The sequence below is a fragment of the Microcaecilia unicolor genome, chromosome 11 (genome assembly GCF_901765095.1).
Source record: "Microcaecilia unicolor chromosome 11, aMicUni1.1, whole genome shotgun sequence".
In the NCBI taxonomy this organism is placed as follows: Eukaryota; Metazoa; Chordata; class Amphibia; order Gymnophiona; family Siphonopidae; genus Microcaecilia; species Microcaecilia unicolor.
This window is the reverse complement of record NC_044041.1, coordinates 118,162,788-118,284,683: the sequence shown is the minus strand read 5'-3', so window position 1 is coordinate 118,284,683 and position 121,896 is coordinate 118,162,788. Positions and strand designations below refer to the sequence as shown.

Sequence of the window (121,896 nt, the reverse complement as noted above, 5' to 3'; positions counted from 1 at the left end):
CTTCTACCCTCACAGCCACACACACACACTTCAACCCTCATAGCCACAGACACACACACACTCTCTGAGGTCTCGTCACACTCATCTTTTTATGAATTCACTCCTGTATCCTGCTGCTCACACCCACTTCCAAGGTTTGTGCATGGTCCCAGTTGTAGTAGACACTGAGGCCTTGGGCGTAGGGGGCGGGAAGAAAGAGGAAAGGACACTGCCCCATTCATAGAATCTCTACAAAACATTTCACATGTTATCACTCTCAATCAGGGATTCTCAACTCAGTCCTCGGGACACACCCAGCCAGTCAGTTTTTCAAGATTCCCACAATGAATATGCATGAGATAAATTCCATGCACTGCCCCCACTATATGCAAATCTCTCATGCATATTCATTATGGGTATCTCATAAAACCTGACTGGCTGGCTGTGTCCCAAGGACTGGATTGAGAACCCCTACTCTAAATGAAACCATCATCTGTACCAAGGGGGAAGAGGGCAAAGAGCAGCCCTGCAAAAGAGAATTCTTGTACTAAACACTGTCCCTGTCCCCAAGAGCTGAGCACTTGAGCTGTCTCTCTCTCACTCACTCACACACATACGCACACATAGAGTAGCTGATACTGGGGGGTGGGGTGGCCTCCTGGTTTAATGTTCCCAGCTGCTCTTTAGGTCCATATTTTTCACATAGAGACTGTCCTTGGAGATGCCATAGTGGGAAATTCTCTGGCTACTCATTCAAGCAGTAGAGCTAGCAGGTACCCAGGCTCTCCAGATGAAAGGAAAACATCTTTAATTAATCATATCAGATAATGCAAAGGATAATTATCCCCTCCTACAAAGTCCTTTCCAAATTATTTCACATGATGTAGAACATTTAAGTTATGTAAACTCCTTCTCTATAATACAAACAACCCTGTTGATGCATGTGGGAGAGACTAGTGGGTAGAGATGTATCCTCTGGAGACCCCCACACAGGGATGGGGGGAGAAGTCTTTATTTCATGTCTTCTTTTCATGGTGTCCAGTCTCTGACCCCTGTGTAGGTACATCTGGTTTTTAGCACTGGCTGCTGCGATTTAAGAAACTCATAGCAGCAGTGCAGCAGCCCCAGGGGAAAAAAGGAGAGGAGGGGGAGAAAGAGGATACTGTGCATTGAAGGAGAGAGGATGAGCACAGCATCTGTGCCCCTGCCATCCTTGACAGAAGTACCTGGGAGGTTGGCACTCCCAGTCAGCCATGGCCACAAGAATTCGCTCCCTGACACAGATCGTAGAAAGCATTTGCAGGGAGCGAGTAGCACTGGAAGGGAAGCAGGGGCGGGAGATACCGTGTCATCAGCCACTCTTTTTCTTTCTCTTTCTGCTCCTGCAGGTAGAGCGGCCCCGATTCTACTAAACAGGAGCGCTTGCTGGCTTGTTTTCTTGTGGAGGTGGCAGGCAGTGCTGGTTCTGGGGCTCGGGGTGAAAGGGGCTCCTCAGAAGCTGACCAGTGTGTACACCATACTGTGAAGGGAATGGGGGTTTCAAGGGTTCAAGATAAAAGAGCAGCATTAGTCTGAGAACATGAGACAACATAACCCTGCTCCCCCCAACCCCACCCCACCCCAAAATCCTCAGCCAATCCGTGTACATTTACCCATCTGACTTTCATAGTCTCCTTCCCTGAGGTCATTCTTCAGCTGTTCTTTGTGCTACCGTTGTTGAAGCCCCTGACCCTCTATCACCAACAACCTATGACCTCCCCTCTCACACCCCTGAAGAGCTGAGCTCCTGGACAAAAGCAGGCATTTTACAGCTGTGGTGCTGTCAAAACTGGTCTGGCACAGCACCAATGAGCTCCTCATTTCATGCTTTTCACCCTTCTCATCATTCCCCACCTCCCCCCAACACCCAGGTACCTTCGTACCTCCTCCTCTACTAGGGAGGTGACTCTCCCTTATGCCTTCCTCCTTTTCTCTCTAGAAACCATAAAACTCTCCACTTACCCCCCCGCCCTCCGAAGAGAATGATGCCTCAGACACTGATGAACCAAGCGGAAGCCCCCACCCTGTATAAAATCGGAAAAAAAATGTCTTTTTCAGTTATCTTTTCTTTTTTAAAAGGGGCATTGTCTAGGGATGTCCGGTAATAAAATATTCTCACTAACCCCCCTCAACGCTCCTGCCAGCACCTTACAATTCAACCTTCCTGCCAATAGCCACTGTGGAATTGGTAGCTCTCCATGCATTACACAAACAGTTGAAGGATAGGATGAGTGTATGGCCTACAAGCAGTGGTGTGCTGGTAAATTTTTAACAACAGGCTGTCTTCCCGGTCCACCTCTGCGGCCCCCCATCCACCTCTGTGCCACCCCCGTCCATCTCTACACCCCCTGTCTACCTCTGTGCCCCCCCTGTCCACCTCTGCACCCCTCCCCCAAATTGCAGAGCTGGCTATACCCGGGGAGAGAGCCTGTGGGGGGGCAATGCATTACTCTCCAGGAAAAAATCTAATTCATGTTTAATGTGGAATAAAATGCCATAAATAAGTAAATAAATAGATAAAAACTCTGAACATTGAGCAGCTGATTCTCATAACATGATTCTCGGCACCAATATAACAAGGTTAGGGTGTCCCTATAACAGCTGATATCTTCTGCAAGTACTGCAGAGGCAGAACCCGTTCCAATTCCATCCCCAGCAGCCCACACACGCAGTCAGCGAGCCACAGGGCACACACAGCATGCGCTGCGGAACAGTCCCTTACCTTACCCCACTACAGCCAAGCCAGCAGTCAAAGAAGAAGAACAGCTCACACAGCCAAGGCCAAGTGCCTCCACTGAACAGCTGCAGCCTGCACTACACATCGGGCAAACCATGTGCTGAGGAGGACCCTGGGTCTGGGCCCCGCACCCCCACAGTACTGCCTGCACTGCTTGAAGCCAGAAGAAGGAGAATGTCATCAAGAGTGCTCATCTCAGCTGCAGTGGCCACTGTGGTAATAACTTACCACAAGGCCGCTGCTGCTGCGGTGAATGCTCTCGATGACATTCTCCTTCTCCTGGATTCAAGTAGTGCAAGCAGCACTATGGGGACGGGTCGGGAGTGCACTTCTTGGTGCACGGTTGGCAGGCAGGTGACGACGACGATCTGCTTCATCTGGCGCACTCCTGTTCTGGTAGTGGCACTGTGTGCAAGCGGGAAGGTGACGGCGCTTGCGCATAGGTGCCATTTTTTTGGAGAAATCTATTTAGGGGCACAACTACTCCCCCTGCGCCCCCTAGCTTTAGCCTGGGACCCTGTAGCTCATAGGGGAGGAGAGCCGGCTCGCCCTGCCAGAACAACCAGCTCGCAAAAAGCTGAAAAATTTAACAACCGGCTCCCACGAGCCGGTGCGAGCCGGCTCGAGCACACCACTACCTACAAGAACCAGAGCCAGATCATGTTTTTTTTGCTGGAATAGAATTAGGTGATCTTCCTCACAAATATTCTAGAAGAGAGATCAGGTTAGATTTAACTTTGTAAGTCATCTTAACACGAAGGTGTCTATTTTGAGGATGTGTGTAATGATTATATCAAAGGCATCATCCTTTCTTCAACAGAAGGCTTTATGTCCTGCTCCTGGCTTCTTGCATTCCTGCTTGATTCCAGAACACCAGTTCCCTAACACTCTCCAATCCCCTGACAAGAGGATCCTTGAAATCACTCTCCCGGATTCAGGCTTATAAGATTGATACATTCCATGTACCTGCAGATATAACCTCACAAAATAATCTTGACCAAATCTCTTTGGCATCTGTTCCCACAGATTCTTTCAAGTCTCAGGATTTTACCTCTTCTGCAATAGGAGCCATGTCTGTCCCCTAATTCCTTTGTTCCTAATTTGTTTTTTTTTCTCCAAAATATAATTGATTTATCATGTTTTACTTTATTTTGAATCTAATTAAGGGTGCATAGCTTCCCTCTTTTTAATAATGTTCTTGCCACCAGTTATTTTTCACTATACTCATATACTTTAGGTACCAATAGAGCAAGAACAGCTGAAGCACACAAGGTTCTCGAAGTATGACTAGATCATGAGAAGCCTAAGAGAGACCTCAGAGGAGGAGACAGCAGCACCTCAAGACACCCATTAATACATTTGCCTACTGGAATTCTTAACTGCTAGAATGTTTTCAAACAACTATCTCCTGCTCCTCTGAGGGCGGCCATTTTGGCTACTGTCACCGTGATCACACCCACCTAGGGACCTATGAAATGTTTTTTATGTCATTAGCAGTACTCAAAGCTTCTTAAAGAATGTCAGGAGTTACTAACTTCTTGCTGCTTCCTCTATTTCTGTATGCTTTCTGCCATTCTCACCTGTACAGGTAATAGAAGAAAGATAGCAGGTAAAATGCCAGCTTGCACCAGGACTCCTTTTGGCAGTAATTTAGGATGTCAGCATTCATGATGGAGACTGGATCGTACATGACCTCAGAGCCATCTGCAGGACGGTGGAAATACCTTGAAAAGAAAGAAAACAGCATATCAGCCATTAACACTGATACATGGGGGGGTTGAGGAGGGGGAGGCTTTATTGGGGAAGAGAGAGCTAATACTGATGAGGCAGGCATCACCTTAAGCAGGATGAATTTGGCTCCTGCCACTAAACCATTCACAAGGAGGAGACAGAGCAGCTTTTAAATGAGATTATGGAGTAAAGCCAACAGAGCTTCTGTTGAAGAGATATTGAATTCTATCCCAGTGGTTGGAAAGAAGTATAGATTGGAAATGCTATAAGATAAGTAATTTTGGCTAAACCATGACAAGAGATTTAAAGGCCTGAAGACCCTTGAACGAAAATTTTGTGTGACTTATTTATTGAAATTTTTTTTTGCAATAGGCACTTGAGTGAATATTCTATGATAATTAACACAATAGTAATGTAAGAGCCAAAGCTTGTATTTAGTTAGAATGATTGGCATTTTTTCCTGAGGTCTACTGTGGTAGCATTTAACTCTAAAAAGAAAGACCATAATAAAACCAGGAAATTAGTTGGAAAGAAACTAACAAGGCTGTTACAAGACTTAAGTCTGCATGAGGTATAGGAATTGTTTTAAAATGCTATATTGGAAGCCCAGATCAAATATATTCCACATGTTAAAATAGGTTGAAACAAAAAAAGTATCTGCCAGGATGGCTAAATAAAGCCATGAAAGAGGTCATTAAAAACCTAGTAGAGATTGTGCTGGGATTGGGACCAATGTCATTTTTTAATAAATAAGTTAATCTGAAAAAAAGAAAGAAAGAGTGAACTGATCAAATATGCAGATGAGAAGGGCAGGCAAGGAAAGGTATTTCTGTCATATACAAAACTAAATGGCATCAAACATGATGGGAACAATGACCCCAACTGTCTGATATATAAATGGAATAAAAACCCAGGCCACAACTTACTAGAGGCAAAGGACTGAAGAAGTTTATGGAATGCAATGTGCCATATCTTAATCTGCAGTAGGTGGCTAGAGCTCCCGATATGCCTACTTAAAAGAACATACCACCCCAGCTTTAATCATAAAGTGCCCTTTTACCAAACTGTGGTAAAAGGTGACCTCACCATGCCTGTTTACAGGTCTTTCTCCTGCACTGAAGCCATTTTTACCGCAGCAGTAAAATGGCAGAAAATCCTATTGTCTTTATTAATGACTTTGAACTAATCATCCCATTAGCATATAGCAGTTAGCGTGTGAAACCCTACTGCCACCTATTTTGTAGGCAGTAAGGGCTCATGTGCTAACCCCATGCTAAATTAGTTAGCGCATGGCAATGGCTCCACTAACTGATTAGAGAAGAACATGCTTTCTCGCTGTCCCAGAGCTAAAAAATAATGTTTATTTTTAGCATATGGGAAACATGCACAGAGTGCAAAGTTACTGTGAGGCCCCCGAACACGCTCCGCAGTAAGCACATTTTTCTTGCAGTAAGCACACGCTAGTGCTTACCGCAGCTTAGTAAGAACATAAGAATAGCCACACTGGGTCAGATCAATGGTCCATCTAGCCCAGTATCCTGTTTCCAACAGTGGCCAATCCAGATCACAAGTACCTGGCAGAAACCCAAATAGTAGCAACATTCCATGCTACCGATCCCAGGGCAAGTAGTGGCTTCTCTAAGTCTGTCTCAATAGCAGACTGTGGACTTTTCCTCCAGGAACTTGTCCAAACCTTTTTTAAACCCAGATATGCTCATCGCTGTTACTGCATCCTCTGGTAAAGAGCTCCAGAGATTAACTATTCGTTGAGTGAAAAAACATGTCCTTCTATTTGTTTTAAAAGTATTTCCATATAACTTCATTGAAAGTCCCTAGTCTTTGTACTTTTTGAAAGAGTAAAAAATCATTTTCACTTCTACTCATTCTACGCCACTCAGGATTTTATTGACCTCAGTCATATCTCCTCTCAGCCGTCTCTTTTCCAAGCTGAAGAACTCTAACCTCTTTAGCCTTTCCTCATATGAGAGGACGTCCCCTCTATCATTGTGGTCACTCTTTGGATCTTTTCTAATTTCGCTATATCTCTTTTGAGATACGGTGACCAGAACTGAACGCAATACTCAAGGTGCGGTCACACCATGGAGCGATAGAGAGGCATTATAGTATTTTCAGACTTATTTACTTTCCCTTTCTTAATAATTCCTAGCATCTTGTTTGCTCATTTGACTGCCGCCACACACTGGGCAGAAGATTTCAGCATATTGTCTACAACGACACCTAGATCTTTTTCTTGAGTGCTGAATCCTAAGGTGAACCCTGGCATCAGGTAACTATGATTTGGATTGTTCTTCTCAATGTGCATCACTTTGCATTTTTTCACAGTCCGCATGTGTTTTAACAGCCTTGAATAGTTTTGTGTCATTTGCAAATTTAATCACCGCACTTGTCATTCATTCCAGATCATTTATAAATATGTTAAATAGCACCAGTCGTAGTACAGATCCCCTAAATCTTTGCAGGGTCTACCCCACAGTGAGCTATGGAATTACTGGCACACATCTCAATATCTGGGAGAAAGGAAGGTAGTTTTGGACAAAGGTTGTGTCCAAGATGGCAGAGCTATTAGACAACTCTTTTTGTATAACCCCACTTCTGGGCCTCCTGGCGTGTGTATGTAGCTTGTAATCCACTTTGTCACAGCCACAGCCTGTTATACTGCCAGTACAAATGGAGATAGGTAATATTGAAAAGGAAAAGAAATGAGAATGAATGAATCCAGGGCCGACACTGAGTATTCTATGGTTTAGAATATGTGAATGATATATAAAATAACTTACCAATGCAAACATATTCTGTTGATATCAAGCCAATATTCAAAAGCACCTATGCTTTTTTTCAGTGGCACCAGCTACACAAGTGCTTTTTTTTCTTAAATCGGGGACAATTCTATGCATAACTTTGGCCATTTTACTTTAAAAATGGCCAAAGTTATATATTTAGAAAATGGGATTGTTCTGGAGGACAATGAGTGAAAAACTTTCATGTTTAGCAGTGAAGTCAAGCCACTTGCCCCAGATTCTGTAAAAGGTGTGACAAGTAACATACATTAAATTGTGCGCACGGCTAATTTACGCACGCTACACAATTGCGTAATGAGCCAATCAGTGATGATAATTGGCCGATAACAACCAATTATCATCACTAATTGGTATTAATTGGAATTTAAGTGTGCTTCTTTTTAGGTGTATTCTAAAAAGAGGCACGTGTAAATTTTAACGTGTGTAGCTGAAAAGTAGGCGTGGCAATGGGAGGAGACGTGTCAGGGGATTACTCAAATTTATGCGCATTGTTAGAGAATTTGGGGGAATGCACCTAAATGTAGATGCAGGTATTTACACCAGGTTTTCAGTGGCGTAAATGGTTGGAAAGGGAAAGGGGGATGAGACTTGATATACCGCCTTTCTGTAGTTATAATCAAAGCAGCTTACATAGTACTTATTTTGTACCTGGGATAATGGAGGGTTAAGGGACTTGCCCAGAGTAGAGAATGATACAGAGACAAAATTTGTCCCTGTCAGCTCTGTCCTCGCCATGCCCCGTCCCCGCAAACTCTGTCTCCGTCCCCATGAGCTCTGTCCCCGTCCCCGCATCATCTCCGCAAGCTCTGTCAGATCCCATCTGCACAAGCCTCGTTCTGATTTTATATTTAAATCATTTTATTAAAATATAAAAAGAAACAATATTCTGTACAACTGTCATTTTATAAATCACAAACAATACAGAACAAGGGTCAACACAATCCCTGTTTCCCCTCACAAATATCCCCTCCACTATCAGGAAATCTGAACAAGTCAAATTACTACAGAATGCTATATAGAAAATTCATGATAACAGAATACCTCGGTCACAATACATAATAGCTGACCAAAAATGATAAACACACATTAACCTAAAACCACAAGAAGCCACACCACAGAAACAGAAAGATATACATTTCCTCCTATATGGCACATAAGTACATAAGTAATGCCATACGGGGAAAAGACCAAGGGTCCATTGAGCCCAGCATCCTGTCCACGACAGCGGCCAATCCAGGCCAAGGGCACCTGGCAAGCTTCCCAAACGTACAAACATTCTATACATGTTATTCCTGGAATTTTGGAGTTTTCCAAGTCCGTTTAGTAGCGGTTTATGGACTTGTCCTTTAGGAAACCGTCCAACCCCTTTTTAAACTCTGCTAAGCTAACCGCCTTCACCACTTTCTCCGGCAACGAATTCCAGAGTTTAATTACACGTTGGGTGAAGAAACATTTTCTCCGATTTGTTTTAAATTTACTACACTGTAGTTTCATCGCATGCCCCCTAGTCCTAGTATTTTTGGAAAGCGTGAACAGACGCTTCACATCCACCTGTTCCACTCCACTCATTATTTTATATACCTCTATCATGTCTCCCCTCAGCCGTCTCTTCTCCAAGCTGTGTAGCCCTAGCCTCCTTAGTCTTTCTTCATAGGGAAGTCGTCCCATCCCCGCTATCATTTTAGTCGCCCTTTGCTGCACCTTTTCCAATTCTACTATATCTTTCTTGAGATGCGGCGACCAGAATTGAACACAATACTCAAGGTGCGGTCGCACCATGGAGCGATACAACGGCATTATAACATCCTCACACCTGTTTTCCATACCTTTCCTGATAATTCCCAACATTCTATTCGCTTTCTTAGCCGCAGCAGCACACTGAGCAGAAGGTTTCAGTGTGTTATCGACGACGACACCCAGATCCCTTTCTTGGTCCGTAACTCCTAACGTGGAACCTTGCATGACGTAGCTATAATTCGGGTTCTTTTTTCCCACATCCATCACCTTGCACTTGCTCACATTAAACATCATCTGCCATTTAGCCGCCCAGTCTCCCAGTCTCGTAAGGTCCTCTTGTAATTTTTCACAATCCTGTCGCGATTTAACGACTTTGAATAACTTTGTGTCATCAGCAAATTTAATTACCTCGCTAGTTACTCCCATCTCTAAATCATTTATAAATATATTAAAAAGCAGCGGTCCTAGCACGGACCCCTGAGGAACCCCACTAACTACCCTTCTCCATTGTGAATACTGCCCATTTAACCCCACTCTCTGTTTCCTACCCTTCAACCAGTTTTTAATCCACAATAGGACATTTCCTCCTATCCCATGACCCTCCAATTTCCTCTGTAGCCTTTCATGAGGTACCTTGTCAAACGCCTTTTGAAAATCCAGATACACAATATCAACCGACTCCCCTTTGTCCACATGTTTGTTCACTCCTTCAAAGAATTGAAGTAAATTGGTCAGGCAAGATTTCCCCACACAAAAGCCATGCTGACTTGGTCTCAGTAATCCATGTCCTCGGATGTGCTCTGTAATTTTGTTTTTGATAATAGCCTCTACCATAAAGATCACACATGCCACAGATGGTGTTAGGGGGTGCAACTAGGACATCTGCCCCCTGGCCAGAGAGAGCCCTAAGCCTATCCCTTCCACCTATGTTCAGCATCACTCCTCTGTGCCCCCCTACAAGTCCAGCAACTCCCTTCTGTGTTCCTATTCTCCCCAATGTCTAGCATCTTCCCTCTGTGTCCATATACCCCCTCCCATGTCTGGCATTGTCCCTCTGTGTCCCTTTCCCTCCCTTCCTCCCCTGCAGGTCCAGCACCTCTCTCCCTTCCCTCCCGCCCTACCCCCCCATGGATCCAGCGTCTCTCTCTCCCTTCCCTCCAGTCAGACCTCCCTCCCCCCCAATGGTCCAGCACCTTTCTCCCTTCTCTTCAGCTCACCCTTTGGGTCCAGCAGCCCCTTCCCTTTCCATGGATCCACTCCAGCAACCCCCCTCCCGCATTTCCAGTGTCCCCTCTCTGTGAGTCCTTCCAAATGACACACAGAGAACAATTTATAGCAAATTACTACTCTACCTATGAAAAGTTATTCCGCTGTTATACTTCCTCTGTATGCTGCACAAGCCGGCATGTTTGAAAATATAAGTGGGATCAAATAAAAATGGTACAAAAATAAAGAACAAGAATGTGGAAAAGTAGCTCACAGGTTTGGTTGCTTTGTTTTGAGGCTCCCTGTTCTCTGTCCCCGCAGTCAGGTATCTGAACTCCCCCTCCTTTACTTTGGGTCCAGCCGGCTATCACTCCTCCCTGTTTCCAGCAGTGAGCTGTGGCGCGGTCAGCGCTGAAGACAGCTGCTTCCAGCTGCCCCGGTCCTGTCGCTGCTTCATCCCGCCTTTTCAACTTCCTGTAAGCGGGACAAAGCAGCGAGATGGACCGGGGCAGCCAGAAGCAGCTGTCTTCAGCGCTGACCACGCCACAGCTCACTGCTGGAAACAGGGAGGAGTGATAGCCGGCTGGACCCGAAGTAAAGGAGGGGGAGTTCAGCTGCCTGACCGTGGGAATAGGGAGCACAGGGGAGCCTGAGGAAGCAAAAAAAAACGCCTGGCTGGCCATTATTGTTGAGGGTTCTGAGACAGAAATGGGGGGGGGGGGCCTGGGCCCTCTAGGCCCTCTGTAGCTACGCCCACACTCCCACCATGGCTATGCCCCTTTTTCAGCTGCGCGCATTAGAATTTATGCACGCTTCTTTTTAGAATATGCCTAAAAAGAAGCACATGTAAATTCCAATTATTGACATTTAGTGCTGATAATTGGTTGCTATTAGACAATTATCATTTCTGATTGGCTCGTTACTCAATTAAGGTGCACATGTAAATTGGCTGTGCACCCAATTTAACGCGCACAACTCGCCGTGCCTTATACAGAATCCAGGGGACAATGTCTGGTTCCATATTAGGAGCCACCACTCAGGAAAAAGATCTTAGGGGTCCTTTTACTAAGCTGTGGGGGAAAAGGGACCTGTGGTAGCGATGGGGGTCGTTTTTCCCGCCTTCCAGGGCCCATTTTACTGCAGCGGGTAAAAAGCCCCTAAAAAATGGCCATACGGTAAGAGTACTCTTACCGCGTGGCCATATGGGGGAGCACTTACCGCCACTCACTTCCATGGTAACCGGACAGCGCGCAGCGATACCCAAACACCACCGGGTTAGCGTCATGTTACTAAATTTAAAAATATTTTCTGGCACACCAGAAATGGCACATGTTCGAGCAGGAACTACCACCGGCAGCTTTGTTGGGCCGGCGGTAGTTCTGGAAAAGCGTGCGGTAAGCCCGCGTTGGCCTTACCGACGCTTTGTAAAATGGCCCTTAGAGTCTTGTGGACAGTCCACTGAAATTCTCCACTCAGTGGGCCACAGCAGTCAAAAAAGGCACATAGGATGTTAGGAATTAATCGGAGAGGAATGGAGAATATCAAAATGCTTCTGGTCCCACAATTCAAAAAAAGATAGAGGGAAATTAGAGACGGTACAGAAAAGGGCCTCCAGAATAATAAAGCAGATAGAACAGCTCTCATGTGAGGAAAAGCTAAAAAGATTAGGGCTCTTCATCTTGGAGAAGAGATAGCTGAGAAGGGAAGGGATACAATTAAGAGTGATAAATAGGGAACAGTTATTTACCATTTCAAACAGTGCTAAGTCTGGGGGGAAAGTCCATGAAACTAACCAGTAGCAGAGTTAAAATTAATTTATCAAAGTACAATTTTTGGTCTTGCACAGGACAGATGTGGAATTTGTTCTCACCCTCCAGTATATGCCTCCTTCCCTCCCATAGCCCAGTGTATATGGAGCCCCCTAGTGGTTGGTTTTGCTCTCATGCTTTGTTTCCCATTTCCCCACCTCCTTTTCCCATGGTGAGTGGATGTTACCTCCAGAGGTGGTAAAACAGCAGAGGGATGTTCAAGCCGAGGGTCACCCACTCTGCAGCGCACATGAACATCAGACAAAAAAGCCCATGGATGGAGTACTCCGGGACAACCAGCTGCAGAAAGAGAACAAACGAGAAAGGAGAGGGTGGGGAATATAGAGACAATGAAAAGGGGTGAGTGGGAAGGGTGGGAGAGACAGTGGAAAGAGCAAGGAAAAAGTGTGGAGATGGGGAGAAAGAAATGGGGAAAATGAAAGACAGACAGAGGAAGAGAAAGGAGATAGTGGGGTGGGGGGGGAGGGACAGAAAGGAGGTGGTGAGAACAAAAGAAAAAGGAGAAGGTGGGAAGAGGGACAGAGGAGATAGAGAAAGACAGATGGCAAAAGGGATAGACAGACAAAAAAAGGAGAACAGAGAGAGAGATGGGGAAGGGGAAAGAGAGAAAGAGAGAGAGAGGGGGAAGGGGGCAGTGGCAAAGGTTATTTCCTGCTAGGTTCTCATGAAAGAAAGGTTTCTGTAGAGTCAAAAAAAAACCTCAAAATTTGATTATATTACATTACAGTCAATGCTTGTATGCCACTCATACCAAAGACTACATCAGTGCGGCTCACAGACATCAAGAAACAGGACAAACCCTAAAAGATAAAATGCAAATTTAAGAAAACTTTACAACAAAATATCCTATTCAAGATGAGAAAAATAATGATAAAGACCAAGCATGATCAAGCAAACTTATGAAATAACCAAGTTTTTAAAAGATTTTCAAAATAACATATAACTAGATTGGTAGCGTATAAATGTTGGCAACTCGTTCCACCATTTAGTTATCAGATGGGAAAATGTCAATTCTAGTTCTGTTTTATAGACAACCCCTTGAGGTGATAGAAATTGAAACCTCAGGAAGTGTCTAGAACTATTTAAATAATTTTTATTCAGCATGAAAATCAAAGGTACCATATATTATGGAGCCAAGCCACAGAGTATCAAGAAGGCAAAACAGCACAATTTAAATATCGAACTGGCCTCTACTGGCAACCAATGAAGACTATGAAGCAAAGGCTTAGCACTCTTGAATTTAGAAGTTTTACAAATCAGGCGAGCTGCAGTATTTTGTAATGTTTGCAGATGTTGCCAAATAGCTGCATTACAACCGCCATAGATGAATCTCTATTAAATAAACTCCACCTCCTCTGTACTGGGCTTTTTACACTAGAACACTATTGGGCTCATTTTCGAAAGAGAAGGACGTCCATCTTTCGACATAAGACCCATTTCCCTTTCCCTTCTCTCAGGGACGTCCAAATCAGTATAATCGAAACCCGATTTAGGACGTCTCCAACTGCACTCCGTCGCAAGGACGGCCAAAGTTCAAGGGGGCGTGTCAGAGGCATAGCGAAGGCAGGACTTGGGCGTGCCTAACACTTGGACATCCTTGACCCATAATTGAAAAAAACAAGGACGTCCCTAATGAACACTTGGACATTTCCACCTGGACGTGTTTTTATTACGACCAAAGCACAAAAAGGTGCCCAGATGACCACCGGAGAGAATCGGGGATGACCTCCCATTACTCCCCCAGTGGTCACTAACCCCCTCCCACCCTCAAAAAAATCTTTAAAAATATGTCGTGCCTGCCTCTATGCCAGCCTCAGATGTCAGACTCAGGTCCATAGAGATAAAAGAAGTGGGAAAAGTAAACCAGGCTTGTCCAAAGAACTGGGACCAAACAAATAATTAATAATAAAATCAACACAGTTTATTAATGTTTCCTTAGAAATGACTCGACACAACGTTGTGTTTCGGCCTGGCAGCCTGCATCAGGAGTCTTATGTCTTAAGGAAAGACTGATAGTCTAATTTTACATTGCATCAGTGCTTACCCCAGTGCCTTACGGTTTGACACAACGGTCTTTTTTAAGACCAACTTTATGTTGCTATTTCAAACCTTCTGTTTTTCAACCTAAATGTAAAATTAGACCATCAGTCTTTCCTTAAGACATAAGACTCCTGATGCAGGCCGCCAGGCCGAAACACAACGTTGCGAGTCATTTCTAAGGAAACAATAAACTGTGTTGATTTTATTATTAATTATTTGTTTGGTCCCAGTTCTTTGGACAAGCCTGGTTTACTTTTCCCACTTCTTTTATCTCTGTTTGCTGCCCCGTGGGATCTATTGAGTTCTCCATGTACGTGGATTCTCTTTAGCTTTTAGACTCAGGTCCATGACAGCGCATACAGGTCCCAGGAGCAGTTTTAGTGGGTACTGCAGTGCACTTCAGACAAGCAGACCCAGGCCTGTGGAGGAAACAGTGAGCCCTCCAAAACCCACTGTACCCACATCTAGGTGCCCCCCCTTCACCCGTAAGGGCTATGGTAGTGGTGTACAGTTTTGGGTAGTGGGATTTGGGGGGGGCTCAGCACACAAGGTAAGGGAGCGTATGTACCTGGGAGCAATTTATGAAGTCCACTGCAGTGTCCCCTAGGGTGCCTGGTTGGTGTCCTGGCATGTCAGGGGGACCAGTGCACTACAAATGCTGGCTCCTCCCATGCCCAAATGGCTTGCATTTGGACATTTTTGACATGGACGTCTTTGGTTTCGAAAATCGCCGAAAGTCAGAAACGCCCATGTCTAGGGATGTCCAAATTTAAGGATTTGGACGTCCTTGACGGTGTTTTTGAAATGAAAGATGGACGTCCATCTTGTTTCGAAAATATGGGTTTTTCCCACCCTTGGATTTCGCCGTTTTGCAAGGATGTCCAAATCACAACTTGGACGTCCCTTTCGAAAATGCCCCTCTACATATCACATCCCGGGATGTAACAAGATATGCCTTCCCCCAGATACAGTGCCAGAGAGGGAGCATGACACACCTCCTTGGGCAGGTGGTTCCAGGCATATGGAGGATGGTGACAGAGGAAGGTGTTGTATAATATAATACAGGGAGGCTATACACTGGAACATGTTATCTGCTAGACAATACAACACCCCCTTCTAATACAGTGAGTGCTTCCCTCAACAGCTCAGGTACAGCACTTTCCTTTAGCTTATAACATCCCCCGATCTACTGTTTCCCTGTAACATACAACATCGACTCTCCAACCCCTTCACTTATAGTTCACGCTTTTTCTCCTCACCTCAGGACCGGCCCAACCATTAGGCATGACTAGGTGATTGCCTAGGTCAACATCTTATAGGGGCACCAAAGTAGCAGTGAAAGTAAAAAAAACAAATAATAAAACAGTATGTCCTGACAGTCATAAAAATTCAAAGAGCCATCAGCACAGAATTTAACCTGTATTTTTATACAATCTTTGTATGATTATCATGATTGTTGAGTAGAATTATCAAAATCGGGGGGGGGGGGGGTGTAGACTAGAGGCATGAAAGTTAATTGAGGGGGGTGTAAGGCTGAAGATTCGCCTAGGGCGCCCACTACCTTTGCACTTGCTCTGCCTCACCTACACATGCATCACTCCGAGGCACCTCATTCTGTCTCCTCTCTTCTCTCCTCCTTCATCCCATCTCATGATCTCCATTTATTAGTTGAGGTGCTCTTATCCGCACCTTCCTTCACCACCATCCCCCATTATGCCTGAAACCACCTGCCCAAGGAGGCGTGTCATGCTCCCTCTCTGGCCTTCTGTAAATCCAGCCTGAATAAGAGGAGGCTGCTTTTCAGTCTTAAATTCTGGTAATCTTATTGATTTCTCAAAGCCTTTTATTAGTCTCATCTATGTATGTTGATGGAACTGTAAGCTCAATTCGGTAAAGACTCTGTCTTATTTTTATCTGTGTACATCTATTAGTGTTACAAGAATGATCCATGATGATAACATGCTTGTAACATGAGACTCCTCAGTACTGCATCTCTCTATAGTATGACCTACCATGTTACCATTTCTCCTGAGGGAACTGATAACAGCTGCAAAAACAGCTGTAAAGAGCAAGACTTTGCTTAGATAAGCATAAGGGATTGTCTAATTTCCCACAGTAGAATTTTTGCTCAGGGGAGTGTGAGAGATCTTTTTCTTTGATTGTTATCAGTTCAATGGTGTTTGTGAGGGGAAAGGATTTTTTTGAGGGGGGAAGAGTGTGCATTGGTTTATTTTAATTGTTGTATTAATGCATTGACTTTTCATATGGTGTACATTTATTTCAATAACAATGTTTAACAGTAAAGGGTCACTTAGCACTAAGTGACCTGTTTTTTCATAGAATAATGCTTAGGGCGTATTCCTATGCCCAACTTTGGTGGCGAGGACTTTAGTCCTGCTGAAACCTGGTATAAATCCTCGCACCCAACTGATGTCAGTTAAGTGCGCAAATCCAAGTATTCTATAACATCGTGTCTAATTTCTGGGAATGCCCTTGACCCACTTATAAACAAACAGAAAGAGGCTAAGATGCACATGTATTCACACTGAACATATCTGTCCTATTTGTGTAAGTATTTTGTATTTATTTATAGATTTTTTTAAAATCTTTGATTTTATGTTTGCTGTGTTTTATGTACTGTATTGTATTAATTATTTATGTGTTCAATAAGAGATTTATATGTATATATTCTTCGTTTTAGTCTTACTTCTGACGCAGCCTGTGGGTGAAACGTGGCCATGTTGGGGTAATAGTTCAATAAACCACTTCTCTTTCTATTATTATTGATCTGCTTTTTTTTTTTTATTTGTGCTTGAGCCACCCATGTCTCTCCCATGGCCATGCCTGCTTTTGAGTTGTGCACTATGAAATTTAGGCACGGATGTTATAGACTAACAGCTAGGCCAGATGTGCACACAAATCAAAATTCATGCCAATTAACTTGCAATTATTAATTGCTCACACCTTGTTAACTCATTAATTTGTGCATGCACCTGCCCTACACACTGAGCTTCCTATATGGAACTGCTCCCATATGAGGTAAGTCTAAAGAGGTTAGGGCTCTTTAGCTTGGAAAAGAGACGACTGAGGGGGGATATGATTGAGGTCTACAAAATTCTGAATGGTGTGGAGTGGGTAGAGGTGAATCGATTTTCATTCATTCAAAAAGTACAATGACCAGGGGACACTCAATGAAATTACATGGAAATACTTTTAAAACAAATAGGAGGCAAAGAGTAGTTAAGAGCTGGAACTTGTTGCCAGAGGATGTGGTAACGATGGTTAGCATATCTAGGTTTAAAAAAGGTATGGACATGTTCCTGGAGGAAAACTCCATAGTCTGTTATTGACATGGGGGAAGCCACTGCTTGCCCTGGAGTTGGTAGCATGGAATGTTGCTAGTAATTGGGTTTCTGCCAGGTACTTATGACCTGGATTGGTCACTGCTGGAAGCAGGATACTGGGCTTGATGGACCATTGGTCTGACCCAGTATAGCTATTCTTATGTTCCTATGTTCTTATATTCTTATATAGAATCCAGGGGTTTGTGTCTAAAGAGAGGAGAGATGCATTAGAAAGGTTATGAAATGGAGACAGCGACTGGATATAAGGGTTCCAGATCTGTAAAAACTGTCTCATACATTTAGGGGACAATCAAACAAGGGAGTAGAGGCTGGCCAAAGGACAATGCAACACAGGAGGCGGTGCTTAAAAGACACTTTATTTGCTTCTTGGACAAAGGGACCCGACACGGTCTGTGTTTCGACGTCATAAAACGCCTGCCTCGGGGGTCACAATAGTGTTCACAAGGATTACTGAACTAACCAAGTCGCCCAAAGGCATCCGCTCAGGAAAAGTGCCAAACAGCGTAACCCGAAGGCACTTGGTTAGTTCAGTAACCCTTGTGAACACTATTGTGACTCCTGGGGCAGTCGTTTTATGACGCCGAAACACAGACGGTGTTGGGGTCCCTTTGTTGAAGAAGCAAATAATGTGTCTTTTAAGCACCCCCTCTTGTGTTAGATTATCCTTTGGCCAGCCTCTACTCCCTTGTTTGATTGTACTCTCTATGTAGAGGTCCTTCACGCTTGCTGTGCCCTACATTTAGGGGAACAAGTGTAGTTGATTTCTCCATTTCCAGTATTCAGGAGTTGTTTGTGTCCAAGATTGCAAAATACATTTCCATGCCAAGAGGCTCATTTTCCTGAACAACACAGTTCCTCTTTTATCATGTCTCTGTAGGGAACTTGGGGGTCTCAGAACCCTAATGTTTATATGTTCAGAGCACCCCTCTGGATAATGAAACAAGGGTTACCTGTAAGATTTCGTCCCCCCCTAATTATTCTGTGTGCTGTTTTCAATTCTTGCTACCTAGATCAGGCTGCAGGTTGGCCTTGTGAAATTATGCAAGGGCAGCCATGTGACCCACACTCCTCCTGACTAGACTGGACCAAAAAATATGTTTTCACATTTAGCGTGATTTGTTGGGCAAGCGATGAGAGAAGGGGAAGTGGACCCTTCACTGAAACACAGATGAGTGTGGGACTGGAGAGTTACACAAGATCTTGGGGAGGGAGATGCATCATGAGAATGGAAAAAAACAGGGTTTTTTTCTGCATTTTTGTTGACCAATGTTAAGGTCATGTCTAGGGCCAGATACTGTGCAAGACAGCTTAAGAATTTATTGATTGTGAACTTTGTTACAAGCTTTTAGTAGATAAGGGTATGTAAATGTGACTCTGGGCAAGTCACTTAACCCTCTATTGCCCGCCGCATTGAGCCTGCCATGAGTGGGAAAGCGCGGGGTACAAATGTAACAAAAATAAAAAAATAAATAGAATGGTCCAATATAATTAAGATAACTTTAATGGATATTTAGATTTATATTAATTTGGGGGTTAGATTTCCTGTGTTTCATACTGTTTGAAACCACATTATATCTAGATAGTGAAAAGGAGAAGTTGGGAATAGTCTGCTAGCCAACCACTGGTCAACTTGTATAGCAAAAATAACTTAGTTATAGTTTCGATATGTGATATAAAAAACTGCTGAAGCAGCATGAGGAGGGGGCATGAAATTTGTGACAGCTAGTGTAAGAAAAACCCAAGGACGTGAGTGTTCCAGCAATAGTCAGTTGGGGTAAGATCTCATGGGGTGATTGTCTAATATGTGATAATCGTAAGTAGACCCCAACACCTCGAAAGGAACCAGATCTGTCCAACAATAATTGTTCAGGTGACCCAAGTCTTTTCACTAAAATAACAGCCATTTATTGAGCTATCTTTTTTCAAAATCCCTGAATTACAGGACAGTCCCAGAAAGAGTGATAAAATGTACTGTCTTCCCCATGACATTTGATAGTATTTGCTCAGCTTCAATCTCATCTTGAGTCTATGCTCATTTTTCATCCACGTCAGTCCAGGTTCAGACCAAGTTACAGCACTGAAACTGTTTGGACAACTCTACTGAGTAAGGTCTGTAGCAAACTCGATGGCGGGTATATTGCACTGGCTGTTTCTCTTGATCTTTCAGCCACTTTCGGCATAATTGATCATTCTCTTTTACTATCACACCTTTCAAATGTAGGTATTTCAGGTACAGTTTATAAGTGGTTTTCTTCCTTTCTTCAGGATAGATCATTCTCTATAGTTTCTCCCGAAGGCCTTTCTGATTTCTACCCTTTCATGTGGTGTCCTGTAGGGTCCAATTTTGTCCTCCATTCTTTTCAATCTTTTCTTTAGTCTCCTTGCTTCCCTGGTGCAGGCATCTGGAATTAGCACGTATTACAATGCAGATGATATTTTTCTCATTCATTATACCACTTCTAACAACCCTGATATATGCCCCTAACAAAATTGTTTACATTCATTTGCCAACTGACTGAAGGAACATCAGCTTGACCTTAATCCAGAAAAAAATGACAGCATGTTGGCTAACTGGTCATGTTTTCCCACCTTCTATCCCGTGAACATTCTTTGATGTTTCAGTTTCTCATGTTGACACATTTAAATACTTAGGTGTCTGGTCAGACTCAACACTTTAATTTTCCCCGCAAATTTCATCAGTGATCAGATAGTTTTTTCTGACCCTTTGAAATTTTATTTTTATATATATATATATATATATATATATATATATATATATATATATATATATATATATATATATATATATATATATATATATATTTATTTATTTATTTATTGCATTTGTATCCCACATTTTCCCACCTATTTGCAGGCTCAATGTGGCTTACATAGTAACCGTGATGGTGATCGCCAGTTCCGGTATAGCAGATACAGAGTGACAATGTAGAAGGTTCGTGTAGGATAAACACATCAGGGAATAAGGAGGAAGGGTTGAGTTGTGATCAATTCGAGTCTTAGTTTTGTTGTGTTGTGGGATCGAGGCATTTAAGTTGGGTCATCAGGGTATGCCTTTTTGAATAAGTAAGTTTTTAGTGATTTCCTAAAGTTTGATAGGTCGTGCGTTGTTTTCAAGGTGTTTGATAGTGCATTCCATAGTTGTGTGCTTATAAAGGAGAAGCTGGATGCATAGGTTGATTTGTATTTAATTCTTTTGCAGCTTGGTTTAGGTATGTGCCTGTTGATCTTGTGGTGTTTCTGGCTGGAAGGTCAATGAGATCTGTCATGTATCCCGGGGTCTCACCATAGATGATTTTCCTGCTTATAATCGAACGAGAAAAACGCCCAAGAGCCGACCTAAATCGGGAGATGGACGTTAATCTCACAAAAACGAGTAAATCCATATAATCGAAAGCAATGTTTCAGTGCGTCCGTGTCGCTCGTACGTGGACGTAAAAACGCCCAAATAAGAGGCGTGTCGGGGGCGTGTTAGGGGCGGTGATACGACGTGGACGGGTACAACGTATAACGAATAGCGAAAGGGCTCTGGTTGGGCGGGAAGATGGGCGTAATATGATGGACCCGAAATAAAAGCGACCAGAGCAAGGAGGAAATCGTCTTTAGACCCATTAGCGATTGTGTGTAGTTGGAGAGTGGCGATATTGTTGGTGGAAGAGCTGAAGTGGTGGTTGCAGAGAGAAAGCCGAGCGTGTTCAGTACCTGTGACGGTCGTCTGTGTGCCCTGCCTCTTTTTGTGTCTTACCCTTTCACCGTTCCTTACTCCTACTCCTTTGCTCTATCGCCCCTTCCCCTCCCTCTCCCCCTATCCCTCCCCATTCACTCTTCCCACGTGTATACTGTATTCCCTGACCTCCGTTTGTCTCTGTGTGCCTGTACTGTTTGGCGAGTGAGTGGCCAGAGGGGCGTAGTGCCTGGAAGTGACAGATCTGTGTGTGTTGCTGTTTGACTACTAGTCCTAATACTTGCACTGGTGGTGGGGATATGGATGCACTTAATGCACTTGTGGCATTCATGCTACACGAAGAGGCCACCCACCGCAGGAGGTATTCACGGCCCCGAGTGTTTAGGCCCCGCACCACCTTCCTACAACTCACTGACCAGCAGTGTCTAACAAGGTTCAGGTTTGATAGGGCCACCATTCGTCAGCTGTGTGAGCAGCTGAAACCCCTCCTTCAGCCCCAGACACGTAGGAATAACCCCATCCCTGCCCACCTCAAAATCACTTCCGCTCTCTCTGTCCTGGCCACTGGCAGTTTTCAATCCGTATTAGCTGCTAACACAGGCCTCACCCAGGCTTCTATTTCACACTGTCTCACCCAGTTCCTGGATGCCTTCATAACTCACACCTCACACTACATCACTTTCCCCACCACCCCCCAGGCTCTGCACAACAACATGGCCACCTTCTATGCTGTTGCTAGATTCCCCTCGGTCATCGGTGTGATAGACTGCACACACGTAGCCCTCAGACCCCCCCGGGCACACGAAGCCACCTACAGAAATAGGAAGGCATTTCATTCTATGAACATGCAAGTTGTATGTGATGCCCAGGGGGAGATATTAGACGTGTGTGCCAGGTACCCCGGCTCCAGCCACGATGCCTACATCCTACAGCACTCGGGCATCTTCCGCAGGTTCGAGCGAGGGGAGTTCATTGGTGGATGGCTACTAGGTAAGTGCAACATGCATGTACCACCCATACTAGACCTCCTCCACTGGGCAACCCTCCGCCCTGGCTTCCTCCACCACAACCCACTATCCAAATCCCCCCGCCCCCCCTGTACCTGCTCCAAGCGATACACACTCATCTATCTCATTCTGCTTTTCTGCAAAGGTGACCGAGGCTACCCGCAGAGGACATGGCTCATGACCCCCCTGATCCACCCACAACCAGGGCCAGAAGAAACCTACAACAGGAAACATCGCAGCACCCGGGGGATCATTGAGCGCACCTTTGGTTTATTGAAAAACCGCTTCCGCTGTCTGGACCGGTCTGGAGGAGAGCTGCTCTACAGTCCAGAAAAGGTGGCCAAGATCTTTGTGGCGTGCTGTATGTTACACAATTTGGCCCAGCGCAGAGGACAGCCTCTCCCAGAGGAGCCACAGCCACCACCAGAAGAGGCCCCAGATGAGCTGGAAGAGGAGCCCCCTCCACCCCCAGCCCACAGAGCAGAGCTCAATGCCTACCAGCTTGGCGTAAGAGCAAGACAAAGACTCATTGAAACAAGTTTTATGTGAATGTAAGTGAGCATTTATTTTTTACATACAGTGCATATGTGTTTGGTGAACCCCACCACCACCACCACCACCCCCCCCTCCCACACCCACCCCCCTCCCACCAACCCTCACCCTACAGCATGTCCCATCATTTTCCCCTTCCCTTCCCCCGTCCCCTCCTACCCCTCCCACGCCCTTCCTTTGCAGCTGGTGCTGCACGGGAAGTCTCTTCCCCCTCTTCGGAGCTGCTGCTCCCAGTGTCCTCCTCTCTATCCCCACGGCAGCCTGCGGCTTCGGCTGCACCGTGGAAATCGGGCCACCTTCTTGGTTGTAGTGGTCTGGCCACAGGACCCAGAATGGGAGCAGCAGGAGTGGGTGCGGAGGCTGAGGAGCGCAATGCCCACCTCTTAGCTGGTGGTTGCTGGTGGTCAGTGGAGGAGGAGGTTGATGGCAGGGGCTGCTCCAGCAGCACGGGGGCTGGAGTAGGCGCGGTGCCCTGAGGGTGCAGGTGTTGGATGCTCTGCTCCAGCCGTCTCAGTTGCTGGAGCACCTCCTGGTGGCCTTCACGTTGCGCCTGGAGGAGTTCTTGGTGTGCTCGCTGCTGTGCCTCCAGTGCTTGGCGCTGCAGCTCCAGTTTCTGCTGGCGGTACTCCTCCAAGCGCACGTTGTGGCGGAGTAGTTCCGTGGCCAGCCGCAGGAGTTGCCTCCTTTGGGCGGATGGCCTCTGGCGGGGAGCTGGGCCCTCCTCCTCCTCACCAAAGTCCTCCGGTGCTGGAGGTGCGGCCTCTGCTGGTGCAGGTGGTGGTGGTGGTGGTGGCAGAGGCTGGACAGCCGGTGCAGGTGGTGGTGGTGGTGCTGGCAGAGGCTGGACAGCCGGTGCAGGTGGTGGTGGTGGTGCTGGCAGAGGCTGGACAGTCGGTGCAGGTGGTGGTGGTGGTGCTGGCAGAGGCTGGGGTGCAGGTGGTGGTGGTGGTGCTGGCAGAGGCTGGACAGCTGGTGGTGGTAGAGGCTGGACAGCTGGTGCAGGTGGTGGTGGACGCGGAGGATGCACAGCTGGTGCAGGTGGTGGAGGCTGGACTGCAGGCTGTGGAGGTTGAGGCTGGACGGATGGTGTAGGGCGTTGGCCTTGCAGGCCACTAGGGCCAGCCTCCTCTGAGTCTTCACCTGTATAGCACAAGAGAGGAATAGTGTTGGTGCAAATAACCCACTTTTGTCTTTCAGCATTCATATACATTGGTATGTCCCCCAACCTGATGACCCAGCAAAGAGATGGTGAGGAGAAATGGAATTGACACGGGTACAAAAGAGAGAGGCCCGCAGGCAGCTGGGTAGAGGTGGTGGATGAGCAGCCACGAGAAGGACACCACTCACAACGTTGTGCACAAGCTGTTAGTTGTATAATTGTTAAATTGAACAACATTGCAGCATGTGTTGTGTTACTACTGACTTGCTAAACTGCATAGAACTGCTTTATGACCCCCATTACAGGCTCCTTCAGTTGAATGCATGTGTCCCTCACTCAGTAGAGCACAGAGGTCACAGGAGGAACTAGGCACAGTTTGGTAAAATGGGAAAATAGGAGGGAGTAGTAGGGAAGGACGGCCCCCAGAGTTCTGCCACAGTAGTAACCTACACACACCCATAGGAGCCAACTGGAAAGTAGTATTGGGGGTGCTAAGCCCAGTGACCAACACTCCTCCCTGCACAGCTACATGATCTTTCCTCAATATTGGGGGTGCTCACACACACACACAGCACCCACCCTGTCTGCTTGCTCCTATAACACACATGACCACTACCACTACTCAAATAGAGCTTACAATTAATTCTATAAATATGGGCACACAGGACAAGTAAGAGGAAACCCAATCACAATGGTAGGGATAGGGAGTAAGGGTAGAGAGCTAGTGAGTAGGGGTTACCAGGTCACAACAGCATCATAAAGGTGGCCTGTTAATATACAGAAAGACAGCCAGAGATACTCCCACCCCCACCTCCACCTACCTCCCTCCTCCTGCCCCCCACTCCTCACCTCCCTCCCCCTGACCCCAACTTCTATAACACAAGTGTACTGCAGCACAACAGATACCCCAACTGCATAATGAAACACCTACCCGAGTCCTCAGCCTGGCCCGAGGTGTCCATGGAGCCAATCCCGTGGATGCCCTCCTGGGGTAGGAGGGAGTACACCATCAGCTCCATTGGTGTAAGGTTGGCAGTGTCATTGCCTGGGGGATTGGCCCCTGCCTTCCTGCGAACATCCCTCCTCAGCTTCCGCCACTTCCTCTTGCAGTCCTCCACGTCTCTCCCAGCATGGAAGACAGCATTCAGGCTGTCCCGTACTGCCTCCCATTCCCGCTGCTTTACTGTTGCTGCCAGCCTCTGCCCTGTGGGAGCAAACAGACTCCGGTGCCGCTGTACAATTTCTTGTACCAGGAGCTCCACCTCTGCCTCGAGAAAATTACCCTTCCGGGTCGGCGGCATGCGTGGTGGCATTGTACCAATGGTGTTTTCGAAAATACGGAGTGGGCGTTTATATAGGCGCCAAGAACGCCCATTGAGACGGGGGAATAGGCGTTTCTGATTTGGGCGCTACTTTTTCAATTATACACATAATTCCTAAGCGTGCCCAGCTGAGATAGCGATTAGGAACACATGGTTTCGATTATGAGTAGATAAGTATGGGCGTCTCCACCTGCCTTCCCTTTCTTCATTGCCATTTTACCTGCCATTTCCTGCACTGAGACCTTGCCCGATGTTCGTAATAATCAGTTACAGGGTTTTACCCTCACTTAGCATGCTTGGGTACACCTGTGTATTTAGGGGGGGGGGGGGAATTATTGTTGGCCCTCAGCCACCACGCCTTCCGTTTCCTGTCTTCCACATCGCCTGATGCTCCCTTCCTTTCTCCCATTCTCTCTGCCTGGTTGTAGCAGGCAGTGTGTGGGGGCCACGAATTTGCTACACTCACCCCAAATCAAGCACCCCTCGGTAAGGGTCATTTCAATCAGGGAGATGTGCAGCTAATGTTCCAGAAGATAAAAGGCGCACTACACAGTCTTGAAACAGACGTTCATGGTAAGCTCTCATTTGTCTGCCACCTCTTCTCTTTGTGCTCATAGTCAAGGAGTGTGCATTCACTGTATGTATGTAGTCTGGAGTCAGATGTTAGGTAGCTCTGTTTTCACCAGGTTCCTGTGCACTGTACTGTGGGGTTGGCAGGTCCTCAGTGGTGTGGGCCAGCTGTTGGAGGTGCTGTATTGGTTCCCGGTAGGTTCCATCTTCCTTGTTTATGTGGTGTACCCCAGTCCCCATTTATGAAGTGGCCACCCATTCTCAAGGTCCATAGGCGGGGGAGGGGAGAATGATTAATGCAATCGATGTGTATAGCACATTATGGACCACCTTCCTAAATTGCTCCATAGGTAGTAGTAGGGTAGGGAACATGCACATTACATTGTTTTTAATCGGTAGCCTGGACAAAATGATAGAGGTGGCTACAGGTAGTGCCACTGAGGCCTATGACGTGGTGGTGAGGGAAAGGGGTGTGTGTACAGGTACCAACCCAAAGTAACTGGTGGTGGCTAAAGCCTGATGGCTGCTGTGGCCTAGTGGTTAGAGCACCAGCCTTATAATCATAAGGTTGCTGGTTGAAATCCCACCTAAGGCAAGTCAGTTCAGCGACAAAGTTTGACACAAACCCAGAATACTTGAATGTAACACACCTTGATCAACTACTGGAGAAAGTGTGATCACACCTGCAAATAATGAGCACCATTTTTATTTGTGGCCTTCCCTAACACAAGTATTACATTGCAACTGTGATGAAGTAACCATCCATCTATTGGGTTTCCCATTGTTTCCCTTTTGCTCCTCAGCATTATATACCATAGCTGATGTATTCAATGTGAAAATATGAGCCAGCTGTTTGTATTGTAGGTCCTTCTTGCCCCCCCCCCCACCCCACCAATGTGGCTTGTGGGTAAGGATATGTGTCCATCAGACAGCAAACACTTTGTATGTGGTACCTGGAGTTATGTGGAAGTGTGTACCTGGCAGATCACACGTGGTACACTATTAATCTCTTATTGATGGCACTCTGTATTGTGGGTCAGTATGGTGGAGGGGAGGGAGGGAGGAAGGGAGAGAGAGATGCTGGCTGGCCATTTTTATTAATGAACACAAATATCCATCCAGCCTCCCTGGCCCAACCCCCCTGCACATATGGGCCATGCAGGTTGGAATGAACAGGTGGCGTTCTGTCTGGCCAACATTCTCAGACATACATCACCTTCTCATTCACACAGCACATTTAATGCTGTGCATATTGCTGCCTCCTTCCTCTCAACTCAACAGCACCATTTGGTGATATGTAATGCACAAGGGAGACAAACACACACACACACCCTGATAGTTATATTATAACAAAAATTTATTTGGCCCCATCCCCACCCCCACCCCTACAAAATAACCCCAACAATGCCATCCTCCCCCCCACACCTCCCCACACACCCCAACAATTCCCTCCCCCACCCCCCACAGAACCCCCAACATTTCCCTCCCCCCACACACACAACCCCAACAATTCCCTCCCTCCCTCCCCCCACACACACAACACCAACAGGCCCCCCTATTTAAATTAAGGGCGGCCACGCCCTCTTAGTAAGGCCCTCTGTAGCAGGGCAATGAGCAGCCCCAGCAGTACCCTTAGTGGGCCCTGGAGCTGCTCATTGCCCTGCCGCAGGGCTGTCACCTCCTGCAGCAGCTGGTGCTGGCCAACTAGAAGTTGCTGCTGGCCAACTATAATTTGCTGCTGGCCATCTACCAGCTGCTGCAGGAGGCGCACCACAGTGGCAGGCCCAAAGGCTGGAGGTGGGCCAGGGGACACGGAAGAAGATGGCCCAGGGGATGGAGGTGGGCCAGGGGACACAGAAGCTGGCCCAGGGGATGGAGGTGGGCCAGGGGACACAGAAGCTGGCCCAGGGGATGGAGGTGGGCCAGGGGACACAGAAGCTGGCCCAGGGGATGGAGGTGGGCCAGGCGATGGTGCTGCAGGTGGGGAGGGGTCCTCATGCAGGTCTATAATGAGGACTCCCTCCTCCGAGTCCTCCTCCTCCTCTTCTTGCTGGTGGCCCGCCTCCTGGCCTGGCTCCTGCTCCTCCTCTTCCTCCATGTGCCCCTCCTCCTGCTCTTCCTCCTCCTCCTCCTCCTCCTCCTCCTGGGGGTGGTGGCCCTCCTCATCCTGGCGCTCACTTTCCTGCTGGTGGAGCCCTGTGTATGTAAAAGGAGTGTGATTGAGATCAGTGCATACACCATGGCTTGCATAGTGCAGTAGCTGGGTGGCATGGGGCAGGGTGTGGTAAGGCGTAGCCTATGCCCATGGGGAATGAGCTGCATCAGATGACATGAAACAGAACCCTGGACCCTCCTCTGACACACACCACGCAGGACATGTGGCCATACCAAATTCATTGCTGACCAGCATGTTTGCATTGTGAAATGCAACGAGGGGTTGATGGGCAGTTGTTGTAGGAGTTATTGGGGGGGGGGGGCAGTGGGAAGGGTGTTGAGCACAATTCTTTTATGTGATTTAGGCCATAACATGCAGTAAAAGTAGGGCCTCAGGCAGCTGTACCAGGACACAGTAATCAGCCACCACAATAAGGGGAATAGTAAAGTGTGGCATATCATCTCATTCATCTCGGGAGGATGGTCGGACGTTGCAAGCATGCTCATGGGAGAACCCCTGCAACCTGCATCCTTGATCTGGGACAGATATGGTATTACTTACTAGGTGGCTATTAGGCACATGGGAAGTGATATTGTACAACACATTTGCTTTATTCATGAAATGTATGTAGTAATGTGTACAGGTGTCCTGTTTTTGAATACTTACGGCGAGCCCTGAGGTGCCTTCGCACCGCCCGGATGAGCTCAGGCCTCTCCCGCCTCACCCGCCGGAACCGCCTCCTTAAGGACTCGAGGTCCCGGTGGACTCCAAAGCGTCTGTAAGATATAAGTTTGTAGAGCAGGGGTCAGGGGTGTTGGTCCTTTTTGTCCTCTGCACACATTCATTTGCTATTCACATACCAGAGAGAGAGGGTCTACAGTGTTGGGGGGGGGGGCACCTCCATTGGTAGTGAATCATAGGAGCCACCTTTTTAACATTTTGGGGGGTGGAACCCCCAGTGGAGATGACCCCTCCCTCCATACATATTTGATATTGGGGGTGGGGTGGTGAAGCACCCACAGCAGCCACCGAGTTGGTTCCTATGCAGATGATGGCAGAGAGGTGGGCATGAGGCCAGACAGTACCGTTTGTATACATTCTAATGTATGCTTGTTAAACTACATATGTGTTATCATGGTGGTCGTTTAAATAACATACAAATTATTAGTGATTGTGCATGTTCCTATATTACTCATGATCCTTGCATGGACACTCCAGTTACTGCTGGTAACATTGATGACGGAGCTGTTATATGTGTAGGTACAGGAGGGGAGGGGGGTTGGGCCATAACCTTACCTTTCCAATCGTTCCCGGATGCGGGACCAGGCTCGCATGGCCTGCAGCCTGGGGGGCAGGTGGTGGTGCTGGATGAAAAGGCGATGGCGGTGCCTTAGGCAGAGCCGGACAAGCAGCAGGCTCTCCTCTTCTCCAAAATTTGGCTCCCTGCGTTGTGCCATTTTTCCACGTGTTGGAAAAGAGGTGCCTTATATAGACGACCTTGCGTGAGGGACGTCGTTTCATGCACAGCTCCATATATGGATGACCATTCCATATATGGCCGCTATCAGCACGTGGACGCCCTCGTAAGCATAGACGTCTTTGACGTGCACATGCCTGCAGGAGTGTGAAACGTGCCTTATATAGATGACGCACCCCACCCGACCCTTTTCACATATACACAATATGCATTTACTGCATGTTTAGTAGGTGTACAGTGCATGCAGATCCGGACATTCAGATGGGCACATATGATGGAAGATTTGGTGGAGCAGTAGGTGTACAGTGCATGCAGATCCGGATATTCAGATGGGCACATATGATGGAAGTATGGGCGGAGCAGCATGATATGTCTGTAGTTGACACATATATGCGTTCCTCATATATTTCCGTACCCAGATGGCATGAACAACATGTATTGTACTTACGATACACCTATGTACATTATTTTTCACACCACGTGATTTGGTCGTTTGCACCTGCAATAGTCGACCGTGTTAGGGCGCCCAATTTAGTCACGCTTATGCGCTCGTCATTTGATTGTTTTCTTACAGGGATAATCGATTGTCGAAAAACGCCCACACTATTTTTCCATTATACAGGTCTATTTTTGGACGTTATCGTAAGAACGCCCTAATTCGTACTTGGACGATCTTTCCATTTTGCCCCTCTTTATGTACTAGAGTACAGATTTTGAAGGCAATCCGTTCTTTGATCAGGAGCCAATGTAGTTTTTCGCATAGGAGTTTGGCGCTTTCGTATTTCCAAAAATCAGTCTGGCTGCGGTGTTTTGAGCAGTTTAGAGTTTCTTTATGATTTGTTCTTTACATCCCTCGTAGATTGCATTACAATAGTCTAGCTGACATAGAGGGGCATAATCGAATGGTGCCGGCCAAATAGATGGCCGGTCATCTATTTGGCCAGCGCCACAAAGAGCAGTCCCGAACCGTATTACTGAAAAAGATGGCCGGCCATCTTTCGTTTCAATATTACGGTTCGGGCCGGCCAAATGTCAGAGATGGCCGGCATCGATTTTCACCGATAATGGAAACCGAAGTCGGCGATCTCAAACCTGCCCAAATCCAAGGCATTTGGTCATGGAAGGGGCCAGCATTTGTAGTGCACTGGTCCCCCTCACATGCCAGGACACCAACCCAGCACCCTAGGGGGCACTGCATTGGACTTCAAAAATTGCTCCCAGATGTATACCTCCCTTACCTTGGGTGCTGAGCCCCCCAAATCCCCCCCAAAACCCACTCCCCACAATTGTACACCATTACCATAGCCCTTAGGGATGAAGGGGGGCACCTACATGTGGGTACAGTGGGTTTTGGGGGGTTTTGGAGGGCTTAACATTTACCACCACAAGTGTAACAGGTAGGGGGGATGGGCCTGAGTCCACCTGCCTGAAGTGCACTGCACCCACTAAATACTGCTCCAGGTACCTGCATACTGCTGTCAGGGAGCTGGGTATGACATTTCAGGCTGGCATAGAGGCTGGCAAAAATATATATTTTTTTTTGGGGGGGGGGGTAGGGGGTGGGAGGGGGTTGGTGACCACTGGGGGAGTAAGGAGAGGTCATCCCCGATTCCCTCCAGTGGTCATTTGGTCAGTTGGGCTTTTTGAAGTTTGGTCCTAAAAGAAAAGGGACCAAGTGAAGCCGGCGAAATGCTCTTCAAGGCTGGCTTTCTTTTTTCCATTATCGGGCGAAGACGGCCATCTCAAAGCACATCCCTGTCCCGCCTTCGCTACCCTACCGAAACGCCCCCTTGAAGTTTGGCCGGCTCCGCAACGGAAAGCAGCTGGCGCTGGCCAAAATTGGCTTTCGATTATACCAATTCGGCCGGGTTCAGGAGATCACTGGCCATCTCCCGATTTGTGTCGGAAGATGGCCGGCGATCTCCTTCAAAAATGAGCTGGTTAGTACCATTGATTGTACCAAGTTGCGGAATATTGCCCTCGAGAAGAAAGGTTTTATTCGTTTGAGTTTCGACATTGATTGGAACATTTTCCTTGTTGTGTTTTCGATTGGGTTTCTAGCGTGAGGTTTCGATCGATGGTAACTCCAAGAATTTTTAGGTTGTCAGAAACAGGGAGGGTGTAGTCTGGGGTGTTAATATTGTTGGGTTTGTTGGTGTTGAATTGGGATGTAAGGATGAGACAGTGTGTTTTCTCTGTGTTTGTTTCAGTTGGAATGCATCTGCCCATGTGTTCCTGATTTGCAGGCCGAGTTTGGTTTCGTTGATGATTTCTATTGGGTCGTGTTTAAAGGGGATGTATATCATGACATCATCTGCTAAATGTAGAGGTTAAGTCCTTGGTTGGATAGGGATGTGGCTAGTGGGGTCATCATTAGGTTGAATAGGATCGGTGATAGTGGTGATCCTTGAGGTACGCCGCAGTCTGTATTCTATGGTGGTGATATGTTCGATTTTGACTTAATAAGTTACACTTCCACCAATTCCGAAGTAGTCTAAGATGTTTAGTAGTATTTCATGGTTAACCATATCGAACGCGCTTGACATGTCGAATTGTAGGAGAAGTAGGCTATTGCCTGTTGCGATTTCTTGTTTGAATTTGGTTAGGAAGGTAATTAGTGCTGTTTCGGTGCTGTGGTTAGAGCGAAATCCAGATTGTGATTGATGTAATATTGAAAATTTGTTTAGGTAAGTTGTTTGGTTACCATGCTTTCCATCAGTTTGATTACCAGTGGGATAGATGCTACCAGCCGGTAGTTGGTGATTTTGTTTGATTTTTTCTTTGTATCTTTTGGTATAGGGGTAAGTAGGATATTTCCGTTTTCTTTGGGAAAGAGTTTGAAGCAGGTAGTTTAGGTGGGATGTGAGATCTATTATGAAGCGTTGGGAAGCGGATTTTATTAAGTAGCTGGGGCAGGTGTCCAATTTACAATGCGTTGGCGAATCTGTTGATTGCCTGGGTGACTGTTTCGGGGGTGAGGAGGGCGAAGTTTGTCCAGGTTCGGTCTGCTGGGTGTTCATCGAGGGTTGGGTCGAGGCATTCATTGAATTTCTCTATGTTAGTAGTGTTCTGTGGTAGTGTGTTGCGTAGGTTTACAATTTAGTATTTAGCAAGTTCGTCCGCAGATGGGATGTCTGTGTTGGTTGTGGTGACTGGTGTAGTGTCTAGTAGTTTGTTCACGAGATGATATAGTTTCTTCGTATCCTTGTAATCGTGTCCTATTTTGGTTTTGTAGTATGACCTTTTGGTTTGTCTTATTGCATATTTGTACTTTCTTTGAGATTGTTTCCATGCGTTTACTGTGTGTACGTCTTTTATTTTCTTCCATGCTCATTCGTGTTTCCTAGTTTGTGTTTTTAGATTTTTCAGTTCTTCATTGTACCAGGGTAACGAGTTATACCTGCATGAGGTTCTTGTTTTTAATGGTGCTATTTCATGGGGTTTTCTATATAGATCTTTATTTTGTATGAAATCCTTGAGTGTATGCTGTTCTATTCTATGTAACTATGGCATTCTTTTCCTATCTATTTTAATGTTATTTTATTGTATCCTGCCTTGATTTGCTTTAGTGATAAAGACGGATTTAGTCAATTAAAAAGAAACAATAATAATGGAGATGATACTCTACTTGCCTTATAGAGGAGTTTCTGTGTGAAACAGGCTCTGTGCAACACTCTAAAATAGTTTGCATTGGAAGTCATCCCAGGTATCCCTTTGATGTTCATCAATTCCCAGTCTCCCAAATTATTCCCAAATCTTGCTTCCATCTCCACTTCATCAGCTCCATATCTTTGTCACATTTCAATTTATAGTGGGCTTTGTGCAGTCCAGAGATGGAAGTGGACAATTCGAATATCTCATTGAAAAAACATTTTAATTCATTTTCCCACTTGAAGTTTAAATGAATCCCCGCTTAGTCCCTTCAGCTGACAGTAAGTAAATTTATCGTCCCATTGAAACCCCACCCACTGTTGTAATATAACAAAAGATAACAAGGGATCACTCTTCACCTAATCAGGGAACACAACAGAGGAAATTGTAGTCGTCAGGCAAAACAAGGCAGTCCAAAGAAGCAGAATGCATGTCTAGTGTTAAAGCACTTTAATTCAACAAGTGTAGCAGGGTCACTCCAGCCTTAGGCTGAGCCAGAGACTGCAGACTACAGACTTGCTTAAGCCTTTTGTTATGACCTTTCTGCCACCCCTCCACTCCTTCTTATTAAACAGCTGCTTTGGACTGACCCTGCTACACTTATGTTTTGATGTTCTATTGAGATCTAGGTGTTGTTGTAGACAATACGCTAAAATCTTTTGCCAAGTTTGGGGCTGTGGCCAAAAATGCAGACAGAATGTTAGGAATTATTAGAAAAGTAATGCAAAAATAAGACCAAGAATATTATAGATAGAAAAGATCTCCCAATCACTCAAAAAATATGCCAAATCACAACGTAAACTAGACACATGTCCTAGCAACCTCATAAGATCCGCTCCTCAACAATTCTTAACAGACCTCACAGAATACCTAAATTACATGCTACAAAAGGGTCTTTTCCCAAAAGACAGAGGAAATATACTACTCACACCGTTACCTAAAGACGCAAAGAAAAGCACAAGTCACATAACCAACTACCGTCCAGTAGATCTATCCCACTAATAACCAAACTTATGGAAGGAGTAGTGACGGAACAGCTCACCAATCACCTAAACAAACACTCAATTCTACATGAATCTCAATCAGGATTTCGATCCAACTACAGCACAGAAACAGTACTAGTGACTCTAATGAATAAGTTTAAACAAACAATCGCAAAAGGCAATAATATACTTCTCTTACAATTTAATATGTCCAGTGCCTTCGATATGGTCAACCATGGAATTTTACTACACATCCTGGAATACTTCAGAGTTGGAGGAAACGTCCTCAATTGGTTTAAAGGATTCCTGACATCAAGATCATACCAAGTAACAACTAACGCAGAGACATCATCCCCATGGATACCTGAATGCGGTGTACCAGAAGGATCCCCCCTTTCACCAACCCTCTTCAACCTAATGATGACACCCCTAGCCAAGCTATTAGATAACCAACAGCTCAACCCATATATATATATGCAGATGATGTCACGATCTACATCCCATTTAAACAAGACCTAAAAGAAATTACTAACGAAATCAACCAAAGCTTCCAAATCATGCACTCCTGGGCGGATGCATTTCAACTGAAACTCAACGCAGAAAAAACACAATGCCTTATAATCACCTCACAATACAATACACACAAATTCGACACCATAACCACCCCAAACGTTACCCTCCCCATCTCAGACAACTTGAAAATTCTGGGAGTCACCATTGATTGAAATCTCACACTTGAAAACCATGTGAAGAATACAACTAAAAAAGTGTTCCATGCCATGTGGAAACTCAAAAGAGTAAAACCTTACTTCCCAAGAGCCATTTTCATGAAACTGATGCAGTCATTGGTGCTAAGTCACCTAGATTATTGCAATGCACTCTTCGCTGGCTGCAAAGAACAGACCATCAAAAAACTTCAAACAGCCCAAAACACCGCAGCCAGACTCATATTTGGGAAAACAAAATATGAAAGCGCTAAACCTCTAAGAAAGAAACTACACTGGCTACCATTGAAAGAACGAACCACATTCAAAATCTGCACAATTGTCCATAAAATCATTTACGGAGATGCCCCGACTTACATGCTAGGCCTTGTAGACCTGCCACCCAGAAAGGCTAAGAGATCTACCCGCACCTTTCTTAACCTACACTTCCCCAACTGCAAAGGAATAAAATATAAACTAACACATGCGTCTAGCTTCTCTTATATAAGCACGCAGATGTGGAACTCTCTCCCAATAAACCTAAGAACGATCAAAGAACTGACCGATTTCCGCAAATCCCTGAAGACATACCTCTTTAGCAAAGCCTACCATGAAAACCCTTAACTAACGACAACACAATACCTAACCAAAATAGCACAGAATGTATTTTCCAATAACGACTTGTTCAAACCTACCTGTATTCCTTTACCTCTATGTAATAACAATTGTTTTCTCTAACCTGGTATAGTTATGCTACAACAGGTCTCTGTAAGCCACATTGAGCCTGCAAATAGGTGGGAAAATGTGGGATACAAGTGCAATAAATAAATAAATTATAATGCCTCTGTATCACTCCATGGTGCGACCACACCTTGAGTATTGTGTTCAATTCTGGTCACATCTCAAAAAATATATAGCAGAACTAGAAAGGCTCAAAGAAGAGCAACCAAAATGATAAAGGGGATGGAACTCCTCTCATATGGCTAAAGAGGTTAGGGCTCTTCAGCTTGGAAAAGAGACAGCTGAGGGGGAGATATGATTGAAGTCTACAAAAATCTGAGTGGTGTAGAATGAGTAGAAGTGAATCAATATTTTACGCTTTTAAAAAGTACAAGGACCAGGGGACACTCAATGAAATTGCATGGAAATACTTTTAAAACAAATAGGAGGAAATATTTTTTCACTCAACGAATGCTTAAGATCTGGAACTCTTTGCCAGGGGATGTAGTAACACTGGTTAGCGTATCTGGGTTTAAAAAAAGGTGTGTGTGTGTGTCTTTATCTATGATATCTATACTTACGTTTTCCTAAATAAAGGGTTTTTTGTGTTACATTAGGTCACATACTGTATATGTAGCCAGTATTAGGTAGTAGAAAGGTGATTTACTTTCATATTACACATCTGAGTGTTTCTCATATCATATTGTATATGCTTGTTGGTACCAACACTTGTTTCAGCATATGTATCAATATTTACATAATTACACACTAATTGCTTCATTTGTTTGTGCTTGGCCTTGTTATTTGATATGATAAAAAATACAGTTTTTTTCTATTTTTATGGTTTTACTTACAGTACATATACACCTAGTATAGTGCAGTTTTATCTAATAAGCTTTACTATTTCACATATGGCTTTCATATTATTTGCATTATCATAATACATATTAAATTAAGGTACTGCATTCCATTGATGTTTACTGTCATTTTAGTGCAAATAAAGTTAGTAGGTTTTTGTCCTGAATAGGTTTTTCCTACACTTACATAGTATTGTTAATAGCTTTGATTACAATACTTAAAACACTATTAATATTTTATTGCTCTTGTACTGATTTATGACAGACATTATACATTTCTTTTGTTGTGTTTATTGCACTGCTATCTCCTGTAATATACTTTTGCTCCATGAACTATAAACATGAACTTATAAGCATGAGTGTTTATGGTTACTGTGGCATGGACTTTACAACTCACTCAAAGTAGTGTGTTGTATGCAACACTCAACTTTTGTTAAAGCATTGTATATTCCATTGTTTCATCATTGATTGCAAATTTTTAGGTGTAACGCCCAGCATATTAAGGACTGGACTGGATTCTTATGGACTGTATGCACAGCCATACACCACCTGCTGCCCATGCTGTGGACATTAAAGAACATTAAGGTGGTGTATCTAACACTGCTTTCAGTGCTATGGTTCATCACTCAGTTGCTGCAATGCTTTGCTACAAAGTGACTTTTCTTCCATGAACATACAAGTTATTTAGACTGCATGCATCTGACTTGCAGTGGCAATGTGCTTGCTTCATTGCATAATGACAGAGCAACCCCACTACTCATAATGCTACATTGGCTCCTGATCAAGGCCAGACTATTTTTCAAAACCAGCACAATCATCTTCAAATACTGTTTGGCATGTCACCGGACTACATGCTAGACATGATCAAACTATCACCAAGAAATGCAAACTCAGGAACTAGAGGTTACCTACTACTTCACCTATCCAACTACAAAACTGTACTATACAAGCCCACCTACATGGCTGGATTTAGCTACCTGGGCTCAAAATGGTGGAACTCAATTCTCATAGTTATAAGAAGCATCACAAACTATCTCCAGTTCAGAAAAGCCCTGAGGATCTACCTCTTCAGGAAATTCTATGAGTAAAATATGCACTAATCATGCTGGAAAAACAATACACAACACAGCTTCTAACTGTAACCCTTCTTTTCATTTAAGAAATGAACTAAGACATATCTTCTCAAGAAGCCCAATGACTATTCCATACACACTAATAGTTATCTTGCCAACCACTGTAAAACACAGCATCATGCACCCTTGCAAATGTAATTGAATCAATGTAATCTGTAACAACTGTTAAATGTAAGCCCATTGAACTGAAACTTATTTTTGGATAATTGTGGGTTTGACAGAACAGCGTGTTTTAATCCTGTAAAATTGCCTTTATTAAATCTTGAAGTGCATTTTTCTAGTTTGGCCAGCAGGTGGTGCATGTTTTATGTTAAAGCTGTTATAGAAAAGTGAATGTCCTCTTTTAGTTTCACTCAGTGAAGAAGTGAATGTACAGTACTGTGAGCAGTATACTTTTAAAACTTGTTGACTGGGCTCTGATTGGCCCAGGAGCTCTTTACATTTAAACTGTACTGGTTTTTACCCCAGTTTCAGCTCAGGAGAAGACAGAGAGAGAGAGAGAGAGAGAGAGAGAGAGAGAGCTCTTTGCTGAAGTCCTGTAAAAAAAACAGTTATATTTGATAACTGGTGAACAGCTATATGTCCTGATCTCCCCAGGTACTCTTTAGGAAGTATCCAATTGATCCATATTTCAGTTACCTGTTATTGTTTGCTGATTGCACATTTTTTTGTTCATTGTTCAAGTGTGACAATAAACCCGTTTAGTTTGTTGACTCTGCCTGTCTGGACTGATAAAGAATCCTGGTGGTTTGTGTGTTGGGTCTGTGAGTGCTTTCTGGGAACTGTGGGACCACTGGGAGTGTGGCCCCCGTAACCTAGAAATCACTGGGGATAATTTGAGAGTGGGAGATTCACCCAGAAGCGGTTGTGACCCAGTCAGTGGGAGGAGGGTGCTAGAGTACAGCACAAGCGGCAGGTGTAGGCTAACCTGAGCTGTGTTGGGGATAGATCCTGTAAGTGGCTGCAGGGTAACCCCAGGCGGGTGGCTAGGCATTTTGTGACAGTGGGATACAAGTATGAATAAATAAATTAAATAAATAAAAAATAAATGATATTCAACTAAAATACATTTTGATAATTGTATGCCTATTACTATTTTAAGCTGTGTTTGTTACTCATTTATTAAGCTTAGATGCATGAATGTAGTCTAGCATACTTAGCTTTGTTTCATTAATGTGTGAAACATTGTAAGGAAAGGGAATGGGACTTGATATACTGCCTTTCTGTGATTTTACAACTGCATTCAAAGTAGTTTACATAGAGGGGCGTAATCGAAGGGGACGCCCAAGTTTTCTTGAGCACATCCTCGCAGGACGTCCCCAGACAGGGGTGGGGAAACCTGTATTATCGAAACAAGATGGACACCCATCTTTCGTTTCGATAAGACAGTTGGGGACACCCAAATCACGAAATTTAGGTTGACCTTAGAAAGGGTCATCCCGGATTTTCGGCAATAATGGAAACCGAGGATGCCCATCTCAGAAACGACCAAATTCAAGTCATTTGGTCATGGGAGGAGCCAGCATTCATAGTGCACTGGTCCTTCTCACATGCCAGGACACCAAACGGGCACCCTAGGGGGCACTGCAGTGGACTTTAGAAATTGCTCCCAGGTGCATAGCTCCCTTATCTTGTGTGCTGAGATCCCCAAACCCCCCCCCAAAACCCACTCCCCACAACTGTACACCACTATCATAGCCCATAGGGGTGAAGGGGGGCACCTACATGTGGGTACAGTGGGTTTCTGGTGGGCTCACATTTACCACAACAAGTGTAACAGGTGGGGGGTGATGGGCCTGGGTCTCCCTGCCTGAAGTGCACTGCACCCACTAAAACTACTCCAGGGACATGCATACTGCTATCATGGAGCTGGGTATGATATTTGAGGCTGGCATAGAGGCTGGAAAAATATTTTAAAAAATATTTTTTGAGGGTGGGAGGGGGTTGGTGACCACTGGGGGATAAGGGGAGGTCATCCCCCGATTCCCTTTGGTGGTCATCTGGCCATTTAGGGCACCTTTTTGTGGCTTGGTCATAAGAAAAAAAGGACCAGGTAAAGTCGTCCAAGTGTTTGTCAGGGACGCCCTTCTCTCTATTATCGTTCGAGGACGCCCATGTGTTAAGCATGCCCCAGTCCCGCCTTTGCTACGCCTCTGACATGCCCCTGTGAGCTTTGGTTGTCCCTGTGACGGAAAGCAGTTGAGGATGCCCAAAATCGGCTTTTGAATATGCTGATTTGGGTGACCCTGTGAGAAGGACACCCATCTTGCGATTTGTGTCGAAAGATGGGCGTCCTTCTCTTTCGAAAATAAGCCTGATAGTATATACAGGTACTTATTTGTATCTGGGGTAATGGAGAGTTAAGTGACTTGCCCAGAGTTACAAGAAGCTGCAGTGGGACTTGAACCCAGTTCCCTAGGATCAAAGTCTGTTGCACTAATCACTAGGCTACCCCTCCACTCCTTTGTTGTGACTGAGTAAACACACTGTTGTTTGTTTAGCTAGTGTTTTAAGCTGCCCAGCTCCTTTCAATGCTGAACCCCTTGAAAGGGGGGAATGTAGGAGCAAAACAAGCACTATATGTTCCTATATAACAAAAGTATAAGGGATTATAATATATGGCACTATCCAGCATTAATAACTTGACTTTGAAACGTAGACTCTGACTTATTTCATCCTGCACTGCTAAAGCACTGGGCATTGGGAATTTGGGTCTAAAGATAAAAGGGAACACTTTTGCTTCTGACACTACCTTGTCTAATGCTAGAATGAAGCAGAGTACCATCCCTTTTGTAATCTATACTAAGTGTCAGGTTCCCCAATAACACCCCAAATGGTTATTAGCTGTGTACACCCCACAATTTTTGTATACTCAACAACTGTTGCTTGTTGGTCTCACTGTGTGTGTCACCAAAGCACTTACTTTGCATAAGTAACTGGCATTACAGATGTAAGATTTCATGATCCATTGCTTTTTTGGCATAGCTAGAATAACTGACTATCTCCCCCTGAAAACAGCTTTCACTGTTTCCCAGTAAAGCACTGGGTTAGCCTCGTGAACTGAGTTAGTATGTTTGTAAGTGTTCCAACAATCTAGCAGTCATTCTTTAAATAATATCCCTATATAGATATTGTAGAAATGTCCACCTATGATGAGCCTGTTTACTAGTCCTACAAGGGAGCCAGTCAAGCCATACCAAAACATGATATGACACCATATATGGCCTTATCTGTGACTCAATAATAGAAGTGAACATTTCCCTTGAGATCAAAAGATAATCAATGTGAGATTGCATGGAGGGTGCTCAGAACAAATGCATAAAATCTTTATCTAAAGGGTGTAAAACTCTCCAAACATCAAGAAAATGTAACAGGTGGCAAAAATTAGGGAGCCCTCTACACCAGGTTGTGTTCAAATTCTTGTATTTATGTGACCTATCTAGGTCTGAGTCCCAAGCTGTATTAAAGTTCCCTCCAATTAATAGATATTTTTGGCTTCAATTCAGCAAGAGTTACTAAATGTTTATAAAAGGTATTATGTATAGAGTTTGGGGTATAGACACTACTCAGTAGCACTTCCTCTCTCACTATAAAAGCTCTGCAAAAAACGTATCCCCCCCTCCCATATCCCTTATAATACTTTTATTTGATCAGCTATTCCTTTACAAAAGAGTATCGCCACTCCTCCTTTCTTCCCAACAGCTGATGTTGCAATACAATTGCCTACCCACAATCTTATCAGTTTAGTATGTTCTTTACCTGAGAGATGGGTTTCTTGTAATAAGGCAATGTCACCTTTGTGTCTCTGTAGTTGCTGTAACATCTTAGATCCCTTGATTGGGGAACTTATTCCCCTCACATTCCAAGTAATCACCCTCACAGCTAAGTAGCTTCAATATGAAGATTTGTTTGTTGTGGTAGCATATAATATCCACTGAGGTGACTTTGTCCCAGCCTCCAGCTCATCTCCTTCCCAATGTTCTTTACATTTTTACAGAACACCTCTCTACACACTCTTCCATGGTAATATAATTTGGCAAGTTTTCAAGGCTGACTCCCTCCTCCGTAAAGCGCTCTCTACAACCCCCACCCAAAGCCTTCCCATCCTCTCCCATTTCCTCTCCCCCCCCCCCCCCCGCACACTCATATACATATCTTATATTAGGAATCCATAGTGCTTTAATGTCCCCTCTCCTCCAAAACCCCCCTCGTTATGATTTTGTAACAACATCTACTCTAGATTCTCCATACATACAATTCAACTCCACTGTACTGAACAGTAATGTTGTCCTCCCCTAAACTCTTGGGTCAAGAACAACGATGCACTGTGATAATCCCCAACTTGTAAGTCAATGCACAGCAAGAAATTAGAAAATCCTCTCCAGAGCAACTCAAGTTCCTCCAGAACACTTGTATGTTATTGCATGACTTGTTCTACGCCAGATGGAAAAAATTATTTTCTCTATTCTCTCCCTCTTTCCCCCTTTTTCTAAAAGAAGGGGAGGAAAAGTAGTCAGTATTATAGTTAACATCAAGAAGGTATTATATTTCTCTTGGAACAGTCAAAGGAGCAGTGCGGGAGAATTACATTTCCAAAAACATGAGGGAGCCAAAGTAGTCATACACAGAATTTATTCAACTCATACACTCAACACGGTGCCATGTTTTTGGTGCTGGTTGCGCCTGCCTCAGGTGTCTGAGTCAGGTAAGCCATTGTGAAACACTGTCTGAAAGCACAAGATGATACAATCTTCAGTGCTGCTATCAGTAAACGAGCAATCAGTCAAAGGTTCAGCTTCTCCAAAAATACAAACTGTGCTTACAGACAGTGTTTCGCAGCAGCTTATCTGACTCCTGACACAGGTGCAACCAGTGCCGAAACACGGCACAGTGTCAAGTTTATGAGTTGAATAAATTCTGTGTATAACTACTTTGGCTCCCTTGTGTTTTGGGGAGTGTCATTCTCCCACATTACTCCTGTGACTGTTCTTTGCTATGATCATAATGCTTTTTGTTCCTCCACCCCGTTGGTTGATTTCTATTTTGTCTTTACCTTAACATAACTAATATATTTGTTGAACTGCTTAATATTGTTTTCCAACTGAAATCAGCAAGCACATTGTACATAACCAACAGAAACAGGAAAAACACATGTGAAGTAGCGACTAAGTAAAAACATAAACATGTTTCAGGTTTTAGTGCATGAACCAAGGAGGGCTCCACTGCTTTGTCAAAGAAGTGAACCCCCTCCCAATTAAACAAGACTCTCAGCCGTTAATGGAGAGCTTCTACATATGGAGTCATCCAAAACAGCTCATTACCGCAAAGTGGTATTTGAAATACCAAGGCAAAGATCTGTGCAAGATAAAACCATATTGAGCATCCCAGTTTCCCTCAAACCAAGAGTCAAGCCCACTCACGAGGCACTAAGCTGAACTGCGGCCATCTTCACTGACTGGTGATATCACTGCACCATCTCTTCTTCCTCCATAGTGCTAGTTGTTAGTTGGTGCAAAAAAGCCTGTGAGTTGACTAAATTCTGTGTATGACTATTTTGGCAGCCCTAGTGTCTCATAGATCTGTGTTATACCATGATAGGTTACCCACAATCACCGGATATAATAGGGCAAAGCGGATTTTTTGCTCAAAAGGTTTTGTACATATTGGCACCAATCCCCGCCATTGGGCTGCCACATTTGCTGAAAGCAGAGGACTTTTTGATTTTATTTATGACATTTTATACCCCACATTTTCCCGCTCAATTTTGAGTTCAATGTAGCTAACAAGCTAAAAAAAAGAGTAATTACAAAATACGAAACAAAATACACAAACCCACACTTATCAATAAGGAAAGAATTGTAAATATATAAAGAATCCTATATAATAAAACGCACTTCCAACATTCTGAAGCTGACTGCATGGCTGAGGCATTCCCGCTCTCTGTATCCATCTCCTGAATTGACATCACGTACTTCCGGGTTCATCATAAACAGAAGTGACCAACCACAAGAGGTTTCTTGGCTTCAGAATGTTGGAGGTGCATTCTATTAAATAGGATTGGTCAGTTCCTTGAAGCACAGCCAGAGCTCAGCGTCCTGCACAGTAACGCTCAGACACCAGAGAGAGAGGGGGGGGGGCCTAACACCAGAGAGAGGGAGGGAGGGGGGGCCTGACACCAGAGAAGGGGGGAGGTATCTCTGTCACACACACACTCTCTCTCACACACACTCTCTCTCTCACAGTCAATGTCTTTCTCTCTCTCACTCTCACACACTATCTCTCACACACTTTATGTCTCACACTATATCACATTCACTCTCTATGTGTCACACAGTCACTCACACACTCTCTTGGTCTCATACACTCAAGTCTCACAGAGAGTCTGTGTCTCACACACACTCTCTCTCGCACACACTGTATCTGTGTGAAACACACTCTCTCTCTCTCTCACACTGTCTCACATATGCACTTGCACACACTCTCATTCTAACACACATACTCTCTCTCTCTCACAGACACACTCGCACCCAGACTCACTCTCTCTTACACACACACACTCGCACATTCACTCTCTCTCTCACACACAGTCACTCTCACATACACTCTCTCAAACATACACACTCCGAGAAAAACCTTGCTAGCGCCCGTTTCATTTGTGTCAGAAACGGGCCTTTCTTTACTAGTTCATTAATAAAGCATAATGGGGAGAATGGAAGGAGGAAGATTAGGCACCAGGATCAATTGACAGAAAGTTTTTGAAAAGGAAAGATTTCAAATCATGTTGGGGTCTTATATTTTTCGTCAGAAAACAATAAGGCAAGGAATCCGCCAAATCCAATGTGAAAAATATAAAACCAGAAGGCAGATCATACAAAAAGGTAGTCTTTAATGAAGTGAAAATGCTCCCAGGGCACAGATGTTTATTGATCTGGGAGCATTTTCACTTCATTAAAGACTACCTTTTTATATGATCTGCCTCCTGGTTTTATATTTTCTTATATTTTTCGAAAAGGAATTCCATCATTTAGTACCTTGGTAAGAAAAAGTAGCTGAATATATAGATGTACACACTACTTTCTTACAGGTAGGAAAATGAAGACGCAGGTAGTTTCTTGACCAAAGATTTTCGTAAATTAGAGTCTTCCCACCCTGAAGGGCTTGCATGATAGCCGTCTTGTGTGCAACATTCAAAACCTTAAAGATGACCACTCTCGGCCGCATGTTATGTTGCTGCTTGGCTCCCACATGATAGGCCCTTTCCACTCTAAGAGGGTCCAGACTGTCTGGGAATTGCAGTGACCATGTCAGCCATGTTTCTGTAAAGCTTGAAATCTCCTTTTCTGCTAGCGATTCTGGGAGGTCCACTAGTCTGAGGTTACTTCTTTGGGACCTATTTTCTAGGTCTTCTAGTTTCTCCTGGTATTCTGCCATCTTTTTAGCTAGCTGGGCCTGTGAATCCTCCACCACTTAAACATGGTCCTCCAGTTCACTCATGCGCTGCTGAAATGCTGCAAAATGTTTGCCCAGATCAGTGTCAATGGGGAGCAGCCTTTTTTCCATGATTATGTCTAGTGCTGAAGTCATCTTAGCAGTGACTTCCCATACCGAGCTGTTGAGCCCACTGGGCTGGAAGGCACTGTCATCTTGTCCTCAGCAAATCTATTTCTTTCTCTCTCCTGTATCTGGAGTTTGGCGGCCATCGTGCCGGTCATGCAAGTCGTTCTGGCACTATTTTGCTCCACAGCTGATTTTGTCATAGCAGGATTAGTTCGGGGGGTCCGCAGTGTGTCTAATATCAAGGTTTTCAAGTAGGTGGCAGGAGAAGCTCTTTTTAGCAGCTTCTCCTCATCATGGTATCACGTGATCCTGCTAATCAAGCACAGAGTGTGCATCTGAGTATAAATGACAGAGAAACTGGTTCTGGAGCAAGGGTGCTAAGTGACCTTTATAGAATTGGCGCTTAGCGCAGATCATGACGGCACCTAACTTTGGGCACCATTTACTAAATCCGCACCGAAATTGAATACTCCACAGAAAGAATTATGTTTATGTTTATTTATATCCTGCCTGTATCCAAGGCGGGTAATAACATAGGGCCAGATGCACTAAACTTAACAAGCCATTAATGAGCAAGTAGTAAACCGTGGCATGCACTAAATGCTTCTCCGAGCCATTTTCCGATCACGGTAGCAGCTAACAAAAACGGAATGCAGATGAGCAAATTAGTGCCCCAATGTGTACAAATCGTATTGTAATGAGATGCACTACCGTTTTCCGATTGCCTAACCGTGGAAAATCTAACGGGAGGTCTGTACCTCTCGTTGTGGCTGCGCAGCCTCTAAAAACTTCTATAAATGTAACAACAAAAAAAATCAGGAATAAAAACGCCCAAGTGCTCGTCAGGGACGTCCTTTATGGATGTCCTTCACTGCCTAGCCACGTCCAAGTGCTCGTCAGGGACGTCTAACACGAGCTGGATGTCTTCCTGCAGCTTTTGTGATGGGCGTCCTTCTTGGACGTGTTTTTCTTACCTGCAATTATGAAGGACTTCCCTGAAGAAAAAAAAAAAAGGATGTCCCTGTTTTTCTTACCCGCCTAAACTGACCACAACCACAGTTCTCTCAACAGTCCCCTCCAAGGTTGTTTTCAGCTTCTGTCCCCCCTCCCCCCCCCCCACAAGATCGGGACGTGTGAGGACATCCAAATCAAAACTTTTTGGATGTCCCTCCCTCCAGGTCTCTCTCAGCCAATCACAGCGCATTTAGCTGTTACCAAACCTAAAATGTATTTCCTACTTAATCAAGGATCACAATGCATATAACTCCAATCCTGTCACCAGATATGTTCTGACCCAAAAGATATGGATAAGCACCTTGAGGTCCTTAAAACAAAAAGACTGCAGCCCTAAAATCATCTCCAAAAAGACTGCTGCTTCACTTAAAACACCCAGGCCAACTGAGTGCAATACAAAGATAGGAAACAATCCAGAACTGGAAAACAGAGAAAAAGCCTCAGCCTAGAAGATGAGTCGCTGAAATATCTTTCCTGTTCTACCAAGTGCCGGCCTTCTCTAAAATTCCACACACTGGCTTCGTCATCCGATGTTACCAACAAGAGGAAAAGCCAACAAGTGAGCTGTTATCTCCACTGCCTGTCGGCACAGAATCAACTTAATCTGAAGCAAGAATAATAAAAAGCAAACTCTTAACAGTAACTCAAAAGAGAATGGCTCAAGTCTCTGAAATATACAGCTGTCCTCCATGCAGTTTTGTTAGCATGATACAGAACTGGTAAACTTTCCATACTGATCCCATGAGGCGTTGCACTTTTTCCAATAACTAGTTGCTTACGTTTATAAATTCCCAACACGTTGGAACAGCATAGCATTGTGACATGATGCATTGCTTTCTTTGAGCCTGCCAGTGTTGTGTATTTATAGGTCAGGAAACCATCTGATGTGGCATGGTAGAATAACCCTGTTTCGTCAGCGTTGTAGATGTCATCCACACAAAATTTACAAAGCAAACGTGGAAATTTTGTGGCTCCATTGTTCAGCACTTACAGCATCAGCACTGTCTTTCTCACCATGTACTCTCTTAAACTTTATCCCGAACTTGCATTTTCACTGTGCCAACCAGCCATCTGTTGCTTTAAAATCATTGCGAACGAGTTTTCTTGCTAACTCCTCTGACTTGCTTTTTAACACTGGTCCACTCACACAAACACCTCGTCCTGCTACAATCAAGAACCGTTGAGTCAGGGTCTCTTCAACATCAGGATCCTTACCTTCACACTTCCATTTTTTCAGAAACTCCCTGTCCATTTATTTCTCAATTTCTCTTGTTGTTGTACAACGCATTCTATTGTAGATTTTGGCACTCGAGTAATCTCTGTCAGTTGGTGCTGACTGATGTTTGACGGTTATTTTTCCAGTTGTTCAAGCAAGCCAATTTTGTCTGTAAGTGTTAGGTCTTTCCTTGGCATTTTTAATGCACATGCCACAGGTGAAACATGACACACCCCGCAGTAACACAAGCAGGGCCGCTGAGAGACTGGGCAGGGCCCCCCACCCTCCGAGGTCGCCGCTCCCCCCTCCATCTGCCCCCCTCCGTCTGCCACTGGGCCGGGCCCCCTGCATTGAAGTCACAGCGCCTCTCACCTCCGTGTGAAAGTGCTGCAGGCAGTAGGGCAGCAGATCGCTTCCCTTCGGGCCTCCTTCCCTCCCTGTGTCCCACCCTCGCGGAAGTTACATCAGATAAGGGAGGGACACAGGAAGGGAAGTTGGCCCAAATGGAGGCGATCTGCTGCCCTGCTGCCTGCAGCGCTTTCACACGGAGGTGAGAGGCGCTGTAATTTCAATGCAGGGGGCCCGGCCCGGTGGCAGACGGTCGACGACGGAGGGCGGGTGGGACTGCAGCGCCGGGCCCCCCTTGGAGGTCCGGGACCAGGGAATTCTGTCCCCCCTGCCCCCCCTCTCGGCAGCCCTGAAGACAAGTACGCAAACACAGCTGCCCATTTATACTTAATGGGAAAGTGACGCATCAGTGACATTCTGTGGACACTACTGGCCCAATTAAATGGCACAGTGTTCCAAGTAATCAAAATGTTTTCCCCTTATAAATATGTTTTTTTATTATTTATTTATTTATTTATTAGGATTTATTTACCACCTTTTTGAAGAAATTCACTCAAGGTGGTGTACAGTAAGAATAAATCAAACATGAGCAATAGACAATTACAGCAATGAAAATATGCTGACTCCGGGCTCGGCGCCAATCCAAAATGGCCGCCGAGAGTTGAAGCGGCCTCGCCGGGACTGTCAGCAAGGAAGTGCCCGCCCGCCCGCCAGCCTGCCCATTTGTCCGGAAATCCGGACAAACGGGCAGGGTGGCAAAACCCACCCAGTTGCCTGGCCATGTCCTCAAAAAGAGGACATGTCCAGGTAAAATCGGGTAAATGTCCAGGTAAAATTAAAGGCCTGATTGAAGAGCCAAGCTTTCACCTGCTTCCTGAAGTAGAGATAGTCTTGTGTTAAGCAGAGCCTTTCAGGGAGTGCATTCCAGATTGTGGGGGATACTACGGAGAAGGCTCGCTTGCGAGTATCACATTTGTATAATGTCTTTTGGAGACAAACCTCCTCTCTACTGTGGCACCATCCACGTCTGTCAACGAGGCTGTTTCTTCTTACAACAATACTCTATCCTCTGCCTTAGACACTCTTGCACCTTTGATGACCCGCCCTATAAGGCGCACAAAACCCCAACCTTGGCTGACTTCTAATATCCGCTACCTACGTTCCTGTACCCGCTCTGCCGAACGCCTCTGGCGGAAATCTCGGGCCCTTGCTGATTTCCTACACTTTAAGTTCATGCTGACCTCCTTCCAATCTGCTCTTTTACGCGCCAAACAGGATTATTATATCCAACTGACCAACTCTCTTGGCTCTAACCCTCGACTTCTCTTCACCACATTGAACTCTCTCCTCAAGGTGCCCCCTCCCCTAACTCCCCCTTCATTATCTCCTCAGACCCTTGCTGAATTCTTTCACAACAAGGTTCAAAAGATAAACCTTGAATTCTCTACCTCGCCACCTCTCCCTCCACTAGTCCATTCCCCTCTCTCTCCTTCCCCTCATTCTTTTTCCTCCTTTCCTGAAGTTACTATAGAGGAAACTACACTTCTCCTTTCTTCCTCAAAATGTACCACCTGTTCCTCTGATCCCATTCCCACCCACCTTCTTAATGCCATCTCACCTGCTCTTATTCCTTTTATCTGTCACATTCTCAACCTCTCACTTTCCACTGCAACTGTCCCTACTGCCTTTAAACATGCTGTGGTCACACCTCTCCTTAAGAAGCCTTCACTCGACCCTACTTGTCCCTCTAATTACCGACCCATCTCCCTCCTCCTTTTCTCTCCAAATTACTTGAGCGTGCTGTTCACCACCGCTGCCTTGATTTTCTCTCCTCACATGCTATTCTTGACCCACTACAATCTGGTTTTCGCCCTCTCCACTCAACCGAAACTGTTCTTACTAAAGTCTCCAATGACCTATTACTGGCTAAATCCAGAGGTCTCTATTCCATCCTCATTCTTCTTGATCTTTCCGCTGCTTTTGACACTGTCGATCACAGCATACTCCTCGATATCCTGTCCTCACTTGGATTCCAGGGCTCTGTCCTTTCCTGGTTCTCTTCCTACCTCTCCCTCCGCACCTTCAGTGTTCACTCTGGTGGATCCTCTTCTACTTCTATCCCTCTGCCTGTCGGCGTACCTCAGGGTTCTGTTCTTGGTCCCCTCCTCTTTTCTATCTACACTTCTTCCCTTGGTTCATTAATCTCATCCCATGGCTTTTCCTACCATCTCTATGCTGATGACTCCCAAATCTACCTTTCTACCCCTGATATCTCACCTTGCATCCAAACCAAAGTTTCAGCGTGCTTGTCTGACATTGCTGTCTGGATGTCTCAACGCCACCTGAAATTAAACATGACCAAAACCGAACTTCTCATTTTTCCCCCCAAACCCACCTCCATTTTCTATTTCTGTTGATGGCTCTCTCATTCTCCCTGTCTCCTCGGCTCGAAACCTTGGGGTCATCTTTGACTCTTCTCTCTCCTTCTCTGCTCACATCCAGCAGACCGCCAAGACCTGTCGTTTCTTTCTTTACAACATCCGTAAAATCCGCCCCTTTCTTTCCGAGCACTCTACCAAAACCCTCATTCACACCCTTGTCACCTCTCGTTTAGACTACTGCAATCTGCTTCTTGCTGGCCTCCCACTTAGTCACCTCTCCCCGCTCCAATCGGTTCAAAACTCTGCTGCCTGTCTCGTCTTCCGCCAGGGTCACTTTACTCATACTACCCCTCTCCTCAAGTCGCTTCACTGGCTCCCTATCTGTTTTCGCATCCTCTTCAAACTTCTTCTACTAACCTATAAATGTACTCACTCTGCTGCTCCCCAGTATCTCTCCACACTCGTCCTTCCCTACACCCCTTCCTGTGCACTTCGCTCCATGGATAAATCCTTCTTATCTGTTCCCTTCTCCACTACTGCCAACTCCAGACTTCGCGCCTTCTGTCTCGCTGCACCCTACACCTGGAATAAACTTCCTGAGCCCCTATGTCTTGCCCCTTCCTTGGCCACCTTTAAATCTAGACTGAAAGCCCACCTCTTTAACATTGCTTTTGACTCGTAACCACTTGTAACCACTCGCCTCCACCTTCCCTCCTCCTTCCTGTACACAATAATTGATTTGATTTGCTTACTTTATTTTTGTCTATTAGACTGTAAGCTCTATGAGCAGGGACTGTCTTTCTTCTATGTTTGTGCAGCGCTGCATATACCTTGTAGCGCTATAGAAATGCTAAATAGTAGTAGTAGTAGTAGGGTGTGTTTAGTGATAGTCCTTGAGAGGACCTTAGTGTCCATGGAGGTTTGTAGAAAATCATCCTATTCTTCAGATACTAAGGACCTTGAAGTTTTTGTTCTGTCGGTTTTGGACCAAATAAACGATTGCCCCAATTAACCAGCGTCCCGATTATCCAGAATCTACTGTATAACACTGCAGCCATACCAGGATATATCACAGGACCCTAGTTAACCATACTGGAAAGACATTCAACATAAGGAGGGATCCAATTCACATTCCCTCTCTCCTGTAGTACATATTATTCAGTGCAGAAAATGTACAGAAGGATGCTATGTTGATGAGATAGATCAGATATTAGAGAAGAATCAATTTGAACAGATACAAGATTAGGCATCACTGAGGAGACCAAAGCAATACCTCTATGGGAGAACACTTTTCAGGATCAGACCACTGCATCAGTGGCCTTATCATCAGGACATAGAAAGGAAAACTGAAAACAATCCAGGAACATTGGATATTGGAAGGGAAGATGGTCAGACACTTTGGAACTGAGAAGAAAAGAAACCCAGTCTGAGTCCTGACACACTATCCAGCTTATAATCGAACGAGAATAACGCCCAAGTTCCGACCTAAATCGGGAGATGGGCGTTTATCTCACAAAAACGAATAACGCGGTATAATCAAAAGCCGAATTTGGGTCGCTTTCAACTGCACTCCGTCGCGGATGCGGACAAAGTGGACGGGGGCGTGTCGAAGGCGTGTCGAAGGAGGAACTGGGGCGTGGTTATCGGGCGAACAGAGATGGGCGCCCTTCGCCGATAATGGAACAGTTTTGAGCTAGAATTTAGGACACTTTTCCTGGACCCTGTTTTTTTACGAATAAGGCCCCCAAAAGTGCCCTAAATTACCAGATGACCCCCAGAGGGAGTCGGGGATGACCTCCCCTGACTCCCCCAGTGGTCACTAACCCCCTCCCACCACAACAAATGATGTTTCACAACTTTTTACTTTCACCCTCAAATGTCATACCCTCCTCCCAAGCAGCAGTATGCAGGTCCCTGGAGCAGTTGTTAGGGGGTGCAGTGGACGTCAGGCAGGTGGACCCAGGCCCATCCCCCCCCCTACCTGTTACAATTGTGCTGCTTAATGCTATTAGTCGTCCAACCCCCCCAAACCCACTGTACCCACATGTAGGTGCCCCCCTTCACCTCTTAGGGCTATAGTAATGATGTAGACTTGTGGGCAGTGGGTTTTGAGGGGGATTTGGGGGGCTCAACACCCAAGGGAAGGGTGCTATGCACCTGGGAGCTCTTTACCTTTTATTTGGTTTTTGTAAAAGTGCCCCCTAGGGTGCCCGGTTGGTGTCCTGCCATGTGAGGGGGACCAGTGCACTATGAATCCTGGCCCCTCCCACGAACAAATGCCTTGGATTTATTCGTTTTTGAGCTGGGCGATTTCATTTTCCATTATCGCTGAAAAGCAAAATCGCCCAGCTCACACCTTGACGAATAAAACATGGGCGTCTTTTTCTTTTAAAAAATACGATCCGCCCCGCCCCTTCACGGACCCGTTCTCGGAGATTAACGCCCATGGAGATAGGCGTTTCTGTTCCATTATGCCCCTCTATGGCGCTCATTTTTGAAGCAGATGACTGTCTCAAAATGGCCAAAAAAACATCTGTCTGCTGAAAACGTCTAAATCGTGATTTTTGAAAGGCAGAATTTGGACGTTTTACAGTGCAATTCATTCAGATAGCAAGGGAGCGTGTTGGAGGTGTGTTTGGGCAAGACTAGGGAGGGCCCAAAAGTAGGACATCTTTTAGTGATAATGGAATGGGAAGAAACGTCCAAGGCAAAAATGAAGGATGTTTTTATCTAAAACTGTTTCAATCACGTCCAAGGTACAAGCCCTGATTGAGCAGCTGACGACTGAAGAGATGAAGGCATGACCCTTCCTTAATCTCCCAGTGGTTCCAACCCCCTCCCACCTTCTTAAGAAGTGAAAGTAACAGTGGATACCAGGCTGTATGACAGCTTCGGGTATTATGGCCGTTCCCAATGCAGCAGCAAGCAAGTGTAAGGAGTAGCTTAATGGTCAGTGCAGTGGACTTTGAACAACAGGATCCAGGTGTAACTCCCACTTTAACTCTTATTTTTGTACAAATATGTGAGACCTCCTGGAACATAGAAATACCTACTGTACCTGAATTTGTAAGACACCTGCAAGCGTGATGGTTATTGTAGTAGTCAGGGGCAGCGGAACACCTTTTTGTTTGAGGGAGCCCAAGTTTCACCCCAAAATCTCTCTTTTCCTTACCTAGCATCCCATAGTTCCCCCTACCCATGGTGTCTCATATCTCTCTCCTTTCCTACCTCTCAACCCCCACTCCCCCTCCAATTGTGTCCAGCATTTCTCTCCTTACCGTTGAACCCCCCCCCCCCCTAACTTGGTGTGCAGCATTTTTCCCTTTCATACCTCTCATCACTCCCCCTGTGGTTTCCAGCATCTATCTTCTTCCATCCCCTCCCCTGCCAGGGGCTGGTTTCCTTACTTTTCTCCTCCAGGGCAGTGACGCTGCAATTAGGGTAACAAAACTGGCATTGTGGCCAGCCAGTGTGGGGCCTTGAGCATCTATACATGCTTCAAGGCCTCCTGGCTCCTGCTCCCTCCCAACTTCCTTTTTCATATGTGGTGGAAGCTGGCAGGCCTTGAGCATGCACAGATGCTCAAGACCCCAAGCAGGGTTGCCAGGTGGAAAATTTTTTTCCCACCCAAACCAGCCTAAATCCAGCCCAAAACCCGCCCAAACTCAAACCCCGCCCCTGACACCCCCGCCCCGCGTCATCAACCCCGCCCCCGCCGTCATCAACCCCGCCCCCGCCGTCATCAACCCCGCCCCCGCCGTCATCGGCCCCGCCTCCCCCGTCACCGGCCCCGCCTCCCTCGTCATCAGCCCCGCCTTCCCCATCATCGGCCCCGCCCAGAACGTCACTAACCCTGCCCAAATCGTCACTAACCCCGCCCCCTGCGGCCGAAAAAACCGCCTGAAAACTGCCCAAAAGAAAAAAAAGAAGCCCAAAAAACCGCAACCCCGCCGCGGGCAAAAATTTCCCGTGGCGGGTCGCGGAAAACCGCCCAATTGGGCGGTAAAACCGCCCACCTGGCAACACTGACCCCAAGCCAGCCAGCACAATGCCTGTTTTGTTATGCAGATTGCAAAATCCCCACTCTGGGGAGGGAGTTAAGGAAATAAACACTAGAGGAGGAAGGGAAGGAAAATTTTGGTGGTGCTATGGCTCCCTCCATTCCGACACCTATAGTAGTGGTGTACCTTTAGGTACAGTAGGTTTTTAGCTGTTCCTGGAGGGCTCACAATAACATATAAATGAATTAAGGTGGGATTTGTGCCTGGGTCCCATCATTTAAATTCCACTGCACTGACCATTAGGCTGCCCCTCTACTCTTCAGGGACGTCTGTGTGGCCAGTTTTGCACAAGTGATGCCAGGCAGATGTTTTTGTGCCTGTTTTTTTGGCATTCATATTTTTAATATTTCATTTTAGAACGAGGCTGTTCATTTTGGACTTTTTCAGTGTAAGAACACCCTTCTCATGTATTTTCGAACAGGAAATATCAATGTTTTTCCTGTTTGAAAATGGCTGTGAGATGGAGAGAATTTTTGGATGTTATGAGCAGGATGTCCTAATTCTGACTTGGACGTTCCTTAAAAAATGCCCCTCCACTAATCATAACTGTCTTCACTTTCTGCTCATTCTGACAAATTAAAAAAAATCCCTACATTTCCTCTTTAGACTACCATTGGAGAGCAATTCATAATTCACTTATTTTCCAGCAATCCGAAAGCTAGTCAAGAAATGCAATGTTAGTCCAATATAAATTTTACCACTAAATATTTTTGATTTGTTAACCTTTATTTCTGATAAGCTGTACAGATAGTCAGGGAGAATAATGCCATAGCAGAAAAGCTAAATGAATTATTTGCTTTGGGCTTTAGAGTGGAGAATAGCGGGACTATAGATAATTCAGCAGATCTGAAACAAGTGAATGTGAAATCTGGAAGAGCTGCTGGAGCAAATTGATAAACAAAATAGTAGAAAATCACCAGAACCCGATGGTATCCTCTGAGTTTCCCAGTATTGTTCAATGTATACATAGAATTGAAAACCAGAGCTTGGCCCACAGCTTTAAGTTGAATAAAGATAAAATTAAGGTATTGTGGATAAGCCATAGTGAATCGTTCATCCTGACAGAATTGCCACAGGCTGATAATGTGGTTTTGAAAGTACATAAATGTTGCCATACTGTAATAGACCGAAGGTCCATCAAGCCAGCATCCTGTTTACAACAGTGGCCAATCCAGGTTCCAAGTACCTGGCAAGATCCCAAAACAGTACAACACATTTTATGCTGCTTATCCTAGAAATAAGCAGTGGATTTTCCCCATCTTAATAATGGCTTATGGACTTTTCTTTTAGGAAGCCATCCAAACTTTTTTGAAACCCCACTAAGCTAACTGCTTTTACCGCATTCTCTGTCAACAAATTCCAGAGTTTAATTACACGTTGAGTGAAGAAATATTTTCTCCGATGTTTTAAATTTACTACTTTGTAGCTTCATTGTATGCCTCCTAGTCCTAGTATTTTTGGAAAGAGTAAACAGGCAATTCACGTCTACCCTTTCCATTTCACTCATTTTTTATAGACCTCTATCATATCTCCCCTCAGCTGTCTTTTCTCCAAGCTGAAGAGCCCGAGACATTTTAGCCTTTCCTCATAGGGAAATTATTCCATCCCCTTTATCACTTTCATCTCCCTTTCTGTACCTTTTCTAATTCAACTATATCTTTTTTGAGATGCGGTGACCAGAATTGCACACAATCTTCAAGGAGCAGTCGCAGCATGGAGTGATACAAAGGCATTATAACATCCTCATTTTTGTTTTCCATTCCTTTCCTAATAATAACTAACATTACATTCACTTTCTTAGCCACCGCTGCACACTGAGCAGAGGGTTTCAATGTATCATCAGTGATGACACCTAGATCCCTTTCCTGGTCGGTGACTCTTAATGTGGAACCTTGCATCACGTAGCTATAGTTCGGGTTCCTCTTTCCCACATGCATCACTTTGTACTTGCTCACATTCAACGTCATCTGCCATTTAGACACCCTGTCTCCCAGTCTCTTAAGGTCCTTTTGTAATTTTTCACAATCCTCTTGCGATTTAACAACTTTGAATAGCTTTGTGCCATCAGCAAATTTAATTACCTCACTAGTAACCCCCATCTCTAGATCATTTATAAATATGTTAAAAAGCAGCAGTCCCAGCACAGACCCCTGGGGAACCCCACTATCTACCCTTCTCCATTGAGAATACTGATTATTTAACCCTACTCTCTGTTTTCTATCTTTTACCCAGTTTTTAATCCACATTAGAACACTACCTCCTATCCCATGACTCTCCGGTTTCCTCTGGAGTCTTTCATGAGGTACTTTGTCAAATGCCTTTTGAAAATCCAAACAATTTCATCTGGCTCACCTTTATCCACATGTTTGTTCACCCCTTAAATGAAATATAGTAGATTGGTGAGGCAAGATTTTCCTTCACTAAATACATGTTGGCTTTGTCTCATTAATCCATGGTTTTGAATATGCTGTGTAATTTTGTTCTTTATAATAGTCTTTACCATTTTGTCCAGCACCGACATCAGGCTTATCCACTCCTACCCTAGCGGAGATAACATTTAATCATCTCTCTGACCTCACATGCAACTTTCTTTAAATTAGTCACCTTATTTTCTAACTCTTCTTACTCTCTTACCTATCTATATGTTCCATCTTTGCTTATACCCTACGTTGTCTATTAAAATGTTCTATTACGTATTGTGTTGACATTGTAAGTAGTATACTATGCCATACTTTGTATTGTTATTTGAATATTTTTACTGCTGTAATTGTCTATTGCTTATGTTTGATTTATTCTTACTGTACACCACCTTGAGTGAATTCTTTCAAAAATACAGTAAATAAATAAATAAATAATTTTCCGGATTACCTCTGGAACCTTTTTTAAAAATCTGCGTTACGTCTTTTGTTTCAGATTTTGTGGTTTACTGTCTGCAATGCCCCTGCAATAAGCTATATGTAGGGCAGACCACAAGGAAGTTAACTACACAGCTGAGAGAACATAAAAGCAACATACATGTTAAAAAACTTACAGCACCCCTGGCAGCTCATTGTGTGGAAGAGGGACATGCATTTGAGTCCCTGCGATGTGTTCTTTTGCAACACGTGAAGTTTAACACAAGAGGGGGAGATAGGAAATTGTTGCTAATTCAACTAGAGCAATGCTGGATCTTCCGATTAAAAACAATACATCCGAGGAGGCTGAACACGAGAGTAGAATGGATCCACTTTTTCTAAGTAGTATGCCTGTAGGACCTGCCGAGTGAAGTAGAGGTTCAATGACGTCAGACGTCGGCGTATTTTAAACACAAACAAGAAGTGGGGAGTTTCTTCCATAGTGGGAACCAGACTACATTGAAGTGAGGAACGCAGGAGCAATTAAGCATATTTGATTTGTGTGAGAATGGTTATTATTGTAACATGGTTAATGTTTCACACAGAGTCGTCCACGGAGAATTGCCAACACCACGGACCCTGAAGCAGGTTGGGAGAGAAGCACCAAAACCTTGGCCAACGTCGGCCGTGGGAAAGCAATGGCAGTTTGAAGGAAGACAAATATAGAGATAAGTGCTGTTATACTTAAGATTTTGTTGAATTAAAGCACTGATATTAACGGAGGTTTTTTGAGCTTATGATGACAGCGAGAACTCCTTTTACTTAAGAGCTGCATAGCCAGAAAGTGGGAGTCTGTTGAGGCTTTTTCCTCCGGTACAACACACACTATATGCATGGTTTACTGTTAGGATTCAAAGAAGGTAGTACTTGAGTAGCGGGATTCTAGCTGACACTCATATATATTTAGTAGGTTTTCACCAAATGAGCCAACAGTTTACCACTCTTGCCACCATGGAGATAAAGTTGGTATTTATAATACATTAATGATTTCACCGCTCATTGATGTAGTAAAGTGTTAACGGCTGCCTGTGAGGCTAGAAGGGCCGCATGTGCAGTTCCAGATTTCAAAGATCCAAATACCTGCCTATCCTGAATCACCGGCCTCTCCAACCCAAAGTGGTGCATAGTAAGAGAAGCCTTTTGAGGGACAAAAATATAGGTCTCCTGTCGGGTGAGACCGATCTATCATTGGATCATATGACATGTTGCTGAGTATAAGGCAAAAGAACATTAATCAATTTAGCAAAGAAAGCTTTGTCTTAAGTGTTAGGGGCATAAACATTACATAAAACTAAAGATTGCTTATTAATAGAGACATGCACCATAACAAATCTACCTTCTGGGCCCTTCAAGACAGAATGAATTTGCACAGCCAGTGATTTTTTAAACATGATTAATACCCCCATCTTCCAGTGATAAGCGGGGGATTCCACAAGGGAGCCCATCCACAATTTTAGAAATTTGAGATGCTCTTCCGAGGAAAGGTGAGTTTCCTGAAGGAAAGCTATATCGATATTATGACATTGCAGAAATTGTAGAACTTTTTGACGTGTAATGGGCGATGTGACCCCCCCCCCCCAACATTCGAGGAGGACAATCTAAGAGGGCTCATTTATCCCTACCTGTGCAATATGAAACAGACAAGAATCATTCCATAAACAAAGAGCACAGAGGTAGGAGGCCTCCCAGCCCAGGGCCTCCCCTCCATATCCAACCAGTATGCCCAGTCGTTCACCCCAAGGACTCCCACAAAAAAACCCTCACCCAACCCCACCACCCCAACCCTCCCCTCCTTACACCCTTCCCAAACAGACATATACCACTACAGGTGTACCTTATTGTAACAGACTCTGCTCCCCTTATTCAAATAAGCCCCCTAAAGCAGCGATCTCACCCAGAGTGAGTCACCCCACCACAGTATTCAGATATGTCACTCATGCAGCATTCTTCTAAAAAAGTAACTTCATAGTAGCCTCCCATGCAGCCTACAGTGGAACAAGGCCTCTCCGGGGTAACGGCTAAAGGAAAATTATAATGTTCTGTCTCTTGATCACATTCAGCATTGTACAGAGGTAGAGTTTGGCCTCCTCAAGAAAGAAAGTCTCTAGGCAAGTGTTCCTCACACAAAAAGCAACAAGAATGCAAAAGAGAAAAAAATATATATCAAAGAGATCAAGCTCACACATTGACTGTCCAAACCTCAGTCTCTTCATCAAGGGTAATACCCAGTTTCCAGAATATAAGGCAGACGTAAACGAGGTCTTCAGCCAGTAGGAGGGGGGGGGATAATTGTTCCACATATTGCGTGGCCTCAGATGAAGAGTCAAATATAGTAGTGGTGCCATTATGAAATATACATAGTTTTGCTAGAAATGCCAGAATATATTTGATCTGTAGTTGGATCAATTTTGAACAAATCGGTGAGAAAGCCCGTCTGGCAGTAGACACCGCTGCTGAGTACTGTTGGAGAGAACTTCACGAGCCTCATATTTCAGTTTAGTGCCTCCCAGCAAGGCTCTAAGAATATCTTATTTATGTACATAATTCAATAGTTTTAGAATAACCACCCAAGGTTTCACTTGGGAATCTCTATGGATCCCTAGGCAGTGTGCCCTCTCTATCTGAAGAGGGCCCAAGGAGTGTGAGAGTGGTAGTGAATCTGTAATCCAGTGCTCTAAGAAGGAGTGACGGTCTTTATCTGGGAGCGTTTCTGGGAGCTCAACCAGATGGAGATTGTTCCGTCTGGAATGATTCTCCCTCTAATCCCCGCACTTTAGTTGCATGTTAGGGTGCCTGGCCTTCCATTGCGCGGACCGCATTGTCCACGTCACTCACCTGTTGCTGAAGTGTTCGGCCGTCTTTATTAAATGTAAAAAAACTGAGCTTCCATTTGTTCTAATTTGTCCATCACCTTTTGGAATTGTTTCCCCATTGAGGATTCTAAGACTGTGCTGACCTCCGCTACGTGGCGAAGGTGAAGCGTGTGAGTCTGCCATCTTTGATTACACTGCGCGGTTCTTCTGGTATTCAGTTCTTGCCAGTTTGGAGACCATCCACACAGTAAATGCTCATAGATCTTGTGAATTCGAGAGATGAAGGGTAATACACTCTATTACCGTCCAGTGCTGTGCTATCACCGCTGTTATCACTGCCGATTAATGAAGAGGAGCAGGAGCCTCTCTGACCTCCGTCTTTATGCCTCCATACTCAAACCAGGTCCTCCTACCTAACTCTTCTCTTCTGTGCAGAAGCTCCTGGAGACACATACTCAGTGCGAGAGGATAGTGCATCCCCTGATAGTGATCTCCTGTACTGGCTACAGGATTACTTCCAGCTGCACCAGGGTGATGCTCTCCTTTTAGAAGACCCTCCCTTCTCCAAGGCAGCACAGGGGCTACTAGACTGGAGGTAGGACTTCTCTACAACATCCCTGTAGGCCTTCTCTATGTATCTCTCTGTCTCCCTCAGCTCCTCCAAGTCTGCTATTCTAGCCTCAACAGAACAGACTCATTCTCTGAGGGCTAGGAGCTCTTTGCATCGAGCATACACATATAACCTCTCACCAACTGGGAGTGGCCTAGTGGTTAGGGTGGTGGACTCTGGTCCTGGGGAACTGAGTTCAACTCCCACTTCAGGCACAGGCAGCTCCTTGTGACTCTGGGCAAGTCACTTAACCCTCCATTGCCCCAGGTACAAATAAGTACCTGTATATAATATGTAAGCTGCATTGAGCCTGCCATGAGTGGGAAAGCACGGGGTACAAATGTTACAAAAATAAAATAAAATAAAATGTAACACTCAATGCAAAAGATTGGATAGCACCCCTCTTGCTGCTGTCTGCATCTTAGTATTACAGAGTTGTTTAATTAACATTTTTAAGGTACTAGGGATGAATATAAAGAGCCTTAAGATTATATGGTATAATATGTAATTTATTTAGTGTTTGGTTCTCAGAAACTAAATAAATGTAATTAAAACTGTAATGAAAACTCTCCTCTTGTTGTGCTAATTAGAATAATTGACTATAAATGAAGAGTTGAGCTAGGGGTGGGTGGGAGCTGGGGAGGGAGTGTGAATGTGGACTGAACTAGGCCCTGCTGTGCCTTCTAGACTAGAGTCTATCCGTTAATGCTGTGGAAGAAAATTCAAGTTTTAAAACTATGGGTAAAAGGGTATGAAGACTAGTTAATAAAATTTGCATCTTCTTTTTTTTTTTCAGTCTATGTGTTTATCAATAACCTACAATTCCTCTTTTAAACCCAAACCTTAAGTTACCAAGCGCAGAGCAAAATAATGTTACTTATCCAGAGAAATGTCCCCTTGTCTCAGAACTTCTCAGAAAGAAAGTTAAGCGGAATCTTTCCTCTCTATATAGTTTGGATTCTAAGGAGACTGCTTCAAACAAACCCTTTGAAGCTAACCCAGAAATCAGATTGTCCTTAATAACCTTTGCAAATATTCTACTTCCGCCTCACACCTTAATTAACACCTAATTCAGGTCAGTAGCAGTGCTACTGACTTCATCTTTAACACTTCAGGTTAATACTGTGATTAAGACAGTATTTTCTAAGTTACATCAATTCAGGACTATCCATTCTCTGTTTGTTGAAAAACATTTTTCCATTCTAGTCCAGTCTGTTGTTTTAGGGGGTCTTTTACTACAGATTAGTGCAAGTTATCTGCAGCAGGGTCCATAGGAAGAAAATGGATCCTGTGACAGATAACTTGGGCTAACCTTTAGTAAAAGACCCTCTTAGAGAACAAGGCAAGCCAACAGAAAGAGCAGAGTTGCCAGATGGTGAAACATTTTCCAGCACAAAAGCTGCCCAAAAGTAGCCTAATATTAATATAAATATTAATAAGGTAAATATGAATATTTATAAAGTTGATATGAATATTAATGAGGTAATCATAATCATCATAAACAGAATCAGCAGCAGCATAATCATAACCAACAGAATCATAATCAGCATCCGCATAATTAGCACGATCAGCATAATCATCATAATTATAATTAGCACAAATTCATAATCCATCCAGCCACCCACAAAACAAAAGGAGCAAGTTCCCACCACAAACCATCTTTCTCTTTTGATCTAGGCACAGGAAAAAAAATTATTTACTTACATAAGTACATAAGTAATGCTACACTGGGAAAAGACCAAGGGTCCATCGAGCCCAGCATCCTGTCCACGACAGGAGCCAATCCAGGCCAAGGGCACCTGGCAAGCTTCTCCCAGGTTTCAACCTAAATCATGCTTAATGTGGGATATAAATGTTGTAAATAAGTAAATAAATAGATAGAAACTCTGAATGTTGAGCACCTGATTCCCATAACATGATGTCTGTTTTAGTGGCCCTTTACCAGGAGAAAAAAAATCTCTTCACAATACAACACATGCTAGGGTGTCACTATAACTAGCCCCTCCAAATGACACACTCATTATGATTTATAACAAATTATCTATGAAAAGTTATACTTTCTCTGTGTACATCTGTATGCTGCACAAGTTGATATATAGCTCCACTCCGGCTCCCTCCCCCTCCTCCATCCCTGACTCACGCGCTTTGTTCTGTCTCCTCAGGCTCCGTCCTCCCTTCTGGTGGCGGCCGTGGGTCCCCCTCTCCTGATGATCTGCTCTATGAGAGCAGCTCAAGAGGGGACCCACCACCAGGGCCAACACCGTCCAGCTTCCGGCTGTCTCCTGTCCTGCCCCTCGCCTCCTCTGGCCGGCTGCAGCCAGGGAGCAGAGCGCAGATCACATGGAGGAGCCACAGTCGGGGGGGGGGGGGCACAGAGACCTGACCACCACACCACTGAAAGAGAAAAAAAGGCGCGCAGAGCGGGCTGGTGCACCAAGGACATCCGACACAGGCAGCAGCATGCAGCAGCACTCTCTGAAATGGCACCGGATGATAGATCCCACCTCCCTCGCACTCCTAGTGGTCCAATTAGGACCAACAGGAGCAAGGGGAGCTCAGCTCAGGACTGGGAGTCGGGGATGGCATGCTCTCAACCTGCGGCAGTGAAAAACAGTGCTCAACCCACGGCCTAAAAAGCACCTAAAACCCCCGCAACCCATGGCTATCATAGAACCTCATGGGCAGTTGCGGAAAACCGCCCAATTTCGCGGTATTCCTGCCAACATGGAACTTTAAGAAAGAGTCTGATAAGACACAGAGCACTGGACGTGCTCTGAAAGAGCCTATTACAGGGGACTATAGGATTATAGGGATTGCTAGTCTTATTATATATCCTATCATCTGCCTCCATGCAAATGGGGGAGCAGAACTCCATCTGACGACAATTTAACCAGTTAAGAGACTCTCCTACCCAGTTAAACAATTTTGAATATTGGGTAATTATATAAAGATTGGGTTTGTTCTAATTAAAAATAGTAATACTTACAAAGATTTTTAACAAAGGAAAAGATTTTTTACATACAAATTATGTTGTGCTCAGAAATAATTCATGCCATATACTGTAAGATGAAAAGGCAATGATTAATTCTTCATAGCACAGACCCGTGATGTTCAATTTATTCATAAAAATATTCCAAGCAAAGCTGTTATTGTACTTATCTTGCTAATGCTAAGAATTCACAGAGAACACTGTGTCAGAACTCCTTTTCAAATGCCAATGTAATTCTTCCAATCACCATCAGAGTATTATGTAGAAAAACTTTTATTTTCTTGTTGCCTTATCAATTAAACAATTCAACTGTCCCCAAGGCTTCCTCAGGGGAAATCGTGGGGGAATCAGATACAAAGTTGTTTATCCCAGGCAAATCTTAGCGGCATTATTTCATATAAAGAATACAAATTTTTGTACTATTAATAACCACAAATTTCCTACATTTATTTCATTTCAAAAATCCATGAATCCACAGTTAATCCACCACGTTGTCCAATTGTGTCTGAACTGTGTCTCTCCCCAAACCATTATCTAAACTATTTGGATTCATATCTGCAACCCTTTGTATTACAAGTTAAATCGTATGTGAGGGATTCCTTACATTTGATTCAATATTTGAATACATTGCAAATCCCTCAGTTTTCTTCAGTTGTTTTTGTGGCCATGGAAGTTAATGTTCTTTATACCAATATACCTCAACATCAGGCCATACAGTTAGTGGAAATGCATTTACAACGGGCTGACATTTCTATGGATAAATTAGTTACTTAAACTTATGGCTGAACAAGTTTTGAAGCACAAATAGTTTCTACAGACCAAAGGTAGTTGCAATGGGGGCTGCAGTTGTGCCCCCTATAGCTTGCCTCTATTTGGTGCAATTTGAGTAGCGGTATATTACATAAGTACATAAGTATTGCCATACTGGGAAAGACCAAAGGTTCATCAAGCCCAGCATCCTGTTTCCAACAGTGGCCAATCCAGGTCACAAATACCTGGCAAGATCCCAAAAATGTACAAAACATTTTATACTGCTTATCCCAGAAATAGTGGATTTTCCCCAAGTTCATTTAATAACGGTCTATGGACTTTTCCTTTAGGAAGCCATCCAAACCTTTTTTAAACTCCGCTAAGCTAACCGCCTTTACCACATTCTCCGGCAACTAATTCCAGAGTTTAATTACACGTTGAGTGAAGAAAAATTTTCTCAGATTTGTTTTAAATTTACTACATTGTAGCTTCATCGCATGCCCCCTAGTCCTAGTATTTTTGGAAAGCGTGAACAGACGCTTCACATCTACCCGTTCCACTGCACTCATTATTTTATAGACCTCTATCAATTCAGTTGCCCTTTTTCTAAAGGGTTGGCGTGAGGCAACAGGCTTGCCGCGTGCGGATCCGGAACTATCACCAAGCTATCGCAGGAGCCCGGCAGTAGTTCCCACCCCCAGCGTGCGCCATTTCTGGCGCTACAAAAATAGTTTACATTTTTGTAGCGCTGGTGCTTATCTGGTGCAGCGCTGCCCAGTTACCATTGGGTTAGCACGGGAACCCTTACCGCCATCTCAATGGGTGGTGGAAAGTGCTCCCCCACGAAATGGCTGCGAGGCAAGTGGTTCACTTACCACACGGCCATTTCTTTTTGAGAAAAAAAAACAGCCTTTTATCTGCTGCGGTAAAAGGGGGCCTCAGCACATATCAAAACCACACGCTGACTAGCGCAGGCCCCCTTTTACTGCAGCTTAGTATAAAGGACCCCTCAGTATTTTTAAAATCTAATATTGTTACATGGAAAAGATTTACTGATGATGTATTTGCAATATTGGGAGGGTTGATTTAAACTCACTATCCAGCTTATAATTGAAAAAGAAAAACGCCTATATTGCGACCCAAATCGGGAGATAGACGTTTATCTCACAAAAACGAATAAAGCGGTATAATCGAAAGCCGAATTTGGACGTTTTCAACTGCACTCCATCGCGGATGAGGACAAAGTTGATGGGGGCGTGTCAAAGGCGTGGTGAAGGCGGAACTGGGGCGTAGTTATCGGCCGATCAGAGATAGGCGCCTTTCGCCGATAATGGAAATAAAATATGCGTTTTAGCGAGAATTTAGGGCACTTTTCCTGGACCCTGTTTTTCCATGAATAGGGCCCCAAAAAGTGCCCTAAATGACCAGATGACCACTGGAGGGAGTCGGGGATGACCTCCCCTGACTCCCCCAGTGGTCACAAACCCCCTCCCACCACAAAAATATGCCGTTTCACAACTTTTTATGTTCACCCTCAAATGTCATACCCACCTCCCTGGCAGCAGTATGCAGGTCACTGGAGCAGTTATTAGGGGGTGCAGTGGACGTCAGGCAGGTAGACCCAGGCCCACCCCCCCCCCCCCCACCTTTTACACTTGTGCTGGTAAATGGGAGCCCTCCACACCGCCCCCCAAACCCACTGTACCCACATGTAGGTGCCCCCCTTCACCCCTTAGGGCTATAGTAATGGTGTAGACTTGTGGGTGGTGGGTTTTGAGGGGGATTTGGGGGGCTCAACACACAAGGGAAGGGTGCTATGCACCTGAGAGCTCTTTTACCTTTTTGGTTTTTTTTTGTAAAAGTGCCCCCTAGGGTGCCCGGTTGGTGTCCTGGCATGTGAGGGGGACCAGTGCACTACGACTCCTGGCCCCTCCCACGAACAAATGCCTTGGATTTATTCGTTTTTGAGCTGGGCGCTTTCATTTTCCATTATTGCTGAAAAACAAAAACGCCCAGCTCACAAATTGTCGAATAAAACATGGACGTCTATTTTTTCCCAAAATACAGTTCGGTCCGCCCCTTCACGGACCCGTTCTCGGAGATAAATGCCCATGGAGATAGACGTTTTCGTTCGATTATGCCCCTCCACATGCATTTTTGAATTATGTTAATCAATGTGATTACAAAATACCTTTTACATCTTCTACTGGGAAGCATGAGGCATATTTTTTGGATAGTCATACAAAGTATTTAAATGAACAATTTTATACCGCTATTTATAGAAAAAGTACAGATCGTAGTTATCCTAAGATGTTGAGGGACAGTATTCCAACAGAGAAGTTTTTACAACTACATCAATTGCGCTCTTCTGTGGATTGAATTTAAAGCTCAAGCACAATCTGTGTTTAATCACTTTTGTGCAGCGTGGCTATCTCTTGAGTATTCTCAAACGAGCATATAAATGTTCCCTGTATGCCCACCGTGAATGGTTGTTACAGCCTAACTCTAAGATGGAGGATAACACTTTAGTCTGTATGCTGCCATACTCTCCCAGGGTTATGAACATATGTAAAATTATTCAGAAGTACTGGCATATACTGAGCTATCGTCCAGAATTTTCCACCACTCCCAAATTTAGGAACTGCACAGGCAAAACTTTGGAATAATTATTTCAAAGACAAACTTTGGGTGAATTTACTATGAATCATAACACTTCAAACGTGGGGGTAGTATTTATTGTCAGTATGATTAGGAAACTCTGACAGCTGTCAATCCTAAGACTAAAAACAATTTCTATCTGCAATTTAGAACTGATTGTAATACATCTCAAGTAGTTTATTGCATGCACTGACCCTGCATCTGTATTATATAGGTTATACTAAACGCAAAATCAAATATCATAGAGGAACTAGGGTTGTACCAAACACTTATTTTTGATTTGATACGACCTCAAATATATTATTCGTATTCGGCCGAACAGTGATTTAAATTTGAATATGGATAATCCGGGGATCTACTGTGTTAAATCCTACTGAAATAAACTCTTGCCCTGGGATTCTATATATGGCATCTTAATTTCTGCGCAGAAATCAGAGTGTATTCTATAATAATGCGTGTAAATTAATTGGTAAACTAGCTAATTAGCACTGTTAATTGGACGTTAACAAGCAATTATCAGCACTAATTGGCATTCATTAAGATTTGTGCACATAGGGGCCCTTTTTTTAAGCTGGGTAGGCACCTACAAGTGCCCGACACACGCCAATTCGGAATTACCACCCGGCTACCATGTGGCTCGGCCGGTAATTTCATTTTTTACGCACGCCGATGATTACCACCCGGCATTGTATGCGTGCTGACGATTACCACCTGGTTAATGCGTGAGATCTTTCTGCTAAGTCAATGAGTGGTGGTAAGGTCTCAGGCCCAAAATGGATGTGCGCCAATTTTCATTTTGCCGCACCTTCATTTTCTGCCCAAGAAAAGGCCTTTTTTTGCAGGTGCTCTGAAAAAATGAACCTGCGTGCGTCCAATACACATGTCTTCACCAGCGCAGGCCACTTTTTGGCGCACCTTAGTAAAAGGACCTCACAACTCGCTAAGTACATTCTCTAATGTGGTGCGCTTAAATTCTAAGTCACATAGTTGAAAAGAGGGTGTGGCCATGGTCGGGGTGTGTTCATTTCTAAAATCTATGCACGTTGTTATAGAATGCACTCGCTCTGCACCTTATTTTGGCATCAGAATTTACGGCAAGTCAAACATGGCATACATGGCCGCAACTAAATTTGGTCACATAGAAAGGCACTTGGTGTATTCTATATACTGCGTGGAAATTTAAACCTATTCTATAAAATATAGGTGTACTTTATAGAATATGCCTAGGCGTTCTTTTTCCACGTGGAATTTTCAGGTGCCATATATACAATCTAGCCCCTGATCGCTTCTTTTATTATTTGTTATGTTAAAGCTCGACCAAATAATATTTTTCATTATTCGTATTTGGCTGAATAGTAAAATATGCTCTTAGGAACAGCTCTAAAAGTATCTCACTAATTTGTGTAACGTGTGCTTACCGCAGTAAAAAATTGCATTCCACAGGGCATACTGAGGCATACCGCGAGGTGCGCTAAGGTGTCCTGTGGTAATTTTGACATGTGTTTGTGCCGAGGCTCCTTTTTACCGCAGCGGGTAAAAGTCAGGTCCCTTTTTTTTCCAAGAAACGGCCGTGCAGCAAGTGAAGCACTTTCCACCCGGCCGCATGACCATTTCAGAGGGAGCGCTTACCGCCAAAGGGCTCCCACGCTAACCCAGCGCTAACAAAATATAAATATTTTTGCAGCACCGGAAATGGCATTCACTGGGGGAGGGAACTACCCACCAGGCTGCTGCGGTAGCATGGCAGTATGTCACTTTTAGCGAGCAGTAAGCCCGCGTTGGGCTTACCACTGCTTTGTAAAAGGGCCCCATAACTTTTTCAGTTGCATACACTGCCTTTTCATTTGATCTAATTTTTAAAGAATTATATGTATAACATGCTACTTTGACATTTTGAAAGCTAAGTAGCATATTTGGCCAGATTCTATATAAGACGCGTAAAAAATCCACGTGGTAAACAAAGCATATTCTATAAGTGGCACCTAGATTTAGACGCGGTATATAGAATATGCTTAATTGATATCCCAGCGTCTAAAACTATGCACCTCCATTTACACCAATGAAAAAGTGGCGTAAATCCCTGTGAATAGATTTATGTGCACTGGGCCATATTCTATAACTACATACGTAAATTTTAGAATGCCCTCAAAACGCCATTTCCCTGCTCATAACCACGCCCCTTTGAACTGCGCACATTAGAATACATATACTGCCAGATTCAATATAGTGCACCTAGCATTCCGCGCTGAAATCTAAGCATATTCCACAACAATGCACATAACTTAATTGGTTTAACAAGCTAAATATCCAGTGTACCTGAATGTAACTCACCTTGAGCTACTACTGAAAAAGGTGTAAGCAAAATGCAAATAAATAAATAAATAAATATCATTTTTGTTTGAGTTGCCAAACAAAGCAATCTCCAGCCCCATCCACAAGCTCTCTAATCACCGATACTGGGTTGGGCAAAATACTGATGAGGCCATGGTTCCTGTAGCCCAGCCTATTCCGTTACTTCCGTTACTTTGTGACAGTAACCAGAGGGAAGAGTTCAAAGACATTTATAAAAGTATTTTTTTTTTTCAGGCAGTGCACAGTTAAGCTGTGGAACTAGTTGTCAGAGAATGGGGCAAAGGCTTAAAACATTAGGAAAAGATTCTGCAGCTAAATCCATAACTGATTATCAGACAGATAGATGTGGATGTTTCTCCACTATTCTACTGGGCAGTTCTTAGAAAAGGACTTTCCTACTGAGACCCAGACTAGCCACTGTCTGAGACACTGGGCTCGATGGACCATTGCTCTAACCCACTACCTGTAATGTTCTTATGTGACTCCCCATTACCCCTCTCTCTGTAGCATACGAGACCCTCTATTGTGATATCTCTGTACGCATCAGTAGCCTTTGCTCTGGCATCTATAAACTGAACTGTGTATAAAGAGCTGCTAGCATCCTTGCTTCCCCATCTCCACCCACCCCTGCCCCTCACTGCCACGCTCTGCTGCCCTGGCTATTGCTACCAGCCTGTAATTATTACATCCTGATTCTCGTCAGAGACTTGCCACGAGGACAAGAAAAATTACAACATGCCACCATCCCTAAACCAAACCTACAACTATCCTACTCAGTCAGCGTTGGGATGGAAACCAGCTGTACCAGGTGTGTGGGGGGGGGGGAGTCTGTGCCCTGCCCTCTCAACCCCTCATCACCACATATTATAGAGGAGGGCACAGCAAAGGACTGCTGATTGGCTTCATTTGCGCTGCCAATACTTAGTCAGGCCTGGCTTTAATGCCACTGCATGCTGGGACTCAGTCCCTGGGCTTTTCTTATTTAAAAAGAACAATGTTAAGTACATAAGTACATAAGTAATGCCACACTGGGAAAAGACCAAGGGTCCATCAAGCCCAGCATCCTGTCCACGACAGCGGCCAATCCAGGCCAAGGGCACCTGGCAAGCTTCCCAAACATACAAACATTCTATACATGTTATTCCTGGAATTGTGGATTTTTCCCAAGTCCATTTAGTAGTGGTTTATGGACTTGTTCTTTAGGAAACCGCCTAACCCCTTTTTAAACTCTGCTAACCGCCTTCACCACGTTCTCCAGCAACGAATTCCAGAGTTTAATTATGCGTTGGGTGAAGAAAGATTTTCTCCGATTTGTTTTAAATTTACTACACTGTAGTTTCATCGCATGCCCCCTTGTCCTAGTATTTTTGGAAGGCGTGAACAGACGCTTCACATCCACCTGTTCCACTCCACTCAATATTTTATATTGTTACCACTCTATCATATCTCCCCTCAGCCGTCTCTTCTCCAAGCTGAAAAGCCCTAGCCTCCTTAGTTTTTCTTCTTAGGGAAGTCGTCCCATCCCCGCTATCATATTTCTAACACAATCTTATCAGACTTGGAGTTAGGCATAGGCAGCATAGGCCACTGCCTAGGGTGCCAAATTTTGCAGCCACCAAATGCCAGGGCTAAACGGAAGAGTAGTTCCTCTTGCTTAGGACTGTGCCCTATGATTTCTTGGGAAAAACTTCCTCTCCCCACCACTCTCTGGTCCTGTATATGAGCGCCAAAAGACATACGAGAAGAAACGAAGACCTGAACTTGTATATCCTACAGCAGGGGTGCTCAATGTTGGTCCTTGAGGTCCGCAAACCAGTTGAGTTTTCAGGATTTCCTTAATGAATATGCATGAGATCTATTTGCATGGACTAACTCCATTGAATGTAAATAGATCTCATGCATATTCATTGAGAAAATCCTGAAAACCTGAATGGGTTGCAGACCTCGAGGCCCAACATTGAGCACCCCTGACCTAGAGGAAAGGAGGGACAGGGGAGGTACTGTTGCAACGATACACACATTTAAATACTTGAAAGGCGAAATAGTGCAATTGCATACAGCTTTGCGTGACTTGAGATCTGAGAATGATAGATGCCTATCTGTGTATTGAATACCATACACTATGCAGAGATGATAATGGGAGCTTTTCAGCAGCAGGCCCATTCTTGCGGAATAGGCTTCCAGGCCATATTTGCTGTTACCCCATGATGATGCAATTTAAGAAAGTGTTGAAACCCATCTGTTTTTGCAGGTATTCTCTAGTATTTAAATGGATGAAGTTATCAATGTCTGTGATATGCAGGGAATTCTTTATTCAAAAGTTGCTTGGGGGGGGGGGGGCTGTGGATATTGTTAGTCTTTTACCCCCGGATTCTATAAAGGTCACCCAAAATAATTAGTTAATGGGCTCCAATGATTTGGTTATTGGAGTTAACAAGCACTTAATTAGCACCAATTTTGATTTGTGAGCCAATCTGGCTGCATGCGATTCTGGAACAATGAGCGCCTAAATTGGATTTCGCACAACTCAAAAGGGAGTGTGGCCAAGGGAGGGGGATGGGCAGGTCAGGGGCATTCACAAAACATGTGCACAGTGTTACAGTGTGGAGGAGTGGTCTAATGGAGAGTGTAGTGGGTTGCAGACCTGGGGAACTGGGTTTGCTTCCCGCTGTTGCCTGATGGTCAGCAGTGGGTTGAGATCCTGGGGAACCAGGTTCAATTCCCTCTGCAGCTCTGTATGACCCTGGGCAAGTCACTTAACCCTCTGTTGCCCCAGCCTGTAATTAGATTGTGAACCCACTAGGGACAGACCCAGTAACTGTAAAATGAAACTGCAAACTGTTTAGGTTTAAACTGTATATAAATACATGAATGAATGTGTAGTAGTAGTAAAGAGTAGGGATCAGTACCCAGCTTGTGCGCCAGAATTTACCAAGAAGGTTTAATGACGGGAGACGGCATGATGCCACAATATTGAAGCCGGTCTCCACACAAGGCAGTTTTAATTCTCTCTAATGCATTTGTTGCCATCTTGGTACACTGAAAACAATATAATTGATAGGAATGACAAGCTCTGCCTACTGGCTTCAGCCTACATAATGAGCCAGATAGGCTCATGCTGTCTCCTGTCATTAAACCTCCTTGGGATTTACACCAGGTTTCAGTTGAGGTCAAGTCCTCACACCCAAAGTTGAGCGAGGAATTCAGAACCCATTGCGATTTTATAAAGAGTGCTCATCGAAGTACCCTTTATAGAATAGCGTTCAGCTCCAAATTTTATTAGTGCCTAATTTTCAGCAATGAAACAAACATGAAAACAAGAGTCCACACTCCACACCCAGCGAACAGGCAAAAAAACAACAGCGGAGGCGACGAAAGTGGCTGGAGATCTTTAATGGCAATTTCTCAATCTCACTCAACACGGCCGTTTTTCGGCAATACAGCCTGCGTCAGGAGTGTACTACTCTTATGAGTTGGCGGGAGAAGCGCTTGGTAAGTAATTTATTCCTAAAAGACATGTGATTTATATTCCCTTTGATAGCAGTTTTCAATTGATATCTAGTTTTGGAAGGTTGATGACTCATTGATAAGTGACTTTCTTTGATCCTAAACCTATGTTCTCCTTGTGAGAGTAGCAGACTTCTGATGCAGGACCTATCGCTGAAACACGGTCATGTCGAGTCAGATTGAGGAATTGTCATTAAAGATTTCCAGCCACTTTCGTTGCCTCCACTGTTGTTTATTGCCTAATTTTTTGCCTCATTTATAGAATTTTACTTAGGTTTCGGTTATAACCTACTTAACACTAAAATAATATAAAACAAATCTTTTTCAGAACTAGAGGACATGAATTGAGATTGCAGAGTGGTAGACAGGAGTAACATCGGGAAATACTTTTTCAGGAAGAGGGTAGTAGATGTCTGAAACACCCTCCCAGTAAGGATACACACAGAAGATCCTTATATTAAAAAAGGAAGAAAATCAAAGCAAAATTAAATGACTTGAGTGTGACTGGTGGTTGACTAAAGGGTTTCACAGACACAGGCAGCTTGTAGTGCAAAATCAAACGAAACTTTATTGGTAAAAAATAATGAAAGCAATACAGTCTGCTCCCACAACCATAATAACATTCACATAAAATGAAGGCACTCCTGTTCCTTCTCATGCAAACTAGAGAATGACATGGGGACGGGGATGGGGACAGGGACAGAGCTCGTGGGGACGGGGCGGGGACAGATCCCACAGGGACGGGGACAGATTACGACTATTACTTGCCAAACAGGACTATTACATCCAGTTGACAAATTCTCTTGGCTCAAACCCTCGATGTCTCTTTGCCACACTGAACTCTCTCCTCAAAGTGCCTTCACCTCCAACCCCCCTCCCCCCCCCCCCCCCCTAGACTCTGGCTGAGTACTTTCATGATAAGGTTCACAAGATTAAACTTGATTTCTCAACCAGGTCACCTCCACCTCTCCTTCCCTTAGTCCATTCTCTCAACCCTCCAAACCCTGCCTTTTCTGAAATCACTAAACTAACTATCTGTTCCTCTGATCCTATTCCCACCCACCTACTTAACACTATCTCTCCTACTGTCATCCCTTTTATTTGTCATATCCTCAATCTTTCACTGTCCACTGTGACTGTTCCTGATGTCTTCAAACATGCCGTAGTCACACCACTCCTTAAAAAACCTTCATTGGACCCTACCTGTCTTTCCAACTATCGCCCCACCTCCCTCCTCCCTTTCCTATCCAAGATACTTGAACGTGCTGTTCACCACCGTTGCCTTGACTTTCTTTCATCTCAAGCTATTCTTGATCCACTTCAATCTAGCTTTCGCCCCCTTCATTCAACTGAAACAGCGCTTGCTAAAGTCTCCAATGATCTGTTCCTGGCCAGATCCAAAGGTCTCTATTCTATCCTCATCCTTCTCGATCTATCTGCTGCTTTTGACACTGTTGATCACAGCCTACTCCTTGATACGCTGTCCTCACTTGGATTTCATGGCTCTATTCTTTCCTGGTTTTCTTCTTATCTCTCCCAGCGTACCTTTAGTGTATACTCTAGTGGATCCCACTGTCAGTTGGTGTACCTCAGGGATCTGTCCTGGGACCTCTTCTTTTCTCCACCTATGCTTCTTTCTTTGGTACTCTGATCTCATCCCATGGTTTTCAGTATCATCTTTACCAGAAACCTCAGCCGAAATCCAGGCCAAAGTATCAGCCTGCCTGTCTGACATTGCTGCCTGAATGTCTCAGCGCCATCTGAAACTAAACATGACCAAGGCTGAGCTTCTTATCTTTCCCCCTAAACCAACCTCTCCTCCTCCCCCATTCTCTATTTCTGTGGATAACACTGTCTTCCTTCCTGTCTCATTAGCTCGTAATCTTGGGGTCATCTTCGACTCCTCCCTCTCCTTCTCTGCACATATTCAGTAGACTGCTAAAACCTGTTGTTTCTTTCTCTATAATATCAGCAAAATTCGCCCTTTCCTTTCTGAGAACACTACCATAACCCTCATCCACACTCTTATCACCTCTCGCTTAGACTATTGCAACTTGCTTCTCACAGGTCTCCCACTTAGACATCTCTCTCCTCTTCAATCTGTTCAAAATTCTGCTGCACGACTAATATTCCGTCAGTGTCGTTATGCTCATATTAGCCCTCTCCTCAAGTCACTTCACTGGCTTCCTATCTGTTTCCGCATACAGTTCAAACTCCTCTTATTAACCTACTAGTAAAAAAAACCCGTTTCTGATGCAAATGAAACGGGGGCTAGCAAGGTTTTCTTCAGAGTGTGCATGTGGGAGTGTGTGTGTCCCTGCCCCCTCCCCCTCCCCCTCCCCCCTCCGAGTCCAGTCCTTCAGTGTTGTTTCCTGCTGTTCTGTGTTTTTGTTACAGAGAGAGTGAGGGCATCTCTCTCCCCTCCCCCCTCTGAGTCCTTCACTGTTTGGTGGGATTTCCTGCTGTGCTGTTTTCCTTCACTCATGGGGAAACCGGATATCTCTGGCGCTTCACACTTCCGGCTGGAGGCTTCAGTGGTGCCTTATATATATATAGATAAGTGCATTCACTCTGCAGCTCCTCAGTACCTCTCCACTCTCATCTCTCCCTACATTCCTCCCCGGGAACTAAGTTCACTGGGTAAATCTCTCTTATCTGCACCCTTCTCCTCCACTGCTAACTCCAGACTCTGTTCCTTTTATCTTGCTGCACCATATGCCTGGAATAGACTTCCTGAGCCGGTATGTCAAGCTCCATCTCTGGCCATCTTCAAATCTAAGCTAAAAGCCCACCTTTTTGTTGCTGCTTTTAACTCCTAACCCTTATTCACTTGTTCAGAACCCTTATTTTATCATCCTCACTTTAATATTCCCTTATCTCTTGTTTGTCCTGTTTGTCTGTCCTAATTAGATTGTAAGCTCTGTCAAGCAGGGACTGTCTCTTCATGTTCACGTGTACAGCGCTGCATATGTCTAGTAGCGCTTTAGAAATGATAAGTAGTAGTAGATCCCACGGGGATGGGGCGGGGATAGGGACAGAGCCCACAGGGACGGGGACAGAGGACAAACTTTCTCCCCGTGTCATTTTGTACTTTGAAGCCTGTTAATGAACTGGACTTTTATGTTTAAGTGATGCCTACAAAGATATTTTGATTTTTTGGAAAAACAAGCAAACATACTGGCCACAACTAGCAAAATTTTCATGGGAGATCCTGTACATCCTGCTACCAGCACATCTATATTAATAATTCTCACCTCAAACATTCTGAAGCTCATTCTGTGGCAGGGAAACCCTGGAGCCCTGCACTTAGGCTGTCACCACTCACCACTCACTGTCACTCATGCACCACTCACTCTCACTGATAGACCCACCCACAGCCACGCCCCTTCCGCACATAATTTGCTACCTCAACGTTCTAATGAAGCTGCAACTTCCGGTTTGTGAGGTGCCAGAGATCGGAATTTAGCCCCATTACTGTTTGCCCCGCCCTCGCGTCAAACATGATGATGTCGAGGGCAGAGCTATGACACTTGACCAATCGCATCGCTCCGCCCTCAACGTCATCACGTTTGACGTGAGGGCGGGGCATACATCGATCTACTACGTGAGGACGAACGGAGGGAGTGAGCCAGGCAGGCTGTAGGTCACAGGCAGCGAGGGAGCCAGCCAGCCACTCTCTACGTCGCGGGGTGGGTCGCCGGGCGGGGCGCCCACGACCACCCTGAAGCACAGAGGGTAAGTCCAGCAACAAGGGGAGGGGGATGGGAATGAAAGCGCCTTGCTAGCTCCCGTTTCATTGGCCTCAGAAACGGGCCTTTCTTACTAGTCTTCTAATAAGACAACTTCTATTCCAGGAAGGACTGTGGAAGACAGGAGAGCTAGATTGAATCCTGAGATTGTTGATGATTTCTTATCTATCCACAGATTTAAAAAACATAACAGTGCTTTATAGGGCATATTTTTCCCCTCTAGGGCATATAGAACGGGTTGTATTTTATACCCCTGGACATTTTAACAGTGTGAATTAGGATTCCTTGGTGTAGTAGAAATCACCTATTGTTGGGGTTGGAAGGGTAGAGGGTGATGGTGGGAAGGAGGGTTATTAAAGCTGCTCATTGCTATTATTGTTCTCTATTTGTAATTTATACACAACAGTTGCACAGCATATTGTTCCTTTTTATAGTTTAATAAAAAGATTTAAATATAAAATCATAAGTGTTCGAGGCTTCTGCAGATGAGGACAGAGCCCATGGGGACAGGGACAGAACCTGCAGGGACGGGACGGGGATGGAGACAAGGCCTGCAGGGATGGGGCAGGGACGGAGACAGAACCTGCGGAGATGGGGCAGGGATGGAGACAAACTTTGTCCCTGTGTCATTCTCTAAAGCAAACCTCTGAGCTAGGGCCTTCCCTGAGTCTCTCCCACAGGTACTGCAGCCAGCCAACACTTTAGGGAGAATTCCTTAACATGAAGCCTCCCTCCAGGAGATCTCTCTCCTGGAGGCCTCTTGCCTCGGGGGGGGGGGGGGGGGGGGGGGGGGGGGGGGGGGGGGGGGGGGTCTCCCTGATCCATTCTGCTCTAGGGCATTTAACCTTCCTTCGAGCCCCATCCTTCTGAGGCAGGGCCATCGAGAGGAGAGGGGCGGGGTGGAATAAGGGGGGTCTGGAGCCAGGGTATGTCTCTCTCTTGCTCCTGTATGTCGGAACCCGGGTGATTGCATTAACACGATATCCCGGGTCCCAGCAGCAAGAGTGACAGACCAAGGGAGAAGAAGAGAAGACGCAGGAAGGTAAAGGGGGTAGGGGGCAGGGGGCGGAAGCTGCTCGAGCGGGGGTGGGGGAGTGTGTGGTGGGGGCCCTGCCCCGCCCCGGGCCCAGCGCTGTCTCTTGCCGGTCCTGGATTCGGCACCACCTGCTTTCAGGCAGCCAAACTGCATCCTCTTAGCGTCACCTACTACAAGGTGATCAACCTACACCTTCAGTGAGGGAGTGTTCCTAGGGACACCTGCCACAGTACCACTCACTCCCTCACAAACACCTTCACTTTTTAACAGGGCATATAGGGTGTAACCTGCACAGAGCTATGGAACTTTGTAAGTCTACATAAGTACATAAGTATTGCCATACTGGGAAAGACCAAAGGTCCATCAAGCCCAGCATCCTGTTTCCAACAGTGACCAATCCAGATCACAAATACCTGGCAAGATCCCAAAAAAGTACAAAACATTTATACTGCTTATCCCAGAAATTGTGGATTTTCCCCTTTCTTGGTCTGTGACTCCTAACGTGGAACCTTGTGTGACGTAGCTATAATTCGGGTTCCTCTTTCCCACTTGCATCACTTTGCACTTGCTCACATTAAACATCATCAGCCATTTAGACGCCCAGTCTCCCAGTTTCGTAAGGTCCTCTTGTAATTTTTCACAATCCTCCCGCGATTTAACGACTTTGAATAACTTTGTGTCATCAGCAAATTTAATTACCTCACTAGTTACTCCCATCTCTAGGTCATTTATAAATATGTTAAAAAGCACAGACCCCTGGGGAACCCCACTAACTACCCTTCTCCATTGAGAATACTGACCATTTAACCCTACTCTCTGTTTTCTATCTTTTAACCAGTTTTTAATCCACAATAAGACAGTACCTCCTATCCCATGACTCTCCAATTTCCTCTGGAGTCTTTCATGAGGTACTTTGTCAAGTGCTTTGAAAATACACCTGTATATTACTATGCTGCATGCGGCCCTGCATCTTACCCATGCTAATCTCAAATTCTGCATCAATTTTAACTAGTTCTTGTACATTTTGACCGCAAATGTTTTTCACCTCCTACATGGTGTCACAAACCCTTATGTGCTCAGTAAAAAAATGTTGAGAAGTGAGTTTAGAATCATTTGGCATCACAAAGAAAACTATGGTACTGATACATTTCCAATTTCACCATTGCTCACCAGTCCATCTGACAGTTCAAATAAATCCACACTCTATGCTTGTGAAGCCTTCCAAAATCCAGGATGCCTATGTTGTCAAGAATCCTCCTCTCCAGGCAGGAGCCTCACCGATACATGCAATGCATGAATACAGCACAGACAGCTGAAGTGCTTATCTTCAGAGGCACATAAAGGCATCCATTGATACAGGCAGCATGGATTATGTGAAACCATGGTTGGAAGTGGAGGAATTAACACTTCATCTTATTGAGTGCCACAGGTTACAGGAACAGTTAATAGTCAGCAAGAAGGGGAACATTGAAATATAACGAGATTCATATCTTAGGTTAAGTATTTTCTAATATTAACCATTATATTAGAAATTTTAATACCAAGTGGTGGTTGTACACAAACACACTAACTTGATTTTGACAGAAAGCACAGAGTGTGAATTTATTTGAACTGGCAGATGGACTGGTGAGCAGTGGAAAAGTGTCAGTAACATGGTTTTTATTTGTGAGGCCAAATGATTCCAAGTTCACTTTTTAACACATTTAGTCAGCACATGAAGGGTTTGTGACATCAAGTAGAAGGTGAAAACATTTGCAGTCAAACACGTGAAGTAAGAATTAAAATCAATGCAGAATTTGTGATTAGCTGTTAAAGTAATAGTCTGAATAAGATAGTGTTAGAAATATTATTAAAAATTTTAACATTAAAATAAAGTTTATATTGTATGAATTGTTTTACTATAAACTTTGATATAGTTATTTAATTGAATACAGCACAGACAGCTGAAGAGCTTATCTTTAGAGCCCCTTGCAGGCATTCATTGAAATTTGTAGAGCATGAATACAGCACAGACAGTATTTCACTCTCCATCATTATATGCCTATTCATTATATTTGCTCAGTCTTTCACTGTCTCCCTTGTGCCTGCCTCTCACTCTTCTTTGAGTCTCTCTTGCCTCTCCCTCTGTCTTTCCTTCTCTTGCTCTCTTTCTGTCTCTTTGTGCCTGCCTGCCTCTCACTATTACAGTCTCTCCCTGCATGTGCCTGCCTCTCACTGTTCTTCGGAGTCTCTCTTTCTTTCTTTCTTTTTCTCTGCCTGCTTCTCTCTCTCTCTCTCTCTCTCTGAGTCTCTCCTTGTCTCTTTCTCTTTTTCTGACTGTCTCTCTTTCTCTCTGCTGCACTTGCCTCTCCCTCTGAGTCTCTCCTTGTCCCTTTCTGCATACCTCTCACTCTCATTCTAAGTCTCTCCTTGTCTCTGTCTCTTTTTCTGAGTGCCTCCCCCTCCCCCTCTCCCTCTTCTTCTCGCTCCCGGTCTCTTTTGCTGCCTGCCTGTCTCTCTCCTTCTTTGAGTTGGGACCAGCAGGCTGTACTTTACTGCCGATTCCTATTCTTCAAAACTGGCAGGGAGTGAGTGGGCGAGCTGCTGCTGATGGAAGCTTTTAGCTGTATGGTGGAGGAGGTGTGAAAAAGGGGCCTGTGCAGCCCTGCTCTCAGCCTGCTCTTTGTGCCTGTTCCACCCCATGGAGGGGCAGAGCACTTCCAGGGAAATAGACAAAGTGACAGGGCGGGTATGGAGGCAGGCAGTCACCGGAAAGATTTCTGGAAGAAAAAGAACATGGAGGCAGACAGGCAACTGAAAGATTTCTGGAAGAAAAAGAACATTCCAGAACAAGTGTCTCAAGTGACTGAGCCCCCTCCTCCTTACCCAGCCACACACCATGGATGGACCCTCCTTCCCAGAGCTGGAAGAGCAGAGAAATCTCCAGGCTCTCTCTAAGCATAGCAGAGAGACTCATGAATGGAACAGGGTGCACACAGTGTGAGTGCACACAATAATGTGTGTGTGTCTAAAAGGAGAACACATTGTTCTGCAAATGTAGAGCTACTTGTATGCAAATCTCTTCCTCTGCCAAACACACATGCATGCAGCCACCTCCAGGGCATGTGGCCCGCATCAAATATTTTGCAGCCAGACTGTAGGAAAGCTTCCAAACAGGATAAAGATTGATGAAATAACAGTCATCATCACATAAACTGAGGCAGAGAGATACAGCAACTCACCCCAGGATCTCACACACATAGACAATGACAAGGCCAGGGATTAGAACTAAGCTACAACCGTAGGTCACAAGGGAGCATTTGAACTTACAACAAGAGTTCTCCTTCTTTACACTTCAATACCATAACCACAAATCCTCTTGTAAAATTACAGATGTACAAACCACTCAGGAATAATATAGGCAGGTGGGAGGAACGGAGGATCCCTTAAGTATGTACCCATCTATCCTTAACTTGTGTTATCAATCAAGAGCAGGTCGTCACTACTAAATGACTGTAGATCTGTCATAGCACCAGCTGAAGACACAGCCTGAGCTTTAGAATCTAGTTTCAGTCTGCAGTAGTCAAGTATGTGTGAATATTTGATCACAAAGCATAATGAAAAAAAAAAGCCACCACGAATAGTGCAGCCACACTCACACCCTCCAGAGAGCACCCCCAAAATATTTAGACAAGGCACACTAGCCCCTCAGGGAATACTGTAAGAGAGAACATCCCCCATAGAAGTTCCACACACACATCCCCAAGCCATATAAAGGGCAAAACCTCCTTCAAACCACATCAACCATTGTCATCTATCACCACTCCGGCAGAGCCCCTCTCGCTTTAATTTCCAGATTTAAAAATAAGAGTAAGTTTAGGAACCTGAGTGATTCTTTGGCTCCGAAGTCACCAACCAAGGCTTTGAACATTTCCATTGGGATCAGAGAAACAGTTAGTGAAAGGATTCAGGAAAGACAGAATGAAAGAAAGAGAGGAAAGGGCACAGTTAAAAACAGAAATGGGACAGAAGTAGCAGAAAATAAACCTAGGAGGAAAACAAAAAAAGGGAGCAGAGAAGGAGGAAAATGAAACCAGAGACCAAAAGTGATGATGAACTGAAAACCTAAAAAGGGAGAGGACTGATTGCCCAGGAGTGGAGAATGGCACTGTGCCAAATCACAGCTGCCATAACATAATTTGAAACCATGGACCAGTCTCCTTCGGCATCACAAGTACATACTCCAGTCTGAAGGAAAGGCAGCTTTACTTTACATATTGCCCACACACTGATACCAGCCGGAAGAACAGACAGCTTTCTTCTACTCATACATTCATGCTTTAGGAAGAGGCAGATCTTTCAACACTATACAGATGGCAGGATTAACCCTTTAGTGCCGTGGTCTTCACTCCTAGTCCTTAAGGGTTGCCAATGGGATATCCCTAATGAAGGTAGTAGGAATGCAAATCTCCCTCATACACATTCATTAGGGATATCTTGAAAACCTGGCCCACTGGCAGTCCTCAAGGACTGAGAGGGAAGGCCAAGGCTTTAGTGGGCCCTAGGAAACAAGCATGTTGGGTCCCATCCCCTCCTACCAGAACAGAAATACATTGCCAAACCCCACAAATGTGTGAACAGCAGTACATTATGATCTGAACTCAAAGCATGCAGGGGCATTATTATCCAGACCGTTAAACCAGTAATAGCTCAAAATCTAAAAGGAAGACTCAGTTTTCCTGAATTTTAACTTTTATTGCAAAATAAGTACAGACAGCTACATACTGCATGCTGAAACTAAAGTCTTTCTACCCAAAGGAAAGAGTCTTTGTACTGGATATTCACAGTTGCTAATGAGCTGATGATATTGCAGAAAGAGGGCTATGGAATATCTGTAGCATGGGTTGCTTTATTGCAGAGGACAGTGCTTGAAAGATTGGGCAAAGGAAGGTGGATGGTTTGCCTGGCTCAAAAGGAAATTAAAGATAAAGGAAGTTTGTGGTGAAAAGTCTGCTTTCCAGAAGACCAACACCACGGTACATAATCGGAGCCAAGCTGGAGAGACTGCCTTACAGGGAGGAGCAGGGTTGCCAGATAGGGAAAAATTTCCCTGCCCAACCTGTGCCCAAAATGAGCCCAAAGACAGCTCAAGCTGGGGCATGAGAAATGGGGAAGGGGGGTGGAGTTCCACACATGTGTGTGCTTGCTCTGCTTCCTTTCTTCTTCCCACATGCTGCTGCACTTTGCCCCTCTCCTCCATTCTCCTCATGATGCGACTACTGCTGCGCTACCTGCTACTGCCTGGCTGGCTCCTCCTCCAGAGTGTGATGAGGTCATCAGCTGATAACCTCATCACCCACCTCGCCCTCACAGAGCTGCCAAGGGGTCCTAATTTTTGACAGGGAGATTTTAGTACATGCCCCCCAGCCCCGCCCCACTCTGCCTTGGCTCCACCTACTCTACATGGCTCCACCCTCTGACACACCTCAATCCCACAGTCATTTCAGAAAACATTTTATTTAATAGCCTAATACCCTTTTCAATTAGCTTTCAGAGGCCAAAATCTCCTGCCTCAGGACAGTATAATGCTGTTATGGTATCCTCTCCTGACTTGAGGACGGAAGTGCTGGTCTCTGAAGGCTAATCAAAAGTGTTTTAAAAATATTAACCTTCGTTAACACAGCCACCACACTGCTTTATCCTAAATTAAAAATAAAATTATTTTCTGTACTTTTGTTGTCTGGCCATTTACTTTTTCTAATTGTGTTGGTCCCAATCTCTTGATCTGCATTTCTTTGTCTTCTCTTAACTCTCTTGCCAGGGTTTCCTGTCCATTTGTCATTTTTCTCTCCTTTTAATTTGTTTTCTTCAATTTATTTTTCTGCCTCACTCTCTGTCCAGATTTAATTCATTCTTACTATCCATTCTTTAATTTCCCTCTTTTTACTTCATCTACCTATGGCTTTTCATCTTTTCCTCACTTTTGTTCTCTCCATGCCCCTTCCTCTTATTCTCCAGTCTTTCACTAACTCTATCCTCTCCCCCTTTCCATCCAACATCTCCCCTCTTTCTCTCCCCATCCTTCCAGTGTCTCCCCCTCTCTCTCTGCATCCTTCCATCCAGCGTCTCCTCTTTACCTAACCTTCCATCCAGCACCTTCCCTCTTTCTCTCCTACCCTTCCATCCAGTGTCATCCCTCTTTCTCTCTCCATCCTTCCACCCACCCATTACCCTCTCCCAATCCTTCCATCCGTCTCCCTCTATCTCCCCTTCCTTCTAGACAGTTCTCTCTACCTTTTTCCTTTCAGCATGTCCTCTCTCTCTCCCCCCATCCTTCCAGTGTCTTTTCTCTTTCTCTCCCTACCCTTCCATCCAGCGTCTTCCCTCTTTCTGCCCCCTCCTTCCAGCATTTTCTCTCTTTCTCCCTCCTGTCATCCATCATTTCTCAGTCTGACCAGCTAGGGTCTCCCCCAGTTTCTCCCCAGCAGCTTCTCTCTCTCTCTCTCTCTCCCTCCTGCCCTTTTCCATGTCCCCTCTTTCTCTCCCCATCTTTCTATTCATCTCTCTCTCTCTCTCTCTCTCTCTGTACCCCTCTTCCATCCAGCATCTTCCCTCTTTCTGCCCCCTCCTTCTAGCATATTTCCTCTTTCTCACCCTCCTTTCATCCAGCATTTCTCCTCTCTCTGACCAGCCAGGGCCTCCCCCTTGTTCCCCTTCCTTCTCCCCAGCAGCCTGTCTCTCCCCTGCTCTTTTCCATGTCCTCTCTTTCTCTCCCCATCTCTCTCTGACTCTCCCCTGCTCTTTTCCAAGTCCCCTCTCTCCCCATCTCTCTCTGGCTCTCTCTCTTTCTCTCTGTACCCTCCAGCATCCTCATTCTTCTTTCTTTTTCTCCCCTTTGCTCTCTCTGGACACCTTCCTCTTGACACCCTTCCCCCTTCCCTTCCCTTCCCTTACCCTTTCCAGCCATGTTTCCTCTCTCCCTCTGGCCCTCTTTGGAGCAGCAGCAGCAGCGCCGACACAAGAACAAAAACAAGCACAGGGCCGCAGCAGCCTTCAGGCATGCACTGTCGGCTCTGCCGTCCTCTGCCCCCACTGACGTCAATTTCCCGTTCCGGGGGCAGAGGACCGGCAGAGCTGACAGCGCATGCCTGAAGGCTGCTGTTTTTGTTCTTATGCCGGCTTTGAAGAGAAGTGGCGGCAGCGGCTCAGCACGGCGCTTGTTTTGGTTCCTGCCGCTGCTCAACAGAGAAGCAGTGACAGCTGCAGCAGCGGAATTCAGCAGACTTTCCCGCTTTGGTGGGAGTGTGGGAGATGACCCGTCAAAGCGGGAGTCTTGGCAGGTATGCCCTCATATTAGTCAACTTTGGAGAAGGAATGAGGCTTGAGATGAACCAAGCCTCATTCCAGCTCCAAATTTGACCAATAGGGTGACAGCCGCTCCAAAAAAAACAAAAGCCTGCCAGAAAAGTCACATCCCACGACTGAAGAAAAATGTCAGTGGGTGAGTAAAAAAAACCCACCCAATTCCATGGGAATACTGCAGAATTAACAACCCTGGGGAGGAGGGGGCAAGAAAACAATCCACAAAGCTAGAGGACAAGGAAAGAAATCAATAGGATCAGTGCCCAAAAATAGGGCCTTGTGGTTGTCACTTAAAGGCATTGAAGGCAGCACTTGCCAGTACTGTGGTGATTGGAGGGAAAGAGTCACACGCAACTATCAGGACTTATCAAAGCAAAGATTGTAAGGACAATCAGGAAGTGGCAGCAGCATTGAAGACACATTAGAAGTGAACTACAATATAAAACAATTGCAAAACATGCATATACAACTGGGGGAGGGGCAGAACACATTAAGCCTCTACATCTAATTAGGTCATATTAATGAGAGGGTTTTAAAACACCAACAGAACCCCCGGCAAGCATTCCCCCCATTCTCTAAAAATTCCTGGCACTTGTTTGGCTGCTCACCTGCTGTTTCCTGCACCCCCACTTGGGTGTGGGGGGAGAAGACCTACAGTGGCCTAACGGAGGCTAGGAGGAAGAGATGCAATGCATGGCACCTACCAGTGGTGTAGCTACGTGGGGCCACGGGGGCCTGGGCCCCCCCTTAGATTTGGCCCTGGACCCCCCTACCGACGACCCACTCGGCCCCCCCTCCCGTTGTCGCCTACCTTTGCTGGCGGGGGACCCCAACCCCCGCCAGCCGAGGTCCTCTTCTTCCGGCACAAGGCTTCGTTCAGTTTCTAAGTCTGACGACTCACAGATGATCTGCAAGGCTTCGTTCTGTTTCTGTGAGTACAGGACGTGCAGGACGTCAGACTCAGAAACTGAACGAAGCCTTGCGTCGGAAGAAGACAACCTCGGCTGGCTGGGGTTGGGGGTCCCCCGCCAGCAAAGGTAGGAGACGGCAGCGGCAGCGGGGGAGGGTTGGTGGCGGGAGGGGGGGTCGAGAGGGTTGTCGGCGGGGGGGGGGGGGGTCACCTCGGGCTCTGGAGTCTCCCGCCGAAGTCTGTCTACGCCTCTGGCACCTACATCAGAGGTGCTAAGTCTCACTCATTAAGAGTGTGTTACACTTATTTGAAAGCTTTCTCACTCTCACACTCTTTGAACCCTATTTCTCACTCATCAGAGCTTCCATACCAGTGCACTGATTTTGATCACTGCTTTCATGAGAGGAAAGCATTAGAGAAGTAAACCAAGTGGTCCAACCAATAGGAAGAAATCTGAGAACTCCTTCCTGCCTACTACTTCCCCTTGCCCTGTACCTGTCCCTTTACTGCAAGTACATGTGCTCTGAAACCAATGTGCATATATTTAACTATTTGGTGGAAGACAATTTTCATTTCATAAAATTTACCCAAACTGCTTCCCACTTTGTATGTATTCTTTCAGAGGCTTAAAAAAAAAAAAAAAGAGCCAATATCATTTAGGGCCTCTTTTACAAAGCCACACTACCAATTCTCGGTGTGGCAAATGAGAGGAAGCTCATTCAATTCCTATGGGCTTCCGCTCATTTGCCGCGTGGGAATCGCTAGCGCGGCTTTGTAAAAGAAGCCCTTAATGCTGCCTTGATTTATTTACAAAGCAATATACACTTAAATCATTCTGGATTTATACCTTGGATGGAAAAAATAATCTCACTCCTTGGCATGATAAATCTGGGATGGTTTACCCTTGGCATCTCTGTCTACATGGACCAGCACTACAACTGCAAGTAATGACACTATCTGTCCACACAAGAGCCAGATTAAAGCATACTGACAGCCCCCCCCCCCCCCCCCCCCCCCCATGATCCTGTAGCTGGCAGCATGTTTGAAATCTTTCCACCTCCTATGCTGATAGGAGAAGAAAAGCTGAGCAGTATTGAGCCGCAGCCTTCCCCTTAGCTACCTTGGACATAACCATTTTAAACACTGTGCAACTCTCCCGCTCCTGCCAAAGAAGTGCAATTTAAAACCCATTGCCAGCTTCTGCCTGCCTGATATGCTGGGTCCCCACAGGTCTCCTACAATGATTCCACAGGATGGTGGACCTGGCCTGTATCAATTCTGGCGTCCTCTGCTGTCCCCGCCCCCGTGGGTTCTGTCTCAGTCTCCACCCCATCCCTGCAGGTTCTGTCTCCATCCCCGCCCCATCCCTACAGGCCCTGTCTCCATCCCCGCCCCGTCCCTGTAGGTTATTCGGTCAGTGCCCCGTCTCTATGGGCTCTGTCTTCATCTGCAGTAGTCTCGAACAATTATGATTTTATATTTAAATCTTTTTATTAAAGTACTAAGAAAAGAGGCCCGTTTCTGAGAGAAATGAAACGGGCGCTAGCAAGGGTTTCGTCGGAGTGTGTATGTTTGAGAGAGTGTGTGTGAGAGTGACTGTATGAGAGAGAGAGAGAGAGTGAATGTGCGAGTGTGTGTGTGTTTGACAAATTGAGAGTGGGTGCGAGTGTGTCTGTGTGAGAGAGAGTGTGTGTGTGAGAGTGTGTGCCAGGGGACCCCCGTCCCTCCCAGTTCCAGTGTCCCCCCTTCCTCCGTGATCCAGGGTCGTGGTTCCCCGCCCCCCCCCCCGAGTTTCAGGGTCGTCCCCCCCCGCTTTGTTTTTTCTAGTTTTTGTAAAGGTGGTGCATTTCCCCCCCTCCTCCCCTCTCCTCGAGTTCCACACCCCCCCTCACCCAAGTTCCAAACCCCTGTCCTCCACCCATAGGAGCCAACTTTTCAAAATTATTGGGGGTGCTAAGCCCAATGAAAATGACCCCTCCCTGGACACATACAAGGAATTTTCTCAATATTGGGGGTGCTCAAGCACCCACAGCACCCACAGAGTCGGCTCCAATGCCTCCACCGAGTTCCAGATCCCCCTCCCTCCCCCCCCCCCCCCCCGAGTTCCAGACCCCCCTGGCTCCTTCCCTCCGATTTCCAGACCCCCCTCCTTCTGATTTCCAGACCCCCCCTCCTTGCTCCAGACCCCTGGAACCCCTGGCACGATTTCCATCCGAGGTGCAGGGCCCCTACAGTGTGTGTGACAGAGAGAAGCTGGGGAAAGACAGGGAACAGGCATTTAACCTTGCGATCGTCTCCTCTCTCTGTTCCATTTCTCCGTTGTTCAGCGCACTGGGAAGGTAGTGGAAATCTGCACGTGGCAGTTTGGGGCCGGTTGGATGAGCTGTGAGCTTTCTTTTCGGTTTTTCCCCCCGGGATCTGATGTGGAGGTCATTCTGGGAAGGTGACGTCAGTCAGAGGGGGCTGCTCCTGGCATGGCGTTGCGTTCGTCTGCCTCCTCTCAGTCGTGTGAGCGATGCAATTGGATGAGTGTCAGTGCTCCGCCCTCGACGTCATACCGTTGTGACGCGAGGGCGGGGCACACACTCATGGGGGAACAGCGATCTATACAACTACGGAAGTTGGAGACGCGGTTTACGGCTTCATTAGAACGTTGGAGTTGGGAATTATGTCTGGATGGGGCGTGGCTGAGGGTGGGTCTATGAGTGAGGATGAGTGGTGCTGACAGCCTAGCCTAGGAACAGTACAGGGCTTCAGTGCTTCACTGGCACAGAGTAAGCTTCAGAACATAGGAGGTGGGAATTATTTATATAGATAAAAAGGAACAATATGCTGTGCAACTGCTGTGTATATATTACAAATAGAAAACAATAATAACAGCAAGCAGCTATAATAATCTTCTCCACCACAACCCTCTACCCTTCAACCCCAACACTAGCTAATTTCTACTACCCAAGGAATCCTACTTTACCCTCTTAAAATGTCCAGGGGTACAAAATACAACCCATTCTGTATACCCTAGAGGGGAGAAATATGTCCTATAAAGCACTGTTATGATTTTTTAATCTGTGGATGAATAAGAAGTCATCAACAATCTCAGGATTCAGTCTAGCTCTTCTGTCTTCCACAGTCCTTCCTGCAGTAGAAGATGTCTTGGTAGCAGGATGTACAGGATCCCCCATGCAAATTTTGCTAGTTGTGGCCAGCAAATCTTTTTGTTTTCCCAAAAAATCAAAATATCGTTGTCTTGAATATTCAAGGTGGAAGATATTGTGTCCCATACAGAATTCCAATATTCTTGAATTTATGGGCAAGAATAGATGACATGTTTAAGATTTCCAACATCTTTTTCACAGGTCCAGCATTTATTCGCACTGTTTTTTGGTTTTATTGTGTTCAATTTGGCGAGTTTAGCAGGAGTCCATAGGGCTCTGTGTGCTAAGTAGAACATAGATTGTGAAATGGACGCTGATTTGGTGGTATGAGTAATTTTAAACCAAAATTTTTCCCAAGTTTTTTCATCTAGTTGGGCATTTAGATCGCATTCCCATGATTGCATGGTATTAGTAGGTTCTTTGAATTTAGCTAACTGTAGTATTTTGTACCATTTAGATGCGACTTTTTTGGAAGCTTTATCATATAATATAGTTATATGTGGATCACTAATGTTACAATCATCAATAGACAAATATCAAGCACAATTACTGGATTTAATGTTACATCAAGCCCTTAGAACACTTTTCTTTTGTTGGAAAGATCTTGACAAAGTAACTTATTTATCATGGTGGAACTCTGTATTTTAGCTAAATATGAATATGCTGCGGCTGAAAAACATAACTCACTTGTTAAGTACAACAAAATATGGTCTCCTTTACTAAACTCACTACATAATAACCTTTGTCAGAATTGAAATTATGTATTACTCCTGTGACTTATGATTATGATCTGTTATCAAAATAATCCCGGACTTGCCCTAACTTGAACATGTATGCTGATGCTTGTTACTGTTAACTTGTTAAGCTGGCTAATTGCTTTATTTTAGCTATTTGTTATCATTTATAAAACACAATAAAAATATTGGAACTAAAAAAAAAAATATCGTTGTCTGCATCACTCAAATATAAATAACAGTTAAATTCATTAACAGGCTTCAAAGTAGAAAATGACATGGGGACAAAGTTTGTCCCCATCCCCGTGGGCTCTGTCCCCATCTCCACCCCGTCCCTGTGGGATCTGTCCCTGTCCTTGCCCCATCCCTATGAGATCCGTCCCCGCCCTGCACCCGTAAGCTCTGTCCCTGTCCCCATCCCAGCGGTTACTGTGGGTCCCCATCCCCATGTCATTCTCTATCTGCACCTTCTTTGTGCTGGTGACAAAACATTTTCTCTTGCAGAGAGGCAATATGATGAATTTTTACCGACTTGGCCCTCTGTATTTGCTTAAATCACTCAGTAACTGGCCCTAGAAACATAGACACATGACGGCAGATAAGAGCCAAATGGCCCATCCAGTCTGCCCATCCTCAGTAACCACTAAATCGTCCTTTTCCGAAGATATCCTACATGCCTGTCCCAGCTCTCTTAAATTCTGACACAGTCCTTATCTTCATGATCTCCACCGGGAGGCAATGCCATGCATCCACCACCCTTTCTGTGAAAGCGTATTTTCTTAGATTCCTCCTAAACCTATTTCCTCTTAACTTCCTCCTATGCCCTCTCATTCCAGAGTTTTCCTTCATTTGAAAAAGGCTCACCTCCTGTACATTGATACCACTAAGGTATTTAAACGTCTCTATCATTTCCCCTCTCTCCTTCCCCTCTTCCAGTGAGTACATGTTGAGGTTCATAAGCCTGTCCCTATATGTTTTATAACAGAGATCCACTGACCAGTTTTGTAGCCGCACTCTGGACTGACTCCATCCTGTTTATATCTTTCCGTAGGTGCCGGCTCCAGAATTGCACACAGTACTCTAAATGGGGCCTCACCAGAGACTTATACAAGGGCACTATCACCTCTTTTTTTCCTGCTGGTCATCCCTCTCCTTATGCAGCCAAGCATCCTTCCGGCTTTCACAGTTGCCTTTGCTACCTGTTTGGCTACCTTAAGATCGTCAGACACAACCACCCCCAAGTCCCACTCTTCTTTAGTACACAGAAGCACTTCACTCCCTATATTGTACCGTTCCATTGGATTTTTGCACCCACCTAAGTTATGTTCAAATTCCTCAGCTGGGTGGAAGGAAGCAGAAAAAAGGGAGGATCTGAAAGAGGGAGACTGGAGAGGAAGGATGGACAGGGAAGCAAGGCAAAGAAGAGGGGATGGAGGAGCAGGATGAAGACACAATAAGGCTTAGGGAATGGAAGAGGAGGAGAGAAGGACAAGCTGAAGAGAGGAGCGAGCTGAGATGATAGAGAGCGAAGAGAGAAGGGTATGGATATATTCTCAGGTCATTAAAATTGCTGGTCTCTAGGTGTGTCTAATGAGATGCAAGTGAGCAGCCAATTATGCAAATTTCCTCCTGCCAGAGCTGAGGGCTCACACCTGCACCGTTTCCTGCCCTTCTGCCTCCTTCTCTCCCATTCCTCTCCCCATCATGAGAGGCAGCAGAGGAGAGATCATTTTATGTATCAGTCTGGCAACCCACATACACATTGACACGCCAGGAAAGTTTCCAGAATCAGAGCTCAATGGAGATAAGTCAGAGCTCTAACCCACTGCTACAGATCCCTAGACAGAAGTTTATACATTAGCAGAATCTTTCACCTCCATCATATATGCAGAACACAGACAGACCCTCAACAAATACAAATTAGAGCTAGAAATACTCAGGCAAAAGCTAAACTGGAACCCCCAAGAAGCCAGACTGTCTGCAGTGCAGCACTGGAGAAACAGAAAAGCATTTCTCTTCCAGTATGCAAAACAGAAAGATATCGGCGATGCACATTTCCCAAAACAGAGAAATTCATTGGCTCCCGGCCAAAGAATAAGCAGGAAGAACTCTCTCTTGGTTTTCCACAGGATTAAACAAAGAGCAGCTACAGCCTCTGGGACAAACCATAGAACAACCAGAGACGATATGGAGGGCAAATAATGAGATTCCAACCAAACCAGTGAAAATGAGATCAAATGTATTCATTAATGCCCAACAGGGCTGTGTTTCAGTGCACAACTGCCTGCCTCTGGGTATCAATCAGGAAAATTGTCAAAACAAAAGATGATAAATGACTAGTCTAAAAATAGGAATTGCTCCTTTTATTGTTACAAATCACCATTCAGTCAGGGTAAATCCTCCTAGGTCCTTTGAATGATTTTCCTGATTGATACCCCTGAGGCAGGCAATTGTGTACCTGTTTTGAGTATTAATGAATACATTTCAAGTTATTTTCACTGGTTGTGGTTTGGCCTGGTCTTTAGTGGGAACCTGCGTCTCCTTTGTCTTTTGCTTTAGAGATAAGACAGATCAGCACCAGATCCCGGTTATTGTCCCTGCTTATTTCCCTATTTCTTCCTGTACCATTTCACTTGATGCTCCACAAATCCCATGAATTGCATCAATGTGGCTTACACCAATACAATCCATAATACAAAAACACAGTAACTAGTTCATAACTTCTAAATATTTCCTTTACTTTGAGGTAACACTGCAGGGCAGGCTGGTAAACCATCTGTTTGTCTCTTACCACCCAACCAACGGGATGAAGTCAAAGAGTCCTTTATTCAAAACACCAGTAACTGGACCCGAAACTGCCTGCTTCAGGGGTCATAATGCAACTTGCCCTGTTTTTTTTACCTTTGCTTGGCAGGTTGCATTGTGACCCCTGAGGCAGGTAGTTTTATCACCGAAACATGAACTGTGTCAGGTCCAGTTACTGGTGCTGTGAATAAAGGACTCTTTGACTTCCTCCTGTTGGCTGGTTGCAGGGCCACTGAGAGACCCAGCTGGGTCCAGGGTAGGACCGGACCACCGTGCCCCCCCCCCCCCCCTGGGCTGCCGCCACCACTGCGTCGGGCCCGCCCCCCCCCCCCCCACACACACTTGAACTGCCACCCCTGCCCTTACCTTCCTGTCTCTGACTGCTGCTGTCCTCTCCTACTCCTGAGTGCCTGGAGTCGGGACCCAGATGATTGCATTAACATGATATCACGTTAATGCAAACATCCGGGTCCTGGGTGACACACGGCAAGAGCAGGAGAAAAACAGACCCTGAAGCTGGCAGGCAGAAAAAAGCTTGCCGGTGCTGGGCTGGACTCCCCTCGGAGGACGGGCCCGTGGAATTCCCCCCCCCCCCCCCGCCCCACCCCCTCTCGGCGGCCCTGGCTGGTTGTGTTTTGTGGCATCCTCTACTCTTGCTTTGGACTACACGTAGTTTCTACCTGTTTTTGTTTTTGGCTTGTCTCTTACCACCCACCGTACAGAGTTTGTCAAAATGTGCAAATTATTGGGTCAGTAAAATGCCTTGGCACAGAAAGCACACATCTGTCCAAAGGAGACTAACCTTTCGCAGTAGGCAGCAGATCCGCTCCACATTTTTCAACCTCTCACGCTGGGGGAGATAAGGAAAGAAGGAATGAGACCTCTCCCAATCATTGGAAGAACACCCCCCTCCACCTACCCACCAACCACAGAACAGGTGCAACACAGGCAGCAACAATGAACATTCCTCCCTCCCTTGGGCAGTCTATGAGCTCTAAAATCCTTTGGTCAAACAGTAGGAACAAGATCTCATAAAAACTAAGCTACTTAAAATCTATGCAAAGACTAACTATTGGAATGCCCTGCCTGAAAGGCTTCGCTTAACACAAGACTATCTCTACTTCGGGAACAGGGGCATAGCCAGACAACAGATTTTGGGTGGGCCTAGGCAAGAAGTGGGTGGGCACCAAGTGTTCTCCCCCGTCCCAACCACCACCCAAAAAAATACCACAGCTGGTGGGGAAATGCTTCTTTCCACCTTGGCAGTCTGCAGCAGGCATGTACTGAAAACAGAGCATGCGCAGGTGCCAGTATCGTGGAGAGTAGTGTTTTCGTCACCATCAGGGGGAAGTCTTCAGCTGGCCGAGCTTGGGATCCCCACCAGCTACCGCTAAACGTGTGCTACTGTTGGGTGGGCCTGAGCCCTAAATGGGTGGGCCCCGGCCTACCTGTGGCTACGCCACTGTTCGGGAAGCAGGTGAAAGCTTGGCTCTTCAACCAAGCCTTTAATGGAAGAAGTAACTAACTTCTTAGTCTCACTCACACACACAAGGAGTGACACGGGCTGCACATATTGCAGCAGGACATGCTTATCCACTCCTACCCTAGCTGAGATAATATTTAACCATCTCTCTGACCTCATGTGCACCATTCTTTAAATTAGTCATCTTATTTTCTAACTTTTCTTACTCTCTTATCTATCTATGGGGCCTGTTACTAAGCCGTGTAAGTGTCTACGTGTGCCCAATGCGTGCCAAAATGGAGTTACCACATGGCTATCACGTGGCCCTTGTGGTAAATTCATTTTTGGTGCGCGTCAGTTACGCACACCCGAAAAATATTTGTTATTTTCTGGCGCGCATCAGCTACGTGCTCCAAGTGGCATTTGGCACGTGTAGGTCATTAGTTCCCGGTTACCGCGTGAGACTTTACCACTAGATCAATGGCTGGCGGTAAGGTCTCAGACCCAAAATGGACACACGGCAATTTTCATTTTGCCTCGCATCCATTTTTGTCAAAAATAAAAAAAGGCATTTTTTTGCAGGTGCGCTGAAAAATGATTCTGCGCACGCCCAAAACACACGTCTACACCACCAAAGGCCATTTTTCAGCGCACCTTAGTAAAAAGACCCCTATATGTTCCATCTTTGCTTATACCCTTCACTGTCAATTAAAATGTTCTATTACATATTGTGTCGACATTGTAAGTAGTATACTATGCCATACTTTGTATTGTTATTTAAATATTTTTACTGCTGTAATTGCCTATTGCTCATGTTTGATCTATTCTTACTGTACACCGCCTTGAGCGAATTCCTTCAAAAAGGCGGTAAATAAATCCTAATAAATAAATAAATATTGCCCACTTCTTAAATCTAGACCTCCTTTCCTATATGAGATTGTTAAATAGACAAGTTCCCCCACCCTGGCGGGCTTTTTCTTGGAATTTCTCCTTTTTCTCTTCTGTCACTTAATTAAGATCCATTTCTTGATTCCCTGGGTAGCACACATTTTGGATTTTTAGATCCTAGGCCTGGTTTTCTAATGTTCATGCCTAAACCCCTCATTCTTCAGGCAGGGCTATAACTGTAGGGCAAACAGTAAAAACCAGGACAGGATATTCACACCACTAGTAATTGTGTTATTCTAATGCTTATATGATATTGTCAGCTGTTGGTTGCTATAATCCAATTTGAAATTTAGAAAAGTGAACTATAAATACCTTATCATTTTAAACTGCATAGTTGCCTCAGAGATCACTTGTGGTATATTTATTGTGATAGTTGTCCATTAGACCATATATTTTTAGTGTCTTATCTATGATCTTGCTGGCCTTCTAGGTACAATTATTCTGGGGCCCATTTATTAAGCCACTTAGGTGCCTACGCACGCCCAATGCGCGTCAATTTGGAGTTACCGCCCTGCTACCGCGTGGCCTGTGCAGTAATTTCATTTCTGACATGCGTCTGCTACACTTGCCAGAAAATATATTTTATTTTCTGGCGCAAGGCGAAAATCGGGCAGTAACTCCAACTTGACACGCGTGAGTGATTACCGCATGGTTAACAAGAGAGACCTTACCGCTAAGTCAATTTTTATTTTGCCGCACGTCCATTTTCAACAAAAATTTTAAAAAGGCCTTTTTTGCGGGTGCGCTGAAAAATGGATCTGCACGTGCCCAAAACACGCGCCTACACTAGCGCAGCCCGTTTTTCAGCGCACCTTAGTAAAAAGACCCCTCTGTGAATTTAAACCTTCCAGCATTTAATAAGAGTCGGTATAAACTCTTTTATGATAGCTCTTTTAGTTGTTCTGCCGTTAAGTTAAGAAATTCGATGCCAACTCAACTTTGAGATATTGCAGATTATTTCCAGTTTAGAAATATCTTTTAATATTTACAAGAGATTATAAACAGCATAAACATTCAACTACAAATGGTGGTGGCATAATGGATAAGACTCGACATGGGCATATTTTGGTAAAAGTGCCTGTGTCAGGGTCCACCGTAGGAATCAGCACTCAAGAAAAAGATTTAGGTGTCATGTTAGACAATACAATGATATCTAATGCCCAGTGTTAGGCTCAGTGACGTAGCCAAGGGTGGGCTGGCTTCGCTTAACACAAGACTATCTCTACTTCGGGAACAGGGGCATAGCCAGACAACAGATTTTGGGTGGGCCTAGGCCCACCCACTTTAGGTTCAGGCCCACCAAGTAGCAGCACACCTATAATGTGGCTGCCAGGGACCCCAAGCCCCACCAGCCAAAAACTCCCAACAACTGTTTGCTACCGGTGAAAATCTGCTATTTAAAAGGTATACGGGGGAGAGGGGATGTTTGAAAGAGCATATGGCATGCAGGCAAGAGAGGGAGAAACCAAATCACTTGTAGGACAAGGCGGAGTTATGCCCACCCACCTTGGATTAAGGCCCACCCAAACTTGGTTCGGCTGCAGCCAAAAAAGCAAACAGGATGCTAGGAATTATTAGAAAAGGTATGAACAATAAGACCAAGAATATTATAATGCCTGTGTATCACTCCATGGTGCGATCTCACCTTGAGTATTGCATTTAATTCTGATCGCTGTATCTCAAAAAAAAAGATATAGCAGAATTAGAAAAGGTTCAAAAAAGAGCAACCAAAATGATAAAAGGGATGGAACTCCTCTCACATGAGAAAAGGCTAAAGAGGGGGTTAGGGCTCTTCAGTTTGGAAAAGAGACGGCTGAGGGGGAATATGATAGAGGTCTAAAAAATCCTGAGTGGTGTAGAATGGGTAAAAGTGAATCAATTTTTCACTCTTTCAAAAATTACAGAGTACACTCCATGAAATTACATGGAAATACTTTTAAAACAAATAGGAGGAAATAGTTAAGCTCAAAGAATAGTTAAGCTCTTGAACTCGTTGCCAGAAGATGTGGCAACAGCGGTTAGCGTATCTAAGTTTAATAAAAGTTTGGACAAGTTCCTAGAGGAAAGGTCCATAGTATTTTCTCATATGAGGAAAGGCTAAAGAGGTTAGGGCTCTTCAGCTTGAAAAAGAGATGGATGATTAAGGTCTACAAAATCCTGAGTGGTGTAGAACATGTAGAAGTGAATCGATTTTGTACTCTTTCAAAAAGTACAAAGACTAGGGGACACAATGAAAATACATGGAAACAAACAAGAGGAAACATTTTTTCACTCAATGAATAGTTAAGCTCTGGAACTCATTGCCAGAGGATGTAGTAACAGTGTTAGAGTATCTGGATTTAAAAAAAGTTTGGAAAAGTCCATAGTCTGCTATTGAGACAAGACATGGGGAAGCCACTGCTTGCCCTGGGACTGGTAGCATGAAATGTTGCTACTAACTGGGTTTCTGCCAAGTACTTGTGACTTGGATTGGCCACTGTTTTGGAAACAGGATACTGGGTTGGATGGACCATTGGTCTGACTGAGTATGGCTATTCATATGTTCTAATCCAATAATTATATCACACAGGTTCAGTAGAGAGCTTCTAAAGATGGTAATTCAGAAACATGGAGCAGATAACTTATATGCTGAAGGGCTCCATGTTGTTATTACTGTTTTGAATTACCATCTTTAGAAACTCATTACTGAACCTGTGTAGCAATCATTGGATTTTGTGACTCCTGACGCAGGCATCTTTGCCGAAACACAGTCTTTGTCGAGTCTTATCCATTATGCCACCACCATTTGTACTTGAGTTGTTATATTGTGTATCATCTCTGGTTGTAAATATTAAAATATATTTTATATATAAGGATCTTTTCTGTTTTCATCCAACTTGTTTCTCCCTCAGTGCTTTGCTTTTTTCTGGAGGACTTATGAGGATTGTTTCCTTCTTCTTGTGTTTTTTTTTTTTTTTTGGTCCTATGACAACCTCAATCCATTCTCTAAGTTAAGACAGAGGTTGGTAACCCTCAGTATCTATAACCCACCCGGTCAGATAACAGGTTTCTCACAAATATTAGCACCATGAGCAGCTTCAAATCTTGCAGGTCATCTGTGGTAGATTTGTGATGCTGGGCGGGGGGGGGGGGGGGGGGAGCGAGAAGGGGATCTCCTACAACACGACCAGGGCAGTTGCTGGACAAATGGTGCCCTGGACAAGGATTGCTTTAGACCTAACACCCCCCACCACCACCACCATTTTCTATTTCAGGGTGACCTGCTTGCAGACTGTCTGAAAAACACTTTCTCCCTGGCTGGACCCCAGGGACAATTCCCACACCCCTTGGGCACAACAACACCAGTATGAACAATGCTGTTTTTTTCTGGGCATCTGGCCCCAAAAGATCCGCATGCTGTAAGGATCTTAAGACAAGTTGAAAAATTACAACTTATAGGATAATATCCTTGACTCCTTGTTGGGGTTACAACCCCTTCCAACCTCAAAGTGAGAAATGTGGATCTGCTCTCAGAGAACCCCTCACCTAACTGCCAGCCCCCCCCCCCCCCCAACACCCAAAAATTTGCAGGCAGTACAAGAAAAGGCTTGATGGGAAAGAGCCTCAGACAGATATGGCATGTTCCTTCTTCTGACTTACCGCCCTCGCTGGGTTCCCTTGCTCGATGGGGTTTTTTAAGTCTGTCCGCAGCTCATCAAAAGCTATGATCTGTGGGTACAAGAGAAAGAAAAGATGTTAGATCCGAAGCACCTCCCAAAAGCCACAAGTTGAACCATTTGGGTCTGGGGCAATCCCTAAGGGCCACCAGACTCACGTCTGGTTTTGTCTCAGTGTATCTGTGGGCTTCTGCTTCCACTCTTAGAAATTCAAGCATGTGGTTGGGGGAAAGAGAAAGAACTGAATCAGCTAGAGTTGATCTGGCTAGGGGGGTGACCTTACCTCCCCACTATTTTCCTTCCAACAAAAAAAAGAAAAGAAAATGCAGGTGGGTGAACAATAGGTGAGATACTTTTCTTGTCACTCCATCCACCTCTTTTTACCTTCAAAACATCCTGAAAATAACACACAGTGACTACAAAAATCAAGGCTCAGGATGTGTTTGGGAATTTGTTTTTTTTTCTTTTTTAATAAACACATCCTGTGCTTTGATATCCAGTTCTGCCCTGCAGGACTGTGTGCGCACACAGTTTCACTTCAATCACAAAGTCACAAGTATGAAAAATATATAATTATACCAGACAAAAGATATTAGCAAAATCCTCTCAGAAGAAATTAATTACAAATATATAAAGGCTCTGTGCTGGTAAATGGGAAGACAGTAAGTACAGGGCAATGGTAAAAACTGTGAGCTTAGAGCACTACTATTGATCAGTGAGTAGAAGCCTGAAGACTCCCTTCTGGGGGTGAGGAGTGGAATGGAAGCCAAATGTGGGAGGGAGAGCGAGTTATATTTTATAGTTTATTCAGACTTACTAGATCGCTCTAGCTGCAGAGGCAGAGCAGAGTGGTTTACAAAACTACAATCTTATGAAAAAGGAGAGGAACGCCATAATTTGAAAGTAAAGATATGCATTCATACAAAAAGCAGGGACAGTGAAGTCAAAAAGATACTACAGGCTCATCTCATGCTGAGAAATCCGTCACCCTGGGTCCCCAAAAGCCTGCTTAAAAAGAAGAGCTTTCAGGTTTGCTTTGAAAGATTTCAAAGAGAGTTCACTGTGGAGTGAAAGCGGGAGAGAATTCCAGATATAAGGGGAAAGGCAAAAGAATGCACTGTGTCTTATAGATTCATAATAGGCAAATTTAGGGCTGAGAAGGGCAAGGCTATGATCATTAACGGAGTGAAGGACCCTTGTAGGGAAATATGGGATACTAAGACATGTGAGATAATCTGGAAGACCTACTCTAAGGGCCTTGAATGTTAAGAGTGAGATTTTGTAGGTAATAGGTTTTTCAACGGGCAACCAGTGGTAACGTTTTAGTAAAGGAGTGGTATGGTCTGAAGGAAGAAGAGGACCAGGCTTAAATGATACCAGCTTGTATCTCACCAAAGCCTTTGAAATTACAGTGCTCGGCATTATAGAAAAAAAAACTGAGGGGATTCTGTTCACTCTATCCCCACTGGGGGCCATGATAATACCAGAGGAGATGCAGGCTAAATGCAGAGTACTTGGAGGCTGAAATTATCGGAGGAGAGACTGGAAAATGGAGAAAGTGCAGGGACTGAATATAGCAGAATCTAATCTAATCTTGAATATCTATTGTCCACCTTCTCCCAAGAAGTTCAAAGTGGAGTGCATAAGAGACCAGTTATACACTGGAAAATTACAATGAGGATAAAATTATAAGATAAAAACTAGACTAAGTTAATATAAAACAATGAGTCATTTGCAGTATTTATCATAAGGCTCGAATGAGATGTTTGTAAAATTAAAGTGTCTTAATTTGTTTATGAAAGGACTGTCTAATGCATAAAGGGAGGTTATTCCAAAGAGACGCCGGCAAACTTCAGGGAGTACAGGTGCTAAGAATACCACAGATGATGTCAGAAAAATACAGGGAGCACAAGAACTGAAAATACCACAGTAGAAAGCAGCAGAATAGAGGGAGAACAAGGACTGAAAATACCATAGGAGACTCCAGTGAAATACAGGGAATACAATAGCTGAAGATAACACAGATTCCAGCGAAATACAAAGAGCAATAGGATTGAAAATACCACAGGAGACGCCAGAAAAATACAGGGAGCACAAGGACTGAAAATACCATAGGATCCTCCAGAAAAATACAGGGAATACAATAGCTGATGGTACCACAGACTCCAGCAAAATACATGGAGCACAAGACTGAAAATGCCACAGGAGATGCCAGCAAAATACACAAAGCACGAGGACTGAAAATACCACAGGAGATGAGCAAAATATAGAGAGAGCAGGGCTGAAAATACCAGAAGAGATGCTGGCAAAATGCAGCGCATAGGGGCTGAATAAACATCAGCAAAATGCTAAGAGCACAGGGGCTGGAAATACCAGATGGGACTCCAGCGGAATGTAGAGTGCACAGGAGGTAATGTGCTAGGGCTGAAAAGCGCTGGTCTGCCTCCTGAAAACCACAGATATTCAGCCTTTCAGTTCTGCACTGGGTTTTTGGGCCCAGATGTATCACTTTGTCTTATGCGGGCAAAGGTCAGTCTTTCTGCTTGCATGATAGCATGGTGTGTGTTGGTTTTCTCCTACATTGACAGCCTGTCTCTCCTGTCCTTTCCCACCTTCTGGGTAAAACCATGGGGCCCCCACTACCATCCCAAAGGAAAGTCTCCTAGGACTTTCTCTGAGCCATTTGATCGGCTGACAATTAGGACTCATGATTGATTCTCTTCTCCCACCTGCTTAATTAGAGTAATGAGCTTTAAAACAGATGCTTTAATCAGACTTCCTCATAGCAAAGCGGTAAATAAAATATTCCATCCTGAAAGCCTCTGTGCTCTTTTAGAGTGGGAAAAACCAGGCTCCCATACCTAGTTTCTTCTTTGAAGACTGGTTGAATTGAACCAGAACACAGAATGATACCAGGATGGTCCAGGGATTTACCCCCATCCTGCCTCCATCACTCAGACATGTAGCCAGATTCTAACGCCATTACATAGGAATGTAACAGTCCTACCACCACAAAACAGGAATTTATCCCAATCCTATCACGTACGATTTTATCCCCATTTTCCCATGATTACATGGGTTTTTTTCCCCTATCAGAGCAGGGGATTAGAACTGGGGCAGAGGGAGGTTGTGACTGACCTTAGAGTCACACACAGAGAATTAGCGTTGGAAATTAAAGTTGGAGAGGTAAAGTGATTTGATCTGAGGATTTCACACAGATAGAGTGGAGGGTTTCAGCTGAGATTTGGGGGAGGGGGGCAGGTAAATCACAAAACTCTACCTTCTTTTGGTTTCAAACCTGATCCTTTTCAATTACAATCATTTTTTATCTCTAGGGAAAAATATAATCCCTGGAAAAAATTAATGCGCTTGTCTGGTCTCTAAGATCAAGGCGTGGGGACGGGGGGGGGGGGGGGGAGGTGATGACTCTGCCTTAGGAGGCCCTCAGAATCGGCCCTCCTCTCATCTCCCTTCTCCCAAGTGGTGATACACATAATCACAGAGTCCGCCCCCTCCCCTAAAAGGTTCTCTAACCCCCAATCCCTTCCTCAGCCTTGAATTGTCTGTCTCTCTCCACCCCGAACACTCACTCAGTTCATTCCTGTTGCCTAGTGATAAGCAGGCACAATACATAATTATATTGTTGCATTTCTTTTCTACTTTTCTCTATCATAAAGCTTTTCCTGACAAGGCCTCTAACCCTCCTCTCCCCAGTAAGACCTCTCTCCTTTCCATCTGGCTCTCATCATGGACCCATCCTACAAGGTCTCTTGCCACACGCAGATACCATCTTACAAAAGATATGAACATACACTAGGTCCCAGACACACACACTGTATTCAGAGAAGGAATCCGTACACACACCTGAACAAGCCCATCTTAGGAAAATTTTCACAGGCATCAGAAGCTACAAAGAACACCCAAATACACATTACGTCACATGCACAGACACATACACACTATCCACCGGTATCACAGACAATGGATGTCCTTTGCCTATCGAACACACACATAACGACCCGTTCTGACAGACACACGCATATCCCATGGCGCACACATCTGTCAGGATCCCTGAGAAAGTTGCATGTCACACCAGGAGTATACTATTCACCCCCTTCCCCTTCCAAAAGAAAAGTAAATACTGTGTAAGGTCCTTTCCACCAATTACATAGGGCATTGGGGTGGAAAGACAGGGGTGAAAAGCCCTTAAGAGTCCTGGTAGAGATATGGTGTGGCCCATCTCCTTGTGGTGCGACAGCAAACCCCACTGTGTGGATTTGGACTAAAGGAACAGACTGACAGGCAAATGGACAAAGAGAGGGAAGAGACAGGCAGCCTGACACCGAGAGACAGAAAGAGGAGAGATGAACAAGAGAGAACAAAAGACATATATGCACAGGATATCACCCTCCCCCATCCCTCTCTCCCTGGGATCCGCTGGTACCCGAAGGCTCCCTCTTTGTAAACAGATGCAGTTGCCATGGAAACTAGCACTACAGCTAGTCAGCGACAGAGTCCTCCTGAGATTATCATTTTTTTTTGGGGGGGGGGGGATGCCCCCTTGCCGTCCTCATTCAGCTACAAAAATAAGTCTGGCCTTCAGTAAACAGAAAAGGAAATCAGCCATGGGGGAGGAGGGGAGACTAACTGAGCAACCTGCAAATCAGCCTGAGATACACACAGAACACATCCATTCCCCAACAGACTTCAATGCTTATTTCTATCTGCCTGTTACAAAAAGTCCTCTGCTGTTCTGTCCCTTCCACCAGCTGGGTTACCCTACAATCTATCAAGCTGCTTTCCTCCCTTCCATGCTTTTGGTGTTGAAATCTAGACATGACTTGAAATAGGGTAGGAATGAGCACCTTTCTCTTCTTCCCGTCCTCCTCTCCTTTCTCAGTCCCCAGATGAACGACCCCCCTCTATATCAAGCTTAGCTTTGCAACTTTTTCTGAATATGTCTAGCTATTGTTTTGTGGGTGAGATGAAAGCGGGAAGGGAAGGGAAAAAAAGAAGAGGATTAAGAGAAGTAGAAGATAGGGGAGAGGCAGGAGCAGACAGAAGGGGGAAGAAAAAGAAGGAGGAGGAGGGAGATGGGCTGCACAAGGGAGAGGAAGGGGAAAGAGAAAGGGCCAGACTGAGGGAAAGAGCAGGGATGCTGGTGGATAGGTAGGAGTTCAGAGAGCTGGAAAGAGTGGGGTGGGAAGGAGAAGGGGCAGGGAGAAGAGAGAGAGCAAGGGCTGCAGGAGGAAAAGTATATAGGAGCAGAGAGGTGGAGTAGGGGAGAGAGAAGGTGTGAGTGGAAGGATAGAGAGAGCAGAGGGTGAAGGGGGGAGAGGATGGGAGAAAAGGGGTGGGGTGGGGGAGAGAGAAGAGAAATTAATAGGCGCGGGCAGTGAGTGCAGAAGCAGAAAGGCAGGGTAGGGAAGAGAGGCGAGAATAGGACAGAAAGAGCACAGAGGGCTTGGGCAGAGTGCCAGGAGTGTACTCACATGCCAGATGATAAAGAAGATAAGGGACGCACAGAGGACCAGCGTGAGCATGTAGCAGAAGGCAGCGAAGGTGAAAGCCATGGCGAGTCCAGGGGGATGGAGAGGAGGAACGGGGAAGGCCACCCTCTGGAATCCCAGCGATTCACACAGGCCAGTGTCAAAAAAAAAAAAAAAAAATAGCCTCCCCAAAGCCTTGAGCACCCCTTCCCCAGTGCAAAATATCCAGACCCTGCCTTCACTCTAGGCACTGCGATCAGCCCCCACCCTACCCCCTCCTCACTTCAGAGGTTCACCCCTTCCCCCCACCCCCCACCAGCACCACACCTCTGTTTATGCTCCTCTCATAAGTTCTACTGTGGCTCACTGTGGAGCCCTTCCCCCCATACCCGCTGTTGTAGCTGGCGTTGTAGAGTTAGGGGTGGATGGTGAGGGAGGGGGGAAGGCGAGTCCTGCTTTGCTTTGCAGGAAAAAAAACCCCAAAAAACTCAAATCCAACCCAAAACAGAATTAAAAAAAAAATTATATTATTTTGGCTTGGGGGGAGCAGAAAGGTGTCCCCCCCCTTACACCCCCTGGCCGTAACCTCAACCTCCCTAGCCTTCTACATCTGCTGCGTGCTTTAGTTTATTTCTCTCTCTCTTTGGAAGGGGAAGGGGCTGCAGGGGGAGACGTTGGTCAGGATGCTCTCTCCCTCTCTGTTGCTTCGGGGCTCGGGGTCGCTTTCCGTCTCCTTCTCCCCCTTTCCTCCTCCTCGTCTGCTCACAGTATAGCTGACTGCTTTATCCTCCACTCCTGTCTCTCAAAAGCTCCAAGCCCCGGGAAGGAGGAGCCGCCAAAAATAATGAAGGGAATACTGTAAGCAGAGGGAGGGAACCAGAAAGAGAAGTGGAAGGAGGGTGAGAGAGGGAAGATGGAGAAAGGGAGAGATGAAAGGAAGGAGAGAAGACAGGAAGCAGCACTAACTCCCAGAGCTGACAACACCAGCCCTACCCGTGAACAGACAGCAGAGCAAATTATTACTCTGGCCCTGGAACACCAATACACCTCCTGCTGGGAAAACAGAATGAGTTGGACTGCTTCAGAGCTGGACACAGCAACAGAATTCGTTGTGGCAGGCAAGCAACACTAACAGACCCTCATCAAGAATGAAGGACCGCACGTTAGAGAGAGAATATAGGACACAAACTGAGCTGGAAACCCCAGGAAACCAGACTCTGCCTGCAGTGCAATGCCAGAGAAACAGAGATGCATTTCCTCCTGTACTGAGCAAAATACAAGGATCAAAAAGACATGCACATTTGTCAAAGCTCAGAGAGAAGATCAAAGAGTTCTAGCAAAAGAACAGCAGGGGAAAAAAAACCTGTCTAATCCTTGGGGAAGCAGAACCACACACAAAAAGAACCCATATTATATGCTGCCATTCACAGGGATGGTTCAATCATTAGACAGGCTACCTTGTTGCCCAGGGTGGCAGCTTCAGGGGTGTCAAAACCCAGTAGTGGTCAGAGCAAAATAATTCAAGGGGGGGGGGGGGAGGTTGTAATTTTCAGGTAGCCCTGGGGAAAGGAAAATACCTACTGTCCCCTTGAGCTACTATTGAAAATGATGTCAGCTAAAGCCAAATAAATACATGCATAAATAATATAGCCAGCTACCTGGTTAAATGGTTTTTGGAAATTGTATTGATTATGTACCTATGAACAACACAACGTTTCATATTTAAAAAATGTACAAGTGATGCAGGCACAATTGAAGCTTTTAACTTGGATATTTATCCAAGGAGGTGCTAACTATCCATATAGGTGCTAACTTTGAAAAGCTGTGTGTAACTTTAACCGGCCAGCTTTACATTTAAGGGTATATACCTTCTATTTACCCATCGGCACTTAGATATATGAATGATCCATTCAGCAGATGAATTTCGCTGCTGAACATACAGGGGTCAATATTCATCTGGTGGCACTCAGTGATTTGCTGACCATTGCTGGCGTTATGCTTGGAAACTCAATGCCAGGACATGTCTGGGCTTTTTGCATTGAGAGCTTCTGGAGCCAGTGCGCTATTCAGCACTTAACTGGCAATGGGTTACCACATAAAGATAGGACTGACTTATGCGGTTCCTATCTATGTGGTGACCTTAGCCAGTTAAGTGCTGAATTTCGGCCAGTTACGTCCCTGGACCACCACCACCCCCAAATAGCCAGTTTTGTTTTAAGAGCTAACCGGTCATTTTCAGTGGTACTAATCAGTTAAGTGCCACTGAAAATGCCCGGTCAGCCCCAAACAGGCGATTTAACTGACCAGGAGCTATTTCTGCTGAGTTGCATCGCTTTGAATATCGACCCGATAAGAGCGATTCTGTGACAGCTTGCCAAAAGTTAGGTGCTTACTTTACACAAGTTGCTCTTTTATAAGGACCTTACATGTGAAAGCATGCGGATGTTCTTTAACAATCCTATATAATAAAACACACCTCCAACATTCTGAAGCTGACTGCATGGCTGAGGCATTCCTGCTCTCTGTATCCATCTCCCGAATTGACATCACGTACTTCTGGGTTCGTCACAAGCAGAAGTGACCAACCACATGAGGTTTCTTGACTTCAGAATGTTGGAGGTGCATTCTATTAAATAGGATTGGTCAGTTCCTTGAAGCACAGCCAGAGCTCAGCATCCTGCACAGTAACGCTCAGACACCAGAGAGAGAGAGGGGGGGGGGGGGGGCTGACACCAGAGAGAGGAAGGGAGGGGGGGCTGACACCAGAGAGGGGGGGAGGTATCTCTGTCACACACACTCTCTCTCACACACACTCTCTCTCTCACAGTCATTGTCTTTCTCTCACTCTCACACACTGTCTCTCACACACTCTATGTCTCTATGTGTCACACAGTCACTCACACACTCTCTTGGTCTCATACACTCAGTCTCACAGAGAGTCTGTGACTCACACACATTCTCTCTCTTGCACACACTGTATCTGTGTGAAACTCTCTCTCTCTCTCTCTCTCTATCTCACACTGTGTCTCACATACGCACTTGCACACACTCTCATTCTCACACACACACTCTCTCTCACAGACACACTCGCACCCAGACTCACTCTCTCTCACACACACACACATTCGCACATTCACTCTCTCTCTCACACACACAGTCACTCTCACATACACTCTCTCAAACATACACACTCCGAGGAAAACCTTGCTAGCGCCCATTTCATTTGTGTCAGAAACGGGCCTTTTTTACTGGTACTAGCATAAAGTGGAATTAGTCACCTCCATTTAGGTTTATAGTTTATTTTGTTTTGCTAGACCACTCTAGCTGCTAAAGCAGTACAGAGCGGTGTACAGGCTAAAAAAAAATTGAAAGAGGAATGCCAATTAAAAATAATAAACGTCAGCATTCACACCATATAGATTATAGCAGTGGTTCCCAAACCTGGTCCTGGAGGCACCCCAGCCAGTCAGGTTTTCAGGATACCCACAATGAATATTTATGAGAGAGATTTGCAAACAATGGAGGTAGTGCATGCAAATCTCTCTCATAAATATTCATTGTGGGTATCCTGAAAACCTGACTGGCTGGGGTGCCTCCAGGACCAGTAAAGGAAGATCTCTAGCTGGTGAAGCTCGTGCCATCTAATCAGTCTGACCCTCCGAAAGTTTACCTAAAAGCCAGGCCTTCAGGTTGGCCTTGAAAGTTTTATAGGAAGATTCACTATGAAGGGGAAGCGGGAGATTGCTCCATATAAGTGGTGATAGAAAGAAGACAGCACTGCGCCTGGTAGATTCATAATGGGCAGTCTTGGGGGCTGGGAGGGACAAGGCGATGGTCATTGAGAGAGCGAAGGGTGCGAGCAGGTGAATAAAGGATGGTGAGGCAGGCTAGATAATCCAGAAGGCCAAAGCAAAGCACTTTAAAGATTAAAGTTGCAGTCTTAAAGATTATACGCTGATCAACAGGTAACCAGTGGTGTTGTTTTAACAGAGAAGTGATGTGATCTGAATGACGGACATTACACAGCACTCTGACAGCAGTGTTCTGAAGAGTTTGCAATTCTTTTAAAGAAGATTGGGGTAGGCCTGTGTAAACATAACAGTAGTCAAAACGCGAGGTGAAGAAGGAGAGAATAAGAGCATGAAGATCATCCTGATTGAAAAGGTGACAAACTGCATGAAGCTGGCGAAAAAGAAGGAAAGAAACTTTTGCCAGGTACGATATTTGGGGCTTAAAGGAGTGAGAGGAGTCCCAAATGATCCCAAGATACCGGAAACTAGTGACTGGGGAAATTTACGACCCAAGTAGAATGAGGGGTGAGGATTGGGGGGGGGGGGAGGGTTTACACAACCTGAGAACCAGCAGGTGACAGATTAAGAATCAGACTTGATGCTCAATCAGCCATTGAGATGCTAAGTCTAGGCAGGATTGGAGTGGGGCAATCAAAGGGGGAGAAGAGTAGGACGGGTAGGTTAGGTAGATAAGGAGGATGTACTGACACCAGATCTATGACTGGAATAAATGCAAAGACCTAAATGTGATTTTTATGCCTGTAAATTACAGTATTCGAGAATCTTCATGCCATTCCGCTGTGAACATTATCCCGTTGCATTTGTGTGCTAAGCCATATGTGCCCTTAGGAGGTCAATGTTCAAAATGATTTAACTGGACAGGAGAGACTAAATGTCAGCTGTAACCAGCTACGTTAGGGATGGTCTGGGGCGGAGTTTGGGAGGAGCTGCTACTTAACCGGTAGTGGCGATATTCAGTCCGCTAACTGGTTGTAAGCAGATAAAGTTAGGACAGCAGAAAGGTTGCCAAGTTAACAGGGCACCAGGTCTGAATATTGGCCAATGTCCAGTTAACTTCTGAGTGACCACAGATTCCTAGATATGCAATGCCCCAGCACCGAATATCCAGGCTCAGGTCTATCCGTAGCGGTCAGCGGCTTAAAAACCATGCGGAAATGTACACTTTTGCAAATGGATGTCAGTATTTCATTTCATTTATTGCCATTTCTATACGTTTTTATCCAAAGCAGTGTAGAAATGAAACACACATATTCATAAAAACAATACAAATTAAAACACATCAAATACAATTCAAACAGACTCATCACTGTACTTTGTCCATCCTCTGCCAAAGTCCATTTTTAGCCTGCAGCAACAAATGCTGCTTCAGCAATCTTTTAAACAATTCCAAATTCTTCTAGGTCCCAAGGGCTCCAGGGAGTTTGTTCCACTCTGTCAGACCTGCTACAGAAAGATTTGCCTCCTGGTGTCCTCCAAACGAAACAGCCAAAAATCAGGGATCTCCAACAAACAGGTATTTTCTGAACAAAGTACCCACTTTGGACAGTACAAATGAAGACAATCTGATAAACAGCGAGACGAATCACAATGTACACAATGATGAACCATCATCAGAAGCTTGAACATAATCCTATCCTGCATAGGTAACCAATTCAGTATGCTATAAATTTAAGCATGAAAATGGTACTCTCTAGTGTGCCTAGGATGGGACGGTGGGGGTGGTCTGCCCTGGGTGTCGGCAGCAGGGGGATGTGTGGAGCAGGCACGTGGCTGTTGGTTGTACCGGCCCCTGCCCCCTCTGACAGCAACTTCCTGTTCCGGGGCAGGGGACTGCCAGAACCAACAGCCACACGCCTTCTTTTGTTACATTTGTACCCTGCGCTTTCCCACTCATGGCAAGCTCAATGCAGCTTACATGGGGCAATGGAGGGTTAAGTGACTTGCCCAGAGTCACAAGGAGCTGCCTGTGCCTGAAGTGGGAATTGAACTCAGTTCCCCAGGACCAAAGTCCACCACCCTAACCACTAGGCCACTCCTCCACTCCACCCCCTTGCTTGGAGGAGGGTGTATGCTCCACCCAGGGGAGTGTGTGCGTATACTGCCCAGGGGGGGTGTGCCCCGCCCCGGGAAGCATGTAAGGGAGATACTCTGCTGGGTGACCTGTTATAACATGAGGAGGATAGTTTTTATCTCAGCCTTGGCCTTTTCTGGACATAAAGGGCTGGATTCAGTAAATGACCCTCAAAATTTAGCACTGAAAAGAAATCGGCGCTGAATCGTTTGCAATAATGGATGTTCCAGGATCAGTGCCCTGTAGAGAACAGCTCTTGGTGCTGGGATTTGCGCATAAGGAGTTACACCAACTGAAACCAGGTGTAAATCTGAGCATCAGGGGCATAGCCAAACAACCAATTTAGGGCGGGCCTGAGATCAAAGTAGGTGGGCCAAAAATGTCATCACCACCCCTCCCACAACTTAAACAAACCCTAATTTAATTTCCACCAAATACATCTTGGATCCTGTGGACCATGTCAGCTAAAACAAAAACCTAATTTAATTTCCATCCCGCTCCCAAAGTAAATGAACTACTTATGCTGGCTGGGATCCCCAGGGCCCACCAGCTGAAGACCTCCTTCCTGCTGAATAAACTTATCTCAGGTGGCTGCTGGCAGTATCCCCGAACTGCAGCTGCTGGCGGATGCCGGCCTCCACGTATGCTCAGTTTCACACGTGTGTGAAAGCTGAGCATGCGTGGGGGGGGGGGGGGGGGAGGGTACAGCTGGTAATAGTACCTAAAATGTAGTGCACTTTTTCTAGTGAAAAAGGTGCCGGTACTCAAATGCTAGGCCACCCTTCAGGAGTAGGGGTAATCACTGAGGGACCCTCCCCACAATAGCCAGGCCCCCTGCAACTAGTCACAGAACCTATGACAAGGCAGAATTGGTGTGTAGAGTCTGAGCTCTTTCATTAAAACTTGGGGTCCATGGGTCAATTTTAGCAGACAATGGAAAAGGTGCCGGTACTCAGTACCCCCAAGTGCCCCCTCAAAAAAAGCCCTGCTAAAATGTAAGTTTGTTCAGCGGGAAGGAGGTCCCTCAGCTGGTGGGGCTTGGGGATCCATATTAAGGGAGAAGAAATTTTGGGTGGGCCTGAGCCTGAAGTGGGTGGGCTCCAGCCCACCCAGGCCTGCTGAGCATAGTAGTTGGGCCTGGATCTGCACTATTCTAGAACACTGCACACATTTTAAGGGAACACCCATGCCCTACCCATGGCCGTGCCCCCTTTGCAGATTCACGCAGAAATACTTAGGCCCTATTCTATACATGTGCGCAGAAGTGTGTTTTCACGCAGATAGTTCATAGTTTATTAGTGCTTTCTACACCGCTTAAACTGACCAAGCAGGACTAAGTGGTGAACATTCTACAAACAGAGAAGAAAAAGGAAAAGGAACTCCATTTTCTGATAGGAAAGCGCAAACGGTCACACAATGTCAAGACACGGACAATAGATGGAGAAAGATAACGGGAAATAAAATCAACATGTAAGGGGGGGGGGGCAGAGACAAAAGGAAAGACAAGACAACCAAAATGCAGTCAGCAAACCTTATGGGGACTCCGAAAGCCTGTGTAAACAACCAGGTTTTAAGTTCAGATCTGAACTTTTCAAGAGAAGTGTTACTGCGAAGGGAAAGGGGGAGATTGTTACAGACCTGAGGTGAGAGAAAGAAAAAAGCACAGTGTTTCGTGGAGATTCTTAAGCAAATTTTGGACTTGGGAGAATCAGGCGATGGGGAATTGTGAGACAAGAGAGATAGTCGGGTAAACCTACATGGAGAGCTTTGAATATCAATGTAGCAATCTTGTAAATGACACGTTGGTGAACCGGTAACCAATGAAAGTGCTTTAACAAAGGGGAAGTACGGTCACAGCGGCGTGCACGGCATAGTAAATGAATTTGCAGTGTTTTGTAGAGTTTGCAACTTCTTTAATGATGTTTGGGGCAAACCTGCGTAAATGATATTGCAATAATCCAAACGAGGTGTGAAAAAGAAATAGAACACGTGCTTGTAACTGATTTAAGTTTTTAAAAAAGGCGAATTGTTTCCGAAAATGTAGAAAACAGACTTTAGATAAGTGAGAAATTTGTGGCAAGAATGATAAGGATGAGACAAGAATGACACCAAGGTAACGGAAACTGGGTACAGGGGTAACTGGAGTACCAAACAGGTGAATGGGAGAGGACAGGGGTGTTAATGCACCAGGTGATAGTTTTATCCATATTGATCTGTCGTTTCTGCCCGTTTTGGTGCCTTGCATCCATTAGAACGCTTTTCCACGCCAAAACGTCAGCGCCAAACGTTCAGCACCATATACAGAATTTCCCCAATAACTTTGGCCATCACTGACCAAATTAATACTTTCAAATATCGCCTCAATAATGCCAATCATATTATTACAGGATCATTCAGAGAAAGTCGATATTGGAATCATCATGATTGTCGAGTTCAATTATCAAAATCTCAGGGGATGATGGAGAGTCGAAGTTTGAGGAGAGATAATATGGATCAGCATCAGAACCTGGGAATTCTTTTTTCTCTTCCATTCTTTGTGGGTTTTTTCCTTTCCCTATGTCTGATATTACTTCGGTACACACAGAGGGTCAGGCTGAATCAGTTTGACATCCCTGTAGAGGTGCCACATAAGGTACATTAAAAATATCCATAGTGACATTGTATATAACCAATATTCTAGATATTGTAAATATTTCACTATGGGACTGCTGTTTCTGTTTATTGAGTGGTGGTGGTGGGTATTGGCAGGGGATGCTGTTTTGTTGGGGGGGGGGGAGTAAAAGAGATTGGGACCTATCATTACTAGCAGTCTTTCATCCCCTCCCCCCTTTCCTTATCTCTCTTCTTGCTTATGTTATGCAATTCTACAGAGAGGTAGCTTATAGAGGCCTCATTGCCTATCAAGGAGATACACACAGCTGGATGGTAAAACAAGCATAGCTTGTGCGATAATTAAGATCTAGCTAAGTCAGCATTTAGTGAACAGGTCTTTTTGGCTTATAAGTTTCCTGAAAGAAGCAATGATTGGAAAGAAAAGATGACAACTGTGGACAGAGAAATCTTGCAGAGGGAAGAAAGAGACCGACAGACAAAACAAGGCTCAAATGTGGCAGACCCAAACCTAGGCACCAGTTCTGTGTGTACTTGAGCACTCCTATTTTGAGAGAGGCCACTGGTCTACAGGGAGTGAGAAGACGTAGTGATAGTGGGGTAGTGGTAGGGAATGCCACATCTGTGGAGGCAGTATGAAAGGAAACACTGTTTGCAGGGAGTGAGAGGGAGTGCCACAGCTGTAGGAATTGAGAGGCAGCACCACATCCATGAGGTATGAGAGGAAGCACCACATCTGCAAAGAAGAGTGCCACATCTGTGTGGGGAATAAAAGGTAGCAGCACATCATTGAGGGGTGTGAGGAAGCACCATATCTGCAGTGGACAAGCAAGTGCCACTTCTCTGAACAATGACAGGTGGCACCACATCTACAGTAGACAAGAGGAAATGCCACATCTGATGAGTGAGAGGCAGTACCATATCTGTGAGGTGGGGAGAGGAAGCACCATATCTGCAGTGCACAACAGGAAGTGCCACGTCCAATAAGTGAGAGGTGGTACCACATCTGTGAGGGGGGAAAGAAAGTAGCACCATATCAGCAGTAGACAAGAGGAAGTGTCACATCTGTGTGGAACAAAAGGCAGCACCACATCTGTAAGTGGACAAGAGGAAGTGTCACATCTGTGAGCAATGACCATTGCTGGGACAGTTCTCTCTATAGGAAATCCAGCATCTCCATACCTGTACAGGACACTGCAGCTAGGACATCCCAATTAACACCAGGCAGATAGAAGTCACCAGCAACAGCACCTCCCTTTCAAAGCAATGTTGTGAACATCTTCCATTCTACATGAGAAATAGGTCTGAATATCACTACAATGTAGATGTTCCATTTTCTCTTTTCAGGTTAATCCTTGAGGCCTCCTCCCTACCTCATAGGCTCTGCAGTTCTATTGCTTTGATACTATTTTTTCTACATAGCGCCTCCCCTCCCTTTCTTCCTACCCTGTCCTTCCTGAATTGCAGAGATACAGTGGTGGAAATAAGTATTTGATCCCTTGCTGATTTTGTAAGTTTGCCCACTGACAAAGACATGAGCAGCCCATAATTGAAGGGTAGGTTATTGGTAACAGTGAGAGATAGCACATCACAAATTAAATCCGGAAAATCACATTGTGGAAAGTATATGAATTTATTTGCATTCTGCAGAGGGAAATAAGTATTTGATCCCCCACCAACCAGTAAGAGATCTGGCCCCTACAGACCAGGTAGATGCTCCAAATCAACTCGTTACCTGCATGACAGACAGCTGTCGGCAATGGTCACCTGTATGAAAGACACCTGTCCACAGACTCAGTGAATCAGTCAGACTCTAACCTCTACAAAATGACCAAGAGCAAGGAGCTGTCTAAGGATGTCAGGGACAAGATCATACACCTGCACAAGGCTGGAATGGGCTACAAAACCATCAGTAAGACGCTGGGCGAGAAGGAGACAACTGTTGGTGCCATAGTAAGAAAATGGAAGAAGTACAAAATGACTGTCAATCGACAAAGATCTGGGGCTCCACGCAAAATCTCACCTCGTGGGGTATCCTTGATCATGAGGAAGGTTAGAAATCAGCCTACAACTACAAGGGGGGAACTTGTCAATGATCTCAAGGCAGCTGGGACCACTTTCACCACGAAAACCATTGGTAACACATTACGACATAACGGATTGCAATCCTGCAGTGCCCGCAAGGTCCCCCTGCTCCGGAAGGCACATGTGACGGCCCGTCTGAAGTTTGCCAGTGAACACCTGGATGATGCCGAGAGTGATTGGGAGAAGGTGCTGTGGTCAGATGAGACAAAAATTGAGCTCTTTGGCATGAACTCAACTCGCCGTGTTTGGAGGAAGAGAAATGCTGCCTATGACCCAAAGAACACCGTCCCCACTGTCAAGCATGGAGGTGGAAATGTTATGTTTTGGGGGTGTTTCTCTGCTAAGGGCACAGGACTACGTCACCGCATCAATGGGAGAATGGATGGGGCCATGTACCGTACAATTCTGAGTGACAACCTCCTTCCCTCCGCCAGGGCCTTAAAAATGGGTCGTGGCTGGGTCTTCCAGCACGACAATGACCCAAAACATACAGCCAAGGCAACAAAGGAGTGGCTCAGGAAGAAGCACATTAGGGTCATGGAGTGGCCTAGCCAGTCACCAGACCTTAATCCCATTGAAAACTTATGGAGGGAGCTGAAGCTGCGAGTTGCCAAGCGACAGCCCAGAACTCTTAATGATTTAGAGATGATCTGCAAAGAGGAGTGGACCAAAATTCCTCCTGACATGTGTGCAAACCTCATCATCAACTACAGAAGACGTCTGACCGCTGTGCTTGCCAACAAGGGTTTTGCCACCAAGTATTAGGTCTTGTTTGCCAGAGGGATTAAATACTTATTTCCCTCTGCAGAATGCAAATAAATTCATATACTTTCCACAATGTGATTTTCCGGATTTAATTTGTGATGTGCTATCTCTCACTGTTACCAATAACCTACCCTTCAATTATGGGCTGCTCATGTCTTTGTCAGTGGGCAAACTTACAAAATCAGCAAGGGATCAAATACTTATTTCCACCACTGTATGCCAGGCCATGTACAACAGCTCCACAACCACCACTAACTAAATCCAAGTTAACTTCTTCGAATAGAGCCAGATTCAGGACTTTCCCATCCTATGTGCATTAGTGCACACAGCTTTCCAGAGGGTGCCCTTGCTAGTAATTTGCTGAATCTTGTTCCTCACCAAAATGTGTGCATTCGGACAGTCCCACCACACATGGAAGAACCAGCCAGTTACCCCACAGTTCCTTCAGCACAAGGAGGAATTGGGTTTCTCAGTAAGAAGCATTTTTTATCAGTCAAGATATTAAATTCTATTGCAGCTCATTACAATTAATCCACAAGGGATTATTTTCTACAATGTACATGAACGATACTGTCTGAATTTAACTCTAACAGAGAATTTAGTGAGTTCTTCATAGGACAATTTGGGATCAGATCATGCTTCAAATAATCCTCATTTGCAATAGGTGTGGGTCTGTACGGATATGTTAAAAGGCCTGCGTCATCAGGAGAAAGTAACTCAGCTGAAAATATGGAAAGATTATCACACTATGACACGCCAAGAAACTAGATCCAGGATCAATAACAGGAAATATTATTCATGCAAAGGTGATGGATGCCTGGAGGTGGCAGTGGAGACAAATTCTTTAGTAGAACTGAAAAGAGCATGGGATGAACACAGAGCCCTGGGGTGATCTGTATGGAGTAGTACGTGGTACTGATTCTATCGACTCTGCAATAGAGTGTTGAGAGTAACCTGCACAGACCGGTGACAATACAGCTGTAAGAGGTTAGGCAACGGACATAGGGGCATCTACTCAAAGTGGACAAATCTCATTTACTTTGGGTCCAATATTTAAAGGATTTATGATCCTAATTTTGGGAGTCTTTTACGTAAGCACGCTGGCGTTTTTAGCGCACGTTAAAAATAGGCACGCGCAACAAACTTTACTTGTTTCATTTATACTCGAACAAGATCAAGAAGCTGTGAGAAGATTAGCCTTGAAAAATTTGCAAACATTATTTTATGGAGGGAAAATATGGGTTTTCCCTGATGTTACCAAGCAAACCCAGGAGAGAAGAAAAGCTTTCCTGGCGTTAAGAACTGAGACAATAGCCTTGGGAGCATCATTTAACTTAAATTATCCCTGCAAATGCAATATCAAATATCTGGGAATAAAATATGTTTTTCTCTATCCAGAACATTTAAGACAGTTTATCGACCAAAAAAAATTATTAATGGTCCTGCGTAATTCGCAAAATCACGATCTATGGTTTGAGGAATATTATGAAAATAATGGAGGATAAAGTGTTAGGCCTTTTCCTTTAAGTGTATAAATATTTTCTTCTTTAGAGTCTCATCTCTTGAGTTTATAAGGATCCTCCCCCCACTATTTGTGGTCTAATACAAGATGTAAAAGTAATTCTTCTGGATTTGATTTTTTTAAAGTTATTCTTGTCTGTTTTTTTCCTGTTCAAGTTGTAATGGCTTGTAAAGAATATAAATCTATAAATAAATAAATTTAAAAAAAAGGAACGCGCGAAATGCTAAAGGCACCCATAGGAATATACTGGTGTCTTTAGCATTTAGCATGTGCCTATTTTTAACGCGCGCGCTAAAAATGCCAACACGCCTACATAAAAGACCCCCTTTGAGAGCTATACTCATAAATTGGCCTTTAAAAAACAATCTACTAGGGTTGAATGCATAACTTTATACTCAAAGTTTCACTAAACTGAATTTAGGAACATAATAAGTAGCTGGCAACAGGGGTGGTTTTAGGACGGGGAAAAGAATAGAGCAACTTAGTACTTTTTCAGCACCAGGCTCATAAATGTAGCTAAATGAATGGCAGGCCTAAATTTACAAGCATAACTTTTAAGCTCCTACATTAAGCTGAATTTTCAACTGAGGGCTAATGTTTCTAAGTTTGGCTGAAAATAGGGTACACATTTTGGAGCTCAGCTTTCTTTGAAAAAGTGGGCCTTTTGTTTGGATACTGGAAGAAATATGCCCTTGAGCACAGTTTGTTCTCAGCTAAGGGACATCTCAAATTACTGAGCAAGCAACCCCCCCCCCAAAAAAAAAAAAACAAAAACCAGCAATTCTTCCAATAGCACCTTATATATTGGATGGGCGTCCATTCTGGCCATCAATCCCCCCTTGCAATAATAAAAACGTCTTTTTTAGCCGTGCTTCACTCAGCTGAGAGACCCGGAAGTTTCTGAGCCAATCACAGCGCGTGTAGCTCAGCTAAACGCGCTGTGATTGGCTCAGAGACTTCCGGTTCTCTCAGCTGAGAGCCTACAGCATCAGAGCCAGGGTTACCTTGCAGGAGGGGGAAAAGATGGACATTTGACCGTGGTAGCAGCAATGAACGGACGGGTTTGCTGTGCTTCTCACCATGGGGGTCTCTCAGCTGAGAGCCTGCAGCATCGGAGCCTGTGATTTTTTTTTATAATACAGAACATCCATAAAGGACGCTCTTGACGAGCACTTGGCACTTGAGGCGTATTTGGCATGCGCAGAGCAGCCAGCATAACGCTTTGCTGCTCTGCGCATGCTTGACCGGCCGATTGGCTGACAGTTTTACGATGGAATAGAGAATGCAAGTGAGCTACGAGTAGCTCATTTGCGTTCCCTTTCCTTGATGCATAGCCGTTCCCTACTGATTCGCTGTGGAATTCGGTACGGAACGGCTCTAACGACGACTTTAGTGCATCCCCCCCCTCAGTGGTTCCCAAACCTTGGCCTGGAGGCACCCCAGCCAGTCAGGTTTTCAGAATACCTACCTTGAATATTCATGCGAGAGATTTGCATGCAGTGGAGGCAGTGGGTATTGTGGGTATCCTGAAAACCTGACTGACTGGGGTGCCTCCAGGACCACATTTAGGAACCACTGGACTAGCATCCAAATTCACATTACCAGATGTGATCCAAAGTAAATTTTAATTTTGTATTTATTTATTTATTTATTAGGATTTATTTACCGCCTTTTTGAAGGAATTCACTCAAGGCAGTGTACAGTAAGAATAGATCGAACATGAGCAATAGGCAATTACAGCAGTAAAAATATTCAAACAATACAAAATATGGCACAGTATACTACTTACAATGTCAACACAATATTGATAGTGAAGGGTAAAGCAAAGATGGAACATATAGATAGATAGGTAAGAGAATAAGAAGAGTTAGAAAGTAAGGTGACTGATTTAAAGAAAGTTGAACATGAGGTCAGAGAGATGATTAAATACCTCAGCTACAGTAGGAGAGGATGTTCTCTTCTCAAGTTGGGTAGTTACATATTAAAAGAAGAAAAAAAATATCAGGTTATACAACATGAAATATGGTCAGGATAAAGCTGAGTATTTTAAAACCATATGATTAACTAAAAAATTCTCACACGATATTACTCAGAGTGATGTGTCTAAAGCTGGAACTCATTTCCCTTCACGGGTTACTAGCCAGGTAGCACACCTTCCCCTTGTCTGTGGTAAAAGTGACTTGTATCCAGTTTTGCAGCCCAAATCGTTATCAAAAGTTGGCCTTTGAATAACACACAACCTTTTGCCTCCCCTCCTACTCGTCTGGCTCTTATCAAGAAGTCATCATGCTAAAGGAAAATTCAGGGATTGGAGTGCAAAGAAAGGCTGGAGTCCAGACAAAAGAAAACCAGGACTATGCTAAAATCTCACAGGCATACAGAACAGAAGTGGGACAACAGCGAGTCAAAGGCGACATGCCTGGATCCCTGCAAACAGCAACAGACTTTGATTGATAAGCCAACAAGGCAACTTGGGTTGAAAGAAAGTGATGGGTGAGCCTAATATACTAGGATGGAGGCAAATTGAGCCTGCCATGAGTGGGAAAGCGCGGGGTACAAATGTAACAAAAATAAAAATAAATAAAATAAATAGGGCTAGGCACAGGAAAAGCTTAAGATCAGCTTTTTTGATTTAAAATTCAATTCCTTGCCTTTCTAAAGGCTGAGCTCAAGGCAAGTTTTGGATTCATGGTAGGTTGCTGCCACAGAGGTCTTACTATCTAAGGGCCTCTTTCACAAAGCCACTTTAGCAATTCCTATGTGATAAATGAGAGGAAGCCCATTCAGTTCCTATGGGCTTCCTTTAATTTGCCAGGTGGGAATTGCAGGTGAAACTAAAGCTTGAATCTTCAACTAGGCTTTTAAGGGGAGAAGTAACTAACTTGCTAGTCACACACACACACACACACAAGGAATGACACCGGGTGCACATAATATAGCAGGACATGTTTAACCACTCCTACCCTAGCTAAGATAATGTTCAAGCACCTTTCTGACCTCATTTGCAACTTTCTTTAAAATAGTACCTTATTTTCTTAATCCTGTTACTCTACCTTAACTATCTATATGTTCCATCTTTGCTTACTCCCTATGCTATTAATAGAAATCAAACAAAATAAAACATGGAAAAGAAAATAAGATGATACCTTTTTTATTGGACATAACAATACATTTCTTGATTAGCTTTCGAAGGTTGCCCTTCTTCCTCAGATCAGACGAAGAAGGGCAACCTTCGAAAGCTAATCAAGAAATGTATTAAGTTATGTCCAATAAAAAGGGTATCATCTTATTTTCTTTTCCATGTTTGATTTCTATTGATAACCTTAAGAGTGGACTAACACGGCTACCACAATTCTCTATGCTATTAAAATGCTTTATTGAGTATTGTGTTGACATTGTAATATAGTATACTAGAGGGCTCATTTTCAAAAGAGAAAAACATCCAAAAAGTGGCATAACTCTGCATTTGGATGGTTTTTTCTCACAAAAACGTCCAAATCAGTATTTTCAAAACCTATTCTTCAGATGTTTTTCTATGCTGTTCTTCTGCAGTGCGTCCAGATCTCAAGGGGGTGTTCCTAAGGCTTAGACGTATTTCAGCCATATTGGAACAAAACAAAACCGTCCAGGACTAAAACTAAGACGTTTTGAGCTAGACCTGTTTTTATAACGAATAAAGCACAAAAAGGTGCCCTAAATGACCAGATGACCACTGGAGGGAATCAGGGGTGACCCCCCAATATCCCCCAGTGGTCACTGACCCCTCCCACCCCCAAAATATGTGAAGAAAAATATGATTTACCAGCCTGTATTACAGCCTCAGATGTTAAAGTCAGGTCTATTAGAGCAGCATGCAGGTCCCTGGAGTAGTGTAGTGGTTAATGCAGTGCAGTACGGAGTGGGGGATTTGGGTCACTATCCCCTTCTACCTGTCACACTTGTGGTGGAAACTGTGACCCCTCCCAAAGTCACCAAACCCCTACTGTACCCACATATAGGTGCCCTCTCATAGGCGTAGTTTGACTGTTTCATTTGGGGGGGCAAAAAATGGGCGGAGCATATTAGCATATCATTTGCATATATACATATGCAAATGAATATGCTAATATGGAGGAAGGAAATGAAATTTACAGGCAAAATATCACAGATGCACATTTCAAAAAGCTGACATTTCAATTAATAAATTATGAATAAAATAAACTTTTATTTACCTTTGTTGTCTGATCATGTAGTTTTTCTATTCGCTTTGATCCCAGTGTCTTCTGTTTTATGCAGTGTCTTCTTTCCAGTAGGCTTCCCTCTGCTCCCCACCCTCCCAGTCCCATCCATCTCTTGCTCCTTCCCTCTGCTGTGCCTGACCTCTCCAAATCCCATCCATCTCCTGGTCCATCCCTCTGCTCCCCACCCCTCACAGTCCCATCCATCTCTTGCTCCTTCCCTCTGCTCCCCACCCCTCCCAGTCCCAACCATCTCTTGCTCCTTCCCGCTGCTCCCCACCCCTCCCAGTCCCATCCATCTCCTGCTCCTTCCCTCTGCTCACCTCCTTTCCCAGTCCAATCCAATTCCTGGTCCTTCCCTCTGCTCCCCACCCACCCCTCCCAGTCCCATCCATCTCTTGCTCCTTCCCACCCCTCCCAGTCCCATCCATCTCCTGCTCCTTCCCACTGCTTCCCACCCTCCCAGTCCCATCCATCTCCTGCTTCTTCCCACTGCTTCCCACCCTCCCAGTCCCATCCATCTCCTGCTCCTTCCCACCCTCCCAGTCCCATCCATCTCCTGCTCCTTCCCACTGCTTCCCACCCTCCCAGTCCCATCCATCTCCTGCTCCTTCCCACCCTCCCAGTCCCATCCATCTCCTGCTCCTTCCTACTGCTTCCCACCCTCCCAGTCCCATCCATCTCCTGCTCCTTCCCACCCTCCCAGTCCCATCCATCTCTTGCTCCTTCCCTCTGCTCCCCACCCCTCCCCCCCGCGCGAGGTCCAAGATGGTGACTCCGTTTACCCCCTCTCTTCCTCCCTCCCTCCGGCGCAGGCAGCAGTCTTTTCCAGCGTTCCTGGCAGCTGTAGCGATATACACGCTGCCTTCGGTCTGCCCCGGAAGCCTTCTCTTCAAGTTCCTGT

The 121,896-nt window shown here is 45.0% G+C and overlaps 1 protein-coding gene across 3 annotated transcripts; it reads right to left on the bottom strand.

Annotated features, from left to right (window-relative positions):
* Positions 1-405: 405 nt before the first annotated feature.
* CNIH2 (cornichon family AMPA receptor auxiliary protein 2) lies at positions 406-104,053 on the bottom strand. 3 transcript variants are annotated; one of them, XM_030218741.1, is made up of 7 exons: positions 103,914-104,053; positions 98,405-98,473; positions 93,158-93,205; positions 12,244-12,356; positions 4,336-4,479; positions 1,981-2,042; positions 406-1,498 (listed from the first exon to the last, which is right to left on the bottom strand). In XM_030218741.1, exons 1-6 carry the CDS (start codon positions 103,992-103,994, stop codon positions 2,009-2,011), a joined length of 489 nt encoding a protein of 162 aa, XP_030074601.1. In that variant the 5' UTR covers positions 103,995-104,053; the 3' UTR covers positions 406-1,498; positions 1,981-2,008. The 3 variants fall into 3 exon arrangements, with proteins under 3 accessions (XP_030074601.1, XP_030074602.1, XP_030074603.1); XM_030218742.1 differs by lacking the exon at positions 1,981-2,042; XM_030218743.1 differs by lacking the exons at positions 406-1,498; positions 1,981-2,042 and adding an exon at positions 12,829-12,877 and having other exon boundaries at positions 4,366-4,479.
* Between the last annotated feature and the right edge of the window lie 17,843 nt (positions 104,054-121,896).

Excerpts from the sequence above, each read along its gene's own strand:
- CNIH2 (XM_030218741.1), bottom strand. The coding sequence starts at position 103,994 with ATGGCTTTCACCTTCGCTGCCTTCTGCTACATGCTCACGCTGGTCCTC. Across the intron at positions 12,357-93,157 it reads TCTGCTGCCTACTGCGAAAG|CTGGTTGTCCCGGAGTACTC; the intron begins GTTAGTCTCCTT and ends CTCTTTCTGCAG. Across the intron at positions 4,480-12,243 it reads CTGTTTTACCACCTCTGGAG|GTATTTCCACCGTCCTGCAG; the intron begins GTAACATCCACT and ends TTTCTTTTCAAG.